At 37.7% G+C, this 129,453-nt stretch overlaps 5 protein-coding genes and 1 long non-coding RNA gene across 9 annotated transcripts; 3 read left to right on the top strand and 3 right to left on the bottom strand.

Annotated features, from left to right (window-relative positions):
* Positions 1-7,974: 7,974 nt before the first annotated feature.
* Positions 7,975-36,865, bottom strand: LOC128031018 (nuclear receptor ROR-alpha A). 3 transcript variants are annotated; one of them, XM_052619193.1, is made up of 13 exons: positions 36,367-36,865; positions 27,698-27,727; positions 26,083-26,123; positions 14,036-14,121; positions 13,749-13,890; positions 13,281-13,616; positions 13,075-13,194; positions 12,799-12,920; positions 11,440-11,572; positions 11,095-11,202; positions 9,637-9,747; positions 9,440-9,549; positions 7,975-9,326 (listed from the first exon to the last, which is right to left on the bottom strand). In XM_052619193.1, exons 3-13 carry the CDS (start codon positions 26,090-26,092, stop codon positions 9,162-9,164), a joined length of 1,443 nt encoding a protein of 480 aa, XP_052475153.1. In that variant the 5' UTR covers positions 26,093-26,123; positions 27,698-27,727; positions 36,367-36,865; the 3' UTR covers positions 7,975-9,161. The 3 variants fall into 3 exon arrangements, with proteins under 3 accessions (XP_052475153.1, XP_052475151.1, XP_052475152.1); XM_052619191.1 differs by lacking the exon at positions 26,083-26,123; XM_052619192.1 differs by lacking the exons at positions 26,083-26,123; positions 27,698-27,727.
* Positions 36,866-54,081: 17,216 nt separating this feature from the next.
* Positions 54,082-57,923, top strand: LOC128030154 (uncharacterized). Its single transcript, XM_052617638.1, has 3 exons — positions 54,082-54,253; positions 54,748-55,725; positions 56,069-57,923. Exons 1-3 carry the CDS (start codon positions 54,205-54,207, stop codon positions 56,962-56,964), a joined length of 1,923 nt encoding a protein of 640 aa, XP_052473598.1. The 5' UTR covers positions 54,082-54,204; the 3' UTR covers positions 56,965-57,923.
* Positions 57,924-57,968: 45 nt separating this feature from the next.
* Positions 57,969-62,389, bottom strand: LOC128030155 (acyl-coenzyme A thioesterase THEM4). Its single transcript, XM_052617640.1, has 6 exons — positions 62,108-62,389; positions 60,845-61,037; positions 60,570-60,732; positions 60,337-60,447; positions 60,107-60,231; positions 57,969-58,471 (listed from the first exon to the last, which is right to left on the bottom strand). The coding sequence occupies exons 1-6, from the start codon at positions 62,183-62,185 to the stop codon at positions 58,422-58,424; spliced, it is 720 nt and encodes a 239-aa protein (XP_052473600.1). The 5' UTR covers positions 62,186-62,389; the 3' UTR covers positions 57,969-58,421.
* Positions 62,390-72,057: 9,668 nt separating this feature from the next.
* LOC128031171 (uncharacterized) lies at positions 72,058-74,687 on the top strand. The gene is made up of 4 exons (XM_052619412.1): positions 72,058-72,730; positions 72,968-73,022; positions 73,480-73,594; positions 73,876-74,687. Exons 1-4 carry the CDS (start codon positions 72,434-72,436, stop codon positions 74,024-74,026), a joined length of 618 nt encoding a protein of 205 aa, XP_052475372.1. The 5' UTR covers positions 72,058-72,433; the 3' UTR covers positions 74,027-74,687.
* An 8,079-nt stretch (positions 74,688-82,766) lies between these two features.
* LOC128030842 (C-Jun-amino-terminal kinase-interacting protein 4) lies at positions 82,767-123,382 on the top strand. 2 transcript variants are annotated; one of them, XM_052618881.1, is made up of 28 exons: positions 82,767-82,891; positions 83,611-83,668; positions 84,628-84,822; positions 86,988-87,108; positions 87,232-87,302; positions 87,393-87,460; positions 87,611-87,683; positions 87,826-87,998; positions 90,292-90,551; positions 92,689-92,746; positions 99,861-100,013; positions 100,722-100,764; positions 100,901-101,028; positions 101,300-101,353; positions 101,431-101,571; positions 103,940-104,066; positions 104,266-104,349; positions 106,866-106,913; positions 107,825-107,966; positions 109,435-109,477; positions 113,346-113,426; positions 113,516-113,583; positions 113,666-113,814; positions 113,904-114,075; positions 120,907-121,020; positions 121,121-121,219; positions 122,149-122,241; positions 122,362-123,382. In XM_052618881.1, exons 2-28 carry the CDS (start codon positions 83,612-83,614, stop codon positions 122,469-122,471), a joined length of 2,925 nt encoding a protein of 974 aa, XP_052474841.1. In that variant the 5' UTR covers positions 82,767-82,891; position 83,611; the 3' UTR covers positions 122,472-123,382. The 2 variants fall into 2 exon arrangements, with proteins under 2 accessions (XP_052474841.1, XP_052474840.1); XM_052618880.1 differs by having other exon boundaries at positions 82,783-82,891; positions 83,611-84,098.
* A 118-nt stretch (positions 123,383-123,500) lies between these two features.
* Positions 123,501-124,583, bottom strand: LOC128030843 (uncharacterized). Its single transcript, XR_008187974.1, has 2 exons — positions 124,415-124,583; positions 123,501-124,059 (listed from the first exon to the last, which is right to left on the bottom strand). It is a non-coding gene; the product is annotated as an uncharacterized LOC128030843 (long non-coding RNA).
* Between the last annotated feature and the right edge of the window lie 4,870 nt (positions 124,584-129,453).

Genomic DNA, 129,453 nt, shown 5'->3' with positions numbered 1-129,453 from the left:
CATTTACCATTCATTCTTTCTAAGATTCTGCTTTATACTCTGCTTTATACTTCTGCTTTGGTTACAGTGTGATGGCTTACTGATTTTTGGCTTCATGTAGGGGATATCTCAGATGTGGAAATGAGCTATAGAAAAAACATTGTTTTCAACTTCTCCGGCATATCTTAGATAGACCATTGTCATGATAAATACATTAAATGAAAGTTATTTACTAAATAAATAGATCAAAGTATGAATCAAAACTCTATGTCACCAAGAAAAAGAGAAGTAAAATAACTCACAGTATAGGAAGGGAAATGCACAGTACATATGGTAAATACAGAGTTGTTAAAATAAAGAGTTAATCTACATATATTAATTTACATATAAAAATCCTAAAAATTGTAATGAAGAAAAATGGTTGATGTTTAGATATAGAAATATTAGAAACTCTAATATCCAAAATACTGTCATAATTACACAACTGATTACATTCACAGTGCAAATCACCTGTGACTCAAGACGGATTAAGATGGTAATTATATAATAAAGGTCCTTACAGCAAAAGAAACAAAACACACAACGATACTTACCAAGAAAAAATATATATATATATGAAACAACAGGATAAAAAATTACAAACTATTTGCATGACCCCACTTATGCAAAGTGGTTTGCAAAGCAGCAACTTTATAAATTGTTGCTGTTCCTGAAGTAGGTGAACTTACAGTTTCGCTAGAGAACTACTTCACACATGCTTAACCAATCTCTCTCTCTCTCTTTCTGTCTCTCATAAGTGCCTCAAGACTATTTTACTATCTCTAAAATGAGGTGTTGGAATTACAACCCTAATTCCAGAAAAGTTGGGACGTTTTGTAAAATGCAATAAAAGCGCAGTGTTAGGCGCTGGTCTGATCTGGGTTTTATGTGATGTGTCATTGCTTGTCTGGAGTCGAGACCTGCACTCCCGTGGGAGTACTGTGGGACCCAACGCAGCATGGTGCGGAGTGGGACAACTGTTGATGGGTGGGTCGGAAGAGACTTATGTGTGAGGGATGCGGGAGAAAAAAATGATTCACGGGACTCCTGCAAAATAGAAACGATCTAAACAAAGTGTCTAAAACATATAAAATGATGGAGGGCTCTCACTGCGACCAAAGGGAGCCAGCGGCTGTACCCCATCGGGAGGGAGAGCATGTGACATAACTCGGACGGGTGGTTCACACTGTGACCGCAGGGAGCCGTGGGTCTGCTGCACCGGAAGGGAGAGCCCCGTCAGATGCTGAATAGGCAATGAGATTCGAGCTGCGGTTTGGCGCATTGGATGAAGGGCTCCTAATGCAACCGAAGGGAGCCAGCGGCTTTACCCCATCGGGAGGGAGATCCCTAGCCACCATTGCTGAATAGGCAATGAGATTCGAGCCACGGTTTGATGCATCGGATGGAGGGCTCCTGCTGCGACCGAAGGGAGCCAGTGGTCTCTTCCATTGGGAGGGAGATCCCTGTCCAGCATTGGGCATGCAACATAACTCAGACAAGGGGTTCACCCTGCGACCGAAGGGAGCCGTGGGTCTGCTGCACCGGTAGGGAAGCCCCGTCCAATGTTGAGTGAGCAAGAAAATGCGGCTGATGGAAGGACTCTCACTGCATCCGAAGGGAGCTGCGGCTCTGCTGCACCGGAAGGGAGAGTCCCCTTTGCAACTGGATATGAGACATGATTTGAAGCGTTGGATAGAGGGCTCTCTCAGTGACCAAAGGGAGCCACGTTCCTGCGACCCTGGAAGGGAGAGCCCTGTCCGATCCTGAATAAGCAGTGATAAGAGGCATGATTTGATGCATCGGATGGAGGGCTCCCACTGCGAGCAAAGGGAGCCAACGGCTCTGCTGCCGCCGAACATGCATCATACTCAGAACGACAGACTGAAGAATTACCCTGCAACCGAAGGGAGCCGACGGGCCTGCTGCACCGGGAGGAGAGCCCTGTCCGATGCGGGGTAAGCAAGAAAACATCCAAAACAACTGAAGGGAGCCACTGCCCTGCTGTACCGGAAGGGAGAGCCCGGTCCGATGCTAAATAGGCAAGGAGATTTGTAACGATGGCTGGTGGGCCCTTACTTTGACCAAAGAAGCGATAACCGACTGCATTGGGAAGGAGAGCCTCCGATTAATCAAGTAATGTATGTAGTGGCCTTTGCTTTCTTGAGCCATCTCACTTTATGTAATGAAGTAAGCGATCGTTCAGAGATTATTATTATTTATTTTTTTGTGGGGAGATACAGAACGGGCTCCTGTGGTAGCAGACACTGCTGCGGCAGTGGGGAGATACAGGAAAGGCTCCTGCGGGAGCAGACACTGCTGCGGCAGTGTGGAGATACAGGAAAGGCTCCTGCGGGAGCAGACACTGCTGCGGCAGTGGGGAGATACAGGAAAGGCTCCTGCGGGAGCAGACACTGCTGCGGCAGTGGGGAGATACAGGAAAGGCTCCTGCGGGAGCAGACACTGCTGCGGCAGTGGGGAGATACAGGAAAGGCTCCTGCAGGCACTACTGGGATGGCTGGAGTGAGGATAGGCCATTATAGATAGATCGATAGGGGGATGTTAAGAGAGTTAGCTATGGTAGATAACAAGTTTGTGTGAATGGGGATGGGCTGGCGTTAGAGGGGTTGGCTGATGAGGGTTCGGTTAATTATTATTATTTTTGGCTATATAATCGGTCTGACCATTTATAGGTCTTGGTGCCCTCTGCCTTTTAACAAGATCTGGAGCTGGAGGCCACTCGACAGAAAAATGGTTAGTAGCATGAGGTAGCGGAAGAGTTGTGGCGTGTTTACGAATGGAGGTGGCCTAACGTTTGCTTCAGCTGCTGTAGCTGTGGGTCATGGCATCTTGAAGAACCTGTGTAGCCTTCACTGCTAGCAGAGGTAGCTTTATGCTAATGTCTGCTACGTGAGCTGAAGGACACTACAAAGAAAAAGGAGGTTAGAAGTAACAGGATGGAAATACTGGGATGTGCAGGCCAGTGTTGCAAGTAGAAGTAGCTTCGTGCTTGCTTCGGCTGCTGTAGTTGATGGCTGCGGGAAAGTAGAAGGGGTAGTAACATTTGATGAGGTATGCTAAAAATGTCTGGGTAGCCTAATGTGCTGCCAGCTTAGCAATTGGTTGGGTGATTTGACAATTGCTCAAGCCTTGTCCGCATTAATACGTTCCTGTTGGAGAAGCATCTTTCCCTCTCGTTTTAAACGGCCTCCAGAGCGGATAAATTTGGGATGCTATTTTCACGTTGTAGTATGGACTGTGGGAACAGAGGCTTTTGAAAACAATAAAGCATGTTTTGAAAAACATTGTACCAATAGACATGTCGATAGCAGTATTGTTAATTGCATTTATGTGCTATTCAAATTCAAGCAGTTTCTAAAGATATTTACTTGGCATGCTTTTCATGTTACAGTCCTAAAAAGACAACAGAAAATTTACTCACTTGCTGTCCTGTGGCAAAACATGAGGGTAGTTGCATTTTTAGAAAAATTCTGAGTAATCACGCCAGTAAATGGTGAAATATGTCCCTAAATAAATTGATCCTGCCAGAATAATTGCATGAAATTTATGTCTGTATCATCTCAGTGAGGTTTAAACATGCACGGTAAGGCAAATGTAATGTCTTCAGACATTTCAGTGTGGATGACAACACTAGAAAAATGCCTTTGCTTCGTAGTTAAAAATGCCATGGAGTTATGTCATAATGTCGCTTAACAAACTTTAGTTGCGAAACCTGCATCTAGCGTCTTCACCTAAAAATTTTATTGATTTACAGTGCACTAGTTGTCGAAATTATGATTCTTTCAAGAGATTCATTCCTTTTCAGCTCGTTCACCAAAATGATTCAGTCAGTTACCATTTCCTCGTATTACACAAAATATGACAGCAGGTGGCAAAAAAGCATCATAAACTATTTTGGCTTTATTAAAATGTGTTCATAATTGCATTCAATGTATAAAGTCTATTTAAGTTATTCAGATGAACAAAGCACAAGCTTTTGTTGCATAATTAGCATTTTAATTATTTGGTCAGACAGTTCATATGTTGGCCTATATATTCACATTCATAAATCGGGGATTAAACGTGGAATTATGTTTTGCTAAATATTGAATTATGCTAAATATGAAAACAAGCGTATGTGCAAAGTACCTATAACTGCGCTTTGCATTTTGCGAGATTGACATGCTAAATGCCAACTGACCTGGTTTACTCTCATAAATTTTGTTTACGAACGAGACAAGCTATGTACCAATTCATTTCATTCAATAATGACATGTATCCGTTCATTCAACTCATTCACGAATTACATGTGTACCAGTTCAGTCATTTCATTCACGAAGAGATGTACTAAATCATTCAACTTATTCACGAACAACATGGGTTTCAGTTCAGTCATTTCATCTACAGAAGACAAGTGTCTGTTCATTCAACTCGTTCGCAAACAACATGTGTACCGGTTCAGTCATTTCGTTCACGAACGATATATCTAGATCATGTTCAGATGCATATGAGACTTGTTCAGTGAAGGGCGTATTCGTTCACTACATTCAACAAATTGCATGCTTCGTCATGCTCGAAGGCTATTGGCTCGATGTTGAGTAACTCTGACAGGATGAAACGGTTCACAGAACTACCCGGTTCGCCGTGCTGCGAACGAGAAATATGAGTCAGTAGATTACGTGAATGAATCGTTTACCCAAAAGATTAGTTCAAAAGAACGATTTGTTCAAGAACGACACATCAGTACAACGCATGGTCTTCGCCGCTAGTGGAGGCAGCCTCAAACTGTGCCATGGCCGGAAAAGCTGCGGTGAAAGGTTGACCCGTGGCGGGAAGTAAGAAAGACTTGCAGCGGTGAGAACTGGGGTGTGGACCAGGCTGGTGAATGCCTGCTGCTTCTGCGATCCAGCACTCGAAGAGAGTCCGGTCTTGATCGGGATGGGTGTCAAACGAGGCGAGCTCGGGGCTTTGCACGGTCTATTGGCCACAGTGTGTGGCTTGGCGAAAAGAGCAGCTGACGCGATGACGCTTGTTGGTGTTCAGCGGCCGTGTTTGGTGGGGTAGGAGTGATCATGGGGCTGGCAAAAAGCAGCAGATCTGAAAAATCTCTGGTATAGATAGGGTCTATGATAGGATGACAGACAGAGCAAACCGAATGCTGATAAACACCCCTACTGGGAAATTCGAGTGATTCCCTTTGGGCTTACTATTTTCCCAGCTGTCTTCCAGGCCCTGATTAACGATGTGCTAGGAATAATAATAATTCCTTACATTTATATAGCGCTTTTCTAGGCACTCAAAGTGCTTTACATTGGATGATACGACGGCAGCCATATTGTGCCAGAATGCCCACCACACACCAGCTTACTGGTGGAGAGGAGACCAAGTGATGAAGCCAATCAACGGATAAGGGGATTTTTAGGAGGTCATGATGGTCAGAGGCCAATGGGCGAATTTTACCAGGATGCCGAGGTCACACGTCTACTCTTTTTCGAAAGAAATCCTGGGATTTTTAATGACCACAGAGAGTCAGGTTTAACGTCTCATCTGAAGGACGGTGCTAGGAGACATGATCAATCAATTTGTCTTTGTGTACCTTGATGAAATTCTGATTTTTTGTTGTTGTTGTAGGTACGCAATATGTCCGTCAGGTGCTGCAGAGGTTACTTGAGAACCAGCTTTATGTCAAGGCGGAGAAGTGCATATTCCAAACAGACTCAGTTCCGTTCCTGGGACATATAATCTTGGTGGTGGGGGTTATGGTAAGGGAAGGGACTTCTCAGAGTGGCCAGTACAGTTATCACTGTACATGTATTAACTGCAGATTTTTAAGACTAATCATGTTAAAATGCATATACTTTTCAAAACAATAGAATAGTAGAATAATAAAAAGAAGGTAGAATAATAATCAGTCAACTTCCCATTTGTTGGGTTAAATTCAAAGTATGTTCTGTACAAGTCCCACATCTTTTAAGTAAACAATATGTTGTAATCTCATTGCACTTGATTAACTGAACATCAGGTGAAATATAATTTCCCCTAACTATCCTGGAGAAAGCAGTTACTGGTTGTCTATCTTAAACCATTTTAAACTTGGCTGTAATAACTGGATCAATAAAGGCGTAGCCCCTCAGCATCAACTAGTGATCTCACCAGTGCCATTGTGCCTGGTTCTGTTACAACTGCATGGTTAATTCTCCTGTCAGCTTGTCTTTGAATTAATCCTCTTTCCATTAATTATAGCTATTGAATAAAATTCACATCTCTCAACAGAATTGCCTCCTTTAGGTGTTGGCATTCTTACTGTAAGTGAGCCCAGAAAGATTATGTTTGTCTTTTTTGCAGTTTGTGGCAAGTCTTTACCCACGTAACACGGGCAACAAAATCCTTGCTATTTTTTTTACACTGTTGTGGTAGACAGCACATAAAAGTTGTGGAATACTTTGAAAAAGAGAAAAGCTTCTGGCTGTAGTACAAGTTGTAGCTATCAGAAACTCCCAGTTCACAGATATAGGAAGACATGAACACTTTTTTCAAGCTGGTATCTCCTAATATGTTACCCCGTGACATGTAGCCATAACAGACATAACAGAATTTGAATTACTGAAGACTCATTTAGGCTGTTCAGAGTCGATTCTTTTTTATGAAAAGCTAATTGTTCAAATATTTATTTTAAAATCTCAGGGGTTACTTAGAAAATAGGTCTATATTAGGTAAAAGAGGTTCAGATGACAAAAAAGTTTGTGAGTGCCTACTTTGCATAGGCCTATAAATAAGAAATAACATGCATGAGTGCAATTAAATGAGCTTGAAAGACTAAAGCCTTCAAAAGCTATAGTAATACATACTGAGGGATAATTCAAATAAAAATGAATATGTTCATCAGTAGCTGATGCATGTTGAATCATTGAAATGATTTTTGTAAATCCAGCGGTCAAATGCTGTATAGCCACCCGACTAGTGACTGGTCTTCGTGTGAATGCGCACACAACTGGAAGACTTTCTGAATGTATATAAGCAGTAGGCTATTTTAGAAAGTATCATTAAAAGATGGGAAAGATGAACTACTGTAGGGAGAATCAATAAATGATGGGTAATTTATTGCTATCGTATGAATAATATGTAATCATTAAAAAAGTGACTGTAGGCTAATGTAAATGTAATTTTGTACTATTTTAAAATGTAAATGTAAAATCCCATTGCTGTTGGATTAAACATTGGCTGCATCCACATCAAGACACAAATCCAATGTTTCTGTAACATCTGATCTTTTTTGAAGTGCCTTTATCTCATTGCGGCATATATATCCTTCACTGTCTATGATATCCAACAATCCTGTGCATGCACAGGGCAGTTTTGTGTAAAATTAAAAATAGCGACTGTTAGGAGTGATTAAAGGAATTATGACTCAGCTTCTCCCAAGAAGTAAGCATTGAAGCTATTAAATATTTGCTTGGTTATGACTAAAGCACACCTACATTCTAGTTAGGAGATCAGAATTGTTGTCATGTTACCAGAGTCCTCTCATATCCTGTGAAGTCATTTACTGTCTAAGATATAGATGGTCTCTCACTGCGTTCTGTTCCCCTACTATTCCCTGGTGTGTTTTGAGGTCTTGTAGGGAGAAGTTCACCCTGTTGTGTTTGCGTATGACAAAGCCTTTCCAATTGCTGTGAGTCACATGATCCGGTGTTTATAATGAAAACCAAATGAATTTGGTGTTCTTTATATGAGAAATGATGAAACATGTTACGTTGGTGCAATTCTAACAACTAAAATTGTTATGAGATCTATAAATATGTAAAAACAATTAGAAAGTGAGCCGTGAGGGCAGTTTGACATATGTGTGAGTCAGATGAGTGAGTAAACACTCGGAAAGAAACAGATTTCAGACTTTGCTCACCATTCAGAGTCAGGAATGGGGAACAACTTTATATTTTCCTGGATAAAGGAAAACACTTTAGACTTTTCAGAAGTTTATTTGAGGCCTTTTCTGCAAAGCAACACAACAGATAGCAAACAAGTGTTTATGCTCCAAAACTGAAACAATAACAGGGTTTCATGAACTGTGTGAGTTATAAGTTAAAGCTGACACAAAATACAACATGGAACAGAAACTGTGCCAAAAATTAAAAAAAAATAAAAACTAGCACTTTTACGGAAAATGCACAGAGACTTTTGTTAAACATGGATTTATAAAGCACACATCCTCCTTCAAATAAACATACGGACATCTCTTTATAGCTTTCCACAAATTCAGCTGTGCAATTAAGACAAAATAGAATTGTTGTCAATCTAAGGGTCTACACAAGCATATTGAATAAGAGCATTTTATTTTTATTTTATAGAAGTATTGTATAATATTTTAGAACCTTGAGAAAGTTTGGTAATTATTTGAATAAACAGAGAAAATCCAAAAACACATCTTAAGATGGTCTGTTTGAAGGGAATGGTGATTTCAAGAACACAATCCGTCATGAAGCAACAGGTTCTTTTCAAATCCGTGTGAAAGAAAAGCATTATAAGTGCCAAGACAAGCTTTAACGGGAGGGGAGAACAAAAATAAACGCTGACACAAAATAGATAATCAAACTTAAATTAATGCAATAATGTAACTGGCTATAAGTAGCAAGATTTATTAAGCAGTCACGTCTCTGTACCGCCTGAGAAGTCAAGAGGGAGGACAGAAGGGGACTCTAATGTTGTAAATAAAGCTTGAAAATCCACAGTTGCTAACTGATGATGCTGGTTTTAAAATACCAGTTCCTTTTTCAAAGATGCTTTGAGATCTGCAAATACCATTATTTGTATCAAAACCGATCCGGCTCTATAAATCACTAGATGATGATGATACCAGCTAAGATCACGGAAAACTTCAAAAACATTAAAACACATCCTCGGACAAAACCAAGTTTAGGAATACTGAATAGCATTTGTAGTAATATTTAGCTTTTTTGCCTACAGAATAGAATTTGCACAAAATACTGCATACTTCTGTTAATATTATTTTCTGATCTTCTGAGATTTACAAAAATATATTTAACTTCTTATTTAGATTTAGACTGCTTACACTATATGTAACTGCGGGTGCGATGTGTGCGATGTCATTTCATTTCTGCATCTGCAAATGAAATGTGTGTGTGTGTTCAGTGAGTAGTCAGTGTCAGTATATCTGAGTCAGAGCCAAACAGCTCTTTGTATAGCGGAGGGAAGTGGGAATGCACTGTGAGAGGGTAAAGCTGCCGGAACCATCGCAGTTTCTCAATATGCAGCGCACACAGAGACTTCAGCACTGGGACTCTTTGATACAGCTGGAAACACACAAAAACACAACATTACTAGTTAAAAAATCATTCCAGCCTGTACAACTCCTTACTTTCTGCATTGAAATCCTTTGTCATGCCTTCTTCTCCATCTCTTTTACCTTATGCAGTAGACTCTCTTGATTGTCTCTGTGCAGAATGTGACTAAGGGCAAGCTCCACATCTCTTCTGACTCTCTGCACTCGTTCTCTGTCTTCCAGACACGGTCGATCTACAAATGTAGAGAAAGATTCATTGATTAAGCCCGTTCTACCTCGGAGTCAGGGTTTCTGCAGTAATGTGGTTTTGCTGTGCTCGCCTGCATTGAGGAGGACCAGCGCCGTGAACACGGCCATCTGCTGTTCAGTCAGTCTCAGCGCACACAGATTGTGAGCAAACTCAAATAGAGCCGCTATTAGATCACCGCATGCTGAAAAAAAAAAAAAAAACGAGGGTTTGAACCATGTTGCCATTAGGGTAAAATGACTGAAAATAAGTTAATAATGAAAAAAGTGAATCAGAGAGCAATTATTCCTTGTAAAAAAGAAGTGTAATTGTATCGAATATGCACTTGCATATAAAATTAATGTAATAAAAGGCCACTTAAAGCTGCAGTAGGTAACTTTTGTAAAAATATATTTTTTACATATTTGTTAAACCTGTCATTATGTCCTGACAGTAGAATATGAGACAGATAATCTGTGAAAAAGTCAAGCTCCTCTGGCTCCTCCCAGTGGTCCTATTGCCATTTGCAGAAATACATCGCTCCCGTTAAGAAACAACCAATCAGAGCTGCGGTCCGTAACTTTGTTTGTGTTCAAAATGTAGAAAAATTTATATAATAAGCGAGTACACCATGAATCCATTTTCCAAACCGTGTTTTTAGCTTGTCCTGAATCACTAGGGTGCACCTATAATAAGTGTTTATATTCTGACTATTTTAGATTGCTTCGGGGGTACTGCAGCGGAGTAACCCAGTACCTTTGTGATTCTTCATAGACATAAACAGAGAGAAGTAGTTCCGGCTACAATGTTCTTCCGCAAGACGCAAGCAGTTCTGTTTATTAACCACTAGAGCGTCAAAAGTTACCTTCCGCAGCTTTAAGTGTACTTAAAGAATGTACACTTTCTAAAAACACTTTACAACACTTTGTAATAATGTCAAATTAAATGTTTTTCTTGCATTTTTAGATTCAAACGTTTTAATCATCTTTTGCTTTTTGCTTATTTTGACATGTGACTAATTTACTAAGTTAGTTAATATATTTTAAATACACTAAATTGCAACTTCATCATTTTTACAAATATATTCATATTTAGATACATGACAAGTTTCAATAGAAATTGCATTAAAGTATATTTTAGTTTACTATAAATCTTTGTTAGTACATTCGGCGGTATACTTTAATCACATTTAAAAGAAAAAATAATTCTGATAATTATATAATTATAACATAACAATAAATTAGTTGGTGATTAAAAAAATCAGCACTCATGCAGTTATGCTAGTTACATTTAATATTAATTTAAGCTACATTTACTGTATAAATGTAACTACATTTTAATTTAAAGTGCAATGCAGTTAAGTTTCTGAAAACATTACATTCAGTTCACAATTAAGTATATTCTCTTAAACTATATTTTTCCATAGGAAGGATTTCTTTTTCACAAGGGATAAGATAAATGTGGTAAACACAAGTTTTTATAAATAAGCTGACCAAAATCCTCTTGAAGACTAAGGGTGATCGCTGTAAACCACAATATCCCTTTAACTCACCGAGGGATTTGAAAAGTTCTGTTCCTGCAAATTTGCCGTCAAAGAATACTGTGTTGTTTTCTGTGTTAAACATCCGACTCATCCGAACCAGGACCACTTCCATGGACCCTAGTAAGACAGAAAGGCACGCACAGAAAAAGGCAGAGAGGAGAGAGCAACATACACAGAATAACAGAAAGAGAAATGAGAATGGAAGAGGAGAAGACAAAGCCAGAAAGGTGACAGGTTTTTGAGAGATAGACACAGGACAGAGAGAGAGAGAGATGAGAATGGAGCTATAAACCTTGTAAACCTTACCAGCCGTAACTGATTAACTAGTATGTTGCACGGACAGCTATATCTCACCACTCTTGAGGAGAGCAATCTGATCGTTCTGACCAAGCTGACGGAATCCTGGGATGCGTTTAGCAAACTCCACCACGTACTGAACAGCATCGGTCAGCCGCACCGCACAGTGCTGCCACATCTCATCCACCGACTGCGGAGAGAGGAAGAGAGAGATCAAGAGCGTGAGAAGAGAGAGAAACATTTCAGAAAAACATTCTGAAACACTGGGATTAATATTTAAATGTGAGGCATGTGATTCCCTAAATATAACAACAAACACGTTATAAAATAGCAGGAATTTACAGGAATTCCGGGCCATCTTTAAATCGTTTTATACGTTTTTGTCAGTTCTGCAGTTCAGAAATCCAGGTTTTTAATCGTATCTGATGGCAGTTCACAGGTTTTTAACATTCAGAACACTTCGTTTGTCAAGATTAGTTTCGAAAAAACATTGCACTTGAAAAATGTAAATCGTCATAATGGACCAGTGGCGGTTCAAATGTGTTTAACAGTCAGATTCGCACTGACGACTTTGATCAACCGAAAAACTCTTTAAAATTACATCACAATTGAAAAATAAATCAAAGAGAATGGCCGTTCGAGGGTGTTTAACAGAAAGTTTGCACTGACGAGTGGTTTTGATACACCAAAACAAACTCAAAACATTGTTTGATTTAGTTTGAAATGACATCACAATTATTAATTATTCGATTTAGCTTGAAGTATATCAGAGCCTAAGCAAAACCTTTTCTCTGCTGTGAAATTATTTAGCTTAATTCTGACTTTATTTCTCACAACTTCTTTCTGTGACTTTACATCTCATAATTGAGATTTTATTTTGACGTGTGACTAATTTACTAAAGGGTTTTAAATATAAAGTTAATATATTTTATATAACTTCATCATTATTACAGATGTATTCATATTTAAAATATATATTTAAATACATGACATACAAGTTTCAATAGAAGTGGCATTAAAGTATATTTTAGTTTACTATAAATCTTTTCTAGTACATTCGGCGGTATACTTTAACCACATTTCAAAGAAAAAATAATAATAATATGATAATAAATGATCATAAAGAAGTAGGTGATTCAAAAATCAGCACTCTGAAGTTATGCGTTACATTTAAAATGAATTTAAATTACATTTACTGTATAAATGTAACTATATTTTATTTGATTTAGTTTGAAATGACATCACACTTATTCATTCTTCGATTTAGTTTGAAGTATATCAGAGCCTTTACAATAAATAAATAAAAAAATGCTAAACTTTTTCTCTGCTGTGAAATAATTTTGCTTAATTATGACTCACTTATTTCTGACTTTACATCTCACAATTGAGATTTTTAATTAATTAATTAACATGTACTTTGCTCTGGTAAGCGTGGATCTCCTCTCTGCTAAAAACCTTCCATCTGAGAGCCTGGAGCTCTTCCGGCCGATACTGAGTTGTCTCTCTGTGCGAACGTACGATACTTGCAGAGAGCTCCTCTGTCAAAAAAACAACCAAAAACACACACACATAAACGGAGGCATGTTAATCCAAAAGCAAAACCACACTACTACAACACCACAAGGTGTGATCACATCCACTTTATAACACCACATATTACACATGAATCTTTAAAATGCTTGTGGTTCTCACCTATGTGGAGAGACGTCTGGTAAGAAAAGAACAAGCTCTCGGGGTCAAAAGGACGAAAGCCCATTTCACTGCCGCTCATGTTCAGAATAGCCTCTGGTGTAGACCCAGTGGAGTCAAATCCTGAAAGAGAGAAAGAGAAAAAAACTATATCATATGAGATTTATCTACAAGATGAAAAGTACTTCCTTCGGTGTTGAATTTCTCACCTCTCCCAGCTGGCAAGCTGTTGCTGTCCCCTCTTCTGTGGGAGCTCCTGTAGGCCAGACTCTGAGCCTGGGCCTCGCCTATGCGACACTCCAGGTATGGATGCACCTCTGGGGGGCAGCCTTGCAGGTCAGGCTCTACAGAGTAAGGGTAAGCTGGAGGTAGAGGTGGGATGAGATGTGGTGACTGTTCTCTGGGCTCTTTGCTGGATCGGTAGGCTGGGAGAGGCTGGGGCTCTTGGACTGAGTTGGCCTGAAGACGCTGCTGCTGCCGATGTCTCTCGACTTCTGCAAACAGAGAGTCTCTCTGGCGCTTTGACATACGACCAAACTTCACCGCTGAGGGAGATGAGAAAACATAACCACAGTTGTGAGACTGCGTAACATTTTGATTGAATTAAAAACTGCTTTAATGCACAAACTGAGCATCACAATTGTGAAATAAATCACAGATCCACCCATGCTTCTTACCGTCGCGGCTCATTCCTTGAGCGACACATTTTTTGAGGCGGCAGCTCTGGCAGCGGTTGCGGCTGGCGCGATCAATGGGGCAGTTGCTCTGTCTGGAGCACGAGTACTGCACACTGGAGGACTGACTTCTGCGGAAGAAGCCCTTTTGGGAAAGAGAGAGAGGCGGATGGGGTTTAGAACAATTACATGTGATGTGTTAAGGAAGCATTGCATCCTGTTTGTGAATCCCTTACATCCAGCTTAAATTATGACTATTTTACATTAGTAAAGTATTTTTTTTTCCTTACCTTGCAGCCCTCACAAGTGATGACTCCATAATGAACCCCTGATGACTTATCTCCACAGATCTTGCATGGGATCACCTCAATCTGAGCTATAGACGCAAACAGAACAATACAAACAAAAACAATGAAGCCTTGATCGTGAGCTTTACCACAAAATGTGTTGAGACTTCACAGTTGTTTGAAATAACACCCAATGCTATTAATCAGATTAAAATGCTAGCCAGCAGAGGGCAGTGTATGTTTTTAACATAACACTGATAATGAGAGGAATTGTTTGAGAACCAGTCAGCATATTACACTGATTTCTGAAGCATCATGTGAAACTGAAGACTGGAGTAATGGCTGCTTTAAAACGATATGAAAATACAAGAAAGTTGTAATTTTTACTGTATTTTGATCTAATAAATTTAGACATGGTGAACATAGGTGACATGCAAAAACACACACATGAAAATGTACACAAATACGTATATATATATATATATATATATATATATATATATATATATATATATATATATATATATATATATATATATATATATATATATATATATATATAAACATTTTATAAAGTATAGAGATACTTTTATAGAGACACATTTCTGCTTAACCCAGAATAAGCCGAACTATTTATCAATAATTATATGCAATTAAAGCACATGCATTCCAAGGGGGAAAAACGTTACACTGTCAGTGTCAGTGCTTTCAAATGTTAAAATGGTCAGAGAAAAGTCTTACATTTTTTTTTTTGTAATAGATGTCCTATTTAGATGTCCTAAATACAAACTCAAAGTATTCAAGTGTACAAGCACAAATACACAGAAGTAGATATACACAAGCCTGCTGAAACACAAACACACACTGGTTTTGTAACAGACTGAAGATAATCCCTGAAAGCCACATTAAGAAATCCTAATCTAATGAACAGAGGGGGCACGAGGAGGAGGAGGACGGAAAGGAAAAGAGAGAGGTATGAATGAAGTGTAGCTGTGCTGTTCTCTGCTACGGACACAAACACACGTGCACATAGACGCATATTATTATAGTTTGTATACTAGGCTAATGATATTTTAATGATATACAAGACTGTAACAAAAACATAATTTATTTTTCAGGTTTCATAGTGGGGACATTTGGTCTGAAAATGTAGCACAAACCTGACACACAGGCGTGCACAGCTGCTGAGATTATAGTGTATTTAACAATAATATCAGAAACACAAAACGCACAGGCACAGGTCTTAAAACCCATTAGTTTAAATTGCAGTATAACAGAAGTAGTGGCAGATATTGTCTTCTGAATTATGGTTTACATCCAGGTGAAACAGATTATCAGAAAGAAAACCCTGTAGAACGGGGACTTCCATACACAGGCTGTTGACTGGATGGGGACGGATCTGAATGCAACTTGTGATCCGTTGGGTAAAAAAACGTATGCATTGATAAATCATTTGTAATAAGATCAACAATATGCATTTTGAAAATAGAATGAATTATCATTTCATGCTGATTTACTGTATATTCTGGAGTCTGTCGCTTAAGACAGAGAGAGGTTTTCTTACATTTCCGGTGTATTTGAAGGTTTCTAAGCTAACACCAAAATGTATGTGTTCTGTACATTAGTGTGTGTGTGTGTGTGTGTGAGAGAGAGAGAGTGTGTGTGTGTGTGTTTAGTCAAAATGACAGTAAATCTAACCTACTTATTTCTTGGAATCCAGCAATGTGTGTGTGGCTATGTGATGTGGTCACATCGTCCAGTACCATGGAACATGAGTACCTTTCCCTCAAGCATACATACACACCTACACACACACACACACACACACACACACACACACACACACACACACACACACACATGCAGGTGGGAGGAAGTACATATACAGTGCAAAGGGAAGTGAATCAGAGAATGATACAAGGTTAAAGTTCATAAGTTTAAAGATGCATCAGTGGTGCTCTGCTGTTCATGCACATTATTTGTGCCAGCAGTGATTTTGTCTCATGGGAAGTCAGAGTGTATTGTGAGGGTGGCTTATAATGTTAACATGAACTCCAAGCTCTCTGGATTTACTGTGATACGGCACGGTTCTCAATATCTGTGAATGTAGCACAACAACATTGGGGTTAAATGTCAGGTGAATTGTCAGTCATCATCATTTGTTGCAGCATATGATGCTGCATCTGTAAAAGATTTGTCTTTTATGCAAGTCCTCTTTCTGACTTTTGTGTTGATCTAATTTCTTTATAACTTTCTTTCTACCTTGCCAATTCTTTTCTTCATTGAATTTTCCAAATACACAAAAAAAAATGAAGCTCTCATTCTATCACGATAGAAGAACCATTTTATATTCCCCAAGAACCTGTCAGTGAACAGTTCTTGAAATAACCATTTTTATAGTGTGAATATCAATTGTTTTGTTTTGCTCAATTTTGCCCACCAGAAGATAAAGATAAAGCAGAACTGTTCATCTCTAAGCAGCCCACAGCTGCATACATTGTCTTAATCCACGTTGAATTTGGTGAACCGTTTGGCGCACTGATTCATTGGCCATAGTCTTGTTGGATTTGAAGTGGCGCTGCACAGACCGATCGGTGTATGACACAAAAGCTCAAGGAGTCGTCTGCTCTCTAAGCTCTTGCGGTTCTTTGATGTCACACACCGAACAGATCATCACTAGTCGAACAAGCCTAATGATTCAATGAACCATTCATAAAGAACCATTTACTTCACTCCTGAATGAATCAAATGAATGAATAAATGACTCAATGACTTAATCATTAAGACATTCACCAACACCTACTGGCAGTTTTAGTTTATTATTTAGAATATAATTTCATTAAAGAAATAATTTCCTAGTAATAATAATAAAATTAAGAAAATAAATGATTAAAGTTATAGTTCACCCAACCAAAAACGACAATTCTGTCATCATTTACTCACATTGTCCAAAAGAGTGGGCTATATGAAATAAATTTCATCAAACAATATATTTCTTGCTGAACCTACTTTTTGTAATGCCTGATGCTTTGCACAACAATGACTTTAAATGATCTTTTGGGAGTCATTTCTACAAATTTGATGCGAGATTAATTCGATTTATTAATCAGCACATCATGTAATTAATTAGATAAAAAAAATTAATCGCTTACCAGCCCTAATCTAAATATTATATATTGAAATTATTAAATTAAACCATATTTAATTCTATTTTATTTACGTATTAAAATCTGTGGGGAGAGAAATTAAAAGGATAGTTAGATCTCTTAAAAGGAAAATAAAAATTCTGTCATTTATTCAAGTTGTTCCAAACCTGTAAGAGTTTGTATCTTCTGCTGAACACAAGGGAAGATATGGTCCCCAACAACTTCCATTGTGTGGAAAAAATAAACAATACTATGGAAGTCAATGGCTACCATCAACTGTTTGATTCTTCAAAATATCTTATTTTGTGTTCAACAGAAGAAACAAACTCATGCAGAAAAGTGAGTAAATGAAAGCAGAATTTTCATTTTTGGGCGAACTATTTCTTTAAGGTGGTCTTTGTGAATAAATGAATGAATGAATGAATGAATATATTAATAGTCAAATAATTTAAATAATTAATATTTTGACTTTTGTTTCATGTAAAATTGGCTGGTGACCAAAAAATAAAATAAAATAAAAATAGATGTTAAATTATTATCTAAAACCAATAAAAGTTTTAAATAAAATAAATCTTCCTCACCTCCCACCTTTTAGTTTTGCAACACTTTTGGTGCGTTACCCTGCATTATTAATTCACACCAGTACCTCTGCTGGTGCCCTTCAGAATAACAGTGCAATGCTGCTTAACCCAGGGTTAAAAAGGGCTTAACTTGGTGTTAAAGAAGAAATTTACTAATTGAGTATAGTGTGAACCGTCTATAACAATAATGGATTATGCTATTATTCTGAAATGATTTGATAAAAAGGTGATCTGAGTTCAAGTGGAATCTGAATGTGTCTCGTCAGCCTGCCCTTTTCATGTCAGAAATTCAAGCTTCTTTTGATGAGTTTTCCCACCTGGTCCATCAAAGCCCTTACAGTGGGTGAATCAAAGAAGGGCATTTTTCTCACAAAAACAGCAAAATCAAATAACACGTCACAAGAAAACAGGGAGATTCACCGTGACTGACTTAGACTGGGGGAATATTGAGTGTGAGGAGGTGGACGCGAAGGTGTCAACCTCAGAGTCTTTTTAAGTGGTTTACTGGCTTCTCTTTCACTCTGACTTTCCCTCTTTCATGCATTATCTCGCTCTGTCTTTCCCTCTCTCTGTCTCGCTCACAAAGGATGCGACTGCCAGTAATATGCTCTTTCATCTGTGTTTTGTACTGCCAGGAATGTCCATCCCCCTCTTCACCCCGCCCCTCTCTTTCTCATCCTCTCCTCTCCATCTCCCAAAGGAAGTTTGATGGAAATATTAATCTGATACGGCACTCATAAAAGAAATATATTAAAAAAAATACATCACAAGAAATCAAAACATCTCATATTTCGTGTCTGAAATTGACTGCAACATTAGTCATGCAATATCATGCACATTTATAACGTGTTATTATAAGTGTAAAGCCTGGCATATGATAGTCAGACCAAAACTGAAAAAATATAGAAATAAGAAATTAATGAATTAAAATGAAATAAATATGTGCGGTTGCTGATATGTGTTTTTCTATTTTTCATGTGGCTTGTAAATCAGTGGGAGTTACAACAATTTACTCTATAACAGATTACTTGCATATAATGCATGTTAATATCAGTTGTCACCCTGTAATATATGTTATCTTAAATGCTTATTTTTATGATCCAAAATGTGTAGCTTTTTGGGGGGGGGGGGGGGGGGGGGCCCAAAACAGTCAATTCAATTCAATACAATACAACGATCATTGAGATATGTGCAAATAAATGTTTCTCAAAAGCCTGAAATTTCTGTTTATAATGAAATGACATCATATCTGACACATTTTAACAAGATTTTTCTTTAAAAAAAATTATGTACAGATAATCAAATAAACCTAATTTGCTAACCTAAGTGTCACAAGCTGGACATGGACATTTTTTATGATAAAAGGCCTTTGAATAGTTAAGAAAGTATGATCTATTAACCATAAGGCAGAAGGCACATACTGGGTTGTGTATAACAGGTATTTTCAGCAAAGTTTAGATCGCATTGAGAATTTAGAGGAATTATTGCATACAATAATTCGAGTGTGCATGTTTCTGTGTCAGTGTGTGTTTATGTCACTGTGTCAAGGTGTCTTTATTTAGGGCACAAAGGAAACTCCTTGCAACAGTTTTTGCATGAGTGTGTGTCTCATGTCAGAGTGTGTGTGTCTGGAAAGAAGGGGTGAATGTGGCTTGACGTCCTACTGCATGTGACATTACTGCCATGTTTGTTTGTAGTTTTGAGTCAGTCGATAACTTAAATGCCATATGATTAATAACTCTTGAGCAAGGTAAACGACAGCATCACAATTCTGTTTGGCAGATAGCACCAAAGAAATAAGCATACATAGTTATTTTCACCACTGATGAGCCTGAGATGCAAGGCAGTGTTTGATTTACATTGCAACAGTCCATTACAATCATTTATGGGTCCTAAAGACAGCAGCTAAAATGTCTAACATGAGACTTAATTATAATTTTAAATTTCAGTTCTCATACATATTTTTTTTCATTATTGTTATTTTAGTACATCAACTTAAAATCAACGTAAACTAAATTAAAAGTTTTTTATTTAGTTCTAAAAATGTTTTAAATGTATTTTATTTTGAGAAGTATTTGAGAAGAACATTTTTTTTTTGTTAACTATGATTACCCTGCTCATGATTTTGCAAAAAACAAAAAATGTATTTCATAAGGCCATACAGCTACATTTGAATAGCCGTTGATGGAAAAGATCGAAGAAAACTTCACTTCCTGTAACTGCGTACTGAAACGAGAACCAATAACGACAAACGTTTATTATCTCCCGCCTCATTTTCAGCGTTTTCTTTTCTTTCTTGTGCGCTCGTTGGAAAAGCCTGAAAAATGGAGCAAAATGTACTGCGCTAGATTTAAAGGAACTGATTTTTCACCTGTGTTTTACTGTATTTTGAATTGTTCATTGCATTTTGTTATGTTTTAGAGTTAAAGGAAATTCGTATTGTCCTAGCAGAAAATTGTTCGTACCTTTACATGTTACACAACACTTTTAACATCTCCATGAGGGATTTCTTTACTAATTGGTCTCTGTCACACACAAGCATGATCTAAAAAACAATTTCTTCCTGGGTGCCTGGCTTGTGTTTTCTGTCTAAGGGTGTTTAAATTACACTGATACCAACATGTTCCCTCGCACACATAAACTCCAACAAAAGAGAAATATCGGCTTAGAGACAAAAAGCTCCTCATTCTCATGATATCGCTCTGAAACCACATGCTGATAAAGACATTTCTCTTCTTCTCTTCTCTGCTATCTGTTCACCTAAACCACATGCTGATACTGACTAAAAGAGGCTTCTTGTTTCTCATTTCCTCTGCTCAGATGATGAAAAATATACCAGAAAATAAAAATAAAAGAGAGAAGAATAGCTTAAATTTCTGTGAATTTGAGTTCAGAATTATTACAGAGTTCTGAAAAAAAAAAAAAATAATAATAAAAAACGGATTCTCAAACTAACGACTTTGATTATTAGGCCTCTAAAAAATACCGCTATTTTTTTTTCTGTTTACATTAGATGAATAACAATGATCACATTTGCTAATGTGAATTAATGTAGTATAACCACAAATGAGTAATTATTAGCAGTCATTAATCCCTGAGGTACTCACCACAGATGAAGATCAACACAAGGCATTGACATATCCATACAAAACTGCTGAAAAATTAAGGTAAATGTCGCAACGGAGAAAAACTGAATTAAAAATTTTCAAAGTTCAAAACTGAACAAACTTTTGGAATTGTACTTAAATGATGCACTTTAACTGTGAGAGACTTCTACATGTATATCTCTCAGATCATGCAGGTTTCCAGAAATGAAGATACTATCTCACCTATATATATATATTGCTGCTTGACTGTAAGTAAGATGTGAGCTGAGATATGTCGTAAATGATTATCTCTGATGTACCTCTGATAGAGAAAAATTACATAAAACTATACCGCAACTTCAGTATTTAGGTCTGAAAATGCCACTGCAGATGGTGCAGGTCCTCCTACTTTTTATGATCTTTTTTTCTTTTTTTTTTCTTTTTTTTTTTTACTTATAAAACTTTTTGCATTGTGTGAGGATATACAGAATACTTAGTATAATTTAATACAGAAAAAATAGTATTCTAATTAAAAAAAGATCCATATACATAATATCTCACATAAAATAAATTTGAATAGCCGTTGATGGAAATCACCTACACAAACAAACATAATTATTCACTTTTTGTTTATATATATATATATATATATATATATATATATATATATATATATATATATATATATATATATATATATCATTTTCTCACTCTTCTGTTCACACACACAATAAAGACAGTGAAGCCAAACATAAAAAGCAGTTACAAATGTACAGTACATAGAAAACTATAGTTCTGTTTTTATGACATTAAGTTATTGGATTTGATATGTAATAACATATGCATGTTATTTTACTGTTTTAGCTAAATGCAATACCTGTTCTCAGGACAACAAAGGTCTAATGAAATGTTTAATTTGGAGAAAGAAAGCAGAAAATTTAGAATCTCCAAAAGCTCATATTAAAGATAGTGTTGGGATTTAAGAGCCCATATTGTACTTCTTTAGAAACAGCATTCTGCAATGTAAACTAGTGAAAAACCTCAAGGTTCCACTAACGGAAATCCTCGAGTTGAACAAAAGAGTGCTGTGACAGGACAAAAAAGAAAAAGAAAAAGAGTCATCAAGAGAAAGAATGAAAGAGAGAAGAAGAGAGAACCTGGAAACATCAAGAGCTTTATAGTTTTCAAAAAATACAGATACTGATGAGACAAACTCAGCAATTCTGCAGGATCCTTATTTGATGCAGCACATTTGATTCATATCTAACTGAATAACATATCTGATGCTAAGACTTGCTAATAAAGTGCTAGAACACTATTGTTTCACTACAACAGCTCAATGTTTAAAAATCACAAGCTTTTGTGAAACAAACAAAAAAAATGAATGTGTACTAACATATAATTAATTTAAGTTATTTATGAAAGAAATATTTATTTTTCTAAAATAAAATATGAATTAGAAATTAAAGTATTACCTCTATATATATATATATATATATATATATATATATATATATATATATATATATATATATATATAAATTCACAAAGCAGCAGCACACCCACAAACACATCTTTTGTCACAGGAAAGTGCCAGAAGATAAGATGAAATAAGCTGAGCTTGATAAGAGAGATGTGCTTAGCATGTGGTTTCAGACACACACACACACACACACACACAAAAAACATATATGCACATTTATATTTTTTTTTCATTGTCTAAATTAATAATACATATGATCTTAGGTCTTGAAGGCATTGAATTATTCTTTTTTTTTAAATCGGTCTGAAAAAGCTTGGTAAATTCAGAGGGAAAGAATATCTTTTGGATTTTCAAGGCTTTAGTCACAGAGTCATAAGTTGGATATAATAAGACATTTAAGAACAAGAGTGAAAAAGGCAAAAAAAAAAAAAAAAGCGGCAAATTTATACATATATCAGTGTGCTGAGCACATTTATGAGTTTCAGCTTTCCTTTTGTAAAATTCAGTTTCATAAGCATTTGGTCAATATGAAAACACATGTAGACTGATTTTTTTTTTTCATTATGTTTTTAAACTTTTTTAAACATAAGCCAGTTCATAAACTTTTGAACTTTTTGATTGCACTGTTTTACCTGGTAACAATGAAGAAAAACAAGCCAAAATGTAGGGGATGGAAAAATAGCATTCAAACAAAAGCTCTGCATGCACACCTGTGCACATACACACACATGTGTGTGTGTGTGTGTCGACATACAGACTCACACACAGGGACTGAACGGGTGACCACAGCGCAGAATAGTCTTGCAGCTGGCGAAGCGTTCATTGGCAGTAAATTCAGAAAGTATGTGTGTGTGTGTGCAGTTAGAATCTAGTGCAACGTTGCAAAATGCCTCATCTGCATGTTTTCTCAATGTGCGTATAAAACCAAAAAGTGTATTCAATAAAAACTAACAATTTTCTTTCCAGTTGCATTCATCGGATAGAGATCAAAACAGCTATCCCGGAAGGTCTTTCTGCTCGCACCTTCCTCTCTGCCTCAGTCTGACTGACTAAAGGAGTGCTTCTCTCTGTCTAATACAGAATAAAAACAAAACCTTTCAGGCGTTTGTGCAGAAGAACAAGAGTGAACTGTTCTCATAAGGTTCAGATATCTTCTGATTCTATTCTTAAATATCTTAAATAAGTTGTATAACAATTTAATAAGCATATCATCAAAACAAATTCTTAACTATAGCTTTTAATAAAATATAAATAAAGAAATTCAAATAAATAAAAAAATATCACTAAGGACTGTCTTTACAAATCTTTAAACATTTTATTGTATTGAAAGGATATTTTCTGATACACAAAAATTTGGCATAACTATGGCAAAAAACACATGCGTTTGCAATCTGGACATGATTAGTTTTCATAATTTTTATAAAAATAAAAATACTAAAGTTATTAAAATATGAAGTAACATATAGAGGTGTGGAAATGATGCAATGACTAAAATATGAAATAAAATCAAAACTATCTTTTAGTTTCTACAAAGAAACTCGCCTACTTTACAACTTACAACGCACACTGTTCAACTTCATGAGGTGCATCCTGGGATGTTTTTCAACAGTATTTGTTTATAAATTGTAAAAAATGTATCTAGCAAAGAAATGGATAAGTATTGTAGACAGTTTACGTATATCTATCCAGCACTGAAGCTTTTTAAGATCATGAGAAACAAATGAATTTGCACGAGTACGTACACAATAGAAAATGTAATTTTTTAAAATGAAAATCAATGCAAGAGGTGAGACACTCTCAGTTGTGGTTGGAATCTGGAATTCTTTTATAGTGCCTTAAGTACTTTTCTTAATCACACACAAACACACACGCTTTCAGTGCTTTCAGTAGGGTGCCGGACTACAGCGAGAGCTTCAGTGCAAACCTGCATCAGATAATGCAAAGTGATAAGATACAGCACAGCTGAGTTCAGCAAGTTCTGCTTGAATTGTAGCAATTTTGATGAGTAGATATTTAACCGCATGCGATATGTGGGCTGCTACGGAAAATTCAGTTTTAGGGGATTGTACAAAAATGCCTGTGAAAGAGTCATTTCTGAACGGTGTCCACATCCACAAGCCTCATGAACGAACATCATCTGATACTCTCGGGGTCCTCAGGTTTTGTCTGTGTGGGTTTCAGGATAAAGTAAACAAAAATACAGGGAGAGTTAAAGTTCGTCTTTATCCTTTTAGCAGTTACTTCGCCTTTATTCTGTTACGGCCACACACAGTGACTCAGAACTGAGGATGTTATATTGAGGCAGTTTCTGAAAGCGAGACCATATCTTGCAGTGTTCGTTTTATAAATGAGATAATCTGCATGTAAAGGCCTTTATCTGTAGGCTCCTCATCATATCTATAGTTGTGGTACTAATCATAACAGCCACAAAGCACAAGATAAACTAATAATCAACTGATACTGTGGCTTATTCCGCTAGCTTCCTCACTAACTGTTTACCAATCTAGATGAACTGATACTGGCTCAATTTATTATGAGTGCATGGATCTATCTAAAGTTTATATTTATAAAAAAAAAATCTAAATGATTATCTGCATCATTTTTATTTTATTTTATAATTTTTTTTGTCAAGAAACACTGTAAAAGTACTGATAAATACATAATTTAGGTTATTTTCGCTTAATTGAGATATTATGATTATGTTTTTCATATGTTTGCACAGAAAAGTCCTGTTATTTTTTAAGATTTTGTACAGATTGAAGAAAGTTGAGTTTAAAAAGGGTACTTTCCATTTCAACTTGATTATTGGCTTTTTCATGTCAAGCCATATTTAAGACTAAACTAATGTTGTGCTTTAATATGAATTGTGAAAATGGAAATGGCATACTTGATGTTAAATGTGTGAAAATCCCTATTACTAAACTCAGTGAGAATGAGTAGAGTCACACACCCACGCTGGATCCACTTCACACAAGCACACACACACACACACACACACACACACACACACACTACCCATGAGTCTACTGTTAAAGCCATTAATAAATTAATAAATAAGGTAAAGGTAAATATGAAGCAAGTATGAAAAATAGAATAAGAACAAATGTAGCTGCATGGAAAATTTCTATTAAGTACTTTTCTAGTATATTAAACCTGCACAAGCGTCTTATCAAGTCAATTTGAATATTTTAAGAGCATTTTAAATTATAAAAGGCACATTGATTCTATTACAAACATTGATTATTATGTTGTGCATTCACGCCATCTTTCATCCGTCATGAGGTCATCAGGTTCATCAGGCAATGCAAAGGCATTTTGAATTTATAAGAAATTATAAATCAAAATCCTGATCTCAAAATCCGATCTACACTGCTTTTCTGTATTCCTACAAAGTCCTGCATATCATACGATCTCATCCTCCATGATGTGAATCATCCAGCTCTGACTTCAGTGGTTCACGACACCTCGGACGATTCATCTCCCTGCTAATATGGTGGAACGAGTCACGTACAACTACAAACAACACAGCGAAACTCCAAAAAGGTCAATCTGAAAGTATATAATCACTACATCCTAAACAAAACGGACACAAAGGTGTTTTGCAACTTGTCCTTTGCGATATAAGTTGAAATTACAAAGACATGAGGATGCATCCAATGTGATGTTAACATACATTTGTCACACACCAGCACAAACCTTAGTGAAAATACATACTTACTAGGCCAAACACAAAAAAAAAAACACGAATGCCTACCTCGCATCATCTTCACAGCATGTGTGAACTGCTGTCTTTCTCTGGTGAAGATACAGGTCAAAATCACTCAGTATGGTTGACAGCTCTGTGTCACAGTTAATCAAACTTCTAAACAGATGATGCTGTCGCAAGGTGAGAGATGACAGAGAGATTAGGTGGTTGTCTGTCCGTAGGTGACACAGAGAGAGAGAGAGAGTATTTGTGTGTGTTTGTATCCGTGAGTGACAAAGAGGGAGAGGGCCTGTCCCTTTCAAACTCTAGATAGATACACCTCTTTCTACCGCGCACGCATGATCATGATGTCTCTTCTGAAGAACTTCATGTGCTGTTTCTCTGTCCGTCTATAGGTGGACTCTTCTTTCTCTTTCTCTTTCCATTTCAGCAGTGAGCAGCTCACCTCTGTATGTGTGTTTTCAATGTGTCTTTCTGAAATCCTGAATTCCTCACTCTATCCTGCTCTTTTTCCAAAAGTGGACACACAATTAAAAACTCCCAAACACTATCAAACTCTCCTGAATCATTTCTGTTCCTTGGTTTTTGCTGGCAGGGGAAAAAAAGGCCAAAAGCTGTCTCTGGGACGGTACCCTTTAAAAATGTACCTTATTTACCCCTAAATGGTGCATATTAGTACCTTAAAGGTAAATATTAGTGCCTAAATGGTACGGGTTTGTATGCCTATTACAGATTTTGTACCCTTTAAACAAGACATGCAGGGTTTTAATTGTAAAGAGCTTGACTTGTCTTTTGTCTATTATTTTTAATGACGAACAGTTGAGAAAGGATATGAGGCTGGTCTCATAGGTGGCAGAGTGTATTGGTGTAAACAACATGGTTAAGATCGTCATGTGATATTGTTGCCGCAGAGTGTTATTATTGCTTTTCATTATGAATCATGGTTCAACCACGCTCTGCCTGTTTTCTAATCCACCTATAGTCACACTCAAACAAAGCCTGAACACTAATATGATATGAAACACACTTTTTCCTAACATTTTTATCAAATGAATTTGACTGCTAAACGATGTGTATATAAGACTTTGAAAATGATACGGAGGTTATGTGGACGCTGTCATGAAGGTCAAGTTGAAATGCAAAAACAAAACATTAAAGAAGGCGCAAAAGAGAAAGAGATGAGAAATACTTAATGCACGCTTGTATTCAAACACAGAGGCGGGAAAAGTTTTAAACAGCATCTTTTCACCAAAATACTCTCAGATCTTATCTTCATTCAGATGCACACACCCATAGCTGTGCGCACCTGTGCGTGCGTGTCTACGGTAGCTTTGCTCACATTTAAACATACAGCTTTTGTGGCTAAAGTAAAAATATATGTGGATACAGGTGCATTGTGTGAGTGTGTTCTTTACAGGTGTAATAATGCACCGCTTTGCTACACTGATATAGGCCCCCCTCCTATAACCACAATGGAGGGGTTCTCTGATATGCAAAAAAACAACATGCATGGGGGTTAAACAAGCCACCTCTCAAAGCATGCAAACACGCATGCACACACTAGGAAACTGATATTATACTCTATTATACAACATAATAGCACAGCTACACAAAGGGAACAGACAGTGCATAAGTGATGGTTGAGATTCTCAGTTGTACTTACTTAGATGGGATTTCTTATGCACTGGATTTCCTAAAGAGAGACAGAAAACAATAGTCAGTTATGGACAATTAATATGTTTCATGCAACTATACATGTTCTTAATATGTTAAATATAAAATCCAACATAACTGTAATATAGCATGAAAATACTAGCTGTAAACATGTCAAATGTCTCTGTTGATTTTGTCATGTCACTACATCAGTCACTACATTAAAAAAGTGAAAAATAACAATATATTGTCTCTACGTGTATATATATATATATATATATATATATATATATATATATATATATATATATATATATATATATATATATATATATATATATATATATATTATTATTATTATTATTATTATTTTAAATAAATAAAAAAATTCAGTTTCATTTTAATCACCAAATATTTTATATTCAGCTTTAAACTAGTTGCATTTGTTAAGCTTTCAGCCCTGTTAATCCATAGATCATAATTATCAAACTAATATTTTTCCTTAAAGGCGGGGTGAAATGCTATTTCATGCATACTGAGTTTTTTACACTGTTAAAGAGTTGGATTCCCATGCTAAACATGGACACAGTTTCAAAAATTAAGTTGTACGTTTGAAGGAGTATTTCTGTTCCAAAAATACTCCTTCCGGTTTGTCACAAGTTTCGGAAAGTTTTTTTCGAGTATGGCTCTGTGTGACGTTAGATGGAGCGGAATTTCCTTATATGGGTCCTAAGGGCACTTCTCCCGGAAGAGCGCGCGCTCCCGTAGAGCAAAGCACTGAGAGGCTGAGCACACTGATCAGAGCGAGAGTGTCGCGAAATGTCACAAAAGGAGTGTATTTTTGGTTGCCAGGGCAAGACAACCCTGCACAGATTACCAAAAAAAAACCAGCATTAAGGGACCAGTGGATGGAGTTTATTTTTGTGCAAGTTGTGCAAGTGTTTTTGTTTGTTCCCTGCATTTCGAAGATGCTTGTTTTACAAACAAGGCCCAGTTTGACGACGGATTTGCACATCGTTTATTTCTTAAGGGTGATGCAATCCAAACGAAAAAGGGTCACGATTGTGTGTTGGAACCGCAGGCGGTGAGTAAAACTGCTTCAAATATCTCTGTGTTATTAACTTAGCTATCTGCGTGTAAGCACATCAAGTAAACAACATGCGATGTTGGCATCAAACTGCACTTTCCACATGTACAGCTTAAAAAAAAAGAATAATAAAAAAAACGCGAAAAAGTGGAACTTAGTCATTTTCCAAAACCGCTAAGCAAATATATACAGTTTCAGTACATACCACATAGAGACGTTGTTGCTGCTGCTGCTCTCGTTCAGTTTCAGCCTCGGGATCTGATTCTGGATCATAAATAAACGGCTGAATCTGACTGTTAGCCATGGTTTCTTTTGGATGATGTTTTTTTCCTCACGGTAATGTCACAGCTTCCAAACGCTCTCAACGCAAAAGCCTACTGGCGCTTGTGATTCTTTAGCTCCGCCCACACGTCACGCCTCCAGCCAGTCGTGTTTTTCCGGGAACAATCGGTACAGACTATCTTTCTCTTATGAATATAATAAAACTGAAGACTTTTTGGAGTTGAAGGATGGAAGGATTGAAGGATGCAGTATTACTCTATAGGTACTCAAGATTAACAGGAGATTGAGTGAAAGCGAGCATTTCACCCCCCCTTTAAAGTTTATCAATAACTACAAACCAAACTTTGGTCCCAAACTAGCTAGACTCTACTGAGTTACAGTTTATATTATAGTTATATAATTTATATATACTTAGACCATAAAAATATTTGTTGATTTGGTGAGTAACCAAACAGTTCATGGTCCCCATGGTACGGAAAAAAATTATTATATGGAAGTGAGTGGGGACCAGGAACTGTTTGGTTACCCACGTTCTCCAAAACTTCTTCAATCTTATTTTGTGTTCATCAAAAGAAAGACACTATATCAGTAATGATTAACATTTTGAAGCATATCTTTGTTGAAGAAAACCCAGCATTTTTTAAAGAGTACCAGGGCTAAGTTAAGACCCTATTCATGGAAAGTGTCAGTGTTATTCACACACCCACACACACTGAACAACTAAAATTATAAAATGTATGCGTGTACACACACTAGCACATGTACACAAACACACATGCATGCCTTTATTGGCATGAAAGCACAAACACACATTATCACTTACATAAAAAGCCCACTCAACCCCCATCCAAGCCCACACATGAGCACAAACGGCAATCTCCGTTGTCTGACGTTTGACCACACTTTGAGAAAGTTCAGATTTGATGCTTTGTTGGCCGTTTCCGATAGGTATTTTTAGCAGTGTGCCTGTCTGAAGACATAAGGCAGGTACGATAACCATCACTGGGAAGAAGACTCGGCCTCTGTCTCTCTTACTTTCTCTCTCTGTCTCTCACTCCGGCTGTCTCTCTCACTCTTTTTCTCCCTCTTTGAAGGGCTTTGTGGCTTTTTGAAAAAGTCACTTTTGCTTATGTAGCGGAACACACACAAATAGGTGCGTGGCGACTTGCAGACGTACTCGGAAACAAAGACTCTCAAAGCAGGTATTTCACAACTCCATCTCACGATTTGCCTAATAGCAAAAAAAAAAAGAAAGAAAGAAAAGAAAGAAACCATGACCGGTGCCATTTTCAGTCAGTGGGATGGTCAAATCTCTGGATTTTCTCACATTCTACAAAAAACAATTACACATTTTTGAGTGTATGTATGAGTATAGATGTAAAGGAGCAGTGACATTCATCTTTTGATCACAGATTAAAGGATTCTCTGAGGTACCTGAATGATTGATATAAGGCAGCATGGTAACAGATCTAAATGCAGTTGGATCACACAGCCAAGCCCTGATTACACTAATTATCGCTTCCTTCTGGTCACCTAGCACAGGTACTTGACCATGATCCAGCTATTACAGGACCAGAGAGAGAAAAAGAGAGAGATTTTGAGTGCTTGACTTAACGATCAAACGTGTGCATGCAGACTATGTGTCTAGCATTATTGTTAAAATAGCAATTTCAAATGTACATACAAATACAAAACCACATATCTACAAATGAGCAAATCAAGTCATTAAAACAAGAAAGTAATAGTCTAGACACACTTAAAAACACAGATAGGGCTAACTGACATGTGGGCCTCTGTTATCATTGTCTTGCTTGCATTGAACAACAATTGTCAGGTGACAGCTACAGTGTACAATATCTATAACAAGTCATCTGCTCTCCTACACATTGAATAGGGCTACAGAAAGGAACCATACTGAAGTTAACAGATCTTTATGCACTTAGTTTTTCCTCTCCAAGACACATAATTTTGTGATTGCATTCCATCTCTTTGCTGTTAGTGTGATTTTAACAGGATCTATGAAGACACTGAAGCTTAAAAGCATTAAAAAGGTAAACAGTGAACATCCCCAAAACTGAGCGTATTGTGAAAGCACCATGCACAGAGAACAAGACTCATTATAAAGGAGGAATAGGAGATATCTGTGCATGAACATACAGCAAATGCAACACTAGAGCATCTTAAACATCTTAAAATGTTGTAGATTGCCCTGGATAGTGTTGTCACAATACCAGTAAAAAAAATCACAGTTCACTGTTCACAGTTCACACAAAAACGATTGGTACTCTATTTAAAAATGTAAAAATGTAATTTAATCTGTTAATAATAATATATTAAACCAACATAATTTCATAAGTAAACACTGCTCTTAAAATCAGTTTTTATACTCAAAATTTTAATGCACAGATCTATTTTGACATCAGATTTGTTGTCCCATTCATTTCACTGTGTCATCCACTTTGTTGGTAGTAATAAAAGGACTCGTGATTGTGCAGTACTTAGTCGATGAACTCATGCTGAACAAAAAACATCTGTTTTGATAGGTATGGAGTGGATTCCTACTAACTTAACAACTAAACTTAAACACATCTGATAAAAAAAGAAATACAATAAATAGTCAATCAATCCTGGTGACAAAACGAAATGTCTATGCAGTTGTATAGATGTTTACTTCTACTTTTGCATGTAGCACAAGTTGTGGGAATCTCCTCGACGACCTAGATGATGCAATGACCCTCATAATGCCCCAGAAAAGGCAGTGTCCACATTACGACCAGTACCCATGCAGACCGCAGGGCCCCTTCTGACTTCTCTAATGCCTCTTCCTCTGCAACCTGCATCTATGATGCATCGAAGCATCCTATGATATGAATCAGTCTACTATGAAACAAACTTCGGAACTAGCAAGGACCTTGATCAACGTTGTTTGTCACCACAGCGGACCATCATTCATTTTGTTTATCGTGCATCTTACTTAGCTGTGATGAAAAGTACAGCATTGCTGAAATATAAGCTCATCCGAAATCTGATCACTAAACAGACTGAAAAAAGTCCTATAAATATTTGAGAAAAAGATGTAGAGTGAGGAGCAGGTGCTCACTGGTGAATTCTGGGACGTTCTATGAGGAGCGACGTTTTAGTGAACAGGAGTTTTGACAATGGGGCAGCCCTTAAACACAGCTAAGTCCCTGGACAGTGAAATAAGAGGTCAACTATCCAAGTACTAACCAGGTTTAACCCTGCTTAGCTTCAGTGGGTAACCAGTCAAGAGCTGCAGGGTGTTAAGATGCTGGAAACATGAACTGTGAGCTGGCGGTAGTCCTCTGTTTTTCTTCTATAACAAGAAGTCTCTGAAGACCCCTGCTGCTATACAAGAGAGATCCACAAGTCAACAAACATCCCATAAAAACTGACCCATCCTGAGAGACTATAACTTTTAAAAAGTGCTTTGAATGTATATAAATAACTGTAAAGATACAACACAGAGCATCAAAGTTATATCAGTTTTCAGTTGACAGCCATTGACATTATCACGAGTCTCAAGATTTGCCTCATCTATGTAGATTCAATAACCGCTATAAGGTAACACATGCCATATCGTCGTTGGGTGTTTCATTACTTTGTGGTTTCCTTTCGTCTCGCACCCATCTCTTCCTCTGTTCAGTCTTTAAAGTTCGTTCACACTCCCACCTGTATAAAATCTCCCCCGCGTTTAGTCAAATGTCACACTCTACCTTCGTAATCACCATATTCACATTTTAGTTTGGCAAGAAAGAGTGTTGCAATGTGTGTGAATCTATACGATTGGTTTGTGTGTGTGAAAACAGGTAATCTGTGTAGTGGGGTAGTGGAGGTAAAGCTTTTGGATCTCAGATTAGCCAATCGGCTTCTGGAAATAGATCAGGAATCCAAAGACACTCGCTAAACACTAATCTTTCCTTTAATCCAGATTATGTCCATTCTTACCGCACACAGAATTATTTACAGTATTTCTGGCAAGGTGATGTGAGGGTAGGTTAGAGAAAGTGAGATAGAGACAAAAAGCAAGAGAAAATGCTGAATGAGAAATGAGTCTTAGGGTTAGTAACACAGAGCCATCTAACATCAGAAGAGACTGAACGAGATTTCTGCATTCAGGAGCGGAAAATTGTGGATATGATATAAAAACTAAAGGTGGATAAACCCTCAGTAATAACGTCCACACACACGGCCTAATTCATATTGCTTATGCTCATGAAAGCGGAGTGCTTTGCTTTCTCATTAGAAGCGGCAGTTATTAAAACATGTCAGAGGACCGATAAAGTAATTATTTGATGACTCTACTGTGTAAAGAAGACAGATTCGAAAATCATGAAGGCAAACATATACAGAACGCATCTGGTGATGTACAGTTCTCAGGAGGGACCACAATATTAAATACATAAAGGTTTTGAAAAGACCCAAGGATTTTACAACCTGATGCTGCAGAACATTTATAAGCTCCAAAAAAAAGTTGTTTTAGTTCTTTTAGAAAATCGTGTAAGGTTGAGCACTAAATGAATGAGTTCAACACAGGTTAAGCTTGATTTAAGCTTAGGTATAGGCTCAGTTTGTAAAAACAATCATCTCATGTACAGTACAGTAGTGCATTTGCAATGGACATCTATGGAACAGAAATGAGCTTAAAGGAATAATTCACCCCCCCACCCCCCAAAAAAAATTCTGCCATTTATTTACCCTCATACTGATCTGAACATGTGACTTTATTTCCTCTGTGGAAGACATTTTGAAGAATGCTAGTAACCATACCGTTTTGGTTCCCGTTGACTTCAACTGAATGGACAAAAAACCCACTGAGACATTTCTCTAAATATCTTCTTTGATGTATAAATGCATATTATAGATGCATAAAATGGAAGAAAGTCATGCCGGTTTGGAATGACATTATGGTGATGATGACAGAACTTTCTTTTTGTGAGAAGTGTCTCTTATTTGAAGTTATTGATGCTAATTTGTAGCTTCTTCAGACCACCATATTGACTCTACGAATCGACAATTAACAGGGGACAAGTCAAACCCTCCTGGGTCCCTATAATGGAATGTCAGATTCTGTCACAGTGCTCTCATGTTAACATATAATGTAACTAATAATTTTGAAACAATGTTTATCAATGTAATTCCAAAGTCTTGTCCTATATATTTCAATTATAAGGGAATTACATGGGCTTTCTTCAATGAAGAAAGACTTGAAACTATTGTCTTAATCCACAGACACATCTGACAGATCTTAACTTGTACTGAAACCCAGAACATTCCTTTATAGAACCCACGGGGGCTTAACCTATTCTCTGAATAAGCTGCAATAAATATCCAAAGAGCAATTTAACCAATTTAAGAACAAAAAAAATGGTTCTTCATAAAAAGCTTTAACGTAACTTTGATTTTAAAAGTGTAAATTTCTATGACTGAAAATACGAAGACGCTGATAAGCGCTAGCTTGTGCACAGGTGAACACAGGGATGAGATGCTAACTCAGAATGAGAAAGTTTACATGATGTACACAAGAGATCTGAGGTGCAAGTACACAGGTGCAAGTGGGAGCTCATCAAAGAACAGAAGCAGACAGAACAGAACAGAAAATGTATGTGGAGGAGTTCAAAACAGAGGGAAAGTGTGTTTAGATGATTCAGTTAGAAGAGCAGAAAGGGAGTGTCAGATGGGGAAGTGTGAGAACAGGGATAAATATGTTTGATAAAGGGCTGCATGAAGACAGAGTAACAGTGATAAGACAAGAAGTGCGTAACAAGAGTGTATGACACAGGGTTTTTATTTTTTCGTAAAATATTTATTATATGCATTTCTTATTGTTCTTTATGGCAAAACCTATGTTAACTGTTTGTGTAGCTTTAAAAGTTAAAAATACAACATTGGGCAAACAAATCTAGTATAATATACTAAAGTGCAATAACCTTTCATGGGATTTAGACTGAAAATGTATGTAAAAACAATGATATTGTGCCAAACTGTTTATCTGATCTTGATTCAAATAATGTTAATTAAGTCAAATGAAATAAGATACTTTCCACACAACATTTTGCCTAAGCATGTACTGCATGAAAGGGGTTAATGGTTAACACACTACATGTCTGTGTTAACTTAGTTTACACAGAAAAAGGTCACTGAACAAACTGATCTCATTGAAAGAATTTCGTAAGAGTGAAATGGCCAGAAGTTCAACTTCAGATAACCCAATACACCAGTTTCCATTTAAAGCAATACTCTTTCGGTTGAACAAGGCCCTGAAGAGACCTATTGGGTTACAAGATCCTAATAAGACACCCTTGAGGGAACTTCATTTCAGTAACTAAAGTATAGTCGTATCTCTTTGTTACCTGGTCAATGGGTATCGCTTTCCTTGACTTTTTTTTTCTCTCTCTCTTTTTTATTATTTGTTTCTTCCCTCTGCTCTCAGAGAAACAAGTGGACCTTTACATTTCTGGCACAAAATGAATAATGTCCATTTATATTATGGACATTACTTTAATATAAGTTAAACATAATAAAAAAAATAAAAATAAAAAAAAAACACCTGGCTACAGGCCTACTGTTTTTACACTTGCTTTTAAACATTTAGAGAGGACACTTTCTTAAATTCTTCTCAAAAACAGAGATTCCAAAAGGTGATTTTGGAACCATTTTAGATTCTCAAATAATAATCTACAGAACATGTTTACACTATAACAGAACATTTTGTACAATGGCAAGATTCCATCAATGTTAAAGGTTCTAAATGAGCTCATTAATGCCAATAAAGGACCTATTTTTAAGAATGTAGCTAATCAGAATTCTTCAAACTTTACAAAGTTAATTCGTCTGAGCTGCTGAATACAAACTGACAACAGCACCGTGAAAATAATTTTTGAGGACATGGTTGAAAGTGACACTGCACGTTCAACGAGAATAGATAAGCCAGCACAACACACTCTTACGAATGCAGGCTGGATCAGAGGGAGAAGTGACAGAAGTCACAGCGTTGTGGTTTCGCTGGCTCGCGTGGCACAGGCTTGGCACAAACGCTGTGGGTTAGTGTAGGACTGCTGGCGCACAGACAGGCACTTCTGTCGCATAAAGGGTGTATTTTTAGAGTGCCTCTGGTCTCATATCTATGACTGAATGTGTGTGCGAATTTGTTCCACGTTTCACAAGTGTGTGAAACTCTCGCTCTCTCTCACTCTCTCTCTCTCTCTCTCACACACACACACGTAATCTGAGATTATTTCTCACCAAAGCAGTATTGAGGTATGTAATGGGTTAATCAATGACACGCTTACCTCTTTTACTCTGAGTGGTGTCGTGGTTCGGGTCCGGCGATGCGGGCTCATCATCTTCCATTACTTTCCTGTCAAAACTCTCTTCGCCAACACCTCCTTACCGAATCTCTTAGTTGTGATTAGTGGTTGTATGTAAACTAAAGCAATTGAACTAAAATTCAACTAAAAAATAAAAATTAAATTAAAAACAGAGGGGAAAAAAGACAACTGCTGACACTAACGACCAGGACGCCGCAAACGTTTTAGCAAGCACATTGCCATTTTCAATTATTCCCTAAAAGTTGTCGCGTCTGGTCACTAAACATTGAAGGATTATGTCTACACGTTCCTCCGCTTCGCTGTCGTTTTAATGTAGTAACTAGCATGCGTAATTGACATTTCAAAGGCAAAGACAAATCGTTGAACGGTCCCAGAAAGAGAGAGAGAGAGAGAACGAGAGAAACGGACGGGCACTTGTTGGATAAATAGAGCGAGTGGCCTCTGGCGCGCGCAATGACTCTGTCCAGGCTCGCGCTGCGCTCGCGCTGTCCCGAGCCAGTACGGTGTTATGTCATCAATCATTATGTAATGGGCGCTGGAAGCGAGAGAGTAATGCTTTTAACCGAAGAGCAGTTTATGCGCTTTTTTGGCCAATCCACTTAGATTTTATGTGTTTATTTAAATCTATAATTACATCACACTACACTACAATACACTTTTTTTCCAGCTAAAAAATATCATGTAATTTCATATTACCTACAATAACTACCGAACTACAGAAACTTGATTCAATAATAGTAATATTTTAATGAAACTGCAATGTATCTCTGAGATGGTTCATCTTTTTTTTTGTGTCTTTTTCAGAGAGGAGTTTCATTGGTTGCAGACACAAGGCCAATAATCCGTCAGTGCTGTGTTATGTAATGTGCCTTCAGCACTGAACTGCCACTGGATGACAGGAGACGACTATGTGAGTGTGTCCACACACTATTCAACGATTTCATATTTGTAACATTCATCATATCCTTATCCCTATATAGCCTACTATTTTATGATCATAGGTCTTGGGCATAGAAATGTACAGTCCTTCATCCAAATAGGAAAATTCTGTCATTTTATAATTCATCTGATGGCCATCGACTTCCATAGCATTTGTTCCATACTTTGGAAGTCAATGGCAGTTAAAGGCGCAATATGTAATTTTTCTGCTTTAAAATTAGCAGAAATCACTATATCTATGTTATATATTTTTTTTTTGTTGTGTACTTACATTATCCCGACAGTTTCCATGAACTTTCAAATCCGGAGAAAATTATAGTTTAATTAGAAGACATGCCACGTTTCTTTATTTCCATTTTGTCGCCCGTCTATGGCGTCATATAAACTTTATCTAACTTCCTGCGGAACCGCCAAATACAAAGGTGAACAGAAGCAAAGACGAGACGAAGAAGAAAAAGTAGTAGCCAGCCTTGATCGAGACTATTATATTTTATATTTATATTGTTTATATTCGTATTTATACCTCAATCAATAACTTAGTTATGGATCATGATCATGCTTTGCCTGTACGTTTCTGTGAAGCGCAAACGTATGGATGAAATAAATGACCCGAGAAGGTTTTGGGACAAGATAAGAAACAAGACACAAGTAAATATTGGATTTGCATTTCCAAGATAGAGAGAGCTTCGTGACAAGCTGAAACTACAGAGAGATGCCGAACTCGCTTGCATTCTGATAAACAGGTATGCATCCATTCAGCTAACTGTATCTATCCGTATATTTTGTGAAACGATGATGTCTTGTGTAAAACGCAGACGGATTAGCTCTCTTGTAAATCTACATTTGTTCTATATTTAGCTGGATAAAGTAGCTTCAAATGCCGTTCACTATCTTGTTCGATTTCATAGTATAAACGTAATTATAATTATTAACGAAAGGGGACCGTGTTTTTTTTTTTACATATATTACTACTAGCTAGATGGAATATTGATTTGATGGGGTCTCATAATTCATATATTTCTCCATTCGAAAAGACGTGATTGTCACAATGAGTGAGGAATGATAGGCAGCGTCAGAGTGCATGTTCCAACGAACAACAACTCCCATGAGCCTTACGCTCTTTCCCGACGTCATCAAAGTACGTCTTATGTTATTATTTTGATTGAGTAACCCCTGGTGGCCAAAAATCCCATACTGTACGTTTAACTGTTTGGTTGCCAGCTTTCTTCAAAACATATTTTTTTTGTGTTCAAAAGAAAAAAAGGCATACTGGTTTGGATCAACTTGAGGATGATAGAATTTTAATTTTGGCGTATTTTATTTAAATGCCTGTTCCAGACTTTTATGTGGAGCCAGAGATCAGGCCTTCAAACTGTCATGGTCCTCCATGATCGATATTTCCATAGGAATCCTTAGTACAAGCAGTGCAAATGACCACAAGAGCCCCTAGTCAATGGCATCACTGGGCCCCTTGTACAGTATATTGCATTGGGCCCCCTTGAAATCACATTCTGGGGTGGAGTGGGTTACGGAATCCCCCTCAGTAACAATCACATTCTATTGGTGGGGGCAGGTGTCCCCCTGTGTAGAAATCATGGGTTGTCTTGTGTTAAAACTCTAAACACGTGTTTCCTAATTCTTCGAACAACAAAGCAGACAAAAAAAGCACCATTGTCTATTATCAATAGAATAGAAATGTATGAAGCACAGCTCACAGAGAACTCACTTTAAAACCAAGCAGTTTTTGTTGGTCACTGCAGCAAATTTTTGCGTATCCAACTTGACCCTGATGTGATCTATTTTTATTTTTAAATTTGCTGATTAACAGTAAATATTATCACACAGTCCTCCACAGAGAGTTTGTTGTTTATTGTTATTTTTATTAATTACGGTTATAATTGCTAACAGTATAAAAAGCCAACAGGTCCCAAAAACATGTTCAGTGTTCAAAGTTTTGACAAAAATGTTTGAACTGCCATTAAAATGGATCTCAGCAGAGGCAATGGTGAGGTGATGGAAATGGCATTTTGGTTAGACCCAGGTTTGAACGTTAACACCACACGTGGAAAATATCTCCCCGCAGCACTACGTTGAAGTGTTCCCACAGAAGCCATCACGCAAAGCCCACTTGACCAGACACTCAACACCTCTCCATAGATAGAAACCCACCTCAGACTGTGTCCTACATACATCAGTGAGAGGCCTATGGGAGACTACAGAGACCCCCACAGAGATGCAGGCTTAGATGTTCGTTCAATCTAAGTCAGGATAGCAAGCCTAACAAGACAAAAAAAATTATACATACATACATACATACATACATATATACATACATACATATATATATATATATATATATACATACATATATACATATATATATATATATATATATATATATATATATATATATATATATATATATATATATATGTCTGTAAAGCTCCAGCTTCACATGCCCATGAGTGCTAGTAAGGCAAATGAAGTCGCACTGTATCGCATGCCAGTATTTACACAGAGATGCTGAGTTTAGAGTCTCCACATATGAATGTACACTCCTGTGATGTGGACAATGTGTCATTCATTACCGGAACACTGCGGTGTCAGTCAGTTCTCTTTACTGGAATATATGCAAAATGTGAAACTTAGATCAAATTGATTTCATGCATGCACAATATGGATACGATGGACCTCCATCCTCCCTGCTTCTCGCCATAGGAAAATCAAGGTTCGTAGGGCATAGAGATTACTGGTACCATTCCAAATTAAAGGGGTCCTATTAGGCTTTTCACTTTTTCAACTTTAGTTAGTCTGTAATGATGCTGTTTGAGCATAGTTAAGTTAATTTTGAGCTAAGTTCATCTTCATCAAAGATGAACTTAGAGTGGTTACAATCATCTGGTTTTAAAACGCGCTCAAATTGATTTGATTTTGACACAATATTTACACTGAAGCTGGCAGACGGCTTTGGTAAGGGGTGTGACATTTCCCGAGCAGGCGTTGAGTGCTGCCAATCACAACACACACTGGCCCAGCTAACCAATCATAGCGCATTTCATATTTCAGAAGGTGGGCCTTCATTTGGTACAGGAACTATTCGAGCCGTTCATGCTAGACTGGGGAGAGATGTGTTGTAATAATGTAAAATATGTGAAAAATAATGTGTTTTTCAAACAACCTAGTGTGAGAGCCTGTTCTACTACATCCCCAAAACAAAATCAAGACTTTGTTAAAGAACATAATAGGACTCCTATAAAACAGGATTAATTTGCTTCATTTTGAAATGTCATTGTTCACGCTAGTTTTCATAGTCCATGCATTTAAATCACTGATTGGTTGATTGATAAATTAACGGACTCATATATAGACAGTACTCAGGAAAATAAGACATTTTTGTGTTAAGAAATCCAATTGTTTTAAAAATAAAAGTAATTCCTAATAATACAGCTAAAAATACACATTTGTAATACTGTTAATACTATAGAAACATTCTTAACCTACGAAAACTCACAATAAATAAATAAATAAATGTGGTATGAACATTTTCATCCATTTTGATAATTATAACAACTCTTCAAAACTTCCACCCTCACAAAATTATAATAAATCAATAAATAAAAATAACTGCTACATGATAACTAAATTGGCTACAAAAGTGTGTGCCAGCTCCAACTTTTCATTTCGTTTTACTGTTTTTCAGTCTAGACAGTCACAGGACACTTATTTCAGCCATAGCTGTCAGGTAGTGGGAATATTTTATATATATTCTAGTAGAAATCACTTAGATTACTTTTAATACAATTTCATTTATATAAAAAAATATTTTTTTTTCTCACAAATTCTTTTAGGAATATGGGTGAGAGGTGCAATAGAGTGGATTCAGTGTAGTGCTTATGTGCACATTTACAAATACCTTATTCACAGATATTAGATTAAATATCAGCTAGATCAGTTGGTCATTGCATACACACACACACACACACACTCACACACACCCCTCCTCAAACACACACCTGTGATCTCACTCACGTGTATAGAGATGTGTGCACATGCACATGGTCTGTGGTGAATTTTTGGCTGCTTTCAGCTTCGTGCTCCAAATAAATAACCCAGTTTTATTGACACAAATAGAACAACCAGGAGTGAAACAGGGGAAGAGAACGAGTGTGAGAAAAAAAAAATAGATATAGGGTAGATAGGGTACAAGTTCCTAGGTGAAATCTGCAGTGCATTTCCTCTAATGAAGTGTACGATGTAAACGTGTCTAGACTAAAGAGCATCTGATCAGAATGATGAGCACAGAAAAAAACAGATAACTGTGTGTTAAGCAGAAATCTGTAACGGGAATAACCCGCAGATGTGCAATGAGTCTACATGGGTGTTTGGATAAAGTGGTTTCAGGTAGTTAGATTTAGTTGTGTATTAATGCATATATTCACACTTACTGCATCAGTGACATCAGGTTGTTGCATAATATAAATAGAGAGTATTCCTGCAACCTGTTGCATAATATATATATATATATATATATATATATATATATATATATATATATATATATATATATATATATATATATATATACAGTTTTCTCATCACTTTCTCTCATCTGCTTGATCCTGAGTGCAGTGGATGAAAACCACACTACCCAGAAGCGCTGAAACAGAAAGACCCACACTGATGCCCAATCCCTAAAATCACTCGATCCATTGAACAAATGAGGGCAGTAAGATTAGCAGTCATTGTGTCAATCATATTGGGTACGCCTCCCATGTAAATAACTGCCACACAGGAAAATAATCTGACATCACTTCCTGCACTAAGACATAACATGGGACTCCCCCATCCTTCACAAATTAGGCAGGGTTCATTCGGACTTGAAACTCTATTATTTCAGACTCTGGAGGATCCTTGATGCATCACAATTTTTTTATTTGATTTTTTATTTTAAGTGTAATATTACTTAGTGTGTAAAGCACTTATTTACCTAAATGGCCCCTCCAGAAAATATCCTGCCTGAAAAAAAAAAAAAATATACAGATGGCTCATCTTGTCCTGGAATTTCCAGTGTCACTCTCATACACAAGGTACATAAAAATGGTTGTATTCTGTGCATCTCTGGATGATAAATTCAGCTGAATTGAGAATGGAAACAGCGACACCTTCTGGAAGACAAATAGATTTCCTAAATGTTTAAATACATTTATATATAAGGCTATTTAGATTTCTCAGAATGTAAACTATTGGGAATGTAACCAAGGGAGGCCCCTTAGAATGTGATAGTTCTGTAAATTGTGAAATCATATTGATATTATGTCATTGCAACAAGTCCTGCAGCTCTGATTTGCTCATTTTGCAACTAAATCTTAACAGTGAACATGGGTCAGTTTAGCTCTCATCGTAAGTAAGCAGAAAAAGATTTTGGGTGTTAAAGAGCAGTGGGAATAAGAAGAAAGGGAGAAAGTGGGACACCTTTTTTTCCTCTTGTTGGAAAGCTGGTAAAACTAATGAAGCATTGATGCACTGAGGCACTGCGCTGAGTCCGATTGAAGCACTGATGTCCACCAAACTCCAATTTGTCTCACAGAGCACTCTGTATCACATCTAAAAAGGCAGTTGGAGAATAATGGGACAGGGATGAAAATTAAGGGTGAGTTTACGGCCATACCTCAAAAACATTCATCATGGACTTTCAGTGCAGACAAGATATTTAACATGAGTTTGGTAATATAAAATATGAAATAATTCAAAAAACGTGAAGCATGCCACTCTGCAATACACTGCTCAGAGTGCTTGACATTTAATATATATATTATTATTTCTCTTTTAATAGTCATCAATTTCTGCTTATATTCGATTGTACTTGGACTTGTCTTCTTTCTTTTGCTGCCAGCACAGCCAGTTTAGAAAGGCTTTCTCAGGCTGCCCAGTGATGTTCTTATCACTGCCTAGATGTTCCTGTCACTGACTTAAACCAAAGCCAGGACCAGGACTTCAGAGCAAGTGCCTGAAGAAAATCTAGTTTAAGATCTCCCTGTCTTCAGATGCCCTTGACCTCAATAAAAATGTAAATTATATGCATGCATTGAACTGACCTTATGCATAATAAAATGTAAACTGTAAAATGTAAACATGTTTTACTGTCCAGGCCTTTAAATCTATGCAGCCCAAGATGAAGAAACAGGTGATGAAGACAACATAAAGACAAGGAAAGGCAAATTCACACAATGGTAATTTAAAATGCTGTACATAAAAATGAATAAAAAATAATCACAAAAATAAAAGCAGAAAATAAAATATTTAAAATGATTAAAAATGATTTAAAATAAATTAGAACAGTTAAAGGCTAAAAAAAAATTAGGATACATAAAATAATGTGTTCCTGTGGCTCAAGTGGTAGAGCATTGCGTTATCAATTGCAAGTTTGGGGGTTCGATTCCCTGGGAACACATGATAGGTAAAAATTGATAGCCCGAATCCACTTTAAGTCGCTTTGGATAAAAGCTTCTGCTAAAAGCTTCTGCTAAATGCATTAATTTAATTTAATTTTAATTTAAAATACACAATTGTTATGATGCAGCACAGTGCTCAATTGTGTTTTGAGTCTAGATTTAAATGTGGCTTCTGTTTTTGCACATCTGATCTCTCCTGGAAGCTGATTCCAATGTCTGCATTTAAATTCAGTCATTGGCTCATCAGAGGAGACATGAAACAGATGATTCTTCTGCACAATCTGACTTGCTGTAGCCTGGAATTGAACTACTGGTTTCGTCTGGTCAGAGGAGAACTGGCCCCCCAACTGAGCCTGGTTTCGAGTGGGATGGCGTTTAGGTTCCTTGCCGCTGTCGCCTCTGGCTTGCTTAGTTGGGGTCACTTCATCTACAGCGATATCATTGACAAGATTGCAAATAAATGCACAGACACTATTTAAACTGAACAGACATAACAACACTGAATTCAATGATGAACTGTCATTTTGCATTATTGACACACTGTTTTCCTAATGAATGTTGTTCAGTTGCTTTGACGCAATGTATTTTGTAGAAAGCGCTATATAAATAAAGGTGACTTGAGCTGACTTGACATGGGTAGATGTAGGTTGAAGTAAAGGGCATGGCAAAAGGTGGCATGTCGAAAGGTGAATGCTTTTACATAAACTAAACCCCAACCCTGACCCAAACCAATTAAAGAACTTTATCTACACTCCTACCTTTCGGCATGCCCTAATATTTTGCTATGCCCACTGCTCCAGCCTTCAGTTATCCCTACTTGCATCAGAGGTGGTGTGATATTTTGATAGAACAGGTTTGGGGTAATGCCTCTATAGGGCACACATGTCCTAGGAGCAAACAGATTATTTGAACGTTTTTGCTGACAACCAAGCGTAGGTGTCTTAATCCCAGTTTATGTTCTCCTGTCTTGTGTTTTGTCCTCTTAATAGGGGTTCATGCACTTAGCACTGAAACCCTATTGTAATTGTTAGAATGGCCAAGGTCAGCATTCTTCACCTAAAACTGAATGGGCAGACCAAACTGTAATCAAAAGTACAAACAGCCAAAGGTGCTGATGGAGAACCTGGATGAGCTAGCATTTGATGAACACTTTTCACTCAACACTACTGGGGTAGAGCCCTGCTCTTCAAGCAATAACAGGCAGTCGACAGCTCTGACTCAGTTGCAAAACCAATCATAACTTCCATTTCAAACCGTGCTTTGCTTTGACAGTCAATCACTGGCGTTGGTGCTTTGAATATGCATCGTTAGCTTTCAATATTTTAATGAATTTATGAGCTACGCTTGGTTTTTAAATTGTAATTTTGACAGCTCCTGAAATGGGTCATACCACTGATACTACCAGAGCAACTCAACAGTAAAGTAAATAGAAAGGTCAGGTGATAGAAGGACGCAGTTATTGCATGTATGATCTGGAGACTCGGGAGGCCATGGTGGATCCTCCGTGGCCTTAGCCGACTCGGCCATGGGCATATGGCCCCTCATCCAAAAAAAATTTCCTGGGGAAAACTAGGTATCTTTATGGGCACTCTGGGGCTAGAGCCGACACTGGAGCGAGCTCTGGGGCTGGCTGGAGATCCAGAGCCCTACCTGGGTTTAACGGGGAATCAGGAGCCCTCCTTGGGATTAACGGGGAAACAGGAGCCCTCCGTGAGTTTAATTGGGGTATCAGGAGTCCTCCCTGGGCTTAACGGAGAAACAGGAGTCCTCCCTAGGCTTAACTGGAGATCAGGAGCCCTTGCTGGGCTTATCGGGGGATCAGGAGCTGACAGTGGGTTTAACAGGGGAACAAGAGTCCTTCCTGGGCTTAACTGGAGATCAGAAGCCCCCTCCTGGGCAGAACTGGGAACTGGGAGCTCATCATGTGCCTCACTCAGGAACAGGAGCCCATCCTGGGCTTATCTTGGAGACAGGAATTTCTGGCTGATTGGTTCCGGATTGGGATCAGAGACTCTCCAGACACCGGATGACTGCCTCCTTCCAGCCGAAGTTGGTAGTGTCTGGGAGCTCCGCGGGATGGTAAATTATCCCAAGAAGGAACAGCATCTTCAGGGTTTCCCCCTCAATAGAGCTGGTGAGGGCGAGTGGCATGAATGCCCTCGTGAACACAATTGGGTCAGGGCTCGCCTGAGCCAGTGATATGCAGATTGTTCATTCTTCTTATGCGCAGCAGAATGAGTGAAAAAAAACACAAACTGAGAACACTATTTAAACACATGACACAATGGGACACACCTAGGAAAAAATGAACTAATTGATGACACACAGCTGGAACCAAATTAACATAACAAGGACAGGAACAGGAAGAACCAAATACGCAAAACAGAAACAAACATGTGACAGTGTGTAAAATGCATGCACATAATTGAATGGTAAAGCTCACCCTCATTAACAGTGCAGTTTAACCAAATGTACAAAGCTTCATACAAAGCTGAAATAAAGCGCATGCCTTACATGCACATGACTGACAGAAAAACCCTGGTTTGCACAAAAAAATCTATTTCTTTGCATGCACTTTGGATGTGTGTGCAGTACAGAAAAGTCTTCTTGTGCTTAAATGGATTAAAGTAATATTTATGGCACAATGTGTAAGTGCTACGGAGTGAACAGAAGAAGCGTGTAGATCCATATGCAAGGCTTTTTTTAAAAGATGTGGTCAAAACAGACAAGGGTCAGGCAATGTCAAACAGGTATATAGTGGGCAAAATATAGTCCAGTAAACGGGCATGGTTGATCTCAGGCAAAACAATGTCCAAACTGGGTAATACAAAAGGTTAATTCAAAACACAGGCTATGGTCCAGGCGAGGGGTAATCAGTATCAGAACAGGGTTAGACGAGAGGGGTAATCCAAGAGGTGAAACGGGGGGTCCATGTGGAAGTGTAAAAAACACCAGAGACTGGGGCAGTGCAGGGTACCTAGGCTGGACCAGCAAAGCAGGAATCCAGGACAGATCTGGCAGTATGGGTGGACCTGAGGACCACCACGACAAAGCAAACGGAGCAACAGACCACCACGGCAGAGCAGAAGAGCACCAGAGCCAGACAGGAGAACACTACAGCCGACCAGAATACCACCAGAGCGAGACAGCAGACCACCATGGTGGAGTTGGTGGGGCAGAGGACCACCACAGCAGAGCAGAGGGAACATAAGACCACCACGACAGAGCAGAAGACCACCAGAGACAGACAGCAGAGCACCATGGCGGAGCAGATAGAACAGGTGGAGCAGCAGACCATCACAAACGAGCAGAAGGCCAGAACGGGCAGACAGTTAACATTGGAATCCTTGGCCAAGACTGGTTGAGTTGACAGTTCATAACTAAACTCATTGAGTGAAACTGGACAGGCAATTAGTTCAGTGACTGAAACTGGACTGACAGAAAATGCAGGCTTATTATTCAAAATTGGGCAAAAAATAGATCAAATTCAAAAGCACTGATTAGAATTGGACAGACTAACATGTCACACACTGGTCCGTTAGTAGAAACTGGACAGATGGATGGTTCAACATCAGACTTGATTAAATCGAGACTGTAATAATATTAAAACTCCAGATCATCGGGAAGAAGGAGGCGGGAACCGGCGGACAATCAAATCATTTTAATAATTCCAAAAATAAACACAAAACACAAAATAAAAAGCAAACATAAAATAATGTCCCAGGCCTGGTCCTCTCTCGTCCTTCACTATAGTCGCTCCAGTTTTATATCCTTCCATCTCCTACGTGGGACTCGATACCGGCGGTGGGGCGCAGGTGCAGCTCATCTTCAATCACTACACCTGGCCTCACTCCTCGTTCCCACGCCTCTCGGCCCCGCCCCACTCGCCACAGGGACCAACAGATAATTCAAATTCGGACTCTACAGAAGCATTAGGACAGACAGACAGCCCAGGTTTAGGTAACTTAATAGAAAAGGGCAAGATAGACAGTTCAAAATCAGACACCTTAGTTCAGACAAGACAAGACAGACTGTTCACAATCAGCCACCAAGGTTGTTTCAGAACGCAGCGAAAGTTCAGAGTTGGCCTTCTTGGCCAGTTCAGAGTGAGATAAATGTTCATAAATGGCCTCCAAAGCCTTGACAGGACTCCAGACAGTTTAAAGATAGCCTTCATGGCTGTTATAGGACAGGCAGAGAGTTCAAAGATGGCCTCCATAGCTGAGACAGGGCAGGCAAAGAGTTCACCGAAGGCCTCCATAGCCATGACAGGACAGAACAGGCAAAGAATCCACAGATGGTCTATCTAGCTGCGACAGGTCAGGCAAAGAATTCGCAGACAGCTTCCATGGCCATGACAAGACAGGCAGAGTATTCACAGACGGTCTCCATAGTTGTGACAGGACAGGCAGAGAGTTGATAAATGGATACCACTGACACCTCTTGAGGTTTTGCAGCAGTTGCTGCCAGCTCCGGAGGTTTTACATCAGTATCATAAGGAAACAGGGAGAGTTCATCACTGGGCGCCACCGCCGTACAAGAAGCTGAAGCAAGCATTGCCATCTTGATTCACTCAGCAGGTGTCGCATGCATCAGCCCAAAATAAGTTAAATAAAAAGTGCCCATCTATTAAAAAAGTGTCTCACATGACTGTGAACAAAGGGTGAACAAAGGTCTCCTGTAGCAAATCGATACGATTTGTAATAAAAAATACTCATATTAAAAACATAATAATCACTTTAATGTATCTTTAATATCTTATATCATTGGAATTGTTGGCTTGGATTCAATCGTCAACCCAGTTAAATTGTGTATTTTGGAATCTTTAAGATTCTTTCTTGGACAACCGTTTTGTGAGCTAGGAGAGGAGGTAATTCTGACTTTTCTACAACAATCTGACACTTCTGAATCAGCTATTGTAAGTATGCTTTGTTATTAAAGTATTTGAATGTTCAAATGCGGAATTTTGCGTGTTGCGTGTGTGTTCACATGCACTCTTGTGCATGAGAGAAAAAGAGAGACGGTCAGACAGCGGAGTTAGCTGTCTTAACCATCAGTGGCTTGTGTACTACAATCACATACGAGTTTCATCACTGTGACTATCACTTGACTCTGTTCCCCTTTAGGGCTTGAACTGAAGGTAAAACTAAAGACATTATTATCTGCCTTTACATTTAGTTTGAGAGATGTAGCTCGCAATTATGGAAAGGGGTGTTACATTTTTGATGTGTGCTTGCAATGGTTGGCCAATAAAAAAGCACTGGGTCAGTTGGCCAATCAGAGCAGTCTGCACTTGTCAGAAAAAGGGATGACACATTTGAAAAAGGCGGGGCATAGAAGACCTACAATAATGTATAGTATTTTAAAAAAAATAATGTGTTTTGTGAACATTAAAGCATGACAACATATTCTGTTACACCAAATACACAAATAATGATATTTTAAAAAGCATCATATGACCCCTTTAATATCCATTGCAGAGTTGATGATATACGGCCCGTTCAGTGAATTGCTGGCCGATTCAGTTGATCAGCTGTTAAGCAGTGATTCTGCCCACATTCCCTACAAATACAAACCGATTCCAAAAAATTTGGGACAATGTACAAATTGTGAGTAGAAAAGGAATGGAATAATTTACAAATCTCATAAACTTAAATTTTATTTAACATCTAAAATGTTGAAAGTGAGACATTTTGAAATGTCATGGCAAATATTGGCTCATTTTGGATTTCACGAGAACTACACATTCCAAAAAAGTTGGGACAGGTAACAATAAGAGGCCAGAAAAGTTAAATGTACATATAAGGAACAGCTGGAGGACTGATTTGCAACTTATTAGGTAAGTTGGCAACATAATTGGGTATTAAAAGAGCCTCTCAGAGTGGCAGTGTCTCTCAGAAGTCAAGATGGGCAGAGGATCACCAATTCCCCCAATGCTGCAGCGAAAAATAGTGGAGCAATATCAAAAAAGAGTTTCTGAGAGAGAAATATTGCAATCATCTACAGTGCATAATATTATCCAAAGATTCAGAGAATCTAGACAATCTCTGTGCGTTAAGGGTCAAGGCTGGAAAACCATACTGGATGCCCATGATCTTCGGACCTTTAGACGGCACTGAATCACATACAGGAATGGTACTGTAATGGAAATCACAACATGGGCTCAGGAATACTTCCAGAAAACATTGTCGGTGAACACAATCCACCGTGCCATTTGCCGTTGCTGGCTAAAACTCTATAGGTTAAAAAAAAGCCATATCTAAACATGATCCAGAAGTGCAGGCGTTTTCTCTGGGCCAAGGCTCATTTAAAATGGACTGTGGCGAAGTGGAAAACTTTTCTGTGGTCAGACGAATCAAAATTTGAAGTTCTTTTTGCTGGACATCACATGTAAACCCAGGAGATCAAGTTAAATACTTGCATTGACTTCCCCCCAGCCAGTGAAACCAGACTGAAATTCCTAAGGGGGAAGGGCTTTAAACCTTTGTCTTCACAGAAAAGTCCCTTTGCCAGAGAATGGCAAAGAAACTGCTTTTTATACATTATATATGGACCAGAATGAACTCAAAAAGACTTGTAAATGAATCGTTCCATTGCTTAACTCCATATTCATTTATGTGTAACCCACACATTTGACTATCATGTATAATCACTTATTGTGTATGTCTTTTGATAACTATAGGATACATAGTCATGTCTAGTATTGACATAATCGAATTTTCTTGCTTGATATTGTCCTGACAATCATTTATTTGTAAAATATATCATAATCATGTTATAGGAATCATGTCCAAAATTAGACCCTGTGAGGCAAGAACCACATGCTTGGTAAGATAAACAAATGATTTATGATACCCCAGACTCAAGACCATATCTGATTGGTCAAGGCAACATTTGAGGGGTGGCCAACAAGGAAGTTTAAATAGGTTGGACCCCATTAAATTCTGCTTTTAGTCTAGCATTGCTTGTGCTATCAGTCATGCGGGCTTTTAGTCTGCTTTTAGTTCCAGCCTTGCTCGTGCTATCAGTCATGCTATTAGTCATGCCTGCTCTTAGCTTTTAGCTTGTAGCTTTGCTACCTAGCTTTAGCGTGTAGCATCTAGCCATGCGGTTAGTCATCATTGTTCTTTGAGCGCGTTTCCAGCGTTCCTGCCTGCTGCTACTATGCCACAATGAGAAGGAACACAACCTAGTCTCGTCAAACTTTATTTCTTTTCTTTTCCGTTTGAGAGTTTCATGTTCTGAGTTAAGTTTTGTAACGTCGAGTCTCCAACGCCTGACCTCGGATGCCCGTTCAACTTCGACCAGCGCACACGACTCTGCACTTTCAGCCAACGCCCAACAACCACGGGCTTCCCAAGACGTCACTTCACTACTGAACTTCCAGCCAATCAGCGACACCGGGATACCCCTTTCAACGGGAGTCCTTTTCACAGGAAACTAAGGCAACGTATCCCCAGATATTTGTTGTGCTGGTGTATCTAATATAATTTTAGTCACATTGAGGAACTCAATGCAAGGGCTAATTACGTGATTGATGGTTGTTCATGTCTATGCAATTTAACGTATTGCTGTAAACTTGGGATTCCATATTTCCATTCTCTTAAACTCATCTTTCCTTAACTTTCGACCTTCCTGTAACTTGTGTGAATGTGTGTGTGCGTGCGTTTATGTGTTAGATTAGTTTATATGTCTTAGATTTATCTAATAAAGCCTTATTCATATTGAAAAGAGAAGTATCTTGTGTTTTGTGCTTACAAGTTAATGTCTTAAACTGCCGATCTTGTTACTGTGCTAATTGATAGTGTTTCACTATAGTTTGGATATTAGTATCCAGCGCAGATTTGATGTTAAACGGCTAGTTCACTGAATCGCAGGGCGTCTCCGTGACCAGCCGTGAAACAGTGATTCTGTTCAAATTCCCTTTAAAATCTTAAATGATTCCCTTTGAGCTAAATTGACCTGTTTCCCTTACAGCACCATCAATGCTGAAAGGTATATCCAAGTTCTAGAACAACATACAGTATGCTCCCATCCAGACGTTGTCTCTTTCAGGGAAGACCTTGCATTTTCCAACATGACAATGCCAGACCACATACTGCATCAACAGACGTTTGCAGACTGTTATAAAAAGAAGAGGGGATGCCACACAGTGGTGAACATGGCCTTGTCCCACTCTTTTTAGAGATGTGTTGATGCCATAAAAATAGAAAAACAACTTATTTTTCCCTTAAAATTATGAATTTTTTCAGTTTAAACATTTGATATGTCATCTATGTTGTATTCTGAATAAAATATTGAAATTTGAAACTTTCACATCATTGCATTCTGTTTTTATTCACAATTTCTACAGTGTCCCAACTGTTTTGGAATCAGGTTTGTAACATTTAATTCCCTTTATTAGCTAATTTTATAGAGGATGCCATGGATTTTTTGGAGCTGGCACACCTGACACAAATGGACAAGGGCTATCTGAGCTGCTCAGTTCATGTATGTCTCTGTGGCATCCTGACTGGACACTGGAGCATTATATTATCATGTACTGTAGCTGAGAAGTTCTGCATTTATACTGTGGGAATAATGGAGGAGGAATGCAGTCCTGCAGCCTCTGCACTTTCAAGCCCCACAGATAGTTGTCCTATCAAAGCCATGGAGGTAGTGCCTAAACCCTCAATCTGCCCTGTTACAGCCACAGAGGATGTCCTTGAAAACTCTGCCTGTCCTGTCACAGCCATGGATGTCATCATTGGACCCTCTGTCTGTCCTGCCTAGGTAAAGGAGGCCATCTCTGAACACTCTGCCTTCCCTGCCATGACCAGAGAAGCCATCTCTGAGCTCTTTTCTGTCATGGCAAAGGAGGCCATCCCTGAACCCACTGTCTGTCCTGTCATGGTCAAAGAGGCCGTCCCTGAACTTTCAGTCTGCCCTGTAATGGCCAAGGAAGCCATCCCTGAACCCTTTGCTTATCCTGTCATGGGCATGGAGGCCATCTCTGAATACACTGCCTGTCTTGTTATGGTCAAGGAGACAATTTCTGAACTCCTGCCTCCTGTCTGCGGATTGTATTCTTGTTTCAGGTCTGTGTTTTTTTAATAAATCTGTGCTTGCATTAGGATTCTCACATCATCTTGTCCCTGCTTACATTACATTAAGTACGAAGACCACAAGTCTAGGTATTGCAATGGTATGGGAGTGGGGGGTGGTGGGTAGATTTTAAATCAGATCAGCCTCTCATCACAACACTGTGCAGTTTAAATGTTTTTTAGGAAGATAAGAACAAATATAGTAATTTCTGAAAGCAAGAGGGGCATGTCCTAAAAGTTATAATGATTTGTACACCCCTTAGTACATTCCAAATCAGGATCACTTACCTCAAAACGTGCAATAAATGGCTCAAATGAAAGATTTAGTGAAAAGTATTGTGAAAAAAGGTTAACTTGTATTGTAACTCCTATTCAACAATTACAAAAAGAAAAAGAAATTCAGTATTTCCTTAATGGTATATTACTGGAGAGACTGATAGTTGGCATTAAAGGATTTAAAATAAAGTTTTGTTGTTTATAAGGAATTTTTTTTTTGTTTGTTTTTTTGAGCAAAATGTAAAAACACAAGTGCCACATCCTGTCTCTCTTGAAAAGGAAATTATACGTTTTTCTGCACACAATAAATACATCTTAAATTTGGATAATTTCAGTACCAGATGTTTATAACAAATAAAAAATGGCCAAAAATCTGAAGCACTATATAGGATTCCCATATGAAGCACACATTTGTTTTGTGTTTTGGTGTGAGGATCACAAACGGTTTCTTAGTAACTTGTGGGCACTGAACCACAAGAGGTGCACATACCAGATCGAACCAGAAGCACAAAACAAGAAAGTTCAACCAGTTAAATATATCTTGCTTAAAAATGCAAGTCTTTTATCAATTATTATGTTTTTATGTGTTATCACATTAACAGTGGAAATGCAACATGATTTATCTTGGTTTCACTTTTTACATTTAGGTTTTACAGCTGTTGCATACTGTAACTATCAACTCTGTTTCATGCAGCTATATAAATTATGTACAAATGTATAAAATAAAAGTATATACTACAGGTATATTATACAGGTGATCTAAAATACTGCAAATAATACTTGTTAAGCCAACAGTGACACTCTGCTTACAAAGCTGTTAAAGAAGAAGAAAAAAAAAACGTTGTGGTTAAGAGCAATGAACCGGATTCTGGTTAAATAAGTCAAGCTCACATGCAAACATCCACACAATGAATTCTGGAGAGATTTCACAACACACATTAAACAACAACACTGGAGAGTGAACAGCTGACTTTGAATAAAACACCTTACAGCTACAGTATTCATATTGCTTTTTCAGGGAATGTTTGTTGTGGGTTTAGAAGTTCAGCATGGAGACTGCAGATTGCTGGTTTTATAAAACACCACCAAGATATCCAGGTGAGCTACATTTTCTACATACAGCAAAACAGTGCCTATTGTACAGTATGTTTGAGCACTTTTATGTTTGAGCACTTTTCACTATTAGGTACTTGTATACGTTTGTATCTTTTTAAAATGAGTTTGCAAGTACAACTTAAAATGTTGTTTACATGCAACTATTTGCAGTATGATTTAAAAAGGTGCTGAAATTTTGTATTTAATTAAGATAAACTCATCATAGATCGATAAATAAGGATAAATAATTTACATGAATTTACAGCGTGATATAGTTCATGTATCCCGGCATTTCTATACAAAATGGTTTTCACTTTTGAAAGCCCATTTTGTATTTATGCAATGTGAACTTTGGGTTTGTTTGTATTTGGAAATATGATATGTTTATCAGCCTGTACCAACCCCCCCTTACAATGTATTACTTGTGTGTGAGCAATACTGTAGCTCTTGCTGTAGGAAAGGCCAGAACTATGTGACTGTTTTTTATCTTCACGCAGAATCAGAGAGAACATTTCACTCGCCTGAGCTGAGAATTGTGCTGTTGGGTGTTTCTGGTGTTGGAAAGAGTGCAACAGGAAATTTAATACTGGGCAGAAAGGCTTTTAAAGAGACCAGAACCAGAGTGAGCGAGATACAGAGAGGAAGAGTAGAGGACAGAATCATCTCAGTCATTGACACTCCGGGATTCTTCACCACTGAACTGACCGATGAAGAGCTGCATCATGAAATGATAAGGAGTGTTTCTCTCTGTCACCCTGGACCTCACGAGTTCCTGCTGATGATCAATCTGGAGAACATGAAAGAGGGCGAGAGGATCCTTGTGGAACAAATTGAGGAGAACTTTGGACCACAGGCTTTTAAGTTCACCCTTCTTCTGTTAATTGGAAGAGAACAAATGTCCAACAAAGAATGGATGGTGTTTATGCTTAGTACAAAATTTCAGGAGCTAGTCAGACACTGCAGGGATAAATATCACGCAATCGACAGTATAAATGAAATCAACGCAACTCACATCTCAAAGCTTCTACAGAAGATTGACGACATCGTCAAACAGAATTGTGACCAGCATTACAACACTGACATTCACTTAAAGTCCCCAACAAAGATTAAAAAGGTAATGCAAAAACTGGAAGAAAAAAAGGAGGACACAAGAAAACACACACAGAGAGACAAAAGAAGTAAAACTGTGTGGAAGACGTTTAAAAGTGTAATACAGGAACGCATAACACATACTTTCATCGAACCAGAAAAGGAAACTCTTATTTCTCATGTGAGAAAAACAAAGAAAACTCACGAAGATGAAGAATGGGTTTTTCAGGAATGTGAGAATGTTAAAGTGGGTGATAATGGATCATTAGTGAGATCAGTGAAATTCTCATATGAACAAATGGAAGAAGTAAATGAGATCCAAAAACAAACAGAAAGCTGGAAAATAAGCAGTATAGGAAAATGCGACCTGGGAAACACCCAAGCAGGTGAGAATCTAGACTAATGTCTATAAATCTTAATAATATAATATATCTTGACCCAGAACTAAAGAATTCACTACTTTGTGTAAGGCACATCTATTCATAAAAATATTATTGTTGACAATCATAGACTATGTGACATGTTGAAATTACAGAGGCAAATAAAGTAACTGCAATAAATTAACTTCAGAAATCTATTCAGACTCCAATATCTGTTGCTTGAGTTATTGACAGAAAACAATAACAATGCATAACTCTGCAAGCACTGAATAAAAAAATAGTGGGCAAATCAATTAATTATAATGCACATTGCTTGTTTACACAAGTTATCTTCTTCAATCATTGTCAGATCTCAGAATTGTGATGGTGGGGAAAACTGGAGCTGGAAAGAGCGCGACAGGAAACACCATCCTGGGACAAAAAGCTTTTAAAGAAGAATTTTGTTCTGAATCTGTGACTGGAAAATGCCAACAGTATCAGCGGCGGGTAGAAGGTCGAATCATATCAGTGATTGACACTCCAGGGGTGTGTGACACGTCAATGAGTGAACGAGACTTGAAGGTCGAAGTAGTGAGATGTGTAGAAATGTCTCTTCCTGGTCCTCATGCGTTTCTACTGGTCATCCGATTGGATGTGAGATTCACAGCTGAGGAGCAATACACAGTGAAATGGATTCAGGAGAACTTTGGAGAAGATGCTTTACATTACACCATCATTCTTTTCACTAGAGGGGATCAGTTGAAAACATCTATAGAGGAGTTTCTGACAACAAACAAGCAGATGAATGAGCTAACCAAACAGTGTAAAGCTGGTTATCAGGTTTTTGATAACACGATTGAAGATCAAGCACAGGTTAGAGAGCTGTTATGGAAGGTAGACACACTGGTGAAGGACAACGGGGGAGAGCATTACACAAATCAGATGTACCGGGAAGCTCAAAGGAAAATCTGGGAAGAAGAAGAGAGTCAGAGAAAGGAGGACAGGAGATTAAGGCAAGAAGAGGAGACCAGTATAAGGAAGGATGAACAAAAGAGACTTGTAAAGACTGCTAAAATGGGAGCGTTGGTGGGAGCAGGAGTGGGAGGAGTGATTGGAGGTGTAGCACTGGCAGCGGGAACTGGATTGGCTCTACCTGCTGCTCTAATCACAGGAGGTGCAACCCTTGCAGGAGGAGCGGGTGCAAAACTGATCGCAGACACAATTAACAGGAAGCAGAGTAAAACAGCAGCAAACAAGGAAAGTTAGTTATAGCAATATTTGATCATTTTGCACGGTTTAATGCAGGAATACAGGTACAGTATATCACACAGAACAGGTGATGAAATCTAAAGCAGCTTAGTTTTATTCCTGCTCTACTTGTGGTTAGTAAAAAGGTATAAGGATCTAGACTAGAGGATATCCTTAATAATAATAATGGTTACAGTACGTGTACAAACATGGACTTATAGTGTACTCACAGTGTATTTATCTAAGAAAGTTCTGGTAATACAAGGTAACTACATGGGGTAGGGTTAGGATTAGGGTTAGGTTCAGGGTTATTCCTAGTTATTACATAGTTATTGTAATTACTATAATAAGTACATAGTATGTACATGAGGAACAAGACTGTAAAATAAAGTGCTACCAAAATAATAATTCAAATTTAGTAAATCACTGATGTTAACTGTAGGGAAGAGTTCTCAATTCTGTATAAGCTTAACTCTGTGCACCTTTTTAAAATAAAGGTTCCAAAAGGTTCATTGTATTGCAATAGAAGAACAATTTTGGGTTTCCCCAAATAATCTTTCTGTTAACTGTTCTTAAAATATATATTTTTTTATACTTATAATAATGTTTGGACTGGAAAGGTTCCATGGATGGTAAAGGTTATTCATAGAACCATTGATGCTAATATGTGTGTGAACCATCATAGCCAGCATGAACTTCTTGCCCAGTAATGTTCCAGTAATGTTTCAATGGATCAAATCAAAGTCATTGAGCCTGGGACAAAGCCTGCCTGGTCCCATAGATCTCTTTCTATGACATTCCTTGGGCAGCTGTGATTGGATTGACCTTATTCATAAAACAATATTATTAATAATTAAAAAAAAAAACAATACGATGAAAAAACAAGGAATAAAGATGATTTAAACAGAGGATAATATCAACAGATAGTTGCATTCATTCAATAGTAGTGTTATCACAACGGGTTGTGTAAATTTTGTAATTTTTCAGAGAAACAAAAAGAAATTTCAGAACAGAAGCACACATTTTTGATTACTGGCTCTTTACTGTCTTTAATGGCATGAATGAAGATCGTTATAAATGTTTTGTTATTCACTAGAAATAAAACAATTTAAAGGCACACCTTTCCATTTATAACAAAATGTATTTAAATGAAATTCTCTTAAACACAATATGTAAAATAGTACTGCTAAAAATATATTACAGAGATTTTCCTTTTATAATACTTTTGTTTGCAACAAAAATGTATCAATAAATATACAGGGTTAATATGATTTAATTTTACAAAAACACAATATAAGGCAGTCATATGTAGTGCATCACTCTAAAAAAAACAGCTCATTCAGAAAGCTGAGGAAAAACATTAACTTGATCTAATGTTCATTGCACACACACTCCATAATCTCACTCGCGTGTGCACACACATGCACACACACCATGACACACCGTGTCGGGCTCCAGGAAGTTTCGTGATCGATTCAGTTTTGTGATCCAAATAAATGGTCCACACTTATTGAAACAAACAGAGCTGCAATGCAAGAAAGAGGAGGAAAAGGAGAATGTGAGATATATGAAGAGTAAAATATAGTATATATTAGGGGTGTGCCGGTACTAGTATCGGTACCGAACGGTTCCTGGGCAAATTCCAAATGGAAGTGATCATCCCTATCTCCTTGGAGTGGGGACTTTGGAGTGAATAGGGCATGTGTTGCCATTAAGTAGTCGTTAAAATGCACTTTGCAAAAGGAGCGACATAATTTCCTCATTATCTTCAGCTGGGATGTTCCTGTGACAGCGCAGCATGTGTCCGTCAGCAGATGTCGCTGTTTTACTGTTATAAATGTTTGAAATGTATTGTTGTTAGCATAACCGTTGCAAATAAACATACATTTTATATTTAAATATGTTTAAAAAATATGCTATATAATATATAAAAACGAATATATATAAAACTTTTTAAACCATTAAATGTATATTGTTTTTATGTCGATGTTCATCTGTGAATCTGCTGTCAACATCACAGCTGAAGATAATGAGGAAATGATATTGCTCCTTTTCCAAAGTGCATTCCTAACGACTACTTAATGGCACGCACATGCCCTACCCACTCCAAAGTCCCACTTCAAGGGGATAAGGATGATCATTTCCAAATTTAATTTGCCCGGGTACCGTTCGGTACCGATACTAGTACCGGCGCATCCCTAGTACATAAGTATGCAGGGTTTGACTAAAGGACTGCCTGATGGACCTGGGCCAGTGTCAAAGATGCCAGGGACAGTTGACAAAATTGTCAAGGGCCAGATTGGCCAGTGTTTTTAACTTTTACTAGTTTAAACACTCAAGCAAATTTATACCACTTCAAGTGCAAAAAGACACTCACACGCTGTCTGATAGATCCTCAACAAATTCTCAATGCATTCTCTTCTTATCGCTTCTGAATAAACAAATCAACTCAAAAATCCTGTCTTGGCAAGTATGCTCACAAACACAGCTGGTTATATCTTAAGTGAATGTATACAGCTGGGATAAAATTGGATGTGTATCATTTTATTGTATCTGTGGACCAGGTCACAGCAGCCTAATATACAATACCTGCTGTGGAATATGTCATTAATATTAATAAAACAGCAAAAGAGAAAGTGAGAATCATTCACTGCTCTTGATTGAATAACTTTTGTAGCTTTAACAATCATTTATTACCATTTCACATATAAAGTGAAGATTGTGAAGTGTTGTTTTACATTTGATTACTCTCTTGAATTTGTACCAACTGGAAAATCTAAAGGCACCAATTATTTCAGTTTTATCTTTGCTACATTATATTACTTGTAATGTTTTTATTTGTTCATATTTTTCATTGACTCTATACTTTTATTCAATAATGTTTACATTTTCTATTGGTTAGGTTATTCGTTTCAAAGTTTTGTCAAAATTGGAAGGTAAGATTACACAGGACAAAAACAATAATACAATAAAATAAAAAAAACACGTGATAAATATCTAATTGGTATACCAGCATGCTACGAGGACATTTGCATCATGTGGTTTAAAGAGATGACGGACATTGCATATGCATATTTTCACGCTTGTTGCATTAATGAATCTGTTTGTTTTCTTACAAACATACATAATATTCATAGGTTTGTGTGTTTACGTTCTCTACCTGTGGCTTCAGTGTAGAGTTTGGACTCATCAGTGCTGGTCACTTTGCAAGTGATGAATTGTTTCTTCCTCTCTATCTGATCCAGAGCACTGTGGATTAAAACCACACTACCCAGAGGCATTGGACTGTACAGGAGAATAGAGTTCAACAGGTGAGATCACAGATAACCAAAGCAAGTCTCAATTGGTAAAACAAATTATGTAAACCGCCTTTGAAAGACTGTATCTCACTTGCGGTAGTTGATGTTGAGATTGGCAGTCATAATAGGTCCTGAGAGGAAACCGGCAAGAGTGCCAGTCACTGTGTCAATCATGGTGGCTATAGCTCCACCATGTACATACCTGCCAAAAAGGAAACAGGTATAACATCATTTCCTGTTCTCCCATTCTTCACAAATGTAAATGTGTAATTTAATTTCGGGTATACTTTCAGGCAATAAATGTAAAATAGAGCTACTCCTTACCCAGGTGCACCTTCTAGTAAATGTCCTGCCTGAAACACACAAACACATCTCTTCTCCTCCTTATTGACAAACACCACATACTCAAACGTTGCGCCCTGCTCTTTAATATTTCTTGTGAAAAGTCGAGCTTGGGCCTTGATCATTTTGCTGAGGTGTATGCCACCTACAGGACAGAAACAATGTGACTTTTGCTTTTATTATAAATTGCATTATCACGTCATTAAACTGATAACGAAGACTAGAAGAAACTATGCGGATACACATTTATCGCTTACCAGTAGCATATTTAATGGAACGATTGTAGCTGGGCAACTTCCTCCAAGGTGCCCTTTTTCTCTCTTTATTTTCGGTGTCAGTGTCACACAGTGTGTTATAGTGGTCGTAAACCTTGCACATCTCTGGACTCCATGTGGAGTTGGGCTGGCTGAAGTCCCGTGGCTGCGAAGAGAACGGCCACAGTGCCATCGTCTGCATAAAGAGTGACATAAAAAAATAGTTTTCATTAATATCCTATTCTTTTAGTTTAGAACGGTGTTATTACTTAAAACTTAAGGGTAACACTTTAGATTAAGGTTCCATTAGTTAATGTTAGTTAGTGTATTAATTAACATGAACAAACAATGAACAGTATTTATTTTTGTTAATGTTAGTTAATGAAAATACGGTTATTCACTGTTAGTTCATGCTTATTCACAGTGCATTAACTAATGTTAACAAGCTCAAACTTTGATTTGAATAATGCATTAGTAAATGTTGATATTAACATTAACTAAGATTAATAAATGCTGCTGAAGGATTGTTCTTCCTTAGTTTATGTTAACTAAAGTAGTTAACTAACATTAACTAATGGAACCTTATTCTAAAGAGTTACCAACTAAAGGTATTAAAAACAGTTATCGTTCATTTAAATTAAGCTGAAATAAAATGAAATACAAATATTAGAAGAAAATTTTAATGTTGCCTTGACAACTAATTGAAATAAGTTTACATACTAAAATTATTAAAAAGGAAATAAAAAGTGTTAAAATGTTATTGTTAACTAAAACTATTCACAATTGTTTTCATTAAGTAAAACATAAATTTACTTCAAACAATATTGCACTGGTAAAAATGTTTAACTAAAACTGAAATAAAAATGAAATTAATTCAAAAAAATAAAATAAATAAATAATAATAATAATAATAATAATAGGAATAAAAAAATAAACATTTTAAAAGTTACACATTTTAAATATTATTAAATATATTTAAGAATTAATTTCAAAACACAGCCACACAATTTTTGATTATAGGCTTATTCCCTAGCAATGACAGTAATTTTATATTAAAATTCAATACTAAAATGACACTGGAGAGGAATGCATGAGCCTGGTAAGACTGCTCTTATCTAGAATTAGTTGAAAAGGATTTTATACGCCTGACACAGATGTAGCCATACCTTCATGGCAGCTTCACACAGGACCTGCATATTAACATGACTACAGAATGAGTATGAATGAACAACAATGTAAAACAAATGAAAGAGATGACTCCTGTACCGAGACGGGTCTGATGGAGGGGAGTGAGGACTGGAGCAGCTGGAGGCGGCCGAGGCTTCTCGCTATGTGTCCCAACATGATGACCTCACACCACTGTCTTCACTGATTGCTTCTTCCTGAGGAATGCTGTGGCTGTCTTACCGAAAACGAAAGCTACATATTAACGTATTTATCGATTAACTAACGAAAGAATATTGTATAAAATGATAGCCAACTTTAAGGTGAAGTGCAAGATCAGCCGGTGAACAGCGTGACTTTCAGATTCACGGATGTCATCGGTGATTGGCCGGTTCGTGCACGTGGAGTTGAAACGCGTGTTGGTTCTAACCACGTGACGCAAACACGCATGATGCACGCAAACAGACTGGTGGGACCACAGCAACCTCGTGGTTCCAGTATTTTCAGCTCACTTCTGGAATTTACTTTTGTAATTGTACTTTGAGTGGATGTTTAGCTGCACAATGTTCGGTCGAGAGGCACAGGTTTCAAAAAACAAGCGTGTGCAGAGAGAGGGACTAAGAGTACTGAAATGATGTTTATCTTTTATAACTGTACATTTCCTGCTTAGTATTAGTAACTTAGATGCAATAATAATATAATGTAGTTGTTTTTTTTCAGCAAGGACACACATCTGATCAAAAGGGACATTTCGACTGTTACAAAAGATTTATATTTCTCGCTTTCTATTTTATGTTTTATATTTATATTTTAAAACATTATAATACATATTGGCAAATGTAGGACAGAAGTGAAATTAAGTTTTAGGCTGAAGGAAGTGATTTTGAAATATATATGTATATAAATATAATATATATATTTTGTAGTAGTGCGTTACTTTAATAAAAAAAATAAAAATAAAGTCATCTGATTAAAGAATTTGGGTTAATTGTAATGCATTACTCCCAACACTTAGAATAATTTCTATAGGATCATGTGATACTACAGCTTTGCAATCACAGAAATACATTACATTTGAAAACATATTAAATTGAAAAACACTGCTTTAAATCGTAAGAATATTTAGCAATATTACTTGATTTGTTATCAAATTAATGCAGTCTAGTAAGCATACATTTGAACAGTACATAGCACATAATTAAATGTTTAATTCAAGTTAATTTTGATTTATATCTTACTGTGAAGTACCTGCACAGGCCCCCAGGTTAAAAACTCTTGTACGACTGAATGTGTATGCTTATGTTTAACAGCTAATACAGAGATTAACAGAGATCACTGACAGAACTGCTGAACTAGACAGGTGTACTTAACCTGATTTACATCTTTGCTTTTAAGATTTCATCCAGTTTAAAATAAAGAAACATTATGACATAAAATGAATAGGAATTATTGTAGTATTTTGTGGATGGAGCATTTCAACTCTTACATTCAGAGTTGCAGCATTGAATGCTGTGAACTAATACTATGTTCTTGTTCCAGAGTCAAGAGTGTGATGTTGAAAGCTGAATTTGAGGGTCTTGGCCTTAATTATTCTGAAAAAGTCCTGAAACGCAGAGAGAGGAACCAACAGAGAGAGATTGTGGAACACCTCTCTCACCGAGATCAGTACAGACATGACTTTCCTAAAAATAACAACTGTTTGACTAAAAAAAATTACATTTTCATTGGGAATATATGATGCAAATGAGTGTCTAAACAAATGGCATGTCTTAGTATGAACTTTTATGATAAAGTTTATTAAGATGACTTTGTTCCTTTAGTTGCAACAACAGTATTTCATCTGTAGGGGGTTGTATAAGAACATGAGTGTGTAAAAGCAAATTGAAACAGGAATACAGCAGTTTCTTTGGGTCTTTGAAATTCAAAGGTGTCTTCTAACAGTCTTCTAAACATGCAGCTTCAGGTTCCTCAAATTAATTTTCAGTGAACAGGTTTATTTAGCCCAGCTTTAGAGAAAGACATAATACGCACTGTAATCTACACAGACACAAGAAACCCTGCAGTTGTGTCACAGATATCCAAACCATCGCATAAGACAAAGAGCAGCTGTCAAATGAGTAACAACGTTTGGAAAGCATGATCGTTTGAATGCCAGAAGGAAGTTAAAAATGATCCCGACAGAGCCCTCAAGTGTATTTAATGCTATCTCTACACTCTTAATTCCATGATAAACAGAGTTATCTTGAGGGCTTATCCTTATTATATCAGTCAAGCTCATATGACAGCGAACTCTCAAGAATAACCGAAAGAAAAGAGAGCAATGGAATGAAATGTCACATATTTTGAGTGGAATGTTAAATATAAATAAAAATGTGGAAAATATGGAGACTTATAAATACATACGCCAGTGAAATATACTGACTAAATGTGAAATATGGTTACAAAATAAATAGAAGCATAAACCTTTAAGATTTAAACGGTACTATTTTGATCAATGGGAATTATCATTATATAATAGTATATACTTGGCAAAGTTAGCATATCCATCTAATTTTGTTTAAATGTTTTTATCGTTATGTATTTTATTGTTTTATTTAGGATTTGTTTACCAGCATTCTAAATCCTATAGCCAGCTTTAAAATACCTTTGGGTTTGTTGTGAATCAGCTTTAGTCATCCAGTTGGACCAGTGTTTCTCTGTGCTGACAAAAGCTCTATTATATGCCACACCTCCTCGGTAGTTGTCTCAGCTTTTCTGTGGTATTTGCTTTAAAAGAAGATTCAAATCTTGCTTTGACTTGTAAATGTTGTTGATATGGCAGCAGGTAAAGGTTGTTATATTGTGTGTTTTTCAGGTCCCGTGAGAAGAGTAATGCAGGATGCTGGAACAGGACAGACAGCTGCACATCAGAGAGATAAGCGAGATCGGCCAAGCCATTTAACACCAAAGATCATAAATCATAAACCACTGAAACCATTCCAGCACTAAGCCTCCACATTCACAGATTTATAATATGGTTTATATAGAATGAAGTTCAGAATAGTTTTTCTATAATTATTTTATCCTGAAGGACACTTTGAAATTGATTCATAAATTATATGAATCATATGAACACCCATGTGGTTAAACATTTCTTCATATTATCAATATTGAAAACCATAGTACTACTTAATATTTATGTACATTTTATTTCAGGATTCTTTGATTCATAAAAAGTGCAAACATTTATTTGAAATAAAAATCTTTTGTAAATGTCAATTTTGATCAATTTAATGCAAACTTGCTGAATATTAATTTCTTGAGAAAAATAAAAATCTAACTAGTTTTTAACTTTTAATTGGTAGTGTAAACCCAAACTTTTAAATGATTTATATATATATATATATATATATATATATATATATACACATACACACACAAGCACGCATATTTGTAATAATAATATTTTATAATCAATACAATTAATAATTGTAATAGTAATAAGAAAGGCAATATTTATCTCTCTATATGTATTATATTATATATTATATATTATATATATATATATATATAATAAAATTACAATCATTATATGTCACATAATTAGTTTTCACAAAATATTTGACTGGAAACAAGTATGGCCATCTGAAAATGTTTGTTTTAATATTCAGGTTCCTGTTGTTGGGAAGTCTATTCTAGATATTCTTTTAAAAGGGTGGGCAAACACGGTTCACATTAGAGCACATATCCTGTTCTAACAAAACACAGTTAAATTAGCTGTCATGAAGAAAGATAAGATCATTTGTACTGTAAATATGTACACACTCCCACCTAGAAGATCCCTAACTGCATTAAGCAACTTCTACAATCATGAAATTAAAAAATGAATTTAAAAAAAACTTAAAGTGATGTAGAGACTGACTGTGGATTAACAGGTTGACAAAACTGAAGAATGGGACTATATGGCACCTAGACAATTATACATTACACTTAGCACTACTACAAAGCTCACATATCAAGTAGCTGCTAATAATTCAATTAAATCTGCCAAATACATGGTGGTTCATACTGTACATGCCCTTTAACATTGACACTAAAACATTGCTCATTGTCTTTTTTTTAAATGAACAGAACAGACAAAACACACCCAATCCTCCAACCCTCAGATCCAGTTTAGCCAATTGTGGTCAGAACACAACACTACACACCTAATTCTCCAAAGAATCGTTAGTTAAAGCCACAGATAATTGCTCAAGTGAAATGATGTAATACATCAAACTTAGGTTTAGCACGTTACAAGGTTGAATTACCTTGTATGATGAGCAAACAGACAATTCCTTATGTCTGTATAAGTATATATAATGGAGGCACAAAGTGAACAATGAATTTAAATAATGAATAAAAAAAAAAGAGTAAACATGGAGGCATTTCCTTAAAAAAATACTTTGGGGTTTTGCAAATGTGAGAATTTGTACAAAAACCAGAGGCTTTTTTTCACATCTGTCTTCATAACACATTTATTTTGTGCATTGTTTATAAGAAAGCATACCATATTTTATGGAATAACATATTTAACAAGTCAAAAGAGGGGTTCAATATTCCACAATTCCATTCAGAACATTTTTCCTGAGCACTCCACTGGAGTTCAGAAGATCCTTCATACGGCGCCTGCGCACAACTTCCTGTAAACAGACAAGCAAAATGACTTGTGAAAAAGATGCTGATCTGAGACCTTTGACATTAAAAACAGCAGAACTATAGACCCTTTTCACATTTCCAGGGATCTCATTATCAGAAATCATCAGTTAACTTCTATAGTGGTGAATGGAAACAAACACAAAAAAGCAAAAGAAAAAGATCCTTGACCCCAAGAAAGTTAAATGCTGCTTAAAAGCCAGACTAAATTATGGCTGCTCAGACCCACTTCAGCCCCGAAGTAAATACACCTAGGCATAATTTAGTCTGGCTTTTAATGTGGCATTGCAGCCTTAAAGGCTTTGGAGTTTTACAAACTCTTGGTGCATAAAGAAGATCTGTAAAGTTGCAAAGACTAAAGACTCAAATCCAAAGAGATATTCTTTATCAAAGTTAAGAGTCATCCCCTCCCCTCTAAAATGTCTCATTCAAACACGCCCCCACATGTCTACGTCACTATGTGCGAAGATTTGCATGACGGCGCTCAAATGTTCACGCAAAGAAAGAAGGTGTAACTTTTATTCTAGCTGTTGTACTGTTGTGTTGTGGCCATGTAGTGGAGACGCTGTGACACAACTAGAAATCAGTGGTTAAGTTGTATTTATAACACTGTTCCAAAACCGTTCAACTCAAATATCCAGATGTGTAAAAATACTTTTCGTTTTCTAAAATTTAAATGGCAAGACAAAGTAATTAAAAAACTAATTATAGTGTTATAAATTTACATTAATACAAAAAAAAACTGTTATATTTACAATGTTAATAACTGTGGAAACATGTCATAGTTTGTGAAAAGAGTATTAGGGTTTATTTAGGTAACCATCATATTCAAAGGAATAACTTCAAATCAACCACTCTTACTTTGGCTCATCCAATGTAACATCCACATATTTGCAGATCCTTAAATCTCTCTCCAGAACCTGCCGTTTCAGTCCCTCAATCTCCTCCTCAGATTTCTTCCTCTCGGCTTCTTGGCTTTCTGCAGAACAACATGGGAGAGAATGAGACAGAAATGATGGCAATGAGCATTAAAAAAATCCACAAGCCACTAGATCCAACCCAAGAAATAAGACTAACTCATATTTACCCTTTAGTTTCTGAAGTACATCTTTTGCTTCATTGTTCGTCTTCTCTAATTTACCCTGAGACAGAGAGAAAGAGAGATAGAGACAGAGGGAGACTGTGTTAAAGCACTTGCATGCTCAAGGGTTACATCATTGGGCTCAGTTTAACAGAGAACACTGAAATAGATCTGTCACAACACTTGATTTGCATAAAAGCAGTCAAATGTCCACTGCAGGAATGTCAAACAACACTGTAAAGAATCCTGAAACATTGTTTCATAAAACTCAGAGATGAAAGGAGCCATATACAGAGCAAATAGAAACCTAAAATATAAAAACTGTTCAAAATTGTGGGGTGGATCAATTTTTTGTTTTTAAATGCTATTGAAAGAAATCTCTTACACTCAATAAGGCTGCATTTATTTGTTCTATATTAATAATATTATGAAATATTATTACAGTTTAAAAGAATGTTTTTCTATTTTAACCTAATTAAACATGTAATCTATTTCTGTGATTTCAGCAGCCATTACTCCAGTCTTCAGAAATCACTCGCTGATTTGGTGCTCAGGTAACATGTCTTATTACTATCAATGTTGAAAACTGAAAGCTGTACTGACCCAAAACTTTTAAACGCTATGTGTGTGATCAAACTAAGATACTCTAATAAAAATATGTCCCTCTTTTTAAAGTAAAACTTCCTTACCTGTCTACTGGCAAGCTGTCTATTGGTTCTTTATTACTCATGAAAAGCTGCAAAACTGGAATAACAATTTTCATTTTGCATCTGGTACAGTGAGTGTATCTTTTTAATGTTTCCTAATCTTTTTAATCTTTTGGGTAAACTTGTGTTCCTAAAACCCTGTTTTCATTGCTTCTGTCTAAGGGTGATTGAATAACTGAAGCATAGATTAACATTTATTTAAATGTACAATCAAGTTTTCCATAATTTTACCTTCTGCATTCACTAGTTCATTTTAAACAGTCCTGTGTTCGACAAATTATTGATATGCTACAAGCCACACAAACACTACTTTTCCAATTTGTCTTAAAAAAAAAAAGGAATTAATACTTTTATTCAGCAAGGATGCATTAAATTGATCAGAAGTGACGGTAGAGACTAGAGATGTTCCGATACCCTTTTTCTCTTCCCGATACCGATTCCGATACCTGGGCTCAGGGTATCGGCCGATACCGAGTACTGATCCGATACCTGGGTGTATATCTGTATATACAGCTGTATATACTACTAGCCCTGTGTAAATTGCTAGAATTTTTTTATGGTGTGCTTCAGACAGATCCCTCAATAAAACATGAACAAATACATGGTGAACTACTGTATTTATTACAGTATTTTTATTATCTAACATGAATTTGACAGTATTATTTATTTTCTTATGCAAAAAAGAACTTCAAATGCAGCCAAAAATCTAACACCGCAAACTAAAAAAGGTATTTAAGTTTTACAATATAACTGTATAAAAAAACTGCAACAAATAAGTCTAGGAATATAAAAAAAGATCTATTAATCAGATAATCTCTAACAAGTAAAAAACAAGTAAAAAACAAGCAACCATCTAGGCATAATTATTATTATTATAGAGATGTATTATTATTACTGTAGGCTACAACAGTAGCTTTATATATTGTCAATTTACTCATGTAAACCAAACATTTATTTTAATGGGCTGCCATGAAGATCTTTGAGTGTCTGTGTTTATGATATGACAGTATTCTCAAATGAAACGGTAAATTCTCATGAAGTGACGGTTTATGCGTTCGTGTCCTCATGACACACAGCAGAGACTACAAAACAGCGAGCTCTCGCGCATCTGTGCCAGTCACCCACAGAGATGTAGATTTTGCGGGAGTAATATTTAAATAGTATTTTGCAGTTTAATATTCACAGACACTAGTATATATTCGGCTACTGTCTGGAGCCCTGCGTTTTGACTTACACGGAAGCGACTGAACGCAGTTGCCGGTACTGAATATACTCGAGAGTCTGTAACTACCGGTACTACAGAGACATACTGCTAACCACTGATCTATAATATAGTAGCGGCTTCACTGTCTTTTGGCAGTTTAGAATGTGATGAGTGATCCAGTCATATATAGATAAGGGCTGCTAACGCGTTTTCATTTCTTCTTCGCTGCTCTAAACAGGGGTTGCTTGTGGCAACACAGCACAACTTCCTGTGTTTTCAATGCATTTTGAGCAGCGAAGAAGAACCGTGCAGCGGTTAGGCAAAGCTTGCGGTCATAACTAGGTCTTTTTTAAGAAAATGGTATCGGATCGGTATATGGGTTCATGTACTCGCCGATGCCGATGCCAGAATTTGTTGTGGTATCGGAGATATTTCCGATACTAGTATCGGAATCGGAACAACTCTAGTAGAGACATAATGTTTAAAAAAATGTTCTATTCATCAAAGAATCCTGAATAAAAACAGTTTCCACAAAATATTAAGCAGCAAAACTGTTTTCAGCATTGATAATAATATGAAATGTTTCTTGAGCATGCACCAAATCTGCATATTAGACACTGGAGACTGGATTACTCTTAGAAATAATGACAACTTGAAATATATTAAAATAGAAAAAGGTTCTTTTAAATTGAGATATTATTTGAGAACATTTAATATACTCTTGATCACATTTGTGTAGCCTTGATGAGCATAAGAGACGTCTTTGAAATACATAAATATATATATATATTTTCAACTCCAAGTTTTTTAACTGGTGTATACTAAAATTTAATTGAATATAGCATGTCACGCCACAGGATGAAACTAAACCGAGTTTGTGATCAATCACAAATGAATGAATCACAACGCATTAACTCTGATTTAAAAGAGATAACATGGAAAGCTAATCAGTGCATAGTTCTACTGCTTTGAGATTCACACTACTGTACCTTGTCAGAATTACACGTGCCTAGCTCCTTTTCAGAATCAGCATTGCCTTTCTTAAGCTCGTCCTTCTGCTTTTTGAGTTGATCCCTCTGTGCGATCAGAGGATTTAGCTGTTTATTCATCTCTTCCACTTTCAGCTTGGCTGCCATGATCCCATCCTCTTTCAACTTCACCTGTTCACCGGAAACAATAATGCGTGTTTTCAGGTTGCGGATGTTGAGCTCCTGCTGTACGGCCTGGTAGATTATAACCAGCAGGGCACATAAGGCCAGGAAAACCATTGCCGATATTGCTCTCATCCTGAGGGAGGAAGAAAGAAGTAGAGTAGACCAAAGGAGCTCCTCGGGGAAAGGTTGATTTTGTTTTCTTTCTTTTTTTTATCTCTACTCGATTCTCATAGCAGCAGCGTCTATGCTGTTGACTGAAACAGACTTAACTCCGTTTCCTGTCTCTCTGAAAAGCTATTGCTTTAAGGCAGTAACAAGTAAGCCTGCCTTACCTGTACAACTGGATGTCTGGGTTAAGCAAACAAGAACGTGTGTGTGTGTGTGTGTGTGTGTGTGCGAGAGAGAGAGAGAGAGAGAGAGAGAGAGAGAGAGAGAGAGAGAGAGAGAGTGAAACTTGAACTTCCTTGATAATGTTGCTGTGATCTCTGACCAACTTTTCCACTCTCTCCACCCACCTTTGTTTTAACAAAGCAAACTAGAAAAGCAATATAGCAGAATACACATCAGCTCTGAATTTAAGAGGCAGTTCTTTATCTATTTCACAAACTCAAATAGGAGACTGAAGGTGTGTCATTATAAAACTCAAAATTCGTCAGTCATTAAAAGGTGGTTAAACAGGGTAGACAAGGATATTCTTATTTGCATGACAGCCAACATGCCGTGAAAGTGCATGGCATCTTAACATTGAAAAAAAAACTTTTCACCCCATAGTAAACAGGTAGCCTACTCACTTAGTACGTTGAGGTTTCATTGCCCTAATGTGGAGGCTTGGCTCGACAGATGTGAAAATTATTTTGTCCATCATCGTACTTGGATTTAAATTCAAGCCGAAAGTTTCAAACGTAGCTAAATAGAATTTATTCGGTGTCTGTCAATACTTGCATCATTGGCGACGTGGACGTGCGACGTGATGGTACCGGGTTCACAGAACCAGTCGGCACTCACGTCTCGAGTCCATTTAAATGAGCTGAATCATAGCAGAACTGAGCCACATGAAATTACTACAACATTAATACAAATATAATTAAGGAAAACGTTATAAACGGTGACATGGCCGCCTACATATGGATACTGTAGTAGGCTAATGATGCAAAATAATTGCGGAAACATTTAACCGGTTCTTTGAAATGAACCGTTCGAAAGAACCGATTCAGGGGAGTGAGTCGGACACACGTCAATACGTCTTCGTAGTTTGACGTCACTGCAAGTGAACACCAATGATACACCTGAATGAGCGCAAGAGAGAGAGAGAGAAACACCTGAATGGGCGTGGTTTTCTATAGTTGGGCTGTGTTACCTGTAGCGACGTTTCTCTTCACTCTTTCAAGCACCGCTAAGCTGGGCAGAAAAAAAACCCCAGATAGGAATTAACTTGTTTTAATTAAAATATTTTTACAAATCTGTGTTAATATCACGGAGAACACAGAGCCTGCTCTTCAACATAATGCTAAAGACTTGTAGGTGTTAGTTTCAGCGACAGGTAACTCTGATCATCTGTACACCTGCACGCGAAAGACAGTTTGTGAGTGTCCGGTCCAGTCCTTCATCATGAAGTTTCCTGCACTGCTGTTGGCTTTTTTCTTTGTGTGTAGTCTGGGTATCGCTGGCTACATCCATTCCAAACGGAAACAGGAGGTGCAAATGAGTAAACAGGCTTCATTTCAAGATATTAAGTTCAGAGTGACCAGAGATGTTCTGGAAGAATACAAGGATCAGCTGATCCAAGGAAATATACTGCTAAATAAGACTAAAACAGAGGTGGACATTCTAACCAAAGATGTGTCCGTAGCCAAGACATTTGCAGAGAAGAAAAAAGGTGACGTTGATACATGTAAAGGTGACAAGGTGAGTTGTAGAAGGTGAGATGTTTGATGTTTTTATGTACTCTCAACTATTTACATCCATCATAACTTTTAATATCCGTCTGAGACCTTACATAGCCTAATTGCTTCATTGTATTACCACTGTACTTTATGGTCCAGTGATTGTAACTGACTGAATGCCTTCAAATCCAGTGCCTCAAATGTAGGTCTATATGACACCTGTGATAATCATAACTTGTCTTCCATTTCACTTCTTCAGAAACGATTAACAGATGAAATTGCTGCTGGAGAGTCAGAGAAGAAACATGTCGAAAGTGAGTTTCCATCTCTTTGTCTTCAAGACCATTTTTAAAAACCGTATTGACTAAGAAGTAATATGTAGATAGAAACAGAGCTACTGACTGTAGCTCATATTAGCAAGATTTATAATAAAGCCCATGAAAATATACTGCCCCTCTGCGGCAATAAATGCAAAGCCTGGATAAAAACAGCTAATGATGCATATTGTAAGTCATTAAGTATTCGAATTGCACAAACTGGGGTGCAATATGTTACATATAAAATTGCACTTGTTACTATCATCGTTTGCATTCATTATTTGCTTTGACCTCCTTATATCGCTGTACAAGAAATTTTCAAATCTATACTATAATAATAGTATAATACTATATATATATATATATATATATATATATATATATATATATATATATATATATATATATATATATATTTATTATTATTATTTTTTTTTTTTTTTACTGTTTGCAGGTGAGTTTGTCAAGGAAAAGTCTCATTGGGCAACAGAGGTTGATTCTCTACAAAATCAACTGGTGCAGCTGAGCACACTTTGCAAGTACATCGACAAGACCTCTGAGGAGGGAAGGTGAGTACATTTGTATAATAGAACTATTTGGTATGGATCTCCAAACTCATGGATCTGTCAGATAATGTTAGTTGTGATTAAATAGGTACAGAATCTGTTGTTAAAGCTCTGGATGCTACATAACCTGAAGCTTTTAAATTAGGTTATGGGTTAATTTATGGATTTAAACTTTTAAAATGTAAAATTAAAACACTTTTTTTATTATTTAATTTAAATGGGAAATAAAGAGTATTTATGCTGAGCATTACAATTTCTTAACAATACTCCTTTCTTCTTCCAAGGAAAATGTGTAACATTACCCAAGAGCCACAACAGCCAGAGGCAAAGCCTAAGGAATCACAAGCAGAAAAACCCAAGGCAGAGGAACCCAATGCAGAACAGCCGAAACCTGAGGAACCAAAAGCTGAACAGCCAAAAGCAGATGTACAGTGAAGAAAAACTGAGTGGATGAGTGTGTGTGTTAGGAAAATGGAGAACAATACCACATCAGCGTCAGCTGGAGAACTGTATTTGATGATTAACTAACCTGAAACTCTTGCTTGGGTTGATCTCCAGCATTCCACAGGCATCACTTGAATGAGACACTTTGGGCTCAAGGTTTGACTGACAATGTCATATGTGTGGTCTGTCATAATGCAAATAATTGTGTTTAAGGAATATGGGATAATGCATGTATCAATCAGTTACAATTTGATGTCAACTTTACCCACAATAAAATGATGAAATTTATGGGAAACATTTTTTTTTTTTTCAGGAAAAAAAAGAGTGTTAGGTTTATTTGCCTTCTGGGAGTGTTTGACTTTTTTTTATAGTTCTTTATTTTTTCCTCCCTGTAATTTATGTTCCCTGTGATAGTGTCATTCTGACCCTCCCTCAGGCTCATGCATACGTCCCGTTTGTATCGACCAATGGGAAAACTCTGACCCTCTCACTGTCACTCCTAATCATCGTCACTCTGTTACCCCGGTTACTATTGTTATGCAGTCATGAAGTTCAAAGAACCTCTTGTGCTTCTTTGTTATAAATTTTGGTTTTATTCTGAAATATTGTGATTTATGATGGAAAATAAAAATAAAGTCAGAGTACGGTTGGACACTTATGTATTATTTCATTAAATGGACATTTACCACTTTGCAGTGTAAAGCCTAGTCCATCTAATCTGCACTTAATCTTTCACAAACACAGTAGCTTGACTGTGTAATTTGTCATTCTAGGCTGTTTAACCAGTTTGATGGATATGTAGAAATAATGTTGGGTGTTTCAGGTGCAATGCTTTTTGAGACAAAACGCAACAGCAGTTTTAATATTCTGTACAGCACCACCTTCTGACAGATACATCACAGTATATTTTAGAAAACATTACATTTTATATGAATCTTATAATTTTATAAAACCACTGGGTTAGGTTTGTCTGTTAATTTGAACTGGAAAGTTATTTAAAATAACAGTTCACCAAAATTGTACTTATATTTTCTCCTGTGGAACACAAATATTGAGATGTGTCTAGTGTTAAGACCCTAACCCTAACAATGAAACTAAGAAGTCTTCAAAATCTGTTTTGCAGAAAAAAATGCATACAGGTTTGGAACATTAGTTAACATGAACAAACAAAGATAAATACTTCTAAATCTTTTATTATTATAGTTAATTAATTCCAAAATTTGCTAATGCATTATATATGATTATGAATGGACCAGAGCTGAGCTGACCTGAACTGACATGGACTATATGTAAAGTGATTTAAAAATACTGTAACAAATTTACTACTTATTGTTAGATAATATGGGTTAATGCATTAACTTTAACTAATGGGACCTAACTAAGTGTTAACAAATATCCATTTAAAACATTACTTTTATGGTTGTTTTAAGGTTTACATTATTATGCCAGAAATCTGCACTCATATAAAATTGAATATACACAAACCTAATACAAAAATGGTTAGTAAGCTATTTTTCATTTTAAAATCATATTGTATATTTCTTGTGGCTACACCATTGAAACAGTGAGTGTTATAATGTTTACGAATTGGCTGGATTAGTGTTTTTTAGAAAAAAAAATTTAAAAGGAGAGAAAAGTGGAAAGTAAGTGTATATGGGATATTCTTGTAACATTGCTGGCTTTATGAACTTTATTATAAGTTGATATTTTTGAAATGGTAAAGATAACGAGAAAGCCTCTACTTTCTACTTTTCGTCAGAACTGACCATATGTGAACTTAACTTGCTTAGTACCACCCCTCCCCTGTCTTTTTTGTTTCTCTTTGCCTCTCTGTGATTTCTCGTTGTGTTGCCCCTCAGGCTCACAATTAGGGAAAACAATTTGTGCCTCTCTTCCGCCCCATCTGGTTCAGAAGGTCACCGCATACAGCAGGACTCGGAGGGAGGGGGCAGAAAACTGATCATCTGCTTCAATCCTGAATCTCCGATGACCCATTAGATTATTTTAAGCTTGTTTTATGTAACCTATTTAATGTGTTTGATGTGAAATTTATGCAATGACCCTTTTCAATGGCAAACATGTGGCATTAAAATGAAAACGTAAAAGATTATATTTTAAATGATTTTTTCTTAATTTTCAAGAGATTGGAAATAGATGGATTGATGTAAAAGAGAAATATGTCTCGAGAAATATTAAGCATATGTCCAGTAAAAGAAAGAAAGGGAACATGGGTTTACAAATCAAAATACAAATATCTTATATGATCTCAGGTGTCAAATGCACAAATAAACGGGATGTGATCATGAGAACTGAACAGATGGTTTGTAGAGAGCTGTGTACTGTATTGGGTCACCTTGAGAAGTTACAGTATGTCAGCGACAATGCAAATGAATGTCAAATTAGAGTGGAAAGGACGTTTAACACTCAGTGTTCAGGGTCAGGTCAGCAAAAACAGCTTGGGTGACCACTGAAATTAGCCTTTATATTTATTTTGGGGACATTTAATTATGAGGGAAGCAAAAGCACAAACAGGGTTTTTGATGTAAACCCCTACAGAATGTCTCACTTTAGAAAAAAATGTCATCCCATCCAGTCATAAAAGAAGTTCTTATCCATTTACAGCCTTTAAAGCTTGCAGCTCTATTAAAATCATAAGCAAGATTTCACCGGCACTATTGTATGCTGAAAGGCAGGTATGATTCACATCAACATTATTAATATAACTAATCCCCTTTTTATTTATTTTAATGCTTATTCTAATGCTAGATAATGCTAGACCATGTGTTACAAGGTATTTGGAATATTATTTGCATTAGTGTAAAAGGCTTCTTTGCAGTAACTTTTTATTTTACAACAATGTTCTCCATGCTTCATATGGACACGTCTGAAAGTATTTCAGATTGGTCTGGAGTTCGATATTTGCATTTACAGTACGGTTTCATGTGATTTGAAAAAAAAAAAAAATTACACTGATAATTTTGATCACATTTATATTACATATTTTTAATTATATACATTTTTATTCCATACACTGTTAAAAAATAGACATGCTCACCAAGGTTGCATTTCATTCTGTTAAATATTATTACAATTTAAAAATAAAAGTCATTGCTCTCAGAGTCACATGATCCTTCAAAAATCATTCTGATTTAGTCTCATATTTTTTAAATTATTATCAATGCTGAAAACATGTGGGGCTTAATTTCAAAGCATTAAAGCATTTTTTGATGAATAAAAAGAACAGCATTAATTTTTAAAGAGAAGCCTATTCTGTCACTTTTGATAAATTGAATGCCTCCTTGATGAATAAAAGGACTGACTTCTTACTGAACTCAGACTTTTGAACGGTAATGGTAAAATCTTACATTTGAAATGCGAGGCACACAGTCAAGTAACACAAGTCACTAATTGACTGAAACAATTACATTTAATTTTAATTTAATTGAAACAATTCTTCACTATATTTAATACTCCCCATCACTCTAATAAACATTCAAGCTGAGCATTGTGGGTTTACAACTTTTTTTTTTATTGCAAACACGTAGAAATATGATTTTGATAGATATCTGAAACAGAACTATAGGGAAGTAGCTTGTTTGCTTGGTTGTCTGACTGACCTCCCTGTTGCCCTCTGTGTGAGTGTATGTGTGAAATCACATCTATTGATCAGCCTAATGCAGGAGGAAGAGCCGGAGGCATGATGATCAATGCGCTCCTAATTAACCCTTGTGAGAGAGTGTGTGTGTGTGTGTGTGTGTGTCTGTATACTGGGGTTTAGGAAGGGTGCAAACTTTGGTCGGGGGTGTATAAATACACCCATCCCAACTGAAACTTGTGACATTCATGCACACTATATTACATGCTTACAACAGAACACACTCTCCAGCTAAAAATTTCAAGCTGATTTCAGTCTGGAGTTTCAAAACAGTGAGTATTTTGTGTGAGTCTGTGTGTACTAATGCTAAATGTTGTATGTTTATGCATAAAACATGTTCATCCTGTTACATGAACAACCTGAATGACTGCATTTTAGTTTCATTTATTCTTTGGAACTTCTTAATTTTGCCTATGTGTATGTTGGCCAGGTAAAATATCTCAATATTACTAAAATGAACATACTAAATGATCAAAATGTAAAGAGATAGGTTTAAGGAAAGGGTTTGCAGAAACTATCATTAGTTTTGCCATTCCATGCTTTTTCCTTCTATATTGTCTCATTGTTTTCTCATTGTTCAATTTCAAAACATATCTGTGTTTTCTTACAGATGCTGTATGAGAGGATGGTGAGGTTCTGACAGGTCAGGGACTGTGTGATATGTTTGATATTCGGTTGCTTTCCTTATATCATGTCAACTAAATATCAGACATATTCCTACAGAATCTGGCACAAATCTTCACATCCGTGGCCTCTCTACATTCACCATCTGGGTTTTCATCAAAGATTTGATTTACTATTTTCTTGATTGTTTCTTGAATACGTTTATTGCATTTGAGCAACATATAAACATTATACATAGTAAGACGTCCACTAACAGATTAATTTATTTTTCATGTATTTGCTCTCATTTCTTTGCATTGCTGAAGGTAAATCTTTCTTGATCATTTATGTTTTAACAATTCTTTATGATATCTTTTCAAAGTTACTTTCATTCTGAATAAAATACAAATCTTGTACAGTTTATGTAAAGTTTAGTCTAATCAAGTAATTAATTATCATAACTTTGTGTCATTTGCTGCTGTGCTGGTTTAACTGCTCATGTATCATATAGTGTGAAAGAAGGTTGTTGGTTTTTTATTTTTCAGCAGTGGTATGGTAAAAAAATATTTTAAGTTCCCTAAATAACCCTTCAGTGAAGATTTCTTTACAGAGCCTTTTTTTTCTTTGTGAAAGCAATTTAATAATCTAAAGAACCTTTAAATAACATTTTGTGGAATGGAAAGTTGAAAAAAAAAGTGAAACCAATAAAGAACCTTTGTTATTAAGATCGTATTTTACAGTAAGTCCTCAAGATCAAGTTTTGAATTAGGTGTTCTTAATACTTAATGTTTTCTAACTGCAACTAAATGGCTAATGGCGTTGTAAAAACTTGCATTTAGTCAATAGTTAGGCATTACAAAAGGCTTTAAATGGAGAAACTCAAATACATGAGACAAAAATATCTGACAACTTGATGGTCTACTCATTAACAAAAAGTGTAAAAAAACAAACACATTAAATAATTGTTTAATACAATAATATTACATTTAAAAAAATAAAAAAATCAGGGCTATTCAACTTGATTTCCACTCTAGCAAAATAAAAATAAAATGATAATGGACGGGTGGGCAGACAGACAGATTTTTACCCAACAGGATTGGCATACACAATTTAAAAGGAACATTATATTATACCAACACTCATCAAATTTCACAATACATACAGTAGTCTGACTCAGATCAAGGGAAGTGACTCTCCTTCAGGCAATCTTTCGTTGGTTCTCAAATCATTTGTATCACGATCAGATTTGGTTTGTATAAGGTTAAACCGATAGCCAGTATTCACGCGCTCAAGTTACGTCAGCTATATGCTTTTATAAGGAAACGGAGTATGATTTCGTACTATTTCAATCTAAATAGTGTAAACACATGACACAGAACGTAATCCAGAATCAGTGTCAGAAAACAAGAAGTTGTCTAAACAGTCAATAATTTCAACTGGCAGCCAAAACAGAGGGAAAATCCAATAGTCATTAGTAGAATCAAACAGGCAAGAAATCATACACAACATCAACAGGCAATGGTACTTAAACACTTAGTAAGGCAGTGAAACTGGCATGCCATGCTTTAAGGCTGCCAAACAGGAAGTCACCAATGAGGCAGAAGAGGGAGCCCTCGCCCGAGTATTGACTGTCATGCTCCCTCTGCTGCCTCGTTGGTTACTTCCTGTTTGCTGGCCTGGCATTACAATGAATGAGATCGGTAAAGATTATTTAATCATTTAAGGTCTTTTTTGCCAGTTTTACTCAGCTGTCTGCACAAACATGAGACTGTAAATAATGATTTGCATAAAGCAGCATGTTTAACCTTTTAGAAACCGATAGATGTAAGAGAAGCATGGTTCACTGAATAGATAAAAAAAAAAAAGTTATTATAGTATGTTCCTTAAATGTCTTTACTGCATTTTTACTATTTTTGGAACTAATATTACGTTTTAACCCTGAACACAGCAGAAGTGATTATTTGTTATTGATACACACAAAGCTGAAAAAAAAGTAATAAGTAAATAAAAAGTAAATAATATTTACTGTTAATAAAATTTTTATTTTCACTGATTCAATATCAATGTATCAATCTTGACCCCAAGTAAGAATTGCCATACCATATTTAACAAGCTTGATTTTTCATGTGTTCATGTGGACAATTTAACTTGACAGCAACTATTGATACTTGTTTAACTAATTAAAAAAGCCTTTACTCTTATACTTTTATTGCTGCAACCTCTAGTTTAATGTAAAAAATAATATAAAATAATACACACTGTTTCTTGAAGCAAAATAAATTTAATGAATTTCAATGCAAACAAATAGCTGTGTGTATAAAGTGTATAAGATCATGCTTTACCTATATGTGTGTGTAATGGTCAAGTAGGAGGGTGAGCTGCACAAATTTAAATATCAGAAATCATAGCGCATCCTCACATTAAAACTTAAGGTACTCTTAAGGAAACCACAGGAGAAAAAACACAAAAAACATCACACTACACAAGACAAGATTCACAGGGAAAGGTAAATTCTTTATTTCATTTCAAGTCTTAAATATGTTACCTAAATATGTTTTACTTTAAGTTATAAGTTTTACTGTACAATAATAATAAAACTAATACCAAAAAAAAAAAGATTCAAAGGTAGAACATTGTACATTGTATATTTGCTGTCAGTTTAATTATATTCATATTAATTCACATTAAAATGTAACAAAAATAGTTACTAAAGTGAAAAATCTACCATTACTATATTTCAAGAGATATTAAAGAAACAGTTATTTATGATGTATAATATAATCTTTCTGATTAACATCATGCATGAATTCTTTCTAAATACTGTGGAGTTCAAAACATTGCAATTCATTGATAGAAAAAACCACAAGATTTAAACAAAGCTTTGAAACAAAGTGATGTATACTAACATATATTTGACAAAATAATAATTCATGAGGTGGGTTTTAACACTGGGTTCAAATGTCCCCACTGGTCATATACTGCTGATTGCAGCTGCTATAAGTCTATCAGTGAACAGAGGTGAAGGGTGCACATTCAACACTACACTTAAAATAAATGGCGTTATATGTGGCACTAATGTGTAAATAAATAAACTGTAAGTCTTTGTGGTACTTTTAGGCACCTGATTATATCAAGGACAGGTCTTCTGCATTCGAGAGAGTTGTATTACTAAAGACAGCTACCAGTGTGTGTGTGTGTGTGTATGGAGCCATTTGGGGTGGGTTGCTGCGATCAGTAAGTCTGCACTTCTGCGCCTACAGGAAGTTATTTTTTACATTTATACCTAAGAAAGTTTTTATGGAATCTTTCCAAGCTTTTTCAATGTGCTGGAGCATATGCCTGCTAACCTGCACATATTGAGTGTGTGTTTTCTCACTCAGAGAGTAACTCCCCACCAGTAGAATAACCTGAGTGGTGTGAGGTCATCAGAAAGCCCTACTCCTGCACCAGTGTGACTGTGTTGAGAGCCAATTACAGACTCCTTTGTCTTTATGGGAAGCAGGGCAGGATGCCACCTGAGATGGAAATCGGATAACGATTTAATGTTCAAATTAAATTTTAAATATCACTAATTCAGCTTTGCAGTAAATGGTCTTTTCTTTTCTTTTTTGAGGAATTAAAAAGGATCTGTCATTGTTACCATTCGGCTTTGGAAAATAATTGGTTCCTGTGTCAACATAACTGTGGGTTCAAACACACTAAATGTGCTATGCACGTCATTTACTCCGTAATATAATTCTCAGCCGAGAAGGTTTACTTATTAATGGAACATACCACTTTATAAAACTGCATATAATAACAATTATCATTGTCATAAACATATCTTTATGTTCTCAATATTAAAATTGGGAACATAGCAAACATACAGTAATTAGGATGGACCTTTAGTGTATGATTCCATAACTGTTGATGCTTGAATATTTGAATAATTAAACAATTGATGAATTTCAAGTGTCACGTTTGTATTGTTTTCTTTTGGCTGGTATTCATTTTCTTTTCTTTTTTTTTATTGGTTACCAAATTTGGAAAATGTTTAAATAGAGTTTAAAACCTGTATTTGTGTGAATATTATATTATATACAATTTAATACAAGAAAACACCGAATTTTTTCATGAATTAGTTTAAAACCGAAGTTTTAATGCAATGAATTTTGAGAATAAATCTTTTCAAACTCTTGAAAGCTGTGGTAGAATTGTTTAATTTGTGCCAACGGTATTACATTGTACCGTGTTCTCGTCTTGAGTCGGTGCCAGCAGCAGATCTCTTTCAGTTTCTTCTCCTTTCGTGAAGCAAGCATGTGGTGAAAAAACCATAGACAGTAAAGGAGAAATGCCAGTGAGCCATCACGTGCCAACGTTCAGCTTTTAATAAAGTTTTCGTTACCGCCCCCTCTGCATCATTATTGGTTCCTACTCAGCGCTCTTCTTTTTGATAGGTCCTGAATGTCGTCACTCAAATTGCTGGCGCTCTAGCCACGCCTTCTCTTTTTAAACTTGTACTGGTTTAGAGTAATTAATATCGATTCTAACGCGAAGGGCTTGGATTTCATTCGCGTGAACTCATAGAGATGCTGTCCGAGCCACAGTAATGCGTAAAGGTGAGTTGATTAAACTGCTAAAACCACAATAAATAGTCGTTTGCTTGTAAAATGTATAGCTAAAAGGACAAGTGTCAGTATAGGCAAAAGGCAGACAGCGTTAAAGGTGTTGCCGACGTCAAGTTTATTTATTTTCTGTTGAATATAAAAGTTTATTTTTGTGTTTCCTGTTTACGTGGTAATGTTTGGGTTTGTCTGAGAGACGTGTTGTGTTCATGGGGCTTTAAATATGTTTGTGTTTGTATATGCATGTGTGTACAGTAGGCTATGTGTACAAATTAACATGACGTTGTTATATATTGGCCGATAAAAGGACTTATTCACTAGCTTATTCAGGGTGAACTAGACTTAGAGTGGCAATAAAAAAGCTGTATAAAAAAATTGTACAAAGAACAAGCATTACATTGGGCGAATTAAAGAATTTAACAACAAAAAAGGTTAAACTGTATGATAAAATTAAATATTATTTTTTAAAACATTCCATCTAAAACTGCAATCAAACATATTTGACCTTAACATAATTTGAAGTAGTTGAGTAAGAAGATGGACAAGATTTATGTATATATTTTAACTGGTTTCTCCATTTAATAGTTTGCTTAAATAGTCCATGTAGTCTTGCTGTCAATATGGAGTAATAAAATAACATGCACGCATGTCAGTCTGTTCAAAATGTTTAGATTTACTACTAATGCATGTTTCTACCATTTTTTTCCCACCAGAATGGACACCAAAAACACCTCCAGGCATGAACAGCGTCGACTAACCCCAATGACTTTGGTCAGTTTAGTTTTTGAGAATGAACGTGAAACAGAAAACAAGAAGCATGGAAGAGGGGGAATTAACTGGAAATACCAAATTGCTTAAGAAAATAGATCTGTTTGTCAGGTAGTCATTTATAAGAGCAAGAAGAGATGTTTTAGTATACACGCAAGCTGTCACTAACACACTACCACACTATTTTCATGCTTGTTTTGGTACACACCGAAACCATTTTTAAAGTAGTGAAAACAGTGTGATTAAAAAGGAAGAGTTTTGTGTTTAATATCAAAGTTCAGCGGCAAGACTGGGGATACATTTTAAGCCAGCCAGAGAAAGAGAACTGTGAAACATGGATTATGGTGAAAGTGCTCTTTGTGGAAGTGGAGAACTGGAGCTGGATCCAGATATTGTAAGCGAGGAGGCGGGGAAACTTTACTCAGAACTGCAGGTAACCAATCAAGAGTATCCATGTTTATTCAACCACCAATCAAAACAACCTTAAAGCTTTAAGGCCTGTTCACACCAAGCATGACAACTCTCATGGTAATGAATAAAGATAATGACATGAAGGAACTATATTGTTGGAATCACTTTTAGAATTATGTTCCAGCTGGTAAGCAATGACAGCCAATCAGAATGCACTTGGCTTTAAGGAGCTAGAGCATTTAATGTGGCTGTCGGTGTGAACACTAATATCATTATAGTTACCTTTATAGTTATTGTTCTTGTTGGGAATGGGCCTTTAGAGGCATTTGTATAATTTGGCACTTGATCAAGCACAGCATACGTAGTTCAGAGAGCAGATGTTTTGCTGACTTTTCATAAGGGAAGTCAACCGTAGTATCTATACCCTGTCACAAGTGCAAGTCATAAGAATCACGCTTCCTGTAAGTGCAGCTGCCCATGAAGATAAGAGCATGAAATGTGATGAGAGAACACCAATGGAAACAAATACAATTCAGAGTTTTTCTTTGTAGTTGGTGGTGGAGACCCATGGAGCCGGTGTGGTGGAGTCCCTTCTGCCCATCCTCGTCTGGGTTCTGGAAAGGCTGGCGAACTGCAGGGCTCAGCTGAGAGAGAGAGAGGAGAAGGCAGAGAAAGACAAAAAAGACAGAGAAGAACTGCTGGTGAGGTATCAGAATGAGAAAATACTGAGGAGAGAGAGCCAAGAGGTGAGAAACAACTGTGATGAATTGAAGCTATTGAATTTCAAACCTTTTAAATGTGGGTATTTAAAAAATAATAAACAAATACATTTTTTTCATCTTTTTCCTACAAAAATATTTCAACTTTAAATGTGAACTCAGGTGCGTGGATTTTATATTGACACACTTAGTGCCCCTGTGCTGTAGAGTTATCGGTTTATTGGAAGCTTAATACTTAATACAGAATTAATACAGAATTAAACTATGCTCTCCAAATGAATGCTGCAAAACAGACAAGCTATTGTGCAGCTCAGTGAGCTGGATCAGTTGTTCAAATTGGTCACATTCCCACTTGGATTTTTGTGTTTTTAAATATCCATTTCCATCCTTTAATTATTTAGTTCAATTATTATTTTATAATTCGTAATTATTAAAACACTATTAATTAAACTAATTTGGGTTTAACAATAATAATTATAAGTGTTATTGTTATTTTTATTATTTAAACTATTAGTATTACCTTTTCTGCAACATTTTGATATTTTGGCTCTTCTTTGAATTGCCACAGCTGACACCCGTCGATTAGGGGTGGTATGGTCCACAGATGTCATGGTTCGGTACATACCTCGGTTCGGGGCACACAGTTCGATACGATTTAGGTACAACAGGGGAAAAAACAAATCTACTATGCTAGACTACTATACTACAATTTTTTTTTCTCATTTATTTTAACAGATAGTAGTACAAATAATAAAAAAAAAAAATCCACCTAGATATGAAAATAATAAATATGATTACATTGTTAAATATATATAATATGCACTACATGTATACATACAAGGAATAAATTCTTGAAATATATTTGATTTAGTTTACAGATAAACAAGGGGAAAAAACAGTGCCCTATATACGCTTAATTTAAATTTTTTGTGACATGCTTAATTTGTTCACAGAAAGGAAAAGCGATATCCTATTTGTTTTCTTTAATTTACAAAAGCTCAATGTTTTATTTTCAATGTGAGTGTACAGAAATAAAAGCAGAACTTTTTACAGTGATGCATTATTGATAAGACAATAAGTGTTTAAAGTTGATTCTGTGGGTATAAGGAAACAGTTGAAGTGATCACGCTGGCACACACACACACACACACACACACACACACACACACACAAAACACATCAGTTCCAGCATTGCTAACTTAACAGTGCAGTTTGTAGTTTATCAAACTAAATACAGTGAACCAAACATCAGCGTGCCCGCCTCTGTGTCACTGTTGGAACTGAAGTGCAAAGCCTATAATTTACATAATAAATAATAGTTTAGCATTTTGCTCTGGTACATTGCAAATATGGAAATATTATGGAATATTTGGATTTGTGCTGAATGAGAAAGTAGGAGACATGAACACAAAGCTCCATTTCACAAACAGTTGAGTGCACAAGCCCTTAAAGTATACTCTATCATCAGTCTGTGAGAGACGCATTTAGAATCAGTACATGGTCACTGTCTAGTGGGCTTTGTTTTCAAGTCTGCAACTTACGGCATTCACTGTTCTTCTGCTGGCAGCTGATTATAAAACAGTGTTGCATTAATGCGGGAGCCCCCTTCTGGATTGGGGGTGAATTGCCTGTATCTGTTGTATTCCTCATGCACCAAAAATTGAGATGTCCATACAGTGTACATGTATCCTTCCACCCCTACTGTCAATATGCAAACAGATATATTCTAAAGCAAAAATTTTCAGTTGCCTATTCAGTTGATCCTTCGCAAACACCCAACCCACTTCGTTACTGTCGCTGTGTCCGACAAGACATGGTGCTCTCACGCCACACATCATGATCTCATGCCAGGATACTTCTGGCATGAAACAAAGTCTTGGCTTTCAAATTTTCCAAAAAATACTTTTTTTTTTTTTTTTTTGAAATTCAAACAATAAATACTGATAAATGTCAGGTTTGTTTGTGGGACAAAAATGGCAGATTCTGCATTATGATCAGTTGTAAAATTGCAGTCAGCCATGAGTAACGTCATCTTTTGTGTGTGTGTGTGTGTGTGTGTGTGTGTGCATGATTTTATACATATTTCTTATGTATTTCTTTGTGTACAACCTTTGTAATGAGGAAAAAAGTTGCTATGTTGCACCTTTTAAATGTCAAAACCTTTTTTTAAATTAAACTTGTCTACATACCAGCGCTATTTGGAGTTGGATGACCAGTTTGAGCAAGAAAGAAGGGCAAAGCGTGCAAGAGAAATGGAGAGAGAACAGAGAGAAAGAGAACTGGAGAGAAAAGCCAGGGAACAAGCTGATCAATGTGAGTCTGAATAAAGCCTTTCACCCTTCTGCCCTCTCTCTGCCTGTCTAGTCTGGAAACACATTGGCACAATATATATAAATGTATTTTTTTTAATATATGCCAATGGTCTTTTCTATGTAGTAATGACGTTGGAGGAGCAGAAAGAAAATCTGACACGAGAGCTAAACTCAATTAAACAGACGCATAACAAGGTCTGTCACCTCTCAAGTGTTTTAGTTTAGCTTTAGCTTGTTGGTTACTTTAAATTTCCCTTTTTTAAAATCTTCTCTTTTAATATCCAGTCAGCACTGACACATCGAGTTCTGCTGGAAAAGAAAAAGGAGATGGAGAACGAAGCCTTCACTTTGAGGTAACACACACTACCCATTTTTTTAGTTAAGCTGAGAGGACATTGAAGCCTGTATTGTGGTACATTTCTTGCTTAACAGCTTGTAATAAAGCCTATAATTTCTTCTGGATTTGAGAAGTTACATTTTACAGTATTACTCTTTGTTTGCAGGAATCATGTGCATAGCAAACATTCAGAAGCTGTTTCTACACATGGCCAAACAGAGACCTCCATCACTGAAGAGGTGGATTTATTATTAATTCAGCGGACACAAACAATGCTCTTTCCAAAGATTACTTTGCATATTTTTGCATTAATGTCTAGTATATAACAATAAATATGTGTTTTCACAACAGCATCTCTTTTCCTCCCCCTTCTTTCCACAGCATGATCCAAAACCTTGCAGTGCCCCTGATTCCACTGCATCAGAAATTACCGTTACCAGCAACAGCAAAGTGACTGATGCTGAAGTTAACCATAATAACGATCAGTCCTTTATCACTGACATCATAAGCTCCACCCCTGAGCTGGCTCATTTGAAGGGCTTTGTTGAAACAAGGTACAGAAATTTATCAGGAGGGACTGTAATATCCCATTGATTTGTCCGAGACCAACAGTAGCAGTTTGACAATGTTGGATGTGAATTTTCAGCCTTGCAATTGCAGGAAAAAAATTATTTAAAAATTTATATAAAACATTCATGTTAAAATGTTGACAATGCCTTTAAAATCAAATTTTTAGTTGTTGTTGGTTTGAAATGTCAGTTTTTGTACTACAGTCAAACCTAAACAAAGAAAATTAATTTTGTTACAACATCAAAATTCAGCAAAAATGAAAAAAAAAAAATGAACAGTGTGTCTATTTTAGAGTGTCACCTCTTCATTGCTGTGCACTTTTTTCTGCATCATGAATTATTTGTAAATTGTACACAAAATATTCTTAGCATTTTCATATTTTTGCATATTTTCCATTCATTTCCATTTTTGACCGTGAACAACACAAGTGTGACTTTTTTTCTTTTTTTTTTTATCAACAATTTAGCTTTTTCGAGTCCACAATCAATTTAGTATTTTTTTTTTTGTTTTTGTTTTTTTGTGTTGTGTTCACATGGTGACTGCCATAAAAGTCATCGAGTTTCATACCAATCCAATGAAGTCGCGATTTTTTTACATTTTAAATTTTTTTTTTCTGGTCTAAAATGACCGAACAGCACCAGAGGGTTAAAACTTAAGTAACTTCATTTCAAAAGCTTTATGATTTTCTTCTCTTTATTTTTCGTATCTTCCACGTTTTCTCCTACTGAGTTCAGGCAGTGAGTGGGAGTTTGTATCTCTGGTAATGTGTGTAACATCCTGTTAATGTTCTTATATTTGATTATTTTAATTCATGTTAAATGATTCATTGTGATTTTTTTTTCTTCTTCATTGAAAAAAGGGAAGAAATACAATCCAAGTAATTTATTTTTTAATTATATTTGATTGTATTTCCTTTTAAACAGGTAATTAATGTATTTCCCATAAACAGTTTATCTTTCTGTTATCTTTTCTGTTGATCTGTCTTAGGGCTGGGCGATATGGAGCAAAAAATATATCTCGATATATTTTGCTATATCTCGATATACGATATATATCTCGATATCTTTACAGGAAAAATAACCCACAAAAAACTACTTCAAAAACAAATATGGCAAATATTACATGTTAAGGGGCCTATGAAACATTTTATTTTTTTCTTCACCATATGTTTTATTGTTACCTAATTCTGTGTTTTAGCATGTGCAATTATTTAAATGCATAAAAACAACTTAATTAGTTAAAAACAATTCTTAAAATAGCCTTATGTGAAATGTTTTTTTCCCTTCAGAAATTCTGTGTATTTACATTTTTCTGATTATCAAATGAAGGCATAAAACATTCATTTAATTTATCTTTTAATTATTAAACTTTATTTTTTGGTAAACAAAGGGGATTTACTATTCAAAATAAAACATGGGAGAAATGTTGTGTGATTATTCCTTATAAAATTATGTTTCATTTTAATAGTAGTAGTAGTGGGCTATCTACATTCTGCTGTACAATAGTAATAGATTTCTGTCAAATACTTTTATTTTGACGGGTTTACCTTCACAGTTCTGTGTATGTGATACCACAGTCTATGATGTGATATGAGCTAGTCTTACTCAAATCAAACGGTCATATGCTCATGAAGTGACTCTCAGTGCAGTTCTGGAGATGTTCCTCATGTGTTCACGTCTTTATTTAGAGAGAGGAAAGACAATGAAATCAGCGCGAGCGTTATGCGAGCTTCCGTGTTTAATGAATGAAGACGCGCTTCTGCTCCATTCGTTGACACAGACACGCAGAACATGCAGGATTCATATTTAAATAGACTTTTCCGGGTTAATATTTGCAGATATTAGTCCATTTCGCGATTTGATGTAAGTGCATGACCGACTTTTGATTAATTCATTTAAAATTTGACCAATTCCGTGACATTCCGCGTTAAACTGTAAATTCCATTTTTATGACTGGATTCCGTGATTCCGTCCGCGTTTCATTGGGCCCTACAGTAGACATCTGCCAGCCTTTCGCCATATAATGGAGCCAGTTGTCTTTTTTTTTTTTTTTTTTGACTAGTTCTCTACACGCGAGGTGAGAGGGGACAAAAGCAAGGAGGCGGGGGGCGAGCACAGCACAGGGAAGGCAAACAAGCAAAGTGGCGGAATCAGAATATAAACAATATATCGATATATACGATATGTCAAAATCCATATCGTGTTTAAAAAATATCTCGATATATTTTAAATATCGAGATATCGCCCACCCCTAATCTGTCTCTTTGTTTATCTCCAGCTCCCCTGTTTGTTCTAAGACAGCCTCTGAATTAAACTCCAGTTTGTTTGATGAAGCAAAACAAGCCCAGGAGGATGAGAGCGAGGTGGTTGAAGACCAGAAGGTGGAAGATGGAGAGAAAACAGAGGAGGAGGAAGAGATATACAATGACTCTGAATGCTTGGAGTGGGAGTTGAGGAATACAGACTCTGTGTTTTCAGAGTTATCTGAACTCAGCAGGGAATATGTGGAAAATGTTGATCAGGGGGCCAGTGTCAGAGGTATGATCATGTATTTAATTTGAATGTTTGACTTACAAATGAGGACAATGGAACCAATCAAAATCAACAAAAGAGCAATAATATGCAGGTGCTATAACAACTCTCAGTTAGTTTAATGCAGTACACGTAGCATGTTTTTTTTCTAACTTGTATAATAAATAGAAAACAGATAGAATAGAAAAAGATTATAGAAGCCAGTGTTGTTGTTGTTGTTTTTTTTAAAGGGTCATATGACGTTGCTAACATTATTTTGTGTATTTGGAGTAATGCAATGTGTATATGTGGTATAAGGATAAAAAAACACATTATTTTCCTCGTAATGTACATTATTGTTGCTCCTCTATGCCCAGCCTTTCTGATACGTATTGATTCTTACAAAGCTCAAAATTCTGATAAACGAGGTGTGCTCTGATTGGCCAGCTATCCAGTGCATTGTGATTGGCCGAATACCTCAAGTGTGTGATGAAAATGCATCCAGTGGGGACATAATTACTCATTATAATGACTTATACTGTCTTTTTATGTTGTGTTGCATATTGCGCCATGTAAACATAAAAACATGTTTGCCTTGTGATCGGAGAAATGACAAACGACATGCGCTACTCTACACTGCTCAAAAATTGCGTTTGATTAGTCAGTGGCAAATTCTTTAAATATAAAAACTAGGGGTGCACAATAAATATCGGCCAATAATTAATGTGCATCTCACCAGTAAAGCCGGTTCTCTAATCAGCTGTAAATTCCATCACGTGCATGATTTCACATAGAGCAGCGTTTACTACACAGTGCTGTTGTTAACTGACAGGCTGTGCAAATCACAATATCTCTTTGGGCTTGAGACTTTAGTCTTTGCAACTTTAGGGATCTTATCTATGCATTAACAACTTTTAACACTCAAAAGAGAAAGGAAAACTTGAAATCGCATCATATGACCCCTTTAAAGAAAACAAACAGTCTAAAAGGAAAAAATATGTTTATATATATATATAGAATTAGAATAGAGAGTGTTAGTCAAATTAAGATGGAAGAGAAGTGTCTTAAAGAAAGCATTGCAATAGTCCAGCCTGGACAGAACAAGAGCCTGAACAAGGAGTTGTGAAGCATTTTCCAAAAGAAAGGGCCTGATCTTCTTGATGTTGAATAAAGCAAATCTGCAGGACTGGGCAGTTTTAGCAATGTGGTTAAGAAATACAGCTGATCATCAATCATAACTCCAAGGTTTCTGGCTGTTTTTAAATGAGTTATGGTTGATGTGCCACTGGATGGTGAAGTTGTGATGAAACAATAAGTTTGCTGGAACCACAAGCAGGTCTTTTTTGGCAAGGTTGAGTTGAAGGTGATGGTCCGTCATCCAGCAAGAAATGTCTGTTAGACATGCTGAGATGCAAGCAGCTATTGTTGGATCATCAAGATGGAGTGAGAGGTAGAGTTGAGTGTCATCAGCATAGCAGTGATATGAAAAGCCATGTTTCTGAATGACAGAACCTAGTGATGCCATGTAGACAGAGAAGAGAAGTGGTCCAAGAACTGAGCCTTGAGGCACCCCGGTAGTTAGATGTTGTGACTTGGACACCTCACCTCTGAAAGATTTCTTAAAGGACCTATCTGAGAGTTAACACTCAAACCACTGGAGTGCGTTTCCTGAGATGCCCTTTGTCAGTAGGGTTGACAGGAGGATCATGTGGTTAAACGTGTCAAAAACGGTGAACAGATCCAACAAGATAAGTATTGAAGCAGTCTTAGGGCTTCAGCAACTGACAGCAAGGCATTCTCGGTTGAACGTCCACTTCTAAAACCAGATTGGTTGCTGTTGAGGAGGTTGTTCTGTGTCAGAAAGGCAGAGACTTGGTTGAACACAGCTCTTTCAAGTGTGTTTGCAATGAAAGGGAGAAGGGAAATCAGTCTTTAGTTCTCTAAAAGTGATGGGTTAAGGGTGGGTTATATGAGCCTGTCTAATAGCTGAGGGGAAAACAACAGTGTTAAGGGATGTGTTTATGATGTTAGTGAGTGCAGGTACAACTGCAGAAGAAATACTCAATATAGTTAAGTTGTTTATAATTAAGTTGTTACTAAATATAGTCTAAATAATGGCTGGCATGTGTGCTTGAATCTTTTTGTATTTTTGTTTTGTTTGCAGATAGCACAGGCCAGTTTGAGCAGACTCTTTCTCAATATGAAGAACTAAAACAAACTCAGTAAGATAGAACACAATTTTATATATAAATCTGTTTATTGTCATTGTTGAGTCTTGAATGAGCCTCTGATCATGACATGAGATGTAATTATCTATGAAGATTCGGGAGGAGCGCGTCAGATACTTAGCCTAATCATCACAGGTGGACCACAATCAAGTAATCAATCCCACAGTATAAATATCGCTGACTTACCTCTATCCATTGACGGTTTATCAGCATGCTGGTTCGCCTCGTCAGTCACCTTATCACAGACCCAATTTTCGTACCAACGAAGAGTGCTACACAGGGGATTTATAAGACCTGCTGCTTTTGCCGGACCCGAGATCATTTCTACCCAGCCAAACACGGCCGTTGAGCAGCATTAAGCGTCATCGCGACAGCTGCTATCCTCGCCAAGCCACACATCGTGGCCAATAGACCGTGCAACTCCGAGCTTGCCTGCTCGATACACGATCGCGCCGCCCGAGACCGAGCTCTCGTCGAGCGCTGGATTGCAGCAGAAAGAATCCAACCACGGTTCAGCCTTTCACCACGGCGTTCCGGCCGAGTGGCAGTTTGAGGCCGCTTCCTCTAGCGGCGCGCAGACTAATACATTTCCAGGCGAAGACGCTAAAAAACAGGTTCTTCTTTTTCTTCATTGGATTTTTACGGCAGTTTGCATTCAAAGTGTTGCATCTAAAAGCAGTTTTGCGGCTAAAGTTTTGTTCCGTCTTCTTCTAGTAGTGTTTTACGGAGGTTTTGGCAAACCAACGTAAAGGTGCATTACCGCCACCCGCTGATCCGGGGTGTGGATTCCGCATAGATTTGGACTACAGATACACCGTTCCGTCGGATGATGATGCCACTTTTTAACCACGAAGCCAAAGGCATTAGGTTAGATTATTGTAATGCCTCGTTCTCAGGCCTTCCAGCTAAATCGTTGAGCAAGCTTCAGTATACAAATTCTGCCGCACGCTTGTACTTCTCCTCGCGAACACATTACACCGGTTCTTTCACAATTACACGGGCTTCCCGTAAACATGAGAATTGATTTTAAAATTCTTATCTTAACATACTAGGCACTTCATGGGACTGCACCTGAGTATTTTTGTGAACTCCTCAGTCCTGATATTCCATCACGCTCTCTTCGCTCTACTAACTCTTCACTTCACCAGCCATAATGTGAGCTAAAGACCATGGGGGAAAGAGCCTTTTCATATAAAGCCCCTACGCTATGGTATGTACTTCTTCTGCATGCACCTATGTTGGGCGATTTTTGTTGATTAAGTCACATTTATTCAAGACTGTCTTTAATGAATTATTGTATTGCTTTTGGCGTTTGATCCTACAAATAAAATGCATTATTATTATTATTATTATTATTATTATTGTTACATTCGCCTTACCGCGCACGTTTAAACCTCGCCGAAATGATACAGACATAAGTTCAAAAAAAAAAAAAAAAAAAGTCTCTGGATAAAAGCGCCTGCTAAATGCTTAATTTAATTTAAAAATTTTCATTTGCATGCAAGTCTTCTGGTAGGACCAAATCATTTAGGGACCTATTTTACCATTCACTGGCGTGATCACTCAAAATTAATCTAAAACGCATCTGCCCTCGTGTTTTGATGCAGGATAGCAAGCATGAGTAAAATTACCATCGCCTTTTAAGGACCGTAATACGGAAAACCGGAAAGTAAGTCTCTTTAGAAACCACTTGGAAGCAAATAGCACATAACTGCCGTTAACCCATTTGCTGCAAGCATCGCCAACGGCCCCAGTCTATGTTTCGTTTTCACAGCACGTTAAACATCACTCTCTTACTTGATCTGGATAAGCCGCGCATCAATTGAAGTCCAAAGACTTTGGCTTTTATATCTGACCAATATTTCGATAAAACATAATTCCAGTGATTAATTTTCCATCATGTCAGGAAAACTATTCCTATTCCTGAACGGTAAACGTCAAAGTGTTAGCTCGTGGACAAATGTTGATCATGGATCTAGTCAGAAAGAATCATGAACAGAAACATCTTTATTTTGGGTATATAATTTCTGCCTCCATGCCAAAAATGGGGGGTATCTTGTAAGGGGTTAACGTTACTGCTATAATCATGTCTTTCGGTACAACGCCTTACAAGACTAAACATGCTCAATCGTTTCCAAAAGCCTCTGTTTCCACAGTCCATAATACAACGTGAAAACAGCGTTCCAAACGTATCCACTCGGGATTCCGTCTAAAGAGCCCGGAGGCCAAATGAGAGGAAAGATGCTTTTCCAACAGGAACATAATAAGGTGGACAAGGCCTGAGGAATCGTCAAATCAGGCAACAAATTGCTAAGCTGGTAACACAGTAGGCTACCCATCCATTTTTAGCTTGCCCCATCAAATATTACTAACACTTTTTACTCTTCCCACAGCCAACATCTACAGCAGCCGAAGCAAGTAGCCTTTCATGTACCTCCTCACTGCCGCAGCAGTGTCTGCTCCCGCAGGGGCCTTTCCTGTACCTCCCCACCGCCGCTGCAGTGTCTGCTCCTGCAGGAGCCTTTCCTGTATCTCCCCACCGCCGCTGCAGTGTCTGCTCCCGTAGGAGCCTTTCCCGTATCTCCCCACTGCCGCTGCAGTGTCTGCTCCCGTAGGAGCCTTTTCCGTATCTCCCCACTGCCGCAGCAGTGTCTGCTCCCGCAGGAGCCTTTCCCGTATCTCCCCACTGCCGCAGCAGTGTCTGCTCCTGCAGGAGCCTTTCTTGTACCTCCCCACCGCCGCTGGAGTGTCTGCTCCCGCAGGAGCCTTTCCTGTATCTCCCCACCGCCGCTGCAGTGTCTGCTCCCGTAGGAGCCTTTCCCGTATCTCCCCACTGCCGCTGCAGTGTCTGCTCCCGCAGGAGCCTTTTCCGTATCTCCCCACTGCCGCAGCAGTGTCTGCTCCCGCAGGAGCCTTTCCCGTATCTCCCCACTGCCGCAGCAGTGTCTGCTCCCGCAGGAGCCTTTCCCGTTCTCCCCACTGCCGCAGCAGTGTCTGCTCCCGCAGGAGCCCTTCCTATACCTCCTCACTGCTGTGCAGTGTCTGCTCCCGCAGGAGCCTTCCTACACCTTCTCCCTGCTGTGCAGTGTCTGCTCCCGCAGGAGCCTTCCTACACCTCCTCACTGCCGCGCAGTGTCTGCTCCCGCAGGAGCCTTTCCTGTACCTCCACACTGCCGTAGCAGTGTCTGCTCCCGCAGGAGCCTTTCCCGTTCTCCCCACTGCTGTTGCAGCGTCTGCTCCCGCAGGAGCCTTTCCTACACTTAAATATATATATATATATAAAAAAAAAAAATACCACACATCACCTCCGCCTAAAGGCATGCCATGCATCTGAGGTTGCGGTGATAGCATCATGTATCGACAATAGCCAAGACGATATTAGGCCCATTCTCCAACCAACGTTTTTTATAATAATCATTAGGCGGCCTACCTTAATTCGGCCTACCTTAATTAATCAAACCGCTCCGTTATCCCATCTCAGCACTGCATTTCCCGCTCGCCCGTGCCCTCAAAGGACGATGTGAGCCCGTAGGTTTAAAAAAAAAAAAAAAAAAAAAAATCATTGGACAAGCGAGATGATCGTAGTGCCGACTACATGAACTAGCAGTATTTAAATATAGTATTTATACTTAATACCAGTGTATCAGTACTTCCGAAAGTATATATATTTTTTTTGATTATGGGCGATTCCATAGGCTCTTTTCGTGCACCTGCATGGTCAAAATGGTAAATAGTAAGCTCAGACAGTATAAAGAATCTTTCTCTTACTCCACCCATGCACGATTACATCGTCGATATGTACCATCGATCTCACGTGCTGACAATGACCACATCGCCGATACATGGCACCCATTTGGGGTACACTGGCACAGGAAATCCTAATTTATTTTTGCACGCTTAATTTCGGATACTATGACTGCACCAAGATTTTTTCGGACTCATTATCGGAAGCAGCTCATTGGATGTGCTAAACAATTATCCAAGTAAGCCTCACAGCGTCTACCCTCGTAGACAAATAAATCATCCTTAGTATCGAACTCCCTGCCAGGCGCTGCAAGAGGGCTCCCGGTTGAACCAACCTTTGCCTTCTCCATTCAACTATTATAAATCATCCTTAGTATCAAACTCCCTGCCAGGCGCTGCAAGAGGGCTCCCGGTTGAACCAACCTTTCCCTTCTCCATTCAACTATCAGCAAAGCTTACTCGTTTGACAACGCAAATATTCAAATCCTGCCAGATGCTTTCCCACTTAATCAATCTTGGACTTTCCATCCAACCACCAGCGACGCTTACCCGATTAAAAAAAAAAAAAAAAAAAAAAAGCGACATTTACCTATCGAACACCAATGAGTACATTGCAGCCCAAATAAATTTTCCCTTCGATGGCAAGATGTACCCATTCAATACCCAAGTTACGCTTTCGCCGAACACTAACGGGCTCTTCGCAGATAAAACAATCTCAATTTTCCCTCCGATGGCTGGAGAGACTACCCATCTGGTGTCGCAAATTTTAATAAATATAATAAATGAAAATACAAATAAATATAGAAAATAAATAAATAAATAAATAGATAATAAATAAAAAGACACCGGATGCTGGCCATAGCCTCCCGACCAGATAACCTTACATTTTTTCAATCCTATGGCCGGCAAGGCTTCTCTCTTCGATGCCAAGAGCTTGAGCTCCCATCGGATGCTGACGAGAGCCTCCCGGCCAGACAATCTCACCTTTTCCATTCTGCGGCCAACAAGGCTTACCCGTTCGTTGCCTGGAGCTCACACTCCCTTCGGACGTAGGTGAAAGCCCCCGGCTACCTGCTTTTCCATTTCTGTCTTTCGTACGGAGAAGTTTACCCGCCCAACGCATGGAGTTAAGGCTCCCATCTAACGTAGGTGAGAGCTTCCCGGCTAGACAACCTTACCTTTTCCGTCCTTTGGCCAGCGAGGCTTAACCGTTCTATCCGGGAGCTAAGCTCCTGTCGGACGAAGGTAAGAGCCTCCCGGCCGGACAACCTTTTCCGTCCTTCAGCCAGAGAGGTTTACCCGTTCGATTCCTGGAGCTAAGCTCCTATCGGACGTCGGTCCGAGCCTCCTGGCTAGACAACCTGACCTTTTCCACCCTTGGCCAGCGAGGCTTACCCGTCCGATGTGAGTGCTCCCATCGGACGCCGGCGACAGCCTCCTGGCCAGCCACCCACGACCCTACTGTGTGTTTCAGGTTACTAACCTACAAGCAAGCTGCTTAAATGCTGCAAGTACCTAACACACAATAAACTCTCCTTCCTTCCTATGGTCACCAAGGCTAAACCGTCTCTTGCCAGGAGTAGCAAACTCCCTTAAACGCCGACGACAGCCTAACGACCACGCAAACTTACCTTTTCCAACCTACGGCCTGCGAGGCTCACCCAGTTTGTCCCCGCCGGACGCTGGCAAGAGCCTCCTGGCCACCTATCGTTACCTTTTCTGTCCGCCATCCGGAGAGGCTTACCCGTTCGATGCGCGTGCTCCCTTCGGACGCCGGCGAGAGCCTCCCGGTTAGACCACCTTACCTTTTTCCTTTTCTATGGTCAGCGAGGCTTACCCGTTCGATGTGTGTGCTCCCTTCGGACGCTGGCGAGAGCCTCCTGGTCAGACTTGCTTTACGTTTCCACCCTACGGTCGGCGAGGCTTACCCGTTCGATGTGTGTGCTCCCTTCGAACGTCGGCAACAGTCTCTCGGCCACACAACTTACCTTTCCATTTGACGGTAGGCGAGGCTTAACCGTCCGACGCCACGAGTCTCGTCCTCTCGCCAAATCCTGCAAAAAAAAAAAAAAAAAAAAAAAAAGCTACCCTCAGCTACTCTCACATCTTTTAACCCCGTCTGGCGAGGCTTACCCGTTCGATGTTCTGAGTTTGAGGCCCCATCGGATGCTGCGAGAGTCCTCCCAGTCGGGTTTTCCTTTCCAACCCTCCCCGTCCGCCGAGGCTTACCCGTCTGTCGCGTGCGCTCCCTTCAGACGTCTGGCGAGAGTCTCCCGGACGGGCCTATGCTTGCCAGCCGCAAGTGAATCTCATCCAGCCGATGCCGTGAGTCGGGATCTCCCTTCGGATGTTGCCAGAGTCCTCCTTGTCGGCTGGCCCAAAAGCTTTTTATCTGCCTAACCGAGAGGACCCAGACGTCCGTCATCCTGAGTCTCAATCTCCTGTCGGAGGCTTCATGGGCCCTCTCGGTCAGCGTTAGGCCCTTCACCCACTGAATAGCAGGGGCTATCAGCCAGTAGGGCCCGTACGCCGACACCGTGACCTATTCCGGTCGAGGCAACTCGGGTCCTCCCGGTCGGGCACCACAACCACGCCGCTCCTCCTCATCGGCCGGCAGGGCTCACCGATCCAACGCCAAAAAACTCCAGTTGAGCATCGGCCCGAGCCCTACCGACCGGGCGCCAACAACCACGTAGTTCACTAGCTGCAGCTGGTAGGGCCTACTCTCTCAACGCCCAAGTCGCTCCCTCCGGAGTACGTAGGCCCTTCCAGCCTGACAACGAGATAACTTCTCAGAAACCAAATCAGCCCCCGCCAGTACTCTGCTTTTTGGGGGGCATTCTTTAAACTGGCGGCTGTCCTCCTGTACATTTGCCTTTTTGGGGGGTACTCTAGCTTCGGGCAATTCCCGAGCTCGGAGCCCTTCCCCGGACAGCACGCCAAATACGCATACCATACCTCAGCTAATTATATGTAAGCGTGAACTAGTGAAATGTAATTATCTATGAAGATTCGGGAGGAGCGCGTCAGATACTTAGCCTAATCATCACAGGTGGACCACAATCAAGTAATCAATCCCACAGTATAAATATCGCTGACTTACCTCTATCCATTGACGGTTTATCAGCATCCCTCCTCCACCCCATCTCCTCACTTCAAGTTCACTTTACAATATACGGGGAAGGGGGGGTACTCTAGCTTCGGGCAATTCCCGAGCTCGGAGCCCTTCCCCGGACAGCACGCCAAATACGCATACCATACCTCAGCTAATTATATGTAAGCGTGAACTAGTGAAACACCATTTAATTTAATCTCTATCCATGGTGTATCCCTCTCTCTGTGCCTGTCTTTGCCTCTGTCTCAGTGAAATGGTGGATACTGCTCGTAAGGCCCTTATATCCCGTGTTGAGGAGCTGACCAGTGAAAGATCTGCCCTGAATATGGAACTTGATTCTTGCCGTGAAACCATCAGCCGACTGGAAGGAAAAACCAAGGAGATGGAGGATGAAATCAAGCGGTAATGTGAATGACAGGTTTTCATGTAAAACCTGGAATTTACTCCAACTTATTTCAGTTACAGCAGTTTACTGAATACTTTACGAAATCGTTTTTATATAGCATTTGAAATAATAGTTTAAAATCGAACTTGTTTACATAAAATTACACTGCTTAGTATGTTTCTGGAAAAAAGAATGATGAACATTTCAAAGAAAATAAAGAAAAATATTCACATTAGCATTCAAAAGCCTTGGATTGGAGTTGGTATTTAGTCAAAAATTACAGTAAAATTATGAAATATTACAATCGGAGTTGAAGCTGAAAAGCTGAATTCTCAGCAGCCATTAATCTAGTCTTCAATGTCATGTGATTCTTCACAAATCATTCAAGAAGCATTTCATATTATCATGTTGAAAACATTCATGATGATTAATATTTTTGTGGAAACAATGGTACATTTTTTTTATTCTTTGGTGAATAAAAAATTCAACAGAAACCGCATTTATTTTTAAACAAAAACACTCTGTACCATGATAAATGTCTTTGTTTCCTTGCTGAGTAAAATTATTGATTTATCAACAAAAAAAAAAAAACTAAATGAACTAAAGCTCTTGAATAGTAATTTTAACAGATCAAATTAATAGACAACAGTTTGTGTTTTGTTTGTTTGGTTATATATGTATATGTGTGTGTGTTTTCTTATTAAATAGTTTTTATATTTTAACAGATTACAAAAACAGCTTGAGAAAGTCCAGTCAGAGGACCCTGATGTAAGTCTTTATGAAAGATTTCAGTTGTAAAGCATATTTTCAGAGATGTTTATGAAAAGTACTATTCTGGAAATTCTACTATCCTGTTTCCTAGAAACACTGAAATCCCTGCCTCATTCTCTCTGGTTCTCTCCAGGCTGTGCTACCTACTTCCCTCCGTCGCTTCTCTCGTTCTGAAATGGCCCGGGTGGTCATGGAGAAGAATCAGTACAAAGAGCGGCTGTTCGAACTGCAGGAATCTCTGCGGCATTCTCAGCTTCAGAAGTGTGTTAAACTCCCTCTCCCAAGTCTTTATGTTCATGTTTCTTGTCTGTTTATTTGCTATTATGATATTATGCCAGTAAATAACTTCGCAACAAAATCTCATAGCATTGCGCTAAAAATGAGCACAAACACATTTTTGACCACATTGTGACACATACTCACACCATAGGATTGTGACTTGTGCACAGACCAAATTTTTTTTTATACAGAACAAAAAAAAAAAAAAAAAATCTAGTATACACACTGATCAATGTATTCTGTCGTCCTCTAGAGTTATAAAAGAAGAGCAACTGCCTGTGGAAGAGAAGGGTAGTGTCTGGAGCAGGTGAGGTTACTGTGCAACCAGTCTCTAAAAGTCAGTTTGTGGTATTTTCTGCTATGAACCAATTTTTTTCCCTGCAGGTTTAATAATTTTCTAAGTCTGACAAAAGGTCAGTTAGCTCCAGCCACAGCTCCAGCAGTAACCCTCTCTCCAACACCAGCTTCTGTACAAACACCAGTGGTGTCTCCACAGCAACTCTCTACAAAATCACCCCTGACAGAGTGAGTCCTCTTGCTTTAGCAGTTTCAAATATTTGCTAATTGATAGTCTGTCTGCTAATTTTCCTTTGTATTATAGTGTGGGGGATTACTGGTCTATAAGGGCCATTACATAGTCAATGCATTGGTACGTGTATGCAAGGCTACGCATTGCTACGCTTCGGCTGCCATTATGCATCAGTGTGCAGCCAAATGTGTCGTCCTAGTTTTTGATACGCGACGCACCGATGCACGCAATACTATGAGTTGTCGGTGGGTGCGACATTGCAAGTATTGTACATTAATTCAAGTATATTATGTTTACAGAAGAAGAAGGTTTGAATACAATGGCGGATGAAGGGGAAAAATTATGCGAGCTTATACATATACATCCACATTTATATGATATATCATCGCAATTACAACCCAATAAAATAGTGTTGGAAAATGCCTGGAGAGAGGTTGCAACCGCGATGGGTAATCCTTTAGATAAAGTGAAAACAGACTGGAAAAGTGCCAGTGGCAAATTCACTAGGGCGCACAAAAAGTGGAAGGTGTTGTGCAGAAGTGGTGAGGGGAAGCTAAGTTTCGACATCCTAAAGTACTGGAAATGTCTCTCCTCGTCCAGGCTTCGAATGGGAAGTAGCAGGGACACAAACTCCCCATCCTAATCTCTTCTTCGATATAATGGCTGAACATACCACTGCCTATCTTTGCGCTGCATTTGTTGCCGCCGATGTAAAATCAGCAACAGAATGCATTCCTCTTCAGTTGCCATTTTGATCTGAATATCATGTGACCCGACTCTAATATCTAATATCTCCCGACTCTACTACCCCCTGTTACGTGAGCTGTGTATTGCATACACGCATCACCCGTGATGCTTGCATCCACTCTTTGAACTATGAAAGGGAGCGAGTCGCTCGCGTTGACTATATACCCCCTTTCACACTATGATTCGGGCAAATACACGGTAAAGTGTCCCGGCAATTGTTCCCAGGTCGCTAGATTTTGCACTTTCACACTGCCAGTGGTTACCCGGTATATATGCATGCTTTCACACACAACCCGTAAAGATCCCGTAACTACACATGACATCAGTGTGTGACGTGTAATGTACGAGTCGAAAACGTCAGGCACGTTATACTTTCACTGAAGCTGGCGAACGATCTCGGCATCAGCGCAGAAAGTGAGGAACTAACTGATCTCCGCTTCATTACAGTTTGCACATATGTTTTTGTCACGAACGCTGATCTTCCTTCAAAACAGCTAGTAAAAGAGTCGCACGATAACGAGCATCATCACCACGACACGGCATTAGATCTGGCTTTTGTTCACACAGCGCTCGTCCTAGGATTGAACCAATCCCGGAATCAATCCCGTGACGGGTTTGCTTTCACACAGAAAGCGACCCGGCAATGTTATGCCAATGTGCCAAGTCCAACGTGCAGTGTGAAAGGGGCTTATGTAACGGCCCTAACTGTGCGTTCACACCGCCGGCGTCGAGAGCATCAAAAATCGCTCTTGTATTTAAAGTGGCCGCAAAGCAAACAAGCTTGTTGATCTCGTGCAGACTAACCCCAAGGAGGGTAACGTTATAAGTTAACCTCATTAAATATTGTTGTGGACGAAATATTAAGATCCTTTACTTAAAATGATCAAATTTCAGACACTTTGGTCCATGTATCACTTTTAATTTATTTATGTCCCTGTACGCAAACAGGGACACATCATAGATTATTGCAAATGCGAAACAGCAATAATCAACCTGTCCTCCATTGTGCTTGGGAACTAATGGTCGGAGCTGCATTCTCTGGAATCCTCTCAAGCGGTAGACTTCTCCATTCCGATTGGTTGCTGCCCAACCACATCATAGCTCATTACCATAAAGTTGCCTTGATTTCAACTCTCCCCGATGCTCTCAACGGGCAAGTCATGACGCGCCGCTCCTCGACGCCAGCTTACATTGAAAAATAGCTTTGAAAATTCTTGACGTCGGCGGTGTGAACGCACAGTCAGATTCATCAACAAATGTTTTGTGGGTCCTTGACATTTTTTGCGTCTACTATAAGAAAAAGTCTAGTTTGTACTCTTCCTTTTCATGTTGGTTGTATATATGGTTTTATTTATTTTTATTTATTTGTTATTTGAAACTTTAATTTGAAGTACAATAAATTTTATAGTTTGTAAATATAGTTTATAAATTTGTAAGTTGCTTAAAAATTTGTTGACTTTGATGCACTATAATGTCATTTCCTGTCTTATGCATTTTTTTCCACATGGTAGTTTTTCAACGATAGTGCGTATTAAAAAGACTACTGTATGTATAGCATTGGTTACTTTTGCTTTTCGTTATTACTCTTTGCTCAAATGAATAATTTTATTCTTACAGAAGTTCTCCATCTCTCAGCTTAAGAAAAAAAGAGTTGTACAGGGAGATCCGTACTCATGTGTGGGCTGCTCTGGGTAAAAAACAGTTTAGTGGCTGGAGCATGCCCCTCGCTGTTACAGACATGAAGGTAAACACATCTATATTTTGTTATCTTTAGTAACAGGTAGAGAGCCATCCACACCTCAAAGTGCATCTGAAACATATACCGTCCTAGAGTTCTTATAAACAATATTTACAAATATCTCTGACATTTTCACCTTTAATATTGCTTAACTGAAGTCCGCTGAGTGTAATTATAAATCTGTGTGTGTATTTGTGTGGAGCAGGACTCAGGACTCCCTCCTGAGCCCAAAGATGTGCCCGTCCTCATCCAGCTGAGACTGCTGGACCAGAGAGATGCTACAGCGAAGGTGAGAGTTCCTGGCCAGTCATTCCATGTTGTTTTAGTATTTTTTATATATACTATTATAGTATATATTATTATTATTTGTAATTTTTATATTTTCATTTTTAGTATTATTATATGTATATTGTTTTTTTTTCATTTTCAGTAGTTTTTGTTTGTTTTTGTTAATACTTATATCAAGCTATTATTTATTTTAATTTCAATTTATTCTTATTAATTTTAATATTTAAACATTTAAAGGGATAGTTCACCCAACAATGAAAATGTTATATTTATCTGCTTAGCCCCAGGACATCCAAGATGTAGGTGACTTTGTTTCTTCAGCTGAACACAAACAGAGATGTTTAAATCAAAATGTTTCAGTCTGTGAGTCTTATAATGGAGGTGAATGGGAATCACGGCTAAAACATAAAACAACAAAAAAAAAAACGCGCACAAACAAAACTAAATTAAACCCTGTGGCTCGTTACGATACATTGATGAGTAAAGACAAAAAACATCAGTCTGTGCAAGAAACTGAACAACATTTATATAATTTTTTACTTCTGATTCACACAATGTCCGAACTGTTAGGAAACTCTCCTGAGCACATGCTCTTGAGCGCGTTCTCAGCAGCTTAAGTTAAAACTTAAGTGCATTACCACTTATCTCTCAAATGGACCATTGACACTATCTTCAATCTCCGTTAAGAGTGTCACTGGTCCATTTGAGAGATAGATGGCGGTAATGCATATATAAGTCTGCGATCCACAATTAAGCAAGAAGAAGAGTTGTGTGTTTAAGTGATGGGAGTTTTACGAGGATAAATCATTATACAGGTAGTGAGTCAAGTTTAAACTTAACATTAGTGTCACAGTCATTGACAGGAATTTGTTTTTGGGGAGTCATGAAACAAACAACTGTTGGATGTGATCATTACCTTATGTTTGTAAAGTAAGTAGTGAAAGCAGTGTGGAATTAGAAGATATATCAGAAAGGTGGGTATTTGGAAAGGCACAGTGGGATACATTCACAGAGATATGTAAAGAAAATTAAAAAATATATAAAAAAAAGAGCAGGATATAGACATTTTAATGAAAATGTGAGAGAGGCAATAATTAGGGCTGCCAATCAGACAATTATAAGAAAGGGTGGTATTAAAAGACAGAAGTTAGTTCCGTGGTGGAACGATAAGTGCAGTGAAGTAATAAGGAAATGCAATAAGGCTTTTAAGGTATTAAAAAACACTAACAATTTCCAGCATTTCATAGGATGTAAAAGAATGCAAGCAGTGGAAAGACTATTAAAGAAAAGAAAAGAAAATATTGGAAAACATTTTGTGTTTTACAATAGGAAGAAGCACAACAATGAATCAAGTTTGGGAAATGTTAAAGAAAATGGCCGAGTGGAATAAGACGAGATTGGGGACACCCAGTATTGGAAAATGGAGGGGTGGTGTCTAGCAATGATACAGATGTAGCAGACATATTAGCTAAAGCATTGTCTGAGGTTCACAGTTCTGAAAATATATCAGAAGAGGGGGAAAGGGGAAGACAAAAAACAAGTGACGTAAGTAAAGAATTGTTGGAAAGAGAAGAAGAGAGGGATGATGTTATTAACTCTCCCTTCACGTTAGGGGAGATGAAAAGGTCCATTAGTAAATCAGGACTTAACTGCTTAACTACCATGTTGGACCATATATACAGATATAGGTTATTTTACATTTCTATAATAAAATTTGCCAGGAAGGGAAATTACCAGGAATTAAAAAAAAAAAACAGTTGTAGTACTCATTGATTCCCATCCACTTACATTATATGACTGACAGACTGCAGCGGTTTGAGTTCAAAAACAAAGTCAACTACATCTTTGATGCCCTGGGGGTAAGCAGATAAACATCAAAAATTTAATTCTGTCATATCTTACTCAACTTGAATTTGTTCTAAACCTGCATGAGTTTCTTTTGAAGAATGTTGGTAACCTAAATTGTGATTGATACCATCAACTGTTTGGTTACCAACCTTCGAAAAGAAACTCATACAGGTTTGGAACAACTTCAGGGTGAGTAAATTTTGATGACAGAATTTTCATTACTTATTTCAGTTAATTCATTAAAATGTCCTAAATATCCTAGATTTTTATTATTATTTATTAGTTCATCTACTATACACTTTTAATTTTAGTTTAGCTTTATTTCAATCACCAATGTTTTTTGATTGTTTTAGGTTTAGTTAACAATAAAAACATTTCACTTCATAAAGTTACTCTTTGTCCCAATTAGAAAAGATTAGAAGGTTAATTCAGGTTAGGATATGGTCAGTAATTCTACTTGTGTTTCAAGTTAAACGTATTATAATAGGTGCTTAATGTCTTACGTTGCCATAATTTCCATTTTACTTTGTATATTTCCCAAGAGTCTAAGTAACCCGAAGAGGAAGTGATTTTCGTTCCTCTGCTATGCATTTCCACTGATTTTAGCCAGTGGAGATTAAGGTCAGGGATCTAAAAGATGTTGATTAATAAATGTTTAATCTTTCACAGCTCATTTGTGCTACTGCAGTTCCTCCAGAGATATCAGGAGAGCAGACGGTACGTTCAAACAAACCTTCACAATCTTTTACAGCTATTTAACATGTATGGTTCCCACACCATCTGACCAATGCATTTCCATGATTTTTTAAGTCATTTGTGACTACTGGTTATTACAAATAATTTCATACATTTTACACTCATAACAAGCAATTTTTAGCCAATTAAATATTTTAGAGCAAAGCATAACTAGTAGTGGTCGACCGATATATCGGCCGATATTTGGCATTTTTCAAATATCGGCATCATTCGAGGTGGGACCATTATTTTGACAGCGCTGAGCACACATTGCTCACACTCTCCCTCTTGTTTACTGTCCTTGTTAAGAGTTCTGTCTAAGATTAGAAGTCTGTCTAATAATCAGATAAAACGATAAAAAAAAAGGAATGTAGGAATATAATTAGATGAATTGGGAATATAAAGGCAAACATACTTTCCCGTTTGCCGTTAGCATTAAGCAAATACTCATTTATATCATTTAAACTTAAATAAAATCTTTGAATAACTAATGAACATTTATTTTCACAAACTTGGCAAACTTAGTCTAATCCAGCTGTGAGATACTGTGAAGTGTGCTTTTTTGTCATCTAAAGTATAAGTATGTTTCTTAAATATTCATTAAAATATAAAATACAAATTATATCGGCTATGGGCCACCCTGTTTTCCAAGATAATGGCATCGGCTGTCAAAAAAACAATATTGGTGGACCACTAATAACTAGAATTAAATGGTACTCACTATAGAAATTTCCTCATATTTTCAGGTTTTCCTTGAATGTGGGAAACTTGTATTACAAAACAGGTTGTTTTCTTGTACTAAAATGTATTTAACCACCACCTTAATCTAATTACCATGTTGCATCATGTCATTCATTACTGTAAACATTTCACACCCCGCCTCCCATCCTCAGTGTTTTGTGTGGGCCATCACTGGACCTGCTTCCAGCAGTGAAGTCATAGTGATTGACCCGGCTCGCTCCAATACCATTCTGGATCAGTTCAACCTTCCACCCACATCCCCTGCATTATGCATCTGTGCTGTGCCCCCTACTGGTCAGTCTGAGCACTGCCGCTTTGTAGAGTTTACACTGGTGTTCTGATGTCAGAGGTGATATGAGTTATAGTAATTAAGTATTATTTTAATGGAATAGGTCACCCAAAAATTAAAATTTCCCCATGATTTACTCCGCCTCGAGCCATCCTATGTGTATATGACTGGAGTTGTAAAACAAACAAAAAAAATGTCCTGGCTCTTCCAAGCTTTATAATGGCAGTGAATGGTGGTTGGGATTTTGAAGCAAAATGAAGTGAATCTGTCCATCATATAAAGCACTTCACACGGCTCTGGGGGATTAATAAAAGCATTTTTAAATGAAGCAATGCATTTGTGTAAGAAAAATATCCATAATTAAAACTCTATAAACTGTAATTTCTAGCTTTCACTAACTGTCTTATGCGTGTTCATGAGAGATCATGGGGTAATATTCATTTTTGGGTGAACTATCCCTTTAAGTATAATTTTATATTTTCTTGAGTATTTCTCAAACTGAATACCTTTTAAAATACTGGTTTACAAGGTATTTCCCACCTGTTTACAAGGTGAGGAAATGCTGCTTTTTACTTCTTGTGGTTTCTGAGTACAATACCGTTCAAAAGTTTGGGGGTGGTAATGTATTTGAAAGAAGTGTCTTATGCTCGCCAAGGCTGCAGTTACATGATAAAAAAAAACACAGTAAAACAGTAATATTGTGACATATTATTTCCATTTTTAATAACTACTTTATATTTTAAGATGTAATTTATTCATGTGATGCAAAACTGTATTTTCAGCAGTCAATACTCCAGTCTCCAGTGTCAGATGTCTCAAGAAACAATTTTTTTTTTTTTTTTTTTTTTTTTACAATTGTCAATATGGAAAACTGTTTTTGCTGCTAAATATGATAATAATGAATACAAAACTCAACTTGATCATATTTTCCAGATCATTGTAACTTAAATCGAAAACATACTTGGTCTTACGGTGTTAAACCAATCAAATTATTTTATATAAAGCCAGCAAAATCCATTTTTGTGTAAAATGCACTTGACCACAGCATGGGTCAGTGGACCTTGTGAAGAAACCTCTCATCAATTACTACAACATAGTATTTGACGATGAATTAATAACTTTAATGCATATATAATTTATATAATTTTGTCAATGAATTTATTTTCATCTTAAAGACATAGAAGACATAGACATTTTTTGAGTTTTACAGTTAAATAAATGTCAAAATCTCCTGTCAAAATAAAATTGCACTTTAGAATGTATTTTAAGTATCTTAGCAAGACCCTTTACCCATAACTTAAAATAGTTAATAGTTTAATGTTTTCTTTATTACATTTAGCTGCATTAGTTTTCATGGCATTTTTCTTCAATTCTAGTAATATTAACTAATCTAGCAGTGGGATTTTCTAAGAGTTACTGAGTGTTAATGTGTTTCACTCAGTTGTGTTTTAACTATATCTCCACCTGTGTTAGGAGAGACTCCGGGAACTGTGTGGATTGGGACCCAGGATGGAGGGTGAGGGCATGTCATTCTTATTCATTTCATCTTACTTTAGTTTATGGGCTATTCTACAGAACTGGTCCAAAGTCAGAGTTTAAAACATCTTTAAATTTGTTTTTGTTTTTTTCTAAATATTTGTATGCATGCAAATTGTATAATAATCCAAAGTTCACATTTCTATTAATTGTGCAGTTAATTCTAATATTGTATTTTCAGAAGGTTTTGGAATATTTTTCTCTCCCTGAATTTGTCACTACCGAAATACAGTAATAATAATTTAATTAGAAGTTAAGTATTTAGAAGAAGTTATTTATATTGAGTTAAGATTTTGCTCACATATACAGTGTGTGTGTGTGTGTGTGTGTATATATATATATATATATATATATATATATATATATATATATATATATATATATATATATATATATATACAGTATTGTTCAAAATAATAGCAGTACAATGTGACTTACCAGAATAATCAAGGTTTTTCGTATATTTTTTTATTGCTACGTGACAAACAAGTTACCAGTAGGTTCAGTAGATTCTCAGAAAACAAATGAGACCCAGCATTCATGATATGCACGCTCTTAAGGCTGTGCAATTGGGCAATTAGTTGAATTAGTTGAAAGGGGTGTGTTCAAAAAAATAGCAGTGTGGCATTCAATCACTGAGGTCATCAATTTTGTGAAGAAACAGGTGTGAATCAGGTGGCCCCTATTTAAGGATGAAGCCAACACTTGTTGAACATGCATTTGAAAGCTGAGGAAAATGGGTCGTTCAAGACATTGTTCAGAAGAACAGCGTACTTTGATTAAAAAGTTGATTAGAGAGGGGAAAACCTATAAAGAGGTGCAAAAAATGATAGGCTGTTCAGCTAAAATGATCTCCAATGCCTTAAAATGGAGAGCAAAACCAGAGAGACGTGGAAGAAAACGGAAGACAACCATCAAAATGGATCGAAGAATAACCAGAATGGCAAAGGCTCAGCCAATGATCACCTCCAGGATGATCAAAGACAGTCTGGAGTTACCTGTAAGTACTGTGACAGTTAGAAGACGTCTGTGTGAAGCTAATCTATTTTCAAGAATCCCCCGCAAAGTCCCTCTGTTAAAAAAAAGGCATGTGCAGAAGAGGTTACAATTTGCCAAAGAACACATCAACTGGCCTAAAGAGAAATGGAGGAACATTTTGTGGACTGATGAGAGTAAAATTGTTCTTTTTGGGTCCAAGGGCCACAGGCAGTTTGTGAGACGACCCCCAAACTCTGAATTCAAGCCACAGTACACAGTGAAGACAGTGAAGCATGGAGGTGCAAGCATCATGATATGGGCATGTTTCTCCTACTATGGTGTTGGGCCTATGTATCGCATACCAGGGATCATGGATCAGTTTGCATATGTTAAAATACTTGAAGAGGTCATGTTGCCCTATGCTGAAGAGGACATGCCCTTGAAATGGTTGTTTCAACAAGACAATGACCCAAAACACACTAGTAAACGGGCAAAGTCTTGGTTCCAAACCAACAAAATTAATGTTATGGAGTGGCCAGCCCAATCCCGGACCTTAATCCAATTGAGAACTTGTGGGGTGATATCAAAAATGCTGTTTCTGAAGCAAAACCAAGAAATGTGAATGAATTGTGGAATGTTGTTAAAGAATCATGGAGTGGAATAACAGCTGAGAGGTGCCACAAGTTGGTTGACTCCATGCCACACAGATGTCAAGCAGTTTTAAAAAACTGTGGTCATACAACTAAATATTAGTTTAGTGATTCACAGGATTGCTAAATCCCAGAAAAAAAAATGTTTGTACAAAATAGTTTTGAGTTTGTACAGTCAAAGGTAGACACTGCTATTTTTTTGAACACACCCCTTTCAACTAATTGCCCAATTGCACAGCCTTAAGAGCGTGCATATCATGAATGCTGGGTCTTGTTTGTTTTCTGACAATCTACTGAACCTACTGGTAACTTGTTTGCCACGTAGCAATAAAAAATATACTAAAAACCTTGATTATTCTGGTTAGTCACATTGTACTGCTATTATTTTGAACAATACTGTGTATATATATATATATATATATATATATATATATATATATATATATATATATATATATATATATATATATATATATATATATATATATATCTCCCATATTTTGGTAGTGACTGCACATTTTCGGCAGTGACAGTAATTCTTTGGTAACGACCATATCACATTGCATACAAAAACACTTGCTAAAACATACTAAAATACTACAAAATTGCATAATGGTGCAAAAATAATGTTCTATTTCCCCCAAATATGAGGAATATGTGTTTCCTTTAGTCCTTACTGAAATTTATGACATGTTTCGGTCATGAAATAATTTCTTATTTCCCCAAATATGAGGAATATGTGTTCCCTTATGTCACTACTGAAACTGATGACATGTTTTGGTCGTGACTGTTTCAGTAGTGACAATTTTATGAGATAACACTCCCCAAAAAACCCACAAAGAACTCCACCAAATGTTTTGGTACTGACGATTTTAGCAATCTCAAAGATGCTAATCAGCACATGGTTAGATAGCACAGTTCTGAACAATTGTACCCACATAAAAAAAAAAAAAAAAAATGATATGGAATAACACCCCAAACAAAGTGTGCTTAATTGCTGAAAAAGGGTGGTCGGTTATTACATTCTTTTGAGTTACACAAAATTTTTCACAATTTTGAGCACATTAACCTGAAAATGATGGGGTCTATATCTGCTCACCCTGTAGCTATGAGAGAGAGACAAATAAATATTTCCTGATCATAAATGTATGGGTGTAGTAATTTCTGTCGTAGCCAATGGACTAAAACATACACTGTTTCTGTAGTGATGTGAAAAAGCAGGACATTTTTTTTAGATTAAGTTTAAAAAAGTACACACACACACACATATATATATATAGTACTTCACTATTTAAAAGTCAAAAATATATTTTTAAGAACAACAATGGGAAAAACAAAAAACAAATTATTTCTGTCATTGTCATAAGTTGAACTTTAGGAGTTAGGGTTCAGGACAGCCACCTCCCAATTGAAATTACCTAATAAATTATGATTTTATATACATCAAGCTTACATATATTTTAAATATTATGTGGGTTTCAATGGAGAATAGAAGGATCTTTGTAAACATCTAAGATTTGAATACTTAAATGCTTTTGAAAAGTTTTTTTTTTTTTTGTTTGTTTGTGGGACAGCAGTTTGGACCAATTCTTTAGAATGGTTTTAGGTTTTTATCCCTAACGTGAATTATTAAACTTTCATGCATAGTTACATTTATAGAAATAAATGCCTTTAAACACACAAAACACCTTACTTTGCAAAAATCTTTAGGTCATTATTATTTTCAGTAAAAAAAAAAAAAAAAATTATTTCTATGTTTTGCTGTAGTGCATCAGTAGGAAGTATAATTTTACATTTCCAAACATTCGTTTTTGCCATTAATTGTAATAATAATAGTGAGATTTTCTGATCTCACCATCATCCACTCTGTCTGGAGTAACATGAAGAAACAGAACAAACTGAGAGACTAAATGAAGAAGAACTGGATGCTTCAAGAAACCTTCTTACTAAGCCACAGTACTGTGAAAAGTTTAAGCCACAGCAGTTTTGTGTAAAACTGCTGTAAAATTAGGATCACTAAATGAAATCAACAATTGGAGCAACCACCCTTTTCATTTAAAACCAATTTTGTCCTTGGTACACTTGCAAATGTTTTTTTAGGTAGGTTTCTTCAAAAATCTTGGAGACGTTTCACACATGACACATTACATCAAAAGATAGAAATCTCTTTATTTATTTTTCTTCACGGGTGTATCATCTACTCGTGTTGTCCTCTTGCAGTGTGCTGATACATTCATCCTCCAGCTCCAGGCGCCGCTGTTTGCAGTCTGTCAGTCTTTCTGAGGGGGTTCACTCTCTGACGTAAGAGTATTTTGATTCACTGTCAGTTTTTCATCTTTGATGTGAATGAAATTCCTGAGGTTTCTGTTGGATTCCTCCTGTATGTAAAGGTATTGTCAGGGTGAGGTGATCGCTGGCTTGGCCAATGGGACCTTTGCATTCTTCACCCATAATTCAGGTGTGTTTGTGGTTTAGTCTGCTTGGGTGTGTTTTTTTTAGAAATGAGTTGTACTTATGGCTTGTAATGATCATTATTCTAGGCATCTGGAATCTCCAGTCTCAAGAGATGCTTTCACTTGGCACACCACCTTTGCAGCCCATTCGCTGTTGCCTTGTCAAGGATGGCTGTCTTTGGGTGGGATACTGGAATAAAGTTTACATCATCAGTGTGAAAATTCGGAAAGTAGAGGTTGGTCTCGGATTGAAAAGGTGTCAATGATTGTTCATCTCGTGCCTCAGAACCCTCACTCATTCACATTTCTCTTTCTGTCTATTTAGAAATTGTTCACAGTGTCTGAGCGAACTGAGCAGCAGGTGCGTTTTCTGTGCGCAGCAGGAAGTGGCGTTTGGGCTGCTTGCCGTTTGGATCCCATTCTTAGGCTTTTTGACTGGACAACTGGCCGCCCTCTACAGGAAGTAGATTTATCATCCATAGCGACTAAAGCTTTAGGTATTTGAATTGTATTTATTCATTAATATGGGTAATTTATGGAATTTTACATCCATGGGTGTCTATCATTAAAAATAGTTTTTTTCTTCTTGAAAATAAATGAATAAATGTATTAAGCAAGTATGCATTAAAAGTTAATCAAAGTGACAGATGATTATAGGGATGCACCAATATGAATTTTGGCCAAAAATGATAACCGATAATTCTTTATATTTGTTAGTTGATAACTGATATGTTGGCCGACAAATCTAAATCCAAATTTGCATATAATTTTTGAGTTCCTGATTACAAACGTCTTTAAAATATTTAAAATATTGGCCAAATCTTCTTGTTAGGTTGATAACAATAACAGTAAAAATGATAATTTATCGGGCCAGTACTGATATTGTGGCTGATATATTGTGCTTTCCTAGAGGATTTTATTGTATCAGGGTTTCCAAAGGGTCTTAAAAATTCTTAAACTTAGTTGTATCAAATTTAAGGCCGTAAAAAGTCTTAAATTGTACAAGAAAGTCTTAATTATGATTTCAGGAGGTCTTAAATTTGGGGACAGAAAGACCAGAATTGCGATATGGCTTAATGCGACGATTAAACTTAAAAAGGTTATGATTTCATTAAATAAACACCAGCGCTGCATGTTTCAGAGTCCGTGTTGCATGGCTTTGTGTTCTGCTGTTACCGGGAAACAGTTCTATTCCTGCCGTTCTGAAAGCACCTCCTGCTGGCAGAGAATGAATGTGCATTTTCAATAAGCCTGTTTTATTGGAGTAGGCAGGGTCTCTTAGCTGTCCATCGTGTTCGATGATAACGCTTGCTCCAGGGATAGGGATGGGGGGTGGGGGTTCAGCAACCTTGCCGCTGGTGCCACTTCTCATGGGAGTAAAGTCCGATCCTTGAGCCGCACACTCGACCGCAGATGGAGCAGGGGAAACCAAATACCAGGGGGTTACCAGCCGCCCGTTGGTGTCTCTTGATTCACCTCATGGATCGTTGGTCTTGGTTGGTTTGGTGTATTTGAGAGACCGCAGCGGCACAGGTGGCCTGCCAGGCTGATCGGTCGAGTGCCAGAGATTCTAGCTTCGTGAGGGGGATGTTTGCCCGCTTTAGGAGGTCCCTGGTATAGTCCTTAAAACGACGCGTTTGCCCTCCAGTGGAACGTTTAGCACCCACTAGTTGACTGTAAAGGACTTGGCGGGGCAGGCGATGTTCAGGCATGCGTATGGTGTGCCCTATCCAACGCAGATGTTTTTTGGCCACAGCAGCTTCCATACAGATTGAGTCGGTGTTGCTGAGGATGACTGTATGGGGGATTCAATCTTTCCAGGACAAGCTGAGGATTTTTTGTAAGCAGCGAATATGGAAGGCCTCTAGGTGAATGATGTGCTGGCGGTATGAGGTCCATGACTCTGCCCCATAAAGAAGAGTGGAGAGACATACCGCATTGTAAACAGCAACCTTGGTACTGACCTTCAGGTTACGATTTTCAAAAACCCTGCTGCATAGGCATCCAAAAGATGATGAGGCTTTATTTATCTGAGTGTGTATTTCTGTGTCAAGGGAGCTGCTTGAAGACAGAGTGGAGCCGAAGTAGGTGAAGTGGTCCACTGATTTAAGTGGAACACCATTTATGTGAAAACTGGGGGGTGTGGGAACGGGGGTGGTGAGATGGAACATGACCTCGGTTTTTTGAGTGTTAACCTGTAGGCCGAAAGATTGGTACAGACTGGATATTGTGTTAAGGGCGTACTGCATAGAGTCTGGGCTGTGGGCTAAGACTGCACAGTCATCAGTATACTGAAGCTCACAGATCTGGCGGGTCTTTGTCTTTGTGTGAGCTTGAAGCCGACGAATGTTGAAAAGGCTTCCGTCAAGTCAGTATTCCACATGGACACCGTCTTCATGTCCCAGGACACGGTGGAAAAGGCAGGTGATGGCAGAGAGGAGGATGTTAAAGAGCATCGGAGCCAGGACACAGCCTTGCTTCACCCCAACGTTTACCCCAAAAGACTCTGATTGGAGTTCTCCCATGAGGACTCTGGCTTGCATCCCGTCATGCAGCTGCTGTAGGATGCTGAGAAACTTGGGTGGTACCCCAATTTTGGATAGGTGTTTCAAGAGCAGCTCACGGTTGATGGTGTCAAAGGCTTTGCTGAGATCGATGAAGGCTACGTAAAGGTCTTTGTGATGTTCTCGACTCTTCTCCAGCAGCTGCCTCAAGACAAAAACCATGTCTGTTGTGGATCTGGTCTTCCGGAAGCCACACTGCGGAAGCACATCTTCCGAGATGTGCTCAACCAGTCTGCTGAGCATGATCTTGGCCAGTACTTTCCCTGCGATGGAGAGGAGAGATATCCCACGGCTGTTGCCACAGACTGCTCTGTCTCCTTTCTGCTTGTATATGACAACAATGTTAGCATCCTTCCAGTCCTGTGGGAGGGTCCCATGTTCCCAGATGTTTTGAATCAGGAGGTGCAGGCGATGCGTGAGGGTGTATCCTCCATGTTTGAAAACCTCTGCAGGGATTCCATCAGGTCCAGCGCTTTTGTTGTTTTTCAGCCCTGAAATAGCTTGCCGGAGTTCTGAGAAAAGTGGTGGAGTGTCCAGGTGCATGGTTGGTGGCAAATCTGGCAGATTATCCAGGATGTGTTGGTCAACAGGGTTGGTGTGGTTGAAGAGATTCTCAAAATGATTTACCCAACGGGCAAGAATCTCGTGGCGGTCCTTGAAGAGCGTAGACACCTCAGCTGATCGGACTGGAGCAATCACCCGCTTCTTGGGGCCGTACAATGCTTTTATGGCATCGTAAAAGCCTTGAGTGTTATTGCAGTCTGCCAGGTTTTGGATTTCGTGCGCCTTTTTCACCCACCAGATGTTCTCCATAGTCCGAAGGGCTCGCTGGGTTTCTGCTCTTACAGCAGTGAAGGTGGCTTTATGGGTAGGAGATCCAGGGCAGGACAGGAGAGCTTTATTGGCTTCATGCTTGGTTTTAAGAAGTGACTGTATCTCAGCTGAGTTGCAGTCAAACCAGTCCTGGTGATGTTTCCTTGATTGGCCAAGCGCCTCTGAAGCAGCGTTATGAATAGCCTGGCGTAGAGCTGGCCAATCAGCTGATTCCTCCCGGATCATGTTGAGGTTTTCAGCAAGGAGCCGTCGGAGGTTGTCTTTGATGGTGAGGTTGTTCAACGCTGTGCAGTTTAGTTTCTTGTTTGGGGCTCGCCTCGGAACACGAGGTTGAATACTCATGAGTAATTTGGATCGGACCATGAGGTGGTCAGTCCAGCACTCAGCTCCGCGCATAACATGAGTGGTAAGGACATCTCGTCTATCCTTTTGACGGAGAATCACGTAATCCAGGAGATGCCAGTGTTTTGAGCGGGGGTTCTGCCAGGTGGTCTTGAGCCTGTTCTTCATCTGGAAGATGGAGTTAGTGATGACCAGCTGGTGCTCTGCACAGAGAGAGAGGAGTCTGAGCCCGTTGCGGTTCATTTTCCCCACACCATGCTGGCTGATGACTTTACTCCATACCATATGCTCCGTACCCACTCTAGCATTGAAGTCTCCCATGAGTATGATTCTGTCTGTAGCTGGGGTTTTCTGTAGGATGGCATCAAGAGCTCTATAGAAATCCTCTTTGATGTTGTACTCGGCATCAAGAGTTGGAGCATATGCACTGATGAGAGTGGCGAAGCGTTCCTTTGCCAAGGGAATGCGCCATGTCATCAATCTTTCATTGATGCCGATAGGGGTTTCCGGAATGCGCTGCAGCACTTTAGACTTCACAGCAAAGCCAACTCCATGATTACGACGAATGCCTTCGGGGACCCCCTTCCAGAAGAAGGTGTACCCAGCACCAACCTCTGTCAAGGAGTCCTCCCCATGTAGTCTGGTCTCGCTGAGAGCTGCAATGTCGATATTATATCTTGCAAGCTCCAGGGCCACCAGTGCTGTCCTGCAGTGGGGCCTGTCCGGGGTTTCGACCAGGTCCAGCAGTGTACGAACGTTCCACGAAGCAATGCTTAGCTTATTTTTTTTCACTTTAATTTTTCGACCGCGAGGGGGGGATGCTCCGACGGTTGCGGTTTACCGTCCGGAGTGTGGGGAGCAGACAATTTTTGGACCACCTTTTCCAGGTCCTTCCCCATCACATGGGTGAGCAGTGTGGGGCTGCTCAGTCGCAGTGGAAGCTGCCAAAAAGACTCACTGATCCATCCCGCAGTCCTAGCGACCATCACTCCATTGCCGCCTGTGTGCATAGTTTGGCTAGACACTCCCAGCCACATCCTTGGCCTGTGCCCACCACCATTCCACATCGCCACAGGACTTTTATGGGGGGGGGGCAAGAAGCTTGCGCATAGGTGAGGATTAAGGTTAGGGTGAGGGTGCGCAGACCTAACTCCCACCATCTTCACTCCTGCCAGATGGACCTCAAGTGGCATGAGGGAACCCATGACGACCTTCGTCTGGCAGGAAGTTGCAGGGGGCTGCCGGTGGTCCGGTCAGTTGGACTCCGCCTATGCCTGTCCCCAAGTACAGATTTGTCTTCGGGGTTTACTCCCCTGGCCACTGTACCCTCCCGAGTTAACCCACGTGGCAGGGGGTTTGCCTTCTTCCGCCTTCCCAGCCGTTGTGGTGGTTCTCACACCACCATCTTCCGCCTGCGCTGCCGTTGGGGTCTTTGCTATTTGCCCATAGTTGGGACTATTTACCCATAGCTGGGACAGTGGTTGACGGGCAGCAGGGCATTTCCATTCACTGATGGGCCTGCATGCCACGTCTCTGGGGCCCACTGCTGCTCTGAGATCCCGTACAGCTTAGCCTGGAACCGCAAGGGACCAGTTACCATGTGTGCCACGAGGAGGCGTGAACGAGATCTTGGCAGTGGAGAGGCTATGTACCGGCTGAGGAGGCTTACACACTCGGCTCCTCTTTTTGCCCCTGAAAAAACAAGGGGCTATCCGGTGGCAGCAGCTGAAAGCAGAAAGTGGCCAGCAGAACTACAAGACCTTCAAGCACTACTACTCCAACACTGCTGCACTGACGCGTCACACGCCCTGTGTTCAGAACACACACACACACGTTTGTTTTTGTGAAAATTGGGGACATCCCATAGGAGTAATGGTTTTTATACTGTACAAACTGTATATTCTATGGCCCTACACTGAACCCTAACCCTCAGAGGAAACTTTATGCATTTTTACTTTCTCAAAAAAACTTATTCTGCATGATTTATAAGCGTTTTGAAAAAAAGTCTTCTTGTAATACCTGTGTCATACCCATGTCATTATACCGAGTTGTGACCTGATATGTTACAAAAACAAGGGCACACACACATATATAGGCGCTCTCTCTCTCTCTCTCTCTCTCTCTCTCTCTCTCTCTCTCTCTCTCTCTCTCTCTCTCTCTCTCTCTCTCTCTCTCTCTCTCTCTCTCTCTCTCTCTCTCTCTCTCTCTCTCTCTCTCTCTCTCTCTCTCTCTCTCTCTCTCTCTCTCTCTCTCTCTCTATATATATATATATATATATATATATATATATATATATATACATACATACATACACAAATGAGTGTTTATTAGTACATTGATAAATGTAAAATAATATAAATACTAGTTTACAACATCCAGCAGCACAGTGAACTCTTTTGAACAGCTAAATATGGTTAAATGGAGATTGCTGACATCGCCTCACACATTCAAGTTCATGCCAGCTCTTACATTAAAAATAAGAAGAAAAGACTGAAACTGCAGCCTCTGGTATAGAGTGATGGAACTAAGATGTCACTTTGTAGGTAAAGCCTCACAAGCGAGTTAGCGTTTTTTCACTTCCGGCTCCATCATCCCAGAGACAATGGGTATTTTGAATGGGTTTTTGGTTAAATCCCTTAAATAAGGTCTGTGGTTCACACAGGCTCAAGATACTTTCACTTTTTATTCTACAACATAAAACACATCCCTCATGATTTTTTTTAAGCTGTTACATTTCTTAAAAAAGACAGTTGCTAACAAGTTGCTAAATGGGATGGAGACATTAAATGTCATCACGCCGATTAGTTTATCAATTTACAGTATTTTCTACTTGTAGTATAATTTGTAATACAATTTATTGTAGAATAACCAATTAATAGCTTAAACGATGCAAAGTGCTTAATGCCACGTTAAATTTTAATCTTTACGGTCACATGCGTTTATGGAGCATAAAGATTGAGGATTTTTGAGAAACAAGGATAAAAAAAAACATTTTGTGTAACTTACCCACCCCAGCAAAGCTAAAATTCGCTGTTATTTAATAGAAGCACTAGGATTTTATTGAATAGTTCTTGGAGACGTATTTTTTATTATAATATTCATATTAATCAAGGATTTCTTGACTTTTAATGCACCTTTTTTTGAAATGTACAGAAAAACATGCTTTCATATGTCCTTTAGTTTTAATTATTTCAATTAAATGTGAGCTAGTGGATCAATAAGAAAATGCATTATAAAAATCTAAACAGTAAAATGTATGTTAATTAATATAATAATTTATCAATAGTAATTGTTTAAATTAATATAATACTACTTTTTGACTCATCCATTCTTTTAAAAATGATTTAAAGGTTGAAATGTGAAGTGTATCTATCATTTTATAAAACCTTTTGTGAAAACTTGTATCTGAACTGTAAATCATGCTTTTCACTGTCATTTCACGGTTTAATATGTTACGATAGACATTGCCCTGTACCCCTCTCATATGGAATTAATTTTATTTTTGCAGGTCTTTAAAAAGGTCTTAAAAATCCTGCAGAAACCGATGTATTGTGTATTTAATGTTTATTTATCGGTCTCATTTGGCAGGCTCTGCGTTCCTGTCTCTCTCTCCTCTTCAGATCACAGCCTTGTCTGTGGCCAGTGAGCGGTTGTGGGTGGGAACAGGAAGTGGTGCAATCTTCTCAGTTCCCCTGTCCCTCAGTGAGTGCTGTAATCCCCGCTAAGAGTAACTATCCTTGAGTGGTTTTGAATCGTGACACTTCTACATTTTTTGGCTCTACATTGTCTTGTTTTTTGGCAGGTTTAGAGTCCCGCTCAATACCATACTGCTCTCTTGCTTCAGCTCAGCTCTGTTACCATGGCCATCGACAAGCAGTTAAATTCATCATTTCTGCTACAGGTTCAAAACAAATATTGTTTACTTTCAGTAAGAGTAGATGGAAGACCAGGGGTGAATTCCAGAAAGCAGGGTTAACTTACCGTGAACTAAACCCTGAACTCTCGGTTGATTAACCCCAAACCTTGCTTACTCGAGGTATGTGGTTCCACAAACACGTCCGGGAGTAAGTTCATTCAACTCAGAGTATGTTCCTGGTTAAGACTCAAGACATTCTCAACAGAGCAACGAATCGACGAGTCACTATAGAAACGGACGCTAAGATAAAGCGCGCCAAGCTGTTTCTTTCTTCTTCTTTTGTTCATTAGTTGTTTACCTGCTTAGTGCATATCGCCATCTTACTGATGGCTGTGCAATCATTTAATTTTTTTTCCAATCCTTGAGAATGTAAATTGTATTATTTGTTTTATGCTAATTATACATTAAGTCATATCAGATATGTATTTTGATTTAGAATTCAGACATTATAGAAAATACCACTCCATGTGTGAGATATAACATGTAATAAATAAAATATATAAATATATATAAGTTAAACATTACCTTGTCATATTGTTTTATAATTTATGCATACCTCTTAATACATAATTTATAGATAACTCTTATATATGCCAATAAAATAAATAATCATATTAGAATAATATCTTACCTTATTTATTACTTATATTAGCGCTTCCTCATTAACATATCATACCAGCTCCGGAGCAGGTTAAGTTTAGAGAGTGAGTTGCTATGACTACTAACATACCCTGAAAGTTACCTCTGTTTTTGGAACCCAAAGTTGAGGTTATCCGCTTACTTACTCTTAAACATACCCGGGTATGTCACATAACCTGCTTTCTGGAATACCCCCCAGTATTGGCAACAGTATTGAGAAGAAATGTGTTTTTAACTACTTTGTTTCTTTTTGCTGTTTTTCGTAATCAATGCAGGCTGCCGTAGTTCCTCCAGTTCACCAGATGGCGCTGTTACTATCTCTCAGCTCATTCTCAGTGGCGGAGAAGGATACATCAACTTCCGAATTGGTGTGACTTTCCTTTTGGCACAGTTATTATACTGTGACTTTATATATTTTTTATTCTCCCATTGAGAATGTTAGTTTTTTTTAAGATAAGCAGATAATTCAATACTTTTTTCCTCTTTAGGAGATGATGGAAGTGATGGGGCCAGTGAGTCTTTCCTACAGAGATCAGAACGAAGTCACATGATTATTTGGCAGAGCCCCACCCCCTCCGTCCCAAGCCCCGCCCTCTGAAAGCACTAAAAGCTGTTCAATCAAACAGTCCTTGAGCTTTATCAGGATAAGATTGTCCTGCATAGTACAATGCATTACTTTTCTTCTGCCCCCCTTCTGTAGATACTCTGAAGGGGAATCATAGGGCTAAAGCCAAAGTGAAGCATTAACAACTTGGATCTTCATTCTGCACTTTCATTTTTAAAGAACTGCTCAACAGGATCTCTCCAGTGTTAGTCTTAATTTATGTTTTCAAATTCTCTTATTCTGTATTTGACCAGTTAATGTTTTTTTTTTTTGTTTTTTTTGTACACAATTATCCTAAATGCCATAACAAAGACAGGTTTTGATTGTAATGCTAGGCCAGAAATTATTAATATAGTTTTTTTCTTATTTTCAAATCATAAGGAGTGATGCATTTAAACTGATATGCTGCTGGTCATTACATTAAGTATTTTTGAACACAATCAGTTGGTTGCTTGTCGTGCATTAGATCAACTGGAAGCTTGCACAAAGATAAATAATTTCAAAATGACAAGAAACTGACCATGTTTGACAAACTACCTACATGTTGTGAAATTTACATTTATAGTGCATATACTTCAATCTGCATTGTTTATTGTGAGGTTTTATTGCAAATGTTTTGTTGTAAAGTGAATGTAGTCTTCTGTATGACATTTTTGCAGTATTTCTTTGAATGGGGGAATGTGTGGCTCTTCCTATTTAATGAGTGAGAGAGAGAGTGACTTTAATGTTGCGTTAATGTTTTGTCAACTGGAAGATGTGTCATGAAAATATGCAACTTTGTAAAATGCATTCACACTATAATTATAAATTGAGTTTTGATCTGAAAAGTGATTCAGTATTATTAAAATAAAGCACTAAAGTTGCGTTAAATTTTAAAATAAAATGTGTCAGTGCTTGAAATTTAATCACCCATGTTTTGTACAACAAAATGTTTTGCTGCAAAAAGAAATACAGAATTGTGTGTAAAAAATATCAGCTCATATGTACAACTGTCAAAATATATGAAGCACTACAGTACAGCTATTAACACTATAACATAACTTCAATTTTATACATTTTTTTTATAGTAGTAGTAACAAACACCACATTGTAACAATATACTGTATCCGTGTCAGCCTTCATCCTTGCAAAACGTTCTTTATCATTCCATTTTCCTTAGATTCCAGCTGAGGTTTTGGCCTTGTTTGTGGTTTCCTAAGCCCTGTGTATGTGCTCTCAGCCATGTCTTGAGGTCAGAGGTCAGGATGTGTTGTGGCTGCGGTGGGGTTTCCGTATGCGACGACTAAGGGTGCGAGCAAACCTGTCCACGGCGTTGCGTTTGTGTGTCAGCTCATTCCCCGATCTCAAACCCTCAATATTCCCACTGTACCACATGACCCAACCCCCCATAGACATCAACACCAGTAGAGCTCCTGAATACACCATCAGATCCCCAAAGTCACGGCCCCCGACTTCAAGCGGGACGAAGACACCGATCAGAATAGCAGACACCCCGAGAAGATCCATAAAGACTGCAAACACCAAGACACACTTACAGTGGGTCAGCCCAACACCCTCAGGTCCAGAAGACATGGTGAACAGCCTTATGACACGAGGAGGGAGAAGCATTGAAGATTATTAAAGAATAATCACAATTCTAGTATGAAGAAATTAGATTTTACTAATGTGTTCACCTATACAAATATAGCCCACTCCTTACCCAATGGATTTTATTTTACAGCAATATATAGTCTATCTTGATGTAAAATAAAACACAGCAAAGTTTATTATTACGGTTAATAAAACAAGATATCTTTTAGGTGAGAAGAAAAATGCTTGGGGAAAAAAACCTGTTGCAACTTGCACGGGTTTTGCTTTACCAATTGCCTACATAATCGAGCACTGCTTCCCAAATAGAGAAAACTAAGTATACGCTGAGAGATTATAATTTTACTTACCTTTTATCACAGAAATTAGATTTTCTTGCAAAACTGTCGAGAAATACTCTTTTATTTAGATAACATGTTGGTCGTTTGTGTTTTCCGGGATTTACCACCTGCGCTGCAAACTGGCTGCGACGTCACACAGGTGGTGTCACGTGACAGTAGCAGTGAGGGGAGGAGGGAAATAAACGCAGTCAAGACGGAGTTCTGAGCTCTCGAAGAGGAACAGATGGGATAGGAGTATATTGCGTTATTCTCACTCGCATGCTGGGTTTCTAATAAACATGCTAAAATTTCAGTTCTGTTGCTTTAATATGCAAATAAATATGATGAACAATGCACAAGTGCTTGCTATTTAATTCTGCACGAAAGGTGTATTTATCATCCATTTTTATTATGTATTTATTATTTAATTATTTTATTATTTAACATGTAGCCTTTTTATAGAAAGATGACAAAAATCATATATCACATACAGAAATCCTTGTCATAGTGTTTGGGAATATTAATGCTGAATTTAAATACTTAATCGCATGAAACATATTTAAAAAAAAAAAAAAATCTAAAAAAAGCCTATTATTTCTTGTTCAGCGTGACGCTGATGTGCGAATGCCCAGTAGGACTTCAGGCGAGAGCCAATCATGATTTTGTCTGGGCCATTAATAAAATATAAAAATGTAATAGTTTATATTTCTTCATTTTATTTGTCTTAGTAGATATAGCGTACGTTTTAGGCTAAAATAATTTCTATGAAAGTTAACCCCATCCTCGCGAGCTGCGACCCGTCTTCGTGATTCTTAACTTGTCGCGAATCGTCCAGAAGTCTGGCCCGAGGGGCTTATGAAGGTAAATCAGTTGCAAAACTCGAGAGGTTGTAAGTTGGAATTTGAGAACTTGTCATATTAATATTTGTATTTGTAAATTGAAATTTACACTCACGACCCTGATGTGAAAAGCTGAATCTTTCGATTTGCACACACAGACAATGATCAAAACACCCCTGTTTTAAAGCTGAACTTGCAGATTAAAAGTTACAAATGTGTAAAATGTCATTCACATGTACAAAATGACAGACACAAATGTGTGTATTTTGCACTTTACTTCAGTTTCGCTGTACAACCTCAAGTCGGCGCTTACAACCTCTCAGATCTGGCAGTACAAGTTCAATTCCTGGCGCTTTGACTTTTGCTACTCTTTTTGCGATACTCCTGTTGCAAAACTGACTTGTGCACTTGTAAACGCAGACGCGAGAGAACACGGGGAGGGGAGGGGGGTTGGGGGGGGTGATTGAATCCGTTTTATTGGTCGATGCCTGACCAATGAACAACGCCAGCCAGTGCGACTTGTCATGCTGAAAAAAAACATTTTTATGCATATGTATGCTTCATTTTTAAAACACTTGGACAATATTTTCATTAAATATCCTGACGGGATTTTATATTGCACTAAAAAAAAAAAATCGTTTATTGGTTGGAGCCAATGAAATGGGACGTTTTTATGTATGCGATGACGTCACTTCATAGAGCAGATCGCGCCGTTTGGCGGTCAATGTAGCAGTCATCACGATGGAGGCATCAAACAATCCCAGGGTAGGTTTTTATTTAATAAATTAAGACAGTTTCAAAAATCAAATCATTATTATGTTTTCCTTGACTGATATGTTTCACTGATGACGACTACCATCCACACAAAAATAACTTTTTGCCATTTGTTTAAATGTGGGTGTAAATGCTCAACATAATTCATTATTTAAGGCATTTTCTTTGATGTAACGTTAACGTAATAAATGACGAGAAGGTGATAAGAGCGCCAACGCGAAGTGTCACCATGTTATCACACTAAATGGGGTTTATTTTGAGACAATGGCCAATTGATTATGATGTTACATGCTGTTTATTACACATTATTTGGTTATAATGAAGTATTCCAGATTGTAATTTCAGCACTTGACAAACAGATCGGCCCTGTTCAGCGGAGCTGACATGAAAATTGGCCCGATGCCTGGCCTGAGGGGCCAGAGCTTAAATACAGGACTCTATCTTATTAACAGCCCCAATATACATGCTAAATGATCAGTGCACAAGAACACGTAAATTCTAAGAAGTCCATGTCAAGAGGAATGCGTTCCAGCCAAAGTGACAGACTTGTGTAAAGCCGTTGTAATAAATGGTTCAACAACAATTCCTGCAAGATGATATGAATATATCAATAATAATAATAAAAAAATGTAAATCCTTCAATTCATCTATCATCTAACAATGCTTTTTATGTAGTATTAAGCTTTAGTATTTTCAATAGGTAAAGGCATGGGGAGTGGTAGCTAGTAAAATGATCACATCGCGGCAATCTGGAATACTTCATTATAACCAAATAATGTGTAATAAACAGCATGTAACATCATAATCAATTGGCCATTGTCTCAAAATAAACCCCATTTAGTGTGATAACATGGTGACACTTCGCGTTGGCGCTCTTATCACCTTCTCGTCATTTATTACGTTAACGTTACATCAAAGAAAATGCCTTAAATAATGAATTATGTTGAGCATTTACACCCACATTTAAACAAATGGCAAAAAGTTATTTTTGTGTGGATGGTAGTCGTCATCAGTGAAACATATCAGTCAAGGAAAACATAATAATGATTTGATTTTTGAAACTGTCTTAATTTATTAAATAAAAACCTACCCTGGGATTGTTTGATGCCTCCATCGTGATGACTGCTACATTGACCGCCAAACGGCGCGATCTGCTCTATGAAGTGACGTCATCGCATACATAAAAACGTCCCATTTCATTGGCTCCAACCAATAAACGAATTTTTTTTTTTTTTAGTGCAATATAAAATCCCGTCAGGATATTTAATGAAAATATTGTCCAAGTGTTTTAAAAATGAAGCATACATATGCATAAAAATGTTTTTTTTCAGCATGACAAGTCGCACTGGCTGGCGTTGTTCATTGGTCAGGCATCGACCAATAAAACGGATTCAATCACCCCCCAACCCCCCTCCCCTCCCCGTGTTCTCTCGCGTCTGCGTTTACAAGTGCACAAGTCAGTTTTGCAACAGGAGTATCGCAAAAAGAGTAGCAAAAGTCAAAGCGCCAGGAATTGAGCTTGTACTGCCAGATCTGAGAGGTTGTAAGCGCCGACTTGAGGTTGTACAGCGAAACTGAAGTAAAGTGCAAAATACACACATTTGTGTCTGTCATTTTGTACATGTGAATGACATTTTACACATTTGTAACTTTTAATCTGCAAGTTCAGCTTTAAAACAGGGGTGTTTTGATCATTGTCTGTGTGTGCAAATCGAAAGATTCAGCTTTTCACATCAGGGTCGTGAGTGTAAATTTCAATTTACAAATACAAATATTAATATGACAAGTTCTCAAATTCCAACTTACAACCTCTCGAGTTTTGCAACTGATTTACCTTCATAGGGGCTCTAGTTCGGCTACATCAGAAATACATTTCTCCGTTATGAGGAGAATAAGAAACTGGCTCTGATCTAGCACACATTATGATTAGACTGAACATTTGTCAGAAGAGATGAAAGAAAAATAGTGGTTATCTACACAATTTGGGAAAGAATTAAAATGCTGCATATTATATATTTATTAAAAACGTTGCATATTATATGTTCCCTTTCATTGGTCACTTCAATGCTGCGGTGATGTCACCGTATGGGAACACCTCTCGGTGTGACGAATGTCTGAAGCCCTATACCATCCCGCCAATCCTATTTGCCAAATAGCGCTTGGCACCGCCCTACGTATGCGTACATCGTATACCTGAGTGCAGAGATGGGACCAAGTCACACATGTGCAAGTCTCAAGTCTTAACCTTCAAGTCTCAAGTAAGTCCCAAGTATTTTTTTCTTGGGCAAGTCAAGTCAAGTCAAGTCACAAGCTATGTCAAGTCAAGTCCAAGTCAAGTCACCTTAATATTGTTATTTTACCTGCAGAATCTGATCTTAATAAAGTTAAAAGACAAGATATAAGTAACTGTCAGTAAATTAAAATAATTTGGATTTGCATTGTAAATACTCATGTTCAGTAAAATACATCATGGAATCAAACAAAATTGTAACTTCCTAAAATTTATTTATTTTTCACTTCTGCCAACAGTGTTTGAAATGTTTTACATTTTCAACATTGAGTCCATAAAACTAAACATCCAACAGACTCCTCTCTGAACACCCCTCTCTCTCTCTCTCTCTCAAACACAGTTTACATACAACATTAAACTGTTACTTTTCTCCTCTCTCTTTCTCTCTCTCAGAGTATAGAATATAAATATGACGTATTTTCAGTTGTTTCATACTTTTTTTGTTATGTACAGTACAGACCAAAAGTTTGGACACACCTTCTCATTCAGAGTTTTCTTTATTTTCATGACTATGAAAATTGTAGATTCACGCTGAAGGCATCAAAACTATGAATTAACACATGTGGAATTATATATGGAATTATATACATAACAAAAAAGTGTGAAACAACCAAAAATATGTCATATTCTAGGTTCTTCAAAGTAGCCACCTTTTGCTTTGATTACTGCTTTGCACACTCTTTTGTTTTCTGTCTGCGGTCCAGCTCACCCCTAAACCATCTCGATTGGGTTCAGGTCCGGTGACTGTGGAGGACAGGTCATCTGGCGCAGCACCCCATCACTCTCCTTCTTGGTCAAATAGCCCTTGATGCCTTCAGTGTGACTCTACAATTTTCATATTCATGAAAATAAAGAAAACTCTTTGAATGAGAAGGTGTGTCCAAACTTTTGGTCTGTACTGTACATAACAAAAAAGTATGAAACAACTTAAAATACGTCATATTTATTTTCTGTACTGTATATATATATATATATATATATATATATATATATATATATATATATATATATATATATATACAGTATTGTTCAAAATAATAGCAGTACAATGTGACTAACCAGAATAATCAAGGTTTTTCGTATATTTTTTATTGCTACGTGGCAAACAAGTTACCAGTAGGTTCAGTAGATTCTCAGAAAACAAATGAGACCCAGCATTCATGATA

The sequence above is a fragment of the Carassius gibelio genome, chromosome A16 (assembly GCF_023724105.1).
Source record: "Carassius gibelio isolate Cgi1373 ecotype wild population from Czech Republic chromosome A16, carGib1.2-hapl.c, whole genome shotgun sequence".
Taxonomy (NCBI): domain Eukaryota; kingdom Metazoa; phylum Chordata; class Actinopteri; order Cypriniformes; family Cyprinidae; genus Carassius; species Carassius gibelio.
This window is presented reverse-complemented; position numbering and strand designations above follow the sequence as displayed.

What these genes read in the sequence shown, in the direction of transcription:
- LOC128031018 (XM_052619191.1), bottom strand. Translation starts at nt 36,427, where the DNA reads ATGGAAGATGATGAGCCCGCATCGCCGGACCCGAACCACGACACCACT. An exon ending in GCATAAGAAATCCCATCTAA is followed by an intron (nt 14,122 to 27,697) that starts GTAAGTACAACT and finishes TTGCGTCTATAG; the next exon opens with CTCAGATTGAGGTGATCCCA. An exon ending in TCACTTGTGAGGGCTGCAAG is followed by an intron (nt 13,891 to 14,035) that starts GTAAGGAAAAAA and finishes CTTTCCCAAAAG; the next exon opens with GGCTTCTTCCGCAGAAGTCA.
- LOC128030154 (XM_052617638.1), top strand. Translation starts at nt 54,205, where the DNA reads ATGGAGACTGCAGATTGCTGGTTTTATAAAACACCACCAAGATATCCA. An exon ending in AACACCACCAAGATATCCAG is followed by an intron (nt 54,254 to 54,747) that starts GTGAGCTACATT and finishes ATCTTCACGCAG; the next exon opens with AATCAGAGAGAACATTTCAC. An exon ending in CCTGGGAAACACCCAAGCAG is followed by an intron (nt 55,726 to 56,068) that starts GTGAGAATCTAG and finishes AATCATTGTCAG; the next exon opens with ATCTCAGAATTGTGATGGTG.
- LOC128030155 (XM_052617640.1), bottom strand. Translation starts at nt 62,185, where the DNA reads ATGTTGGGACACATAGCGAGAAGCCTCGGCCGCCTCCAGCTGCTCCAG. An exon ending in CCTCCATCAGACCCGTCTCG is followed by an intron (nt 61,038 to 62,107) that starts GTACAGGAGTCA and finishes CTCTTTATGCAG; the next exon opens with ACGATGGCACTGTGGCCGTT. An exon ending in TTACTAGAAGGTGCACCTGG is followed by an intron (nt 60,448 to 60,569) that starts GTAAGGAGTAGC and finishes CCTTTTTGGCAG; the next exon opens with GTATGTACATGGTGGAGCTA.
- LOC128031171 (XM_052619412.1), top strand. Translation starts at nt 72,434, where the DNA reads ATGAAGTTTCCTGCACTGCTGTTGGCTTTTTTCTTTGTGTGTAGTCTG. An exon ending in ATACATGTAAAGGTGACAAG is followed by an intron (nt 72,731 to 72,967) that starts GTGAGTTGTAGA and finishes TCACTTCTTCAG; the next exon opens with AAACGATTAACAGATGAAAT. An exon ending in AAGACCTCTGAGGAGGGAAG is followed by an intron (nt 73,595 to 73,875) that starts GTGAGTACATTT and finishes TCTTCTTCCAAG; the next exon opens with GAAAATGTGTAACATTACCC.
- LOC128030842 (XM_052618880.1), top strand. Translation starts at nt 84,000, where the DNA reads ATGGATTATGGTGAAAGTGCTCTTTGTGGAAGTGGAGAACTGGAGCTG. An exon ending in AACTTTACTCAGAACTGCAG is followed by an intron (nt 84,099 to 84,627) that starts GTAACCAATCAA and finishes TTTTCTTTGTAG; the next exon opens with TTGGTGGTGGAGACCCATGG. An exon ending in ATACATCAACTTCCGAATTG is followed by an intron (nt 122,242 to 122,361) that starts GTGTGACTTTCC and finishes TTTCCTCTTTAG; the next exon opens with GAGATGATGGAAGTGATGGG.